This window comes from Ostrea edulis, chromosome 3 (assembly GCF_947568905.1).
Source record: "Ostrea edulis chromosome 3, xbOstEdul1.1, whole genome shotgun sequence".
NCBI lineage: Eukaryota > Metazoa > Mollusca > Bivalvia > Ostreida > Ostreidae > Ostrea > Ostrea edulis.
The window spans coordinates 10,327,022-10,432,021 of record NC_079166.1 but is presented as its reverse complement, the minus strand read 5'-3'; the positions used below and the strand labels follow the sequence as shown (position 1 = coordinate 10,432,021).

The 105,000-nt window shown below is 35.8% G+C and overlaps 5 protein-coding genes, 1 long non-coding RNA gene and 1 pseudogene across 8 annotated transcripts in view; 2 read left to right on the top strand and 5 right to left on the bottom strand.

Annotated features, from left to right (window-relative positions):
• The first annotated feature begins 8,731 nt into the window (after positions 1–8,731).
• Positions 8,732–36,034, top strand: LOC125676132 (S-methylmethionine--homocysteine S-methyltransferase BHMT2-like). Its single transcript, XM_048914038.2, has 7 exons — positions 8,732–8,881; positions 26,839–27,029; positions 27,986–28,180; positions 30,005–30,116; positions 31,289–31,467; positions 31,811–31,892; positions 35,510–36,034. The coding sequence occupies exons 1-7, from the start codon at positions 8,869–8,871 to the stop codon at positions 35,797–35,799; spliced, it is 1,062 nt and encodes a 353-aa protein (XP_048769995.2). The 5' UTR covers positions 8,732–8,868; the 3' UTR covers positions 35,800–36,034.
• Positions 15,979–17,124, bottom strand: LOC125676151 (uncharacterized). Its single transcript, XR_007370783.2, has 2 exons — positions 16,812–17,124; positions 15,979–16,166 (listed from the first exon to the last, which is right to left on the bottom strand). It is a non-coding gene; the product is annotated as an uncharacterized LOC125676151 (long non-coding RNA).
• Positions 36,035–40,481: 4,447 nt separating the features above from the next.
• LOC125676134 (uncharacterized) lies at positions 40,482–62,570 on the bottom strand. Of its 2 annotated transcripts, none has more exons than XM_056159991.1 (8): positions 61,994–62,570; positions 49,231–49,302; positions 48,988–49,008; positions 48,673–48,798; positions 48,107–48,277; positions 41,874–41,984; positions 41,103–41,312; positions 40,482–40,860 (listed from the first exon to the last, which is right to left on the bottom strand). In XM_056159991.1, the coding sequence occupies exons 2-8, from the start codon at positions 49,271–49,273 to the stop codon at positions 40,667–40,669; spliced, it is 876 nt and encodes a 291-aa protein (XP_056015966.1). In that variant the 5' UTR covers positions 49,274–49,302; positions 61,994–62,570; the 3' UTR covers positions 40,482–40,666. The 2 variants fall into 2 exon arrangements, with proteins under 2 accessions (XP_056015966.1, XP_056015965.1); XM_056159990.1 differs by lacking the exon at positions 61,994–62,570 and adding an exon at positions 59,024–59,158.
• A 2,781-nt stretch (positions 62,571–65,351) lies between these two features.
• Positions 65,352–68,011, bottom strand: LOC125676723 (betaine--homocysteine S-methyltransferase 1-like; annotated as a pseudogene).
• Positions 68,012–76,360: 8,349 nt separating this feature from the next.
• On the bottom strand, positions 76,361–84,742 carry LOC125676131 (betaine--homocysteine S-methyltransferase 1-like). Its single transcript, XM_048914037.2, has 7 exons — positions 84,542–84,742; positions 79,227–79,417; positions 78,025–78,219; positions 77,752–77,863; positions 77,327–77,505; positions 77,035–77,116; positions 76,361–76,913 (listed from the first exon to the last, which is right to left on the bottom strand). Exons 1-7 carry the CDS (start codon positions 84,552–84,554, stop codon positions 76,615–76,617), a joined length of 1,071 nt encoding a protein of 356 aa, XP_048769994.1. The 5' UTR covers positions 84,555–84,742; the 3' UTR covers positions 76,361–76,614.
• A 14,656-nt stretch (positions 84,743–99,398) lies between these two features.
• Positions 99,399–101,776, top strand: LOC125676133 (uncharacterized). Of its 2 annotated transcripts, none has more exons than XM_056159983.1 (2): positions 99,399–99,638; positions 100,626–101,776. In XM_056159983.1, exon 2 carries the CDS (start codon positions 100,636–100,638, stop codon positions 101,617–101,619), a length of 984 nt encoding a protein of 327 aa, XP_056015958.1. In that variant the 5' UTR covers positions 99,399–99,638; positions 100,626–100,635; the 3' UTR covers positions 101,620–101,776. The 2 variants fall into 2 exon arrangements, with proteins under 2 accessions (XP_056015958.1, XP_048769997.2); XM_048914040.2 differs by having other exon boundaries at positions 99,430–99,634; positions 100,626–101,713.
• Positions 101,620–105,000, bottom strand: part of LOC125676138 (15-hydroxyprostaglandin dehydrogenase [NAD(+)]-like) — a 10,282-nt gene continuing 6,901 nt past the window's right edge. Inside the window, exons 6-7 of the mRNA XM_048914044.2 lie at positions 103,380–103,525; positions 101,620–101,939 (exon numbers count right to left, since the gene is read on the bottom strand). Of these exons, the coding sequence (XP_048770001.1) occupies positions 101,837–101,939; positions 103,380–103,525 (249 nt within the window). The 3' untranslated portion in view covers positions 101,620–101,836. The remainder of the gene's footprint in view (positions 101,940–103,379; positions 103,526–105,000) is intronic.

Sequence of the window (105,000 nt, the reverse complement as noted above, 5' to 3'; positions counted from 1 at the left end):
GGGTAGGTTTGGGGCCATAATAGGGACTACGGTTTTACATGCAAATAGATATGGAAAATCTTCTGATATGGACCAAGGTGACTCAGGTGAGCGATGTGGCCCATGGGCCTCTTGTTTAAAAAATCTTCTTCTCAAGAACCACTGAGCCAGAAAAGCTGATATTTACATGAAAGCTTTCTGATATAGTGCAGTTTCAAGTTTGTTCAAAATCATGGCCCCTGGGGGTAGGATGGGGCCACAAGGGGGGATCAAAGTTTTACATACAAATATATAGGAAAAATCTTCAAATATCTACTTCTCGTGAACCATTGGGCCAAAGAAGTTCACATTTACATGAAAGCTTTCTGACATAGTGTAGATTCAAGTTTGCAAAAACTATGGCCTCCAGGGGTAGGTTGGGGCCATAATAAGGACTACGGTTTTACATGCAAATATATATAGAAAGTCTTCTTATATGGACCAAGGTGACTCAGGTGAGCGATGTGGCCCATGAGCCTCTTGTTTGTTTTGGGTTTGTTTTTGTTTTGTTTTTTATATAGTGCAGATTCAAGTTTGTTAAAATCATGGACCCCGGGGATTGGATGGGGCCTCAAGGGGGGCATCAAAGTTTTACATACAAATATATAGGAAAAATCTTCTTCTCAAGAACCACTGAGCCAGAAAAGCTGAGATTTATAATAAAGCTTCCTGATATAGTGCAGATTCTAAATTGTTAAGATCATGGCCCCCGGGGGTTGGATGGGGCCACAATAGGGGGTCAAAGTTTTACATACAAATATATAGGAAAAATCTTCAAATATCTACTTCTCGTGAACCATTGGGCCAAAGAAGTTTACATTTACATGAAAGCTTTCTGACATAGTGTAGATTCAAGTTTGCAAAAACTATGGCCTCCAGGGGTAGGTTGGGGCCATAATAAGGACTACGGTTTTACATGCAAATATATATAGAAAGTCTTCTTATATGGACCAAGGTGACTCAGGTGAACGATGTGGCCCATGAGCCTCTTGTTTGTTTTGGGTTTGTTTTTGTTTTGTTTTTTATATAGTGCAGATTCAAGTTTGTTAAAATCATGGACCCCGGGGATTGGATGGGGCCTCAAGGGGGGCATCAAAGTTTTACATACAAATATATAGGAAAAATCTTCTTCTCAAGAACCACTGAGCCAGAAAAGCTGAGATTTATAATAAAGCTTCCTGATATAGTGCAGATTCTAAATTGTTAAGATCATGGCCCCTGGGGGTTGGATGGGGCCACAATAGGGGGTCAAAGTTTTACATACAAATATATAGGAAAAATCTTTAAAAATCTTCTTCCCAGAACCACTGAGCCAGAAAAGCTGAGATTTATATGAAAGCTTTCTGATATAGTGCAGATTCAGGTATGTTAAAATCATGGCCCCCTGGGGTAGAATGGAGCCATAATAGGGGATCAAAGTTTTACATACAAATATATAGGGAAAATCTTTAAAAATCTTCTTCTCAAGAACCATTGGGCCGAAGAAGTTCACATTTACATGAAAGCTTTCTGACATAATGTAGATTCAAGTTTGCAAAAACAATGGCCTCCAGGGGTAGGTTTGGGGCCATAATAGGGACTACGGTTTTACATGCAAATAGATATGGAAAATCTTCTGATATGGACCAAGGTGACTCAGATGAGCGATGTGGCCCATGGGCCTCTTGTTTTTTATACGTTTTGCTTAATTTATCTTTATCATTCACAATGATTTCTTGTAAACATTGCAATCGGATAATGGTTCTGAATAAGTTGAATCAATTCATTAAAATTAACTTTAAAACCTTTTTTTTTTTAAAGGGAAAGGCAACCCAAAATATTTTTATATGATAAATGATAGGATTAGTCATATGATAAAGATTTGTCATACAATTCTGTTGATATATGGCCTAGATAAGCTTCAGTACTAATTTGAAAACATCAAAGATTGCATGAAATTCCCGAGATCTATAGAGGACGTCATGATGTGTAACTCTTTTGTATTCAAGACCACAAAAATCAATAATTTTGACGTCACACCGTCTATTCCGGTTTTGATGAGATTCAAGACACACACACCCTCCGAATAAGCTGCATGTAAAACTTATACGGTACCAATTTTGATGCACCAGATGCGCATTTCTACAAATAATGTCTCTTCAGTGATGCTCAACCGAAATGTTTGAAATCCGAAATAACAATGAAGTTTTCGAGCTATTATAGGGAAAAACAGTGTGCCAAAAAAGTGGAGTCAAATTCGTCTAAGGATAAGAGCTATGGGTGGGGGAGATAATCCTTAATTTTGAAATGAATTTCTAAATTTTATCCCAGCAATTAAATATACATCCGTATTTTCAAGCTAGTAACGAAGTACTCAGCTACTGAGTTGATTTAATTTTTTTTTCTTGAAAATATTTCTAATGCATGTCAACGTCTTGCATACCCATAAAGTCCAAAATAATTGAAAATATGTCCTTTTAAAAAAAATACCCTTTCTGGTTATTATAACAGAACTTATAATAACCAGCGAAGGTATTTTTTTTAAAGGTCTTATTTTGAATTACATGTATTTTGGACTTTATGGGTATGAAAGACGTTGACATGCATTAGATATATTTTCAACAAAAAAATAATTAAATCAACTAGTGTAGCTTATTCGGGGAGGGGGGTCCTGAACCCAAGCACCTGTGAGATCATCAAAGATGAGCATGTGGTAGATCTTACGAATAAATAGGTCGATGCCTTCCTGGCAAGCAGTTAATTACACTAATTTTAATGCGAAGAAGAGATGTGAAAATGGCTGGTTTGTTTTTTCTTCGAAATTCCCGACTCAACCAAGTCATTTGAAAAGAAAAGACTAGGTAAACTATGGATCCATTATTTGCATAACATATTTGACAAGTTGAGGTGCAATACATTTGTATGAAAAACGTTTACCGTCTGCGACTCGAATGAACGTCTTTTTTTCTCAATTTCTTCTTGTGAAAGAACGGGCTCAAATCTATACGGCTCCAAACTTAACTGTTCGTGACTTGTCATGTTTACAGTGCTGCTGATGAAATAAACCAGAATCACGGTGTGACGTCATAAATTAAATTTCAATGGCCACTCTCTTAGCGGCGGGTAATTTAAAATACATGATAGATTAATATTGATTTAAGGTAGCTTCATCCTCATGTGACTTATTAATATTAATGGTTAAAAGTGGAAAAACTGTATCAATTTCCACTTAATAGTTTAATTTAATTAATAGCCAAAGAAAATATATATGTTGCCATCTTTTTAAAGATGTCAGACATACAAAAACAGTAGTATACATCAACATCAGAAAATCGCACGTTTTCGTTAAACAGAATAATAAAAATAGATAAAAACTTGTTGAAATGACAAAATTTAAATATCAACAGTTTTAAAAAACCTGATAATTCATAAATATGTATAGATTAATTGTGGATATTAGGTAAACCAATGTATAATAGACATCCAGTAGAGGAAATTCCAGCATAGGAGTTATTGCCCTTGACAAAATTATTTTAATCATAAATAATTGATTATCTATGGAAAATATAAACTTTTCAGTATTAATAGTTTACCAGATTTTTTATTATATCCAGTGAATAAAATTCCTCGGAAAGATATATTTCTATCATGCGCAAAGTTTAATTTATTAAGATTTTTGCAAAAACCTATGACATCACATGAGGATCGATCAACCTTAATTGTTAAGCAAGGGTTTTTGTTGTTAAAGACTGTCAATTACGATATCAGTAAGTAATAATACTTAATTCATAAAAGCAACTATGTGGTTAGGGTTGCCTTTCCCTTTAAATTCAATTACATATAAAAACGCTGAAACTTTTGTCAAAGGTTAGTTATGCGTGTTTGAAATACTTGCTTCTCAGAGTAATGCAGTTTGGCTTGTATCCATTGTGTGTACGTTACATGCTGGTGCAGAATCTAAAGCTGTTTTGTATAGACGATTTTTAAAGGGTGTAAATAATTGTTAAGAAATGTCAGTGTTGCTCCCATCCGCCTTAGTGTGCCAACGAGGTCGATGTCACGCTCAGCGGAATTTCCAGAAAAACGGACACCACGAAGATACAAAGAAACTATAATCGTCAAGAAAGATCTTACCGATCGGTCTTGGCTTGATAAAAAATTAATGTACAAAAGATTCAATTGCATCAACATATAAAGCTCCCCTTCCCCTTCTCATTGGGTCAGTTTAGCATGACATGCATGAACAAGGTAAATAAAATCAACCATGCAATTTCACTTTTTATGACAGAGAAAATATACTTATGTTTATGAATAGATGTAATGTAAGTTTGACGTCAAATTATCATGATCAGCTATAGAAAATATTGTGAAAACCGTTAGCTAGATTATAAAGTCAAAATTCAGAACATTCGCTAGATGTCGCCACTGCAGGCCACAGATTTGCCGTTTGTGATGAGAGAAATGAACCGATGTTGCGATCAATTTTATCTCATTCAGCGAATTTTTGATAAGAGATAGTTTTTGTTTTTATTTTGCCTTTAATTCAACATTTTTTAATTATTGGTAATGACTATCATGTTACATGTAGGAGTGTATTTATACGTACTTAGTGGAAAATAAGTATTTCATAGTGTACAATGATAAGCACTTCCAGTTGTAAAATACTAAATATTATTCCCGAGAAATTACATGCGATGAAACCAACCCCCGGACGAGGGAGGGGAAAATATTCTGGATTTTCTTGTATGTGCAGGTACATGTATGTGTACACCGGCGATATAGGTCATGATTACCTAATGCAATCAAGATTTTATCTCAAGTCATGGCCTACCCGTTCTACATGCAGTGTTTGCTTTTACAAGTTCGACGATAAGTATTGTATTTGTTAAGAAATTCGAGAATCTGATATCAAAAATGGTACACTGGAATGTGCAAATTAACTTGAAACCATAATATTTTATGGAATTTTGTTATATACACCTTATTTTTTCCTTTAAAAACTAATTTAGAACCAACATTTTAATTGTTAAAGCAACTCTCACACTCGTGGTCTATTGACCGGTCAATAGTTGACTGGGCAATATAGTCTGCCCTATTTCTATTGGCTACACAAGTCACGTGATTCTGGGTCCGCTAGTTTGTTTACGTAATGGTGCGATGATGAAATGCAGAATTTATTAGATGAAACGCAAAACAGAAACACGAAAAATGTAATTATTGATTAGGATATTGGGTATATCAGTTTAAAACGGTAATAAATATATGCAATCACATTGTCCGTCCTGTTAAAAGTTTAAAGTCAACAAAATGATATGCATATATAGTAAAAATAGCATATAAAATGAAGGTGTATATAACAAAACAGTTATAGACTGCGTCCTCGGATAACAGCCTACGGCTTCAGGCATCAGACCCTTTCTCGGGTCAAATGAAAATTTTCAGCTCAAATCATACCCATGCCACTTTAAACTAGTAGATACTGTGATGAATGTATGCAATCACACCGTCCTGACTACTAAAAGTTCAAAGTCAACAAATTATATGCATATAGAAAAAAAAAACGTAACAAAATCCTCGCGTCAAACAAAACCGCTGTTGTCCTCGACCTCGAACCCAGTTAATAATTGTATAGTATTACATTCATAGTTACGCCACACACTTTAAAGCAATGGAATCCCCGCGTGTCAGTTTGAACAGCAAACGCATCAAGGGATATGAAAAGGTGAACATGCTGTGAATGAGAGTTCATAGTAAACAGGTACAAAGAGTTACATTTCTTTGCAATAGAAAAAGGCTATGCATAGCGTGTAAAACGTAGCTATATTCGATAATCTTGTGATGTATGTTCAATATCTTGTGATGTATGTTCAATATCTTGTGATGTATGTTCAATATCTTGTGATGTATGTTCAATATCTTGTGATGTATGTTCAATATCTTGTGATGTATGTTCAATATCTTTTTTTTTTATTTTATTATTATTATTTTTTTTTATTTCACAAACATTGACATAAGACAGAAGAACATTTGCAATTTTTTTTCTAACCACTTTCACACACTTTCATACTCACACTCATACATTTGTTGGTAAGTGCATGTTCAATAATCTTGTGATGTATGTTCAATATCTTGTGATGAATGTTCAATATCTTGTGATGTATATTCAATCTCTTGTGATGAATGTTCAATATCTTGTGATGTATGTTTAATATCTTGTTATGTATATTCAATATCTTGTGATGTATGTTCAATATTTTGTGATGTATATTCACATATATAATATATTGTGATGTATGTTCAATATCTTGTGATGTATGTTCAATATCTTGTGACATACAAAACAAGATATTGAACATACATAACAAGATATTGAACATACATCACAAGATATTGAACATTCATCACAAGATTATCGAATATACATCACAAGATTATCGAATATACATCACAAGATTATCGAACATACATCACAAGATATTGAACATACATCACAATATATTGAACATGCATCACAAGATATTGAACATACATCACAAGATTAGCGAACACACATCGCAAGATTATCGAACATACACCAAAAGATTATCGAATATACATCACAAGATTATCGAACATACATCACAAGATATTGAACATTCATTACAAGATTATCAAACATACATCACAGGATACTGAACATACATCACAAGATTATAGAATATACATCACAAGATTATCGAACATACATCACAAGATATTGAATATACCTTACAAGATTATCGAACATACATCACAAGATATTGAATATACATCACAAGATATAGAGCATACATCACAAGATTATCAAATATACATCACAAGGTATTGAACATTCATCGCAAGATTATTGAACATACATCACAAGATATAGAACATACATCACAAGATGTTGAACATTCAGTGCAAGATATTGATCATACATCACAAGATATTGAACATTTATCACAAGATTATCCAACATACATCACAAGATATTGAATATACATCACAAGATATAGAACATACATCACAAGATATTGAACATACATCACAAGATATTGAACATTCATTACAAGATATTGAACATACATCACAAGATATTGAATATACATCACAAGATATTGAACATTCATCACAAGATATTGAATATACATCACAAGATATTGAACATACATCACAAGATTATCGAACATTCATCACAAGATATTGAATATACATCACGAGATATTGAACATACATCACAAGATATTGAACATTCATCACAAGATATTGAATATACATCACAAAATATAGAGCATACATCACAAAAGTATCAAATATAGCAACGTTTTACACGCCATAGCTATGAGTGTAAGTTATCTTGTTAATCTCTACAGATCTATTTTTATGCAAGAAATGGGGTGTTGACGAACATTGTTTGTGCAACCTCAAGTATTTTCCATTTACGCTTCAAGAAGTCATAAGGAAATTAGATGTTAATACAGTGTTGGTTTCTTTTTTTTGGGTCGTGCAAAGTTTAATGGGATTTAAGTAAAGTTTGCGAAGCTGTTTGATAATGAATAGTGAAAACATACTGCAAGTCCAAAGAAGATGGGTGAACTTGGCGAACAATAAGCCTATTCATGATTGAGCACCGGTCACGAATCGGGAGTTTAAAATCCGCATTGATGGTACCTGTAGTTACAAGAGATACAGTACCGTAAAAAAAAACGCTGTCCAAAATATTTAGAATTCAAAACAAATATATATATCATACTTCAAAGAATGATATTTAATCAAAATCATCATCAGAATTTCTTTCACAGTCAGCATCATGTATATCAGACATCAAGCGGTTTTTAACACACACATATAATTACACTGATACTGATGCCTGGAGTACCTAATGTACCAAATGATATTACATCCAACAGTGTGTTCTCCGCATTTCCATTGACATATTAACTGATTTGAATGAGAAACCTCACATGTTTTGTGGTGTAAATCAAATGTGGAATAGCGTTTTCTGTATGAGGAATTTCCGAATTTCAAGCTATCTAAAGTCACCCGTCGTGGACATAGAAATTTTCTTGATAATACGACAAAAGTTATACACAAGAAGTAAGGTTTTTTGGGGTTTTTTTTTCTTCTTCCAAAGAGTGGGTCAAGTCTCTAAACTTTTATGTACAAAACATATTACACCTGAACATGTACTAACATATTTTATTTAGTTCATAATGGAGACTTGGCCCACTCCATATGAAAATCTGCTTGGAAAAGTTAAATTTACTGTTATTTTTTTGCGTTTTCGCGTATAGATGATTTTAAGTAGGTTTTTGTCAATGTTCCTTTGAAATGGGCACATCAAAAAAGCATTTTTGGAAACTATAGATTGATTGTTTTAAATAGAATTGAAATTTTTCTTTTTCTGAAGAGTTTCAATTTTAACTTTGATATTTGTCCCTGTGGGTTCTCGGCTCGATAAAGTCACCCACTTCTTAACTGATCTATAAAATAAAGGTCGAGTGGACGATGAAACACATTTTCATACACATTTGTATCCGTATATTTCTCTATAAAATAAAGAAAAAACCACAAAAACCTGTTTAAAAATCACAAAGAAAACTGCAGTCCAGGCGCGGCCACCGGGGAAAGAGGGCGGAGGTGGTGCCTTCTAAATCGGGTTCTGTCTGGGACCTTTAAAGGCCTCTCTAAACACACAAGAGAAAAAGTTAGAATTTGTACATTTGTGTTACTCATTAGCTCCCATATGCAGTACGCGTTCCTAAATAATGACCTCGGCCCTCGACCATGTGTACGATACTAACATGTAAACAAATCATTTAAACTGACAAGGTTCCGCAGTAGCAAGTCCGCTTTTCTCGCTTCCTGACCATGGCTAAACAAGGTGAGAATTCAGAATATGAAATCCTGTGTAACTTAATTTTCTTTGTGAGATATGTGGATGTTGTTTACTGTACATGCACGCGGGAGGAAAAAAAAAACAAATACTGAAAATAGGTCAGGAAGACGTACACCAAAGCTGAACATATCGATAATCATAAACAATTTTCTTGAGGTATTTGTCAGTTTCGGTTCTTTATCAGCTTGTGATTTCACTTACAAAAGCATTACAAAGTATAAATATGCAAGGGATACATGTAATCTCACAATACACCACCATGCACAATGTTTACACCTAACATTGTATCTTACAATGTACAATTGACATGGGGAGCGGGTCGTTTCTTTAAACAGCTACACATTTCTAAAGCATGAGATACGATCAGACTTTTCCTCTCAGTTAATGACGGGTTCCAAGGACAGGGAGCTATTTGTAATAGACCTTTATTTATTTAAGGATTTTTACTATAGTGCGTTGTTTAGATGCACATGGTTTGTTGACTTCGAACCTTTTAACAAGACAATATGATTGCGTACATTTATCAACGTATCCACTAGTTTAAAAGAAAATATACCTAATGTCCTAAATAATAAATCAATGATTACATTCTTCGTGTTTCTGCTATGCATTTCATATTTGAGAATCACGTGACTTGCGTTGCCAATAGAAATAGTATACAATTAAAAATATTGACTGGGTCATCGGGCAACAACTATTTTGTTAGACCCGAGGGTGGGTCTGTTGTCCTCAGCATACGGCTTCGGACAACATATCTTTTGTCGGGTCAAACTAAACAGCTGCTTTCATTTACTAAATTTTATTCATTTACTAGATGAACATGGTTTGTGAACTTTACACTTTAACAAGTCAATGTAATTACTTGTATTTATCACCGTATCCAATAGTTTAATTAAAAGAAAACATACCCAATATCTTAATTATTATATTTTTCGTGTTTCTGCTCTGTGTTTTATGTAATAAATTCTACATTAATCAAAGCAGCAGACCGAGAATCACGTGACTTGCGTAGCCAACAGCTATTGACTAAATTTGAGGACAACGGCTGTTTTGTTTGACCCGAGAACGAATCTGTTTTCCGAAGCCGTTTTGTTATACACCTTTATATTTTAAAGGTTGTTTTTACGAGATGCATATGGTTTGTTGACTTCAAACTTTTAACAAGACAGTGTAATTGCGTACGTCTATCAACTAAACTATAGTGGATACCATTAGTTTAAAAGAAATCATACCCAATGTCCGAATTAATAATCAATTATTACATTTTCATTATTCCTGCTTAGCGTTTCTTCTCATAAATTCTGTAATTCATCATCAGTTCAATCACTGAACCTCGCCATTGCGTAAAACGAGCAGATCGAGAATCACGTGACTTGCGTAGCCAATGGAAATAAGACAGACTATTGCCCTGTCAGCAGTTCGTAAACTTTTAACCGGTCAATAGACCACGAGTGTGAGAGTTGGTTTACTGGTAACAGTTAAAGGCCGGGAGTAACCTAGAAAATTTTACACCCCTACAGCAATTAAGCATATATGGCAAGAGGGCAGGGCTTAGCAGTGTTATCAGAATAAGCAGCAATCTGATGCTTGACTCTACACGTGCTCTGTAGCAGACGATATTTTGAACAGGGAGACTGGCATGATTTATCAAAATAAACTAAAGTTTTCCCGCATTTTTCTACCACTCTGCTCGATCTGCGAGGCACTGAAAGGCTATGCTTTTACTTTAACAAAACTTCACCTTAGGAACTACAAAATGAATTCATCATTGTTTTATCCATGTCTTTTAAAACATGTAGTTTTTTTTTGTAATATACACAAATATTGGTATATATGATATACTAATACTTATGATTTTCCTCTTGGCACCTTTCAATTATGAGAAGAATTTGGGGGGAAATTGTAGCTGTGCAATGGAGGACATGTGCATTGAAGGATTATTAAGAAACATTATTTGGAGACCTACTATCTGTGACTGTCTCTTTTGACATTGTAATGTTCACATGTAAGAGTCCAGATTGAGAGTAATTTTAGAGTGATGGTTGATCAATTGGACATTTGTCATCATTGGTGAGAGACAATTAATGGGAGTTACACAACTGGCCTAGGAGATTGTTGCTTAATCAGACAAACATCATGCTTGACATTATTCGAGAAAAGGTACCAGCAATCCTGCAAAAACTCTGAAACAGTGATCAGACTGAACAGTCCTAATGAGTTATTTTCATAAAGTTAACCAATTTTTTTTAATGGAATGTGATTATATATAATTAAAAAATAAAATTTGGATTTACCAATGATATATGAGTAAGTACTTTTTTTCCACATTATACAGTGATTTGATTACATGTTGCCTTTGGTGCAATCCCTCTTATCTAGAACTAGACAAGCATGCTCCTGCAATATGTGAGTCAACATCCGGTGTAAACAATAACAAAAGATAATCACACCCACAAACTGCCAATCTCTAGTTTGAAATACAAATTTAGCCCTGCTTCAGATTTTTGAGGCCAAAATTAAAACTTCATGAGAATTTATATCTAAAATAGATATGGCCAATATATGCACAGTTATGAGGGGAACAAGCATACCTATTTTAAAATTTCAGTACAACAGCTTAATCTTTATTTTTGCAAAATAAGTGGTGCAATCTGAATGTGACCAGAAAATTCATATATTCCACCATTTTCACCGATTGGCTGCTTTTATACCCAATTGCCGGCCTTTAAAATCGTAATGTTTTTTTTTTAAGGTAAACATCAAGGTCTATAACAATTGTGCTTATTTTATATAACCTTATAAACATCGTATTCTGGTACAGAATGAACTCGTCATGCAATCATTCTCTTTGTATATTATATATATTTTATTTTGTTTAGACATATATGTAAAACTTTCTTATACAAGAAGTACAGTGTAAATTGGTGTCAATCTTTGAAATATAGATAATGACGGTCGTTGTACAAAGCTTTATAAGTTTGCTTTTACATGAGTAATGTTAGATATGCCAAACAATAATCTACCTGATAATAAAAATATATTTGCCTGAGAAAAAATTTTCAAATACTTTAATACTAATCGTGTTTACTAAGTGTTTATATGAACGTCCCTCAATAATGAGTAAGTAATGTTATCACTTAAACAATAAAATGTTTTCGTTGTTTCAACGGGTGATGATGGTAGCTAGCATTGCAGAAAAATGCATAATCCCCATAAGCGGGTTATGCAATGATTGCTATCTTCATCACCCAATGAAACAACACAGAAGGGGTAAATCCACAGAAAGACATTGTATTGGTGATATTTATATTTTTAATCATTTTTAAAAAATATAGAATTAAGTCCTAAAATATCATATGGTTGACCGAACAGCCAATGTACCCTTTGACCTTGATGACACCCCATATTTGGTCTTGATTATGCAGACAGGGGTACTATAAAACCGGATCAAACTAGAGTGCAACAAATATGTATTAGCTGTATGATGAAAGCAGTGTCACTTTCAACAGAAATATAAGAGAAAGGATGCAGTGAATGTAAATATATTTTTAAACCAAACTGTTTGTCTGTTTAGAACATGTTATTGATAAAATACGAAGATGTGTCAACAGTGACTTTAGCAGATGGTGGTGGATGGAATAGATACCCCCCACCTAGTAAATTATCATATCATCATTCTTTCTATGCACAGGTAATTATATCGATAGAATTGAGTGAATTTGCTATCAAACAGGTTTGCACCTGAGTTTCGTAGTAATGTCAATTTGTGGGAAGTATATTATTGATCGATTTTTACGTTGAAGGAGAATTATGAAATTCAAAAAAGAAAACCTGGGGTCTTAGTGCTTGTTGTGTTAAACTTGACCTTTCTGTACTTAAATGTACACATGATTGATTTGCATAAACTCGATTTATCTGTTTGTGTCAACAGAATTAATATAAGCAACACAAATCAATCATTTTATCAAACACGCACCGTTACATGTATGTACAGTTATAAAATCTTGCACAGTCGTGCTCAAAAGCGGAAGAGACAACCTCCTTAAAGAGTACTCGAAGACGAATTTCACTTCTCATTGGTCTGCCAATTTTATGATAATTTCCGAAAAATGTATATTAAGAAATATCATTACAAAAAATCCTCTACTTACAAACTAGTTCAGTGGTTATCAAAAGAAAATGTCATAGAATTATGTAAATGAATGTTCAAATATAAGAACAGAAATACATACATAATGCTGAGGTTATCCTCCTTTTTTTACCATATCATATTTCATATTCATTATGTTACAAACTATACTTACTATCTAACAGACATCAACTATCTATACCTACATTGAATGAATTGTGTCCATTTACCTAACCTGCATTGTATTCACTTAATGTTCGAACCCAAAGTGATATAATTACTTGCGTCCCTATATTGTGAAGAAGAACACAATGTCCATGTGACTTACAGATACATAGTAGACCCTCAGTCAGACCCCATGGCCGTTAAGGTAGTCTGAAGCTAGCTTCAATGTGATTTTCTTCCAAAGAGAAATCCGCCAATAGCTTTAGATACAGAAGGTAGAGTTGCTTTTTGTTGGGGTGTTTTTTTTTTTGGGGGGGGGGGGTTAATGGCTTTGTGTATCGCCATGCCATACATGTAGAAGGGCCACCTAAAATGATGCCTTTTCTTCGCTGAAAGCGAGTTGAAAGCCGTGATCGGTTGGCCTTTAACAGTTTTAAACCGTGAAAGTGTTTTATTTCAGTTTATGTAGGTTATTTAGATACAACTAAATAAGCGGCAAAAAAAGGGAATAATTTGCTTTTTGAGACTTTATCGTGTTTAGGGGTTGTGCTCCGATTTAATGTCCCCATTCGACAGACTATAAAGTTCGATATGCACATGTACAACTATTTGGTAATACAAAAATATTTTACTGCTAGATAAAAGATTGATTGATTGGTTGAGGTTTTACGCCGTTTTGGCAATATATCAGCCATTTTACGGTGTGAAAATAATCTATGTGTTAACTTATAAATACACACAACCTACTGAGTACGAATTACACGACATAGAAAAAATAATTAAACACAAAAACACGATATAGAAATCAAAATTCGGATTCAAAGCATTGTTCTTGTCTATTAGCACCCCTTTAATTAAACACGAGATCGTTAACTCGGACGCTATCGACCTTAAACATGAGGTCAGAGATAGATTGCAATTTCTTATTTTTCAGATTTTTCTCTCGAATTTCACGATTTATGGAGCAACTGGTAATTGTTCTCGATATCTTTGCATCGTACAAAAAAATTATTTATTATCTGTTTTATTTGAATTCCCCATTAATACAGGTAGTTCTCTTCCTAGAGTATGCATCATATTCCACAACTTTTAAATAACGACCTCTCAAAAATTAATGCGATTTAATGCGATCGTCAACGACGTTACATAAAGCGATTGCGCAACCCACCAGAATACCTGTTAATGTATCTGTATGTTGCTTCACACTTGATCATGTATAATTTTGTTCAGTGTCCACATTCTGCTGTGACGTACATGTATCATGTTAAAGCCTTTTTTCACTCATTAATTTATCACCTTTAGTTCACTATAAACCCCCTTTATTTGAACGATTATGAAAATAATTGATTTGGCGGCAAGAAATTTCGGAATTTGGAACTATGTCGATTAAAGGATTACATATACACAAAATTTGTGGGAATAACTTTTAAGTACAGTGTAAGGCTCATAAATCGTCATGACTATACTTATATCTTGTAAAATAAAAATATATAAAACATCCGCTATCAAACTGTCGTTCTGCGTAAGTGCATCCGTGTTACCGTTCACATCCGGGTTAACAAGTACAGGGGGTGATTGGTCACCTCGTGGACAGTGAACCCCCTATTTTTCTGCAGGATGAAAATTAAGCCGTGTCCGACGACGATTAACGGCAGACTGGTTAATTAGTTGATTCATATTACAGTTTTTATTCGCTAATTATATGACACTATACATGTATTCACATTCACAGATTATTTATTTCCTTCTATACAGCTCATTGGTTATGAATACAAAATATTTACAGATACATGTATATACAAATAAACATATTTTACCCACACCACCCTTAGTTAATTGTATCTTGCTTAACGTCTCGCTCGAGAATTTTTCACTCATATGGAGACGTCACCAAGACCGGTGATGGGCTTCAAATTTTAGGCCTGTGCTCGGCCCTTACGGCCATTAAGCAGCGAGGGTTCTTTAGCGTGCCACACCTACTGTGACACGGGACATCCGTTTTTAAGGTTATCTCCGAGGACCTGTGACATTCACACCTGATGCCGAGCGTTTGGCGATGGAACTGTTACTACCTGTTTTAACGACTTAGGTCTGTCGCGCACCACCCCCACTGGTTTCTGAATGTCAAGACCGTCAGATAGACAATTACTAATGCTGAACTACATGTAAGAGTTTGTTTTTGTGAAGTGAATTATGTTAGCGGTGGATATTGTCCACTCGGTCGCTAATCTTAGAAATTTGCTAAACATGAAAGGCTGCAGGGAAGGCATTATCCGTGTTCCTGTATTATTTTCATGATCAAGGTTTAGTTTGAACACGATTTTAAGGTGGTTGCTTTTTAAATTGTACATTTTATGATTTGAAGGGGCTAGATAGTATAGGCAGTTCAACACATCATTATATTAGTTGAATCTCTTTAGAATTAATTCCTTTCAGGTTATCGTAAGTTGTGGAACGTGAATATACAGAAGGCGATGTTTCATCCCTGAGATGCGTAAAACTTTAAATGTTTATCCGAGTTAACCGATCAATTTATACACATATCACCCTAAGTCTCTTCAACCGATCAATTTATACACATATCACCCCAAGTCTCTTCAACCGATCAATTTATACACATATCACCCTAAGTCTCTTCAACCGATCAATTTATATACATATCACCCTAAGTCTCTTCAACCGATCAATTTATACACATATCACCCTAAGTCTCTTCAACCGATCAATTTATACACATATCACCCTAAGTTTCTTAGTCGAGGTTTTGGTTTGATATTTACCAACGTGGTTGTTATTTTTTTTTTTTTTTTTTTTACACTTGTTTCCATTTTATCCAACTGCTTTCTACAATGTATCTTTGTGTCGTAGTGCTGACATTTTGGGATTCTCCTCTGCTTTGCGTGTTTCATCTCGGGCTATCTGATTTTATTCATTTGGAGCTTCTCGGGGAGCTGTTGGTTTTTCGGATTTCAGGTCCTGAAAAAAAATATTTTCAAATAGTCGTCGCCCCACTATATACAGATGGAACAATGCTTAGGATGAGTTGGGCTTCTTTCATTATCATACTCCTGTGTTGATAGTGTATACCCCATTCCCAATGTGAAAAAGGCTACATTTTCCCAAAGTTTTTAGAGTGATTTTTAAAATATACTACAAAAATATGCTTAAGTCTCTGAAAGATCCAGAATCAAATAGGACCGACCCTCAGAGTAATCATTTCTTGTAATAAAACTAGCATTTGTAAATCGTCTTTAAAGTTGAAATTGATATGAATTTCCGATCCTGAACATTACGTCTCCACTGTTCACAATTCCAATATAACTGACTTTTGTAAATCGCCTCAATTAATAGTAATTTAGAATATGGACTCCCAATCGTAAACAAACTTTTCCCATTTCCAGTGGCACTGACTTAGAAGGTTCTCATTCAATAACTGGGGACAGGACTGTCTAATTATTGAGTGAAAACCCAGCAACCCCATTACACCAATTTCAATGCTACCCCTACATTAGCGGGAGTTTACATTAAAATTCACTGAAACATTGAATTATATTCACTAATAAAGCAATCAAGAGATAATTAGGTTAATGATCATTAGACAATATCAATCGGAGCCCTTACCTCGCCTATTTGTTCTTGGTGCGGTAATCCGGTAATCCTTCGGTAGGACATGAGACGTCGCATTCGTTCTGAACGTGCACACCTTGGCCTTCTGTGTACATTACTAATTGCACGTATCTGATTTTGAGGTTATCTGGTTTATGCATGCATGTCTTTGTATTAGTTGGTGGTTCGATTTGAGTGATATAAATCTGTGAAAGTTTGTAAACAAGATCCACAGAATGCAATACTACTATCAGATATTGGTATTATTAACTTTTATGCTAGATATAAATTGCATATTAACCCAGTATTTGAAATAGAGACATGTGAACTTCTGTGAATCATCTCTCACAGCATCGTCGGAAACCCACGGTTGATTACGCTTCGTTCCTCTCTCCATCACCCGTGGGTCCATTCATTCCTACTCGCTTGTTCTCATGAATAATTAATTAGGCAATTTGATTGGGCGCTCATGGAAAACCCTAAGCGAATTTGTCCAATCAAAAATAGGCCTTCAGCCCAATTTCGGTATACAATTGCTGTGGTAGCAAAATTAAGTTAGTGCTACCTTTAAAAACAGAAGAGTTCCATTACTATAACGATTACTTTGATTGGACGATATTTTAAAATATTTATTCATGAGAACGAGCGAGTAGGAATGAATGGACCCACGGGTGATGGAGAGAGGAACGAAGCGTAATCAACCGTGGGTTTCCGACGATGCTCTCACAGAGGTGTCCAACAGAACACTCGCAGATGCACGTTGAGGCTGTAGTCGAGTTTTGAAATGATCTTTATATATATATATATATATATATATATATATATATATATATATATATATATATTTCTGCAATGAATGTCTCGGAACTAAAGGAGCATTGTGGAATATTAAACGATGAAAATCCAACCGTGTCCGTGTCTTTTCACTCCACATAATATTCTATATGGCTCGGGACAAACAAGGAATGACATCAGCGTGCACAACGATTTACTGTAACAATTAAGGATTTATCTCTTATTTCCAAATAAAGTGACAAGAAAAGCGTGATATCTTTCTTGTACACACGGTATATGATCTTGGTTGGTTGATTGTATATTGTTTAACTTCTTGTTCGAGAATTTTTCACTTCTATGGAGACGTCATCATTGCTGGTGAATGGCTGCAAACTTTAGGCCTATGCTCGGCGCTTACGGCCTTTAAGCAGAGAGGGATCTTCATCGTGCCACACCTGCTGTGACCCGAGACCTCGGTTTTTGCGGTCTAATCCGAAAGACACCCCTTTCCCCATTTAGTTGCCTCTTACGACAGGAAAGAGGTACCGCGGACCAGTTCTAACCCGGATCCCCACGGGAGTGTTGAATTTGGTGTTTTCTATATATTAAATTGATGTTACTACAGAGTGAAATTTCTTTGGTTTAAAAATAAAGACTTCTCCATTGAGTTGAACGAGAGAAGTGTCTCAAAGCTTAGCGTATAGAGTTACATACAAATAGAAAATTGTCAATAAATCCCAAACTGTGCAAATCAAGTTTTTTTTTCCTCAGAAAGAAGAACTCAGATACTACATGATAGATTGAACACTCGGATAAAAGAAACGTAATGGGTGTCGGCATGTAACGGGGTCTACAAAGCAATGGCAAACTGGGATTAACATATAATCTAGTCAGATATTGATTATGAAATTTAATGTGCTCTTGGGTCTTCTTGTATTATCTCATAGTATCTGTACAAACAGAATCTAGAAAGGGTCAGATGGGGTACACTTTGAACTTTGTCCCAGTTTACACGTAATTTTAGTGTGCACAATCGTTATAACTTTACAATGATAAAGGAATAGAGGTTCTAATATGATGTCTATGGTAATTAATTATGTAAATACGCGGAAAAACTTATCTCAATGTGCAAGATAATTATGCCAACATGAAAGATCATTATGTTCGCTTGCAAGTTACCGATCTTTTAGAGAATGTTACTTTGATATTGATAAATTTTCTTACTAATTAACGCCAGTACCTGATATCATTCATGTGAGATTTATGTTGACATGCAGCTTATATATGTCGACAAGCGAGTAAATTAAGTCGACACGCGACTTATTTATGTCGACAAGCGAGTTAATTAGATAGACACGCGGTTTATTTATGTCGACAAGCGAGTAAATTAAATTGACACGCGACTTATTTATGTGGATACGTGACTTATTTATGTCGACAAGCCAGTTAATTTAATTAAGTCGACCCTCGACTTATTTATGTCGACAAGTGAGTTAATTAAGTCGACATGCAACATGCGTATAGGGACATGTGACTTATGAGTCCCCTATCGGTTTGTAAAACTGTATCTTTATTATCTTGAGTGTTATTTTGCAGGATCTGCAAACTTAAATAAATTATCTGTAGGATAAAAGAAATCTTAAAGTGAATTGTTGCAAATATCTTTTATCAATATGCTATGGTCGAGGGCTAATGTTGCACTACAAAGTTAATCTTATCAAGTTGTGCAAATAGGGTAAAGTCACAACACATTCACCCTGGGTTGAACCTGCCCCGGGAGTGAACTGGGTTAACTTAACCCGGATAAGAAAAATGTATGGTGACATATTTCTACCATTACTTGTTGGATAACTATATCGACTTGTCGGTTAATTATGTCGTCTTGTCAGATAATGTTGTTCATTTATCAAATAACAAAACGTTACAAAGCGTAACCGTAACAATGATTCCACGCTTACAATGAACACATCGATATCAAGAAGTCAATATGTCGTAGTTCACTAAACCATGAACACATCGATATCAAGAAGTCAATATGTCGTAGTTCACTAAACCATGAACACATCGATATCAAGAAGTCAATATGTCGTAGTTCACTAAACCATGAACACATCGATATCAAGAAGTCAATATGTCGTAGTTCACTAAACCATGAACACATCGATATCAAGAAGTCAATATGTCGTAGTTCACTAAACCATGAACACATCGATATCAAGAAGTCAATATGTCGTAGTTCACTAAACCATGAACACATCGATATCAAGAAGTCAATATGTCGTAGTTCACTAAACCATGAACACATCGATATCAAGAAGTCAATATGTCGTAGTTCACTAAACCATGAACACATCGATATCAAGAAGTCAATATGTCGTAGTTCACTAAACCATGAACACATCGATATCAAGAAGTCAATATGTCGTAGTTCACTAAACCATGAACACATCGATATCAAGAAGTCAATATGTCGTAGTTCACTAAACCATGAACACATCGATATCAAGAAGTCAATATGTCGTAGTTCACTAAACCATGAACACATCGATATCAAGAAGTCAATATGTCGTAGTTCACTAAACCATGAACACATCGATATCAAGAAGTCAATATGTCGTAGTTCACTAAACCATGAACACATCGATATCAAGAAGTCAATATGTCGTAGTTCACTAAACCATGAACACATCGATATCAAGAAGTCAATATGTCGTAGTTCACTAAACCATGAACACATCGATATCAAGAAGTCAATATGTCGTAGTTCACTAAACCATGAACACATCGATATCAAGAAGTCAATATGTCGTAGTTCACTAAACCATGAACACATCGATATCAAGAAGTCAATATGTCGTAGTTCACTAAACCATGAACACATCGATATCAAGAAGTCAATATGTCGTAGTTCACTAAACCATGAACACATCGATATCAAGAAGTCAATATGTCGTAGTTCACTAAACCATGAACACATCGATATCAAGAAGTCAATATGTCGTAGTTCACTAAACCATGAACACATCGATATCAAGAAGTCAATATGTCGTAGTTCACTAAACCATGAACACATCGATATCAAGAAGTCAATATGTCGTAGTTCACTAAACCATGAACACATCGATATCAAGAAGTCAATATGTCGTAGTTCACTAAACCATGAACACATCGATATCAAGAAGTCAATATGTCGTAGTTCACTAAACCATGAACACATCGATATCAAGAAGTCAATATGTCGTAGTTCACTAAACCATGAACACATCGATATCAAGAAGTCAATATGTCGTAGTTCACTAAACCATGAACACATCGATATCAAGAAGTCAATATGTCGTAGTTCACTAAACCATGAACACATCGATATCAAGAAGTCAATATGTCGTAGTTCACTAAACCATGAACACATCGATATCAAGAAGTCAATATGTCGTAGTTCACTAAACCATGAACACATCGATATCAAGAAGTCAATATGTCGTAGTTCACTAAACCATGAACACATCGATATCAAGAAGTCAATATGTCGTAGTTCACTAAACCATGAACACATCGATATCAAGAAGTCAATATGTCGTAGTTCACTAAACCATGAACACATCGATATCAAGAAGTCAATATGTCGTAGTTCACTAAACCATGAACACATCGATATCAAGAAGTCAATATGTCGTAGTTCACTAAACCATGAACACATCGATATCAAGAAGTCAATATGTCGTAGTTCACTAAACCATGAACACATCGATATCAAGAAGTCAATATGTCGTAGTTCACTAAACCATGAACACATCGATATCAAGAAGTCAATATGTCGTAGTTCACTAAACCATGAACACATCGATATCAAGAAGTCAATATGTCGTAGTTCACTAAACCATGAACACATCGATATCAAGAAGTCAATATGTCGTAGTTCACTAAACCATGAACACATCGATATCAAGAAGTCAATATGTCGTAGTTCACTAAACCATGAACACATCGATATCAAGAAGTCAATATGTCGTAGTTCACTAAACCATGAACACATCGATATCAAGAAGTCAATATGTCGTAGTTCACTAAACCATGAACACATCGATATCAAGAAGTCAATATGTCGTAGTTCACTAAACCATGAACACATCGATATCAAGAAGTCAATATGTCGTAGTTCACTAAACCATGAACACATCGATATCAAGAAGTCAATATGTCGTAGTTCACTAAACCATGAACACATCGATATCAAGAAGTCAATATGTCGTAGTTCACTAAACCATGAACACATCGATATCAAGAAGTCAATATGTCGTAGTTCACTAAACCATGAACACATCGATATCAAGAAGTCAATATGTCGTAGTTCACTAAACCATGAACACATCGATATCAAGAAGTCAATATGTCGTAGTTCACTAAACCATGAACACATCGATATCAAGAAGTCAATATGTCGTAGTTCACTAAACCATGAACACATCGATATCAAGAAGTCAATATGTCGTAGTTCACTAAACCATGAACACATCGATATCAAGAAGTCAATATGTCGTAGTTCACTAAACCATGAACACATCGATATCAAGAAGTCAATATGTCGTAGTTCACTAAACCATGAACACATCGATATCAAGAAGTCAATATGTCGTAGTTCACTAAACCATGAACACATCGATATCAAGAAGTCAATATGTCGTAGTTCACTAAACCATGAACACATCGATATCAAGAAGTCAATATGTCGTAGTTCACTAAACCATGAACACATCGATATCAAGAAGTCAATATGTCGTAGTTCACTAAACCATGAACACATCGATATCAAGAAGTCAATATGTCGTAGTTCACTAAACCATGAACACATCGATATCAAGAAGTCAATATGTCGTAGTTCACTAAACCATGAACACATCGATATCAAGAAGTCAATATGTCGTAGTTCACTAAACCATGAACACATCGATATCAAGAAGTCAATATGTCGTAGTTCACTAAACCATGAACACATCGATATCAAGAAGTCAATATGTCGTAGTTCACTAAACCATGAACACATCGATATCAAGAAGTCAATATGTCGTAGTTCACTAAACCATGAACACATCGATATCAAGAAGTCAATATGTCGTAGTTCACTAAACCATGAACACATCGATATCAAGAAGTCAATATGTCGTAGTTCACTAAACCATGAACACATCGATATCAAGAAGTCAATATGTCGTAGTTCACTAAACCATGAACACATCGATATCAAGAAGTCAATATGTCGTAGTTCACTAAACCATGAACACATCGATATCAAGAAGTCAATATGTCGTAGTTCACTAAACCATGAACACATCGATATCAAGAAGTCAATATGTCGTAGTTCACTAAACCATGAACACATCGATATCAAGAAGTCAATATGTCGTAGTTCACTAAACCATGAACACATCGATATCAAGAAGTCAATATGTCGTAGTTCACTAAACCATGAACACATCGATATCAAGAAGTCAATATGTCGTAGTTCACTAAACCATGAACACATCGATATCAAGAAGTCAATATGTCGTAGTTCACTAAACCATGAACACATCGATATCAAGAAGTCAATATGTCGTAGTTCACTAAACCATGAACACATCGATATCAAGAAGTCAATATGTCGTAGTTCACTAAACCATGAACACATCGATATCAAGAAGTCAATATGTCGTAGTTCACTAAACCATGAACACATCGATATCAAGAAGTCAATATGTCGTAGTTCACTAAACCATGAACACATCGATATCAAGAAGTCAATATGTCGTAGTTCACTAAACCATGAACACATCGATATCAAGAAGTCAATATGTCGTAGTTCACTAAACCATGAACACATCGATATCAAGAAGTCAATATGTCGTAGTTCACTAAACCATGAACACATCGATATCAAGAAGTCAATATGTCGTAGTTCACTAAACCATGAACACATCGATATCAAGAAGTCAATATGTCGTAGTTCACTAAACCATGAACACATCGATATCAAGAAGTCAATATGTCGTAGTTCACTAAACCATGAACACATCGATATCAAGAAGTCAATATGTCGTAGTTCACTAAACCATGAACACATCGATATCAAGAAGTCAATATGTCGTAGTTCACTAAACCATGAACACATCGATATCAAGAAGTCAATATGTCGTAGTTCACTAAACCATGAACACATCGATATCAAGAAGTCAATATGTCGTAGTTCACTAAACCATGAACACATCGATATCAAGAAGTCAATATGTCGTAGTTCACTAAACCATGAACACATCGATATCAAGAAGTCAATATGTCGTAGTTCACTAAACCATGAACACATCGATATCAAGAAGTCAATATGTCGTAGTTCACTAAACCATGAACACATCGATATCAAGAAGTCAATATGTCGTAGTTCACTAAACCATGAACACATCGATATCAAGAAGTCAATATGTCGTAGTTCACTAAACCATGAACACATCGATATCAAGAAGTCAATATGTCGTAGTTCACTAAACCATGAACACATCGATATCAAGAAGTCAATATGTCGTAGTTCACTAAACCATGAACACATCGATATCAAGAAGTCAATATGTCGTAGTTCACTAAACCATGAACACATCGATATCAAGAAGTCAATATGTCGTAGTTCACTAAACCATGAACACATCGATATCAAGAAGTCAATATGTCGTAGTTCACTAAACCATGAACACATCGATATCAAGAAGTCAATATGTCGTAGTTCACTAAACCATGAACACATCGATATCAAGAAGTCAATATGTCGTAGTTCACTAAACCATGAACACATCGATATCAAGAAGTCAATATGTCGTAGTTCACTAAACCATGAACACATCGATATCAAGAAGTCAATATGTCGTAGTTCACTAAACCATGAACACATCGATATCAAGAAGTCAATATGTCGTAGTTCACTAAACCATGAACACATCGATATCAAGAAGTCAATATGTCGTAGTTCACTAAACCATGAACACATCGATATCAAGAAGTCAATATGTCGTAGTTCACTAAACCATGAACACATCGATATCAAGAAGTCAATATGTCGTAGTTCACTAAACCATGAACACATCGATATCAAGAAGTCAATATGTCGTAGTTCACTAAACCATGAACACATCGATATCAAGAAGTCAATATGTCGTAGTTCACTAAACCATGAACACATCGATATCAAGAAGTCAATATGTCGTAGTTCACTAAACCATGAACACATCGATATCAAGAAGTCAATATGTCGTAGTTCACTAAACCATGAACACATCGATATCAAGAAGTCAATATGTCGTAGTTCACTAAACCATGAACACATCGATATCAAGAAGTCAATATGTCGTAGTTCACTAAACCATGAACACATCGATATCAAGAAGTCAATATGTCGTAGTTCACTAAACCATGAACACATCGATATCAAGAAGTCAATATGTCGTAGTTCACTAAACCATGAACACATCGATATCAAGAAGTCAATATGTCGTAGTTCACTAAACCATGAACACATCGATATCAAGAAGTCAATATGTCGTAGTTCACTAAACCATGAACACATCGATATCAAGAAGTCAATATGTCGTAGTTCACTAAACCATGAACACATCGATATCAAGAAGTCAATATGTCGTAGTTCACTAAACCATGAACACATCGATATCAAGAAGTCAATATGTCGTAGTTCACTAAACCATGAACACATCGATATCAAGAAGTCAATATGTCGTAGTTCACTAAACCATGAACACATCGATATCAAGAAGTCAATATGTCGTAGTTCACTAAACCATGAACACATCGATATCAAGAAGTCAATATGTCGTAGTTCACTAAACCATGAACACATCGATATCAAGAAGTCAATATGTCGTAGTTCACTAAACCATGAACACATCGATATCAAGAAGTCAATATGTCGTAGTTCACTAAACCATGAACACATCGATATCAAGAAGTCAATATGTCGTAGTTCACTAAACCATGAACACATCGATATCAAGAAGTCAATATGTCGTAGTTCACTAAACCATGAACACATCGATATCAAGAAGTCAATATGTCGTAGTTCACTAAACCATGAACACATCGATATCAAGAAGTCAATATGTCGTAGTTCACTAAACCATGAACACATCGATATCAAGAAGTCAATATGTCGTAGTTCACTAAACCATGAACACATCGATATCAAGAAGTCAATATGTCGTAGTTCACTAAACCATGAACACATCGATATCAAGAAGTCAATATGTCGTAGTTCACTAAACCATGAACACATCGATATCAAGAAGTCAATATGTCGTAGTTCACTAAACCATGAACACATCGATATCAAGAAGTCAATATGTCGTAGTTCACTAAACCATGAACACATCGATATCAAGAAGTCAATATGTCGTAGTTCACTAAACCATGAACACATCGATATCAAGAAGTCAATATGTCGTAGTTCACTAAACCATGAACACATCGATATCAAGAAGTCAATATGTCGTAGTTCACTAAACCATGAACACATCGATATCAAGAAGTCAATATGTCGTAGTTCACTAAACCATGAACACATCGATATCAAGAAGTCAATATGTCGTAGTTCACTAAACCATGAACACATCGATATCAAGAAGTCAATATGTCGTAGTTCACTAAACCATGAACACATCGATATCAAGAAGTCAATATGTCGTAGTTCACTAAACCATGAACACATCGATATCAAGAAGTCAATATGTCGTAGTTCACTAAACCATGAACACATCGATATCAAGAAGTCAATATGTCGTAGTTCACTAAACCATGAACACATCGATATCAAGAAGTCAATATGTCGTAGTTCACTAAACCATGAACACATCGATATCAAGAAGTCAATATGTCGCTGATTTTAACAATGAACACATCGATATCAAGAAGTCAATATGTCGCTGATTTTAACCATGAACACATCGATATCAAGAAGTCAATATGTCGCTGATTTTAACAATTAGACGATTTTTTAAAAAAACTTGACAAGTCTCTGCATACATGTATATGAACTGAACGACGTACAAATACAAACAAATATACCAAATTTTATTTCAGTAAACTTCCTATGATTAACTCTCCATTATTTTATTTCAGTAAACGTCCTATGATTAACTCTCCATTGTTTTTTTCAACGGATCTTTGTGCTTTTTGTTGGTATATGATTGATAAATAGAGATTGATTGAATTCAAATACACTGTCATGAATTTCATATAGGATTGGTGGAACGTTTAAAAAACGGTGAAGATATCCTCATTGCGGAGGGATACATGTGGGAATTCGAAAGAAGAGGTTACTTGACAGCTGGCGGATTCATTCCGGAAGTAGTTCTCGACAATCCTGAGATTGTTCGCGCCCTTCATTTGGAATTCATCCATGCTGGTACTGATGTCATAGAGGCCTTTACGGTTAGTTCAATGACATGTATATAGAACGTGATGCGCATGCTCAAATTGAGGTACATGTGAAAGGTGAAGATAATGAACAGTGATCAATCTCATAACTCCTATAAGCAATACAAATTAGAGAGTTGGGCAAAGACGGACCCCTGAACACACCAGAGGTGGGATGAGGTGCCTAGGAGGAGTAAGCATCCCCTGTTGACCGGTCACACCTGCCGTGAGTCCTTGATCTTGATCAGGTAAATGGAGGTATATAGACCGTGATACGCGTTCTCAGACTAGATAACACGTATAACCGTCTCTCTGTCAGTCGGTGTTGTGGAAGGTGTGTGTAAAATTTCACAAAGTGTAAACTTTAAGTTTACTTTTGTCATGACACCTTGGTCAAAGACGGAATCATGATAGTTGGGTGAAATATCAGGAAAGATCTGTGAAAATCTTGGAAATTACCGTTCGGTATATATTTTCATGGAATTTGTATTCAAGCATCCTCATGATAGAATAGACTGTAGTTCGTTCACCTAAGACTTCTTAGTTTAACGGCTTGGCTGGTTGTATATTGTTTAACTTTCCGCTCGAGAATTTTTCATTCATATCAAGACATTGCCGTTGAAGGGCTGTAAGAGTTCGACCTATACGTATGCTCGGCGTTTGCGGCTTACGGCCTTTGAACAGGTATGGGTCTTTATTCTTTATCGTGCCACACCTGCAGTGACACGGGTCCTCGGATTTTGTGGTGTCATCTGAAGGACCGCCCCATTTATTCGCCTCTTTTGACAGCAAGGGGTACTGGGGACCTATTTTAACCCAGATCCCCACGGAGAGTCTCTAGAAGGGAACTTATGATTAGGATATCATGTTTGACATGAGGAACATGCTGTAACTAGAATGAACAATTCCATAGCCCCCTTGTTTTAATCATTACCTAACGGATTTATTTCTATGTCCAAATATTTTCGCAGTATTATGGACACCGTGAAAAACTTCGCCTGATTGGACGAGAGGATGATTTGGAGAAGTTGAATAAAGGAGCACTGCAGATAGCGAAGGAAGTTGCCACTGAGAATGGTAAACTGTTCGCCGGGGGTCTCTGTAACACCGGCGTGTACAACCCCGAGGATGAGTCCACTTTCAACACTGTCAACTCCATGTTCAAAGTAAGATTATTTAATTCACATATGTACTAAAATAAATTTAATACAAACGCTTCGGCTACATGAAGCAATGATGCTTGTAGAATCAGCTTATCCAGTTTTACACATAGATATCCGTATTATTTATTTTTCAATTTTCTTTGACACTGTCGTAGTTTAAGTAAACATTGTTTCGTACTTCGTATGGGAAATTGATGTACGGCACTTCCACTAAAGCGACTATTGATGGTGTATTTGTTAAAAGACCGACAGTTTTAAAACCACACCCCTGCTTACCAATGACCCACTAGTCACACCCCTGCTTAGCAATGACTCACTAGTCACACCCCTGCTTAGCAATGACTCACTAGTCACACCCCTGCTTAGCAATGACCCACTAATCACACCCCTGCTTAGCAATGATCCACTAGCCACACCCCTGCTTAGCAATGATCCACTAGCCACACCCCTGCTTAGCTGTGAACTATCGGTCGTGTCCCTACTTAGCTATGAGCAAATAGTCCCACCTTGCTTAACTATGTACCATTAATCTTTAGTATTAGATAACGAGTACTAATCTGTTCACTTCTAATTGTCTGATGTTATACCTGTATCAGTTTAAGCTAGTTGATGGAATCATATGATTGATATGCCAGTCAATGGGATGAATTCAAATATGGGTTACTGTACTTATGCTGGATCCCAAAACTTCATAAAATCCCTTATAAGGATGCATCTTTGGATCCAGTATATATTCTACTAAGACCCTATCTTTGCTCCTAGCGAAATATTAAATGCTGTGATAGAGAAACGTTAGAAGTAATGTGCCACAACATATGTCAGAAGTGGTATGAATCAAATATGAATTCTAGATAAAAATTCAAAGAACTTAGTAAATTTGAAATCATGAAATTTTCCCCAAATAAACAACATAAAAATGTATGAGTTTTCATTACTTTGCACTACTAGTCCTCAAGACTTGGTATTTTGATACCATAGACAGCTGCTTTTTCCATAAAAATGAAATGTGGAAAAACTCATATTGTGTGATTAGTAATCTTTAAAAAACACATATTCTCTGACGTTGATATTAAAAAGATGCTGGAGTCCCTCACTGACAATGTGTACGTATTCTTTGGTAATCAGGTCATTCTACATTCTGTTGGCATTCCCATGGGCACGAATTGTGCTGCTTAATACCTGACCAATCGACGACGTTTTATCTGTAATTAACAATACTAACCTATTTTCATTAATCTATCGATTCGATATATCCCAATGAACTTGAAATAAAAGTCACCATAGAGTCTTTCATAATACATGCATTTATACTTGTATATTTTATTGAACATAGATGTTAACAGCAAACTGAAACTTTACTTTATGACAAACGTTATAAAGTATGACTTCAGTTCCTCCATCGTTAACTTCCCATACTTTTGTATCAAAATTCCATTATTAATAATATATAATCGTTATTACCGATCAATAGGTTGAATGTTGTCTGATGTGTTTCATACCAATTGTAAGGCCATTCTTTATATGCTGATTTTGACTATGGGTCACTCCGTCTACCTAATCAAGATATTGAGCTCACGGTGGGGGTAACCGGTAAACAGGGCATGCCTACTCTTCCTAGGGACCTGACCCCACCTCCGCCATGTACAGGGCTCCGTGTTTGACCTACTCTGAATTTGGCATTCTCTATATGACTTGAGAGTTTAAGCACCCTAGCCTGAATTTATGTACTCCTTGACAACGACAAACTTTGACCCTCATTATTATTGAAACTACAATCACAACTTAATATTCGATTACAAGTACTCACTGAAATTCCTTTTCTGAAAGGAACAGATAGAGTGGGCAGTTGAGGCAGGAGTGGATTACATCATAGGCGAGACCTTCAGCGACCTAGGAGAAGCCATGCTTGCTTTACAAGCCATTAAAAAATTTGGAAAAGGTAGATCGTTCATTAAAGTATGACAGGACTAAACACAAACTAATTTGATATTTTCTCTTTCATTTCAATAATTATTGAAATTAAAGGGGGGGATTAGATTGGTATAATGGGAATATATCGATAATAATTCGAACAGTGCATTTCTTTGATTGGACTCTGCTATTGTAAATCTAATTCTAAGTTTAAGCATACGATATATATATATAAGTGATTGGTGTAGTTAGAGGTCCTATTTGAATATGAATTATTAGTATGCGGACAAGATAAGAATTTAAATTCCGCCTTACTGCCAAAAGCATAATCACTATTTCTTGGATCACGTGCCAACATGTTTATACTGGGCGAAGCTCGGCTGGTCCGCGACGCAAGGCTCTAAAGGCAACACGTAAAAGGAAAAATCGACAAAAGAAAAGAAATAGTCTCTACATACGTTCATTGAAAATTTTGTGAGCCTTACGAGCGCCGCCATTTTTTTTATTTTTTTTTTTCATGAGTTGCTTCAACAGTTATTAGAGTTTTGAATTTCACTCCAACAAATACAAAACTATGGCGTGCATTTTATAATTTAAACACTCAGTTTCGTTAAAATGAATGGTATGGTAATATTTATTGTAACAGTTTTTATCAAATCATTAAATAGAAAAAAGCGATACGACTCAGTAGATGAACGAGTTCATGAGTTTCTATAATTGATACGATATTATATACACTTACTTTTTTACCTCTTTGAATTTGCTGATTAGTTGATTTTCATTTGCAAACGGGGTGTATTGTTATTGTTTAAAATTTATTCGTTTGGAAAGGAAACAAATCGAAGCTAAATGTGACGTCACAATGCACTGTTTACGTCGGTTGACGGATCATATAGTTACATGTATTCCCATATATCCCCTTTTTAATGTTTTGGATGTTACTGGGCGTTTAAAGCAAAGGAAATTTCATAAAAAATATTCATTTTCAAGGAATGGATATATTTCTATTTCTAATATGCCTCACTTGGGACATGTCAGTGACCATTTCATCATCTTGCTTCGCTCGGTCCAACGGTCACACCGTATATACATATTATGATTTATAGTACATATATACACTGCCTCTAAACACTTTTTTTTAATTACCAATGTAGGTCTTTTAAAACACAGCACTTCAGTATTTTCTTATTTCACCAATAGGAGTGCCTGCAGTTATTACTCTGACGCCATATTGTCCGGATATGACGACAGATGACGTCCCTATTCCGGAGGCGTGTCGGCGATTAGAGGAGGCGGGAGCAGCAGTTGTGGGGTTAAATTGTGGAAGGGGCCCTCGGACGATGATAAAGCTCATGAAGGAAGTCCGAAAAGTGTGCAAGGTACAGGGAAAATCTATTCATTCAGTCGTGTACATGCAAATTATCTCATTTAGAGAGTCGAAAGGCAAAGCGAGACTTTTAGCAATCATTTCTTTCCCATTGCTTCAGCTTATATTCATTTGCAGTTTGCAAAGGGTCTTTAGAAAAGATGAAAAATAGAATTTTAAAAAAAAACGTGTTGCGCATGTATTTATATGTTGAAAGTTTTCTTTAACAATGACAGTGGTTATAAATGGAATTTTGTTAATAATGATTTTTATCTGTTGTTGTTTACTAGCTAAAGGCAATTCGGCTAAAAGGCAATAGCTTTCACAGAAACTTCACAGTATTTTTTTTCCTCCAGGGTCCAGTGGCCATGTTACCTGTAACTTTCCGCTGTCGAGACGACTCACGGACATTTCAGTCCCTCAAAGACCCAGAGACTGGTGTGTAGAGCACGTCTATACTGACACTTCACCTAATCCACCATCACTCGTCAACCCTCAGAGAATCTTCTTTACTTGGTTACAGTGGAATCGTCATTGTTCGTGGGGGATTGATGTTCGTGGATTTCGTGGGTCACTCTTACCCACGAATTTGCGTGTCTTCGTACATTTTTAAGAACCAAATAGGTATCTCTCCTAGTGACATCGTATCGCTTACCCACGAATTTACGTGTCCTCGTACATTTTTAAGAACCAAATAGTTATCTCTCCTAGTGACATCGTATCGCTTACCCTTGAAATCACGTGACCACGAACCAGACAAAATTTGCATACCCACGAACACTGACCCCCGCGAATTAGAATGATTCCACAGTATTTATTCACAACGATATCAAACTTTCCCTTCTATTGTATCAACCATATGTAATTTTTCGAGATAGAGTTTAGAGCTGCATCGGTTCACAAATTTTTAGATTGGACTTGATTTCGATTTCAACCATTCGATTCGATTATTTGAATAGTAACTTGGTTATTCAACATATCCTTCCATCACAAACACTGAAGGTCACGGATGATATGAAGGTCACATTTCATTGAATTTTCTCAAAAAGAACATTTTTTAACATCTTGACTTGATTGAATTAACATAAATTTCTTGAACTATTTCAGTAACGTAGGCTAAGAGAGAAACTTCTGAAAATTGGATCTCGTTTGAAGTCAGCATTTTGCAAATTATATGTTCGTTATAACAATCTTGTTTTCCAATACAACCTATTATTGGGTCAGATACTGTATGACGCGTTTCATACCGATTGGTAGGCCGTTCTTGGCACATTGATTTTGACTACGGATTACTCCGTTTACCTTATCAAAATATAGGGCTCACAACAGGTGTGACCAGTCGACAGGGGATGCTTATAATAAATAATAAAGCCCTTATCTATCCAGGATTACATATTTAGCGATAACGCTAGTTTTCAATATGGTCCTGCATATAACATACATACAGACAGATAATAGTAAAATAAACACAGATTACTCTTCCTAGCCACCTGATAATCAGGGAGTCCGTGTTTGCCCAACTCTCTATTTTGTATTGCTTAAGGGGTTATGAGATTGACCACTGTTCGTTATCGATATCACAAATAAAAATGTTAAAAGCATGATATGCTAGATTGACTCAAGAAGTTGTTTAACCACTCATTGACACTCATAACAAGATATCAGCAAATCATTTGGAATAATCAAAACAAAACTTTCATGCTGTATAATCTTTCACTATCTATCTAAAACCAAAATACTCCCAATTCAAGTGACAGTTTTGAGCAATACTGTTAAATGTTTGAAAACAACTTGTCTATTGCGTAAATCCAGGTACATCTGAGTCGAAACGTCGGTCGAAGCATAAACCGTCACCGACTCCGGCATTTACACGTTTTCCAGAATCAAAACATGAATGCTTGCGAAGAGAAGTCGATGTAGGCTATGCCTCTCGACTTCTCTAAAGAGAATAGGGTAGTGATTGCTCCTTCGCAAAAACGCTCGACAGTTAGAAGTGAGAATCACGGGTGTTACGGATATGACTTAAGAACGAAGGTCCTGTGTCGCGGCAGGTGTTGGCACGATAAAGAACCCTCACTGCTACGGCCCTGATAGTCCGAAATATCTTACGTTTTCCTGGCTTTTTTATGATTTTGATGTTGGAGGCGGCATTCTCGGGCCAATTTTAAATACTTGCGATCAAAATTCAATGTTAAACTCATAATTCATCAATAAAATCATGCTTCTTGAAATTACTAATATTGATTTTATGGATTCTTTCATCACATAAATAGCTTCATGAAAACATTTTAACAAACTGTCGAGCTTTGTTTTTAGTCACGTGACTCGTTCTCTTAAATGACAGCCAAAATTCGATTGACAACAATTGTGTGCTTCTGTTATCGAATTCTGGAGTGATGTTTTCTTTTAATCGATATTAGTAAGTACAAGAACCATTGTTTTATTGATCAATTATGAGTTTAACATTGAATTCCACTTCAAAGTATTTAAAATCGGCCCGAGAATGCCGCTGGAGGCGGCGAATTTCCAGTTTACGTAATTGCGCCGGTTCAGACGTTTTCCTGGCATGGTAAATATCAAAATCATACAAAAAGGTCAGGAAATCGTCAGATATTTCGGACTACGGCCCTGAGTGCTAAGCATAGGTCTAAATTTGTGATACCTACAGGTGGTGACGCCTTAATATGAGTGAAAAATTCTAAAAAGGACGTAAAACAAAAATCAATCATTATAAATCATATCATTATAAATCATATCATTCGACATATACATGTACGCTTTATGTTATCCTTTAGATCACCCGAGGCAGTGATACAATTAATCGACTGATTGATTGATCGTATATTGTTTAACGTCCCGCTCGAGAATATTTCACTCATATGGAGACGTCGCCATCGCTGGTGAAGGGCTGCGAAAGCTAGGTACACGGGTATTTATAGTCATTGTTATGGCCAGTTATTGAAAACTTTAATTGCCACAAATAAGAAAGTTTTGACAGTACAGGTATATTGATAGTAGATCTCTCAGATAAAACAATACAGTTTACACTCGCAATGCTCCATCAGGCTTAAACACAGAGTTAAAAACGGCAAAGTGGCGCTGAAAGACATCATTTGATAAGCGTCATAAAGGGAAAGCAGAAATTAAGCACCCGCGGTTCGTTTACCGCCAAAACATTAAGTATTTTAAAACGAGAGAGAGAGAATCACTTTTTAAGCGACACAAAAATAATTATATGACTACAAAAGCTTATTAATGCAATCGAAAGTTGTCTCAGATGACGTCATATGTTACGGGCGATAACTCGCGTCACAACACAATTATCGATCACTCGGGTAAAAGTTTGATACCGCCGTGTCAAAATCGCTATGGAAATTAATCCATAAGTGTACGACAGACATTTTTATGTGTAAAACTAAAAGTTTTAGGAAAATCGTTTGACCTTTAATGATCAATAATAACAGCAGACCTATCTCCATTGTCCAAACATGTGATGACATAATCTTATAATATCTCAACTGTGCGAGACGATGATTGCAGACGACTTCTGACGTGCGTGACTTGCTAAATGCCTTAATTAATATATGTCAGGGAAAATTATATACAGCTGATAGTCCGTTGGTTTGTGAAATATATCAGATAAGGCGCATATTACAATAAATCTACTGTTGATAATTTTACGCCGACTACAAACCTTGAAATATTTCCAAATTTGAACTATATTTTTAAATTTAATTTATAATTCAATAAAGTAAAAGTTTTAGAGTGGCGTATATTACATTTTCAACAGTGAAATATATTTATCCATCCATTGAATGGGGTTAGGGTGAACAGTGAAATATATTTATCCATCCATTGAATGGGGTTAAGGTGAACATTCATGAAAATTATAACAAGAAACCGGTTTTACTCGTGAAATAAAATTCCATATCCAACTACAAACCATTGAATATTCTCAGTGACTGTGCGCCACTGTAAACGTCAAATAATGAGATGAATACGGAATTGAATAACACTAACAGATATGTAAATGTGTAAGTTCCTCCATATTACAGGGAAACCACTGTATCCATTTGACCTGGAGGCTGTAAGATGTAGTCGATCAGACATCAGAATGTGGGCGGAGGAGGCGAAAGCAGCAGGGGTCAACTACATTGGTCTGTGTTGTGGAAACGCGTCCTTCTACTTCCGGGAACTCGCGGAAGCTTACGGGAGAAAACCGCCTGCTTCCAAATACAGCCCTGATTTGTCTCTTAGCATGTATTTCGGAAAGGCTAGTGAGGAAGACAGATTCAAGCGTACGGCGAAAGTAAGAGAATATATGATTGGGAAACAAAATGCTTGATTAATTTCGCTAAGTTCTGTCTGGTGTACAACTGCGAAGGAGGTATGCATTGAGCGAGGACTGGTATATTGAATTCTTGAAAATTCTTTGTTGCTGATGTCGACGATAATTGATCTCAATGAGCTCATGTACATATTGACTCTGTGTGTTTATGACGTAGTACGTTAAGTTTTGTGACGCAATCAACAATATTAACATGGCTGTCTGTCTTATCAAATAAAAAACATGTTACCTCTTTTGTTGTCAATATTTGGGGGGGGGGGGTTCAATTGTTCACTATGTCAGTTATGTATTTTTAACGTTTTATTCGAACGGTGGTAAGTTTCATTAAACTTGAGCTGTATATGAGCTGATGTTCATGTATTATTTTTGTACATAATTACTTTAAAGCAGATTAATTACTTTATAAAGTTATTAACTTTCCCTTAATTACATACTTGAAAACATCTGCATGTAAAAGAAAACAGTGCGAATATTATTTAGAAAGTAAATATAGTGTGGTACATATATAAATCATCCCATAAATTATACAGTGTTAGACGTCTATAAATAGACCGACGCGCTTCAGGGGAATCCCAACATGATGTACCCAACTGTCTAGTTTTAAGACTGAAAGAGCGTAAAACAACGAATTACTAAGAGGTATTTGATATTTTTTATTTCTATTAAAGTTATGGCACGGTACTGTTGTAACAAAATACACAGCTTTACACAGATGATCTGAAAGTTTGAACTGGTCACGTGACTGTCACTTGAAATGACAAAATGACGCGGTTATTTGTAAACATCGATTTAAAATCAAATAATTTTGGTTAAAACAGGTGAAATAATGTATGATATGTCATACAGCCTCATAACTACATACGTTTGATGATTTAATAGCGTTTGTACGAGATGGGGAAAGTATTGAAATTCAGACCATACAGCTTTAATTCTTGTTTATATCGAAAAGATAGGCCTTCTCGTTGCATTCTTTTAAGACATATTGCCGAAATGTATTTCTTCCTTTTCAATCGAACAATGTTCACTAAATTGTCGATAACAATTTGATGTTGATTGTTAATTGCCTATAATGGTAGACCTAACTTTAACATTATGCTAACTCTAAAAAAAAAATAAACCTCCCGGGAACTCTCGAACTTCACCACAACTGTAACATGGATCAGCAGCTTTAAACATGCCTATACTTTAACTTTGTAGCACTCAGTCGGGTTCGATCGCCGATGGCCAGATAGCTCAGTTGGTAGAGCACCTGATCAAAGAATTCCGGGGGCCCGGGTTCGAATCTTGGTCTGGTCCGTTACAACTTGTTAACCCACCCTCTATCTGCAACGCCCTGTTAATCCCTTACCAACCCTCTTTCTGTAAAATCCTGTTAATCCCTTACCAACCCTCTCTCTGCAACGCCCTGTTAATCCCTTACCAACCCTCTTTCTGTAAAATCCTGTTAATCCCTTACCAACCCTCTATCTGTAACACCTTGTTAATCCCTTACCAACCCTCTCTCTGTAACACCTTGTTAATCCCTTACCAACCCTCTTTCTGTAAAATCCTGTTAATCCCTTACCAACCCTCTCTCTGTAACACCTTGTTAATCCCTTACCAACCCTCTCTCTGTAACACCTTGTTAATCCCTTACCAATCCTCTCTCTTACCAACCCTGTTAATCCCTTACTAACCCTCTCTCTCTGTAACACCCTGTTAATCCCTTACCAACCCTCTCTCTGTAACACCTTGTTAATCCCTTACTAACCCTCTCTCTCTGTAACACCCTGTTAATCCCTTACCAACCCTCTCTCTGTAACGCCCTGTTAATCCCTTACCAACCCTCTCTCTGTAACACCTTGTTAATCCCTTACCAACCCTCTCTCTGTAACGCCCTGTTAATCCCTTACCAACCCTCTCTCTGTAACATCCTGTTAATCCCTTACTAACACCCTGTTAATCCCTTACCAACCCTCTCTCTGTAACACCCTGTTAATCCCTTACCAACCCTATCTCTGTAACACCTTGTTAATCCCTTACCAACCCTCTCTCTCTCTGTAAAACCCTGTTAATCCCTTACCAACCCTCTCTCTGTAACATCCTGTTAGTCCCTTACCAACCCTCTCTCTGTAACACCTTGTTAATCCCTTACCAACCCTCTCTCTCTGTAAAACACTGTTAATCCCTTACTAACCCTCTCTCTCTGTAACGCTTTGCTAATCCCTTATCAACCCTCTCTCTGTAACATCTTGTTAATCCCTTACCAACGCTATCTCTGTAACGCCCTGTAACACCCTGTTAATCCCTTTCCAACCATCTCTCTGTAAAACCCTGTTAATCCCTTACCAATCCTCTCTCTCTCTGTAACACCCTGTTAATCCCTTACCAACCCTCTCTCTGTAACGCCCTGTTAATCCCTTACCAACCCTCTCTCTGTAACACCCTGTTAATCCCTTACCAACCCTCTCTCTGTAACGCCCTGTTAATCCCTTACCAACCCTCTCTCTGTAACGCTCTGTTTATCCCTTACTAACTCTCTCTCTCTCTCTGTAACACCTTGTTAATCCCTTACCAACCCTCTCTCTGTAACACCCTGTTAATCCCTTACCAACCCTCTTTCTGTAACGCTCTGTTAATCCCTTACCAACCCTCTATCTTCAACACCCTGTTAATCCCTTACCAACCCTCTCTCTGTAACGCCCTGTTAATCCCCTACCAACCCTCTCTCTGTTACGCTTTGTTAATCCCTTACCAACCCTCTCTCTGTTACGCTTTGTTAATCCCTTAAGAATATGCACAACGTTTCTGACATTCCGTCTTAAATTCTTTTTTGTGAAATGTCACGAAAAATTATGTATTAATATCGAGAAACGTCACAATAACTATAAGTGTGACAAATTTTAGATCACCTGACCTGAAAGCTCTAAAGTGGTGTTTTCTGTTCACTTTTTGTCTATCTGTCCAAGAATTTAACTTTTTCGACTTCTGCAGAACCACAGGGTTAATTGTGAACAGCCACACTTGTCACAAAGCATACTTAGTAAAGAGGATTCAAGTTTTTATGCCCCCAAGTTCGAAGATCGGGGGAGGCATATTGTTTTCGTCCCGTCTGTCATTCTGTAATTCTGTCTGAAACTTTAACCTTGCCAATAACTTTTGAACAGTAAAGTGATAGACCTTTCCGTGGGTACTAACATTTTTGCCCCTATGACCTAGACCTTGGAGTTTGACCTACTTTTTGAAAACTTTAACCTTGATAATAACTTTTGAACAGTAAGTGCTGGAGCTTTGATATTTCAGATGCGTATTCCTTGTGACAAGGCCTTGCTGTGGATACCAAAATTGCTGACCTTGTAACGTCGACCTTGGAGTTTGACTTTTAAAAAAATTGACATTGGTCATAACTTGTAAATGGTAAATACTAGTATCAGAGCTTTCATATTTTATGAGTATTTCTTGTGACAAAATCGTTCTACTGGTTCCAAGATATTTGTCCTTGTGACTTTGGCCATCTTTGGAATTGGCCATTTTCGGGGGCATTTGTGTTTCACAGACACATCTTGTTTTTAAAATGATGTTTGAAGTCGAGATGTTTAAAAACTGGTACCAATTTCGTTGCATCTTTTAAAAATCTTCTCAAGAGCAACATGGCCATGAATATTTATATCAATATGCAAGCATCCCTAGATACTTATGTAGTGCAGAATAAAATAATTTCAAATCATGAGTTTATAAAGGAATTTATAGGGAAATATTTTGAATAATACAATGTATTCTTCTGAAGAGTAGCAGGGCCATGATTACTTATATCAATATACAAACACTTTAAGAGTAGCAGGGCCACACTAAATCATATGAAAATACAAATGTTCCTATACATTGTGTGGATTCAGAGTTTGATAAATGCCCGGGTCAGGGGAGGGGTGTTGTCCTGCCTGGCTGTTTGAAACCATTCTCATATTTTTTTGAATGGTGAGTGATAAGGCTTTCATATTTCATTTGTACCAATGTTTTTGTCCGTTTGACCTTGAAGTTTGGCCTACTTTTAAGAAAACATAACCTAACAATATCTCTTGATCTATTTAAGGTAGGGCTTTCTTATTTCGCATAGATATTTCATAAGGCAAGACATTTCATTTCACGCCATGATCAGATATTTGACTTTATGTCCTTGACCGTAAAGTTTAATTCAAATTTAAAAACTTTAAACAACTTTTGAATGGTGAGAGATACATCTTTCATATTTCATGTATGCATTCATTATGACAAAGCCTTTCTTTTGGTACCAAAATTTTTGACCTTGTAAACTTGACCTTGGCTTTCTAGTTTACTTTAAAGAAAAGATAACCTAGGCAAACTAGACTGCTCCATGGAGTGCAGCTGTTACTTCCAATTGGAAAATATAGGATGCAGCGGCGGATCTGAAGGGTGTTACAGGATCGAACCCCATTGGTTGAATTATTTTTTTAAAGGGTCATTTTTGTCATATTAGGTATTCCTCCCCCTTTAGGGCAGAAAAGATAACAAACTTGGGTCGCTACCCACCCGTCATCCCCACCAATTGAAAATTTTCTGGATCCACCACTGCGATGATAGACATATTCCGTGAGTGTCAGATAAACAAATGACTGAAACTGATGGAAGTTATTCTAAATTGTTATTTACGACAATAACAAATAGAAAAACAAACAGACATACCATGTAACAATATTTATTGACCTCACAACAGACTGATGTTTCAAACAGTAACAAGAACGACAACACTGTGAACAGAATATAGATACACGGGTAAGGAATTCAATGAACTTTTCTATAGCTAGTTAATAAATTAAAATATTACAGAGAGTTAGTGGATCGGAACTAACGTTAAGGCATAGTAAACCTATCCGAAACGTGGAGGACATTCACATCTCTCCGTTTGCATTTCCGATCCATCACATACTGGGTGTTTTCCTAACACAGATTCGGGAGCACTGCACGATCGTGAGCGCATGCGCCGGCAATCCTGGAATGGACTATTTTGATCGATCTTTTCGCATTTGGACCAATCACCAACAGGTAACCAATTTCCTTTGACTGAAACAATTACAAGACATAAAATCAAATTACAATCGTTTTTTGTTTTAATTTTTGAAATAAAAGACAACAATTTAATGTTAAATTTGATGTCTGTCACAGTTCAAAATGTCATATAACTAGAACACAACATTGTCCTATAAAAATCCGACGTTTAAAATTTGTCCAATGCTTTGCAAAATGTTGTAAATAAAACGGATTCGCCCAAATATAGAAGATAACAAGGTACTTTAATGACTTACCATCATTGTCCCTGACCGACACCACGAAGTGTTTGTAGTAGTGTTGAACGGGTTCACAGGAAATGAGCTTTTTGATGACCAGTACGTATTTCGTAGTTTCACCTTCCACGATATGATCGTCTTTAGGAACGATAGCTATCTGTTTAGAACCCCCTTCATTTACTTCAAATGTGACTTTAGTAGGCTGTCTGTTCCACTGCGTATTGAAACCTGAAATTGGTACAGTTGGAATTGACTAGACATTTTCTAATTTTTCATAATTGCAAGATATCGATAGATATTTATCGTTACAGTGTAAAGAAAGGAGATACCCATGCTTCTCTTTTTCTTGTATTAGATATGCAACAAGAAGATGAAATCAACTTCAAAACTGCAATGGTTATTTCATTTTAAAAAAATCCTTTGCTATCAATGAGGAAAAAATAAAGTTCTATATCTATGGAATGGAATGGATTATTGATATCTATGGAATGGAATGCATTATTGATATCGTAGTTCTATATCTGTGGAATAGAATGGATTATTGATATCTATGGAATAGAATGGATTATTGATATCGTAGAATGGATTATTGATATCGTAGAATGGATTATTGATATCTATGGAATTGAATGGATTATTGATATCTATGGAATGGATTATTGATATCTATGGAATAGAATGGATTATTGATATCTATGGAATAGAATGGATTATTGATATCTATGGAATAGAATGGATTATTGATATCTATGCATTATTGATATCGTAGGTACATGTGGAATTGCTTACTCTGATCCATTACGTCTGAGAAGGAGTACGTTGTGAGCGGTAAGTTTGCCGGATGCTTTATAGTATGACTTAAGCTCTGTAGGCTTCCCTCAGCCAAACGATGGCGGATGTCTGAAATGAAACACAGTCTTGGATTAAGATTCCGCTTCTCCCGATCCCTAACGCATCATCAAACTTCTCCCGGTCCCTAACTCATCATCAAACTTCTCCCGATCCCTAACACATCATCAAACTTCTCCCGATCCTTAACTCATCATCAAACTTCTTCCGATCCCTAACACATCATCAAACTTCTCCCGATCCCTAACACATCATCAAACTTCTCCCGATCCCTAACTCATCATCAAACTTCTCCCGATCCCTAACACATCATCAAACTTCTCCCGATCCCTAACACATCATCAAACTTCTCCCGATCCCTAACAGATCATCAAACTTCTCCCGATCCCTCACTCATCATCAAACTTCTCCCATTCCCTAACTCATCATCAAACTTCTCCCGATCCCTAACTCATCATCAAACTTCTTCCGATCCCTAACACATCATCAAATTTCTCCCGATCCCTAACTCATCATCAAACTTCTCCCGATCCCTATCATCAAACTTCTCCCGATCCCTAACACATCATCAAACTTCTCCCGATCCCTAACACATCATCAAACTTCTCCCGATCCTTAACTCATCATCAAACTTCTTCCGATCCCTAACACATCATCAAACTTCTCCCGATCCCTATCATCAAACTTCTCCCGATCCCTAACTCATCATCAAACTTCTCCCGATCCCTAACACATCATCAAACTTCTCCCGATCCCTAACACATCATCAAACTTCTCCCGATCCCTAACAGATCATCAAACTTCTCCCGATCCCTCACTCATCATCAAACTTCTCCCATTCCCTAACTCATCATCAAACTTCTCCCGATCCCTAACTCATCATCAAACTTCTTCCGATCCCTAACACATCATCAAACTTCTCCCGATCCCTAACTCATCATCAAACTTCTCCCGATCCCTATCATCAAACTTCTCCCGATCCCTAACACATCATCAAACTTCTCCCGATCCCTAACACATCATCAAACTTCTCCCGATCCCTAACACATCAAACTTCTTCCGATCCCTAACACATCATCAAACTTCTCCCGATCCCTCACTCGTCATCAAACTTCTACCGATCCCTCACTCGTGATCAAACTTCTCCCGATCCCTAACAGATCATCAAACTTCTCCCGATCCCTAACTCATCATCAAACTTCTCCCGACCCCTAACTCATCATCAAACTTCTCCCGATCCCTAACACATCATCAAACTTCTTCCGATCCCTAACTCATCATCAAACTTCTCCCGATCCCTAACACATCATCAAACTTCTTCCGATCCCTAACTCATCATCAAACTTCTTCCGATCCCTAACACATCATCAAACTTCTCCCGATCCCTAACTCATCATCAAACTTCTCCCGATCCTAACTCATCATCAAACTTCTTCCGATCCCTAACACATCATCAAACTTCTCCCGATCCCTAACTCATCATCAAACTTCTTCCGATCCCTAACAGATCATCAAACTTCTCCCGATCCCTAACACATTATCAAACTTCTCCCAATCCCTAACTCATCATCAAACTTCTCCCGATCCCTAACACATCATCAAACTTCTCCCGATCCCTAACTCATCATCAAACTTCTCCCGATCCCTAACTCATCATCAAACTTCTTCCGATCCCTAACACATCATCAAACTTCTCCCGATCCCTAACACATCATCAAACTTCTCCCGATCCCTCACTCATCATCAAACTTCTCCCGATTCCTAACACATCATTAAACTCTTTATGGCTTAATCTCCAAAGAACGTGCGCGAATGATGAAAACAGATGCAATGGACAGGGTAAAAGGAACGTATGAAATAAATGGGATGTGAAGGGTAAAGAGCCGAGGGGTTCCGGGAGGATGGGGAGTTGGAACCTCTCCTTCGCTCAACTCTCACCCCCTTAAAAGTGCCATAGAAACCAATGACCTTCCTTATCCGAGTAATTTAAATTGCAAAAATGGTAGCATCTTAAAAATATTCGGCTTGTTAAACATCGTGTATTTTCTATTAATCTGTAAACTTAGATTAATTCCCTGACACTTCAATACCAACATATCATGCATCCCTTTTGTATTACCTTATACATCAGAAATCATGACTGAGTAAGATGGGAAGTGGTTTAACTAATGAGGCAACATTTAGTCTCCCCTTGACATGGGTGGGTACATAAGAATGTCCTGTGTAGCTGTGTATCTATTGCTTCTTTCATCATCAACTAATTTATATCAATTGCGTTCATTGCAGAATAAATGTATCACAAATTGTGTTCATTTCACATGTATGGCCCTATTTCGTTTTTGTTGAATTGACTAGGGGAGAGTCGTGAAGTAGAACCCGGAGTCTGTTTTCTTGACAGCAATTGATGCAAGTGTAAGACCGTATATTTAGTATTAGAGCGTTATTCAGAATATTGAATTTATGCTTAATATAACTTCTGATTATTATTTCATGGATGACTATTCGACATATATAAGCTAGTGCGCGAATACATCTTGTATGAACAAAGTCATATCCACAGACAGATGGGCAGACAGACAGCCAAACGGACTGATGATTCCATTATACCCACTCCTAAACTAATACAGACGTCCCGGTGAGAGAGCAGATCATAATAAAATCTAAAAGAAAATGACGAAATTCGTAAAGTTTGGGGAAAAAACCTTTAAAATGATATCCACAACTTCCTTGGACGTTTAAGAATCTCAATCAAATATTGACAGGTGCACAATGCCATGATATGTATAATATTTACTCAAAGTGTGATTCAGATCTATTCATCGGTTTTTAAATTAACAAACTAACTTTAACCCTAACTTTGGATAATGACAACATCCCCTCAAAATGGAAAAAAAAATCCGGAAAAAAATATCCATTATTTCCTTGAATGTTAGAAAATCTCAACAAAAATAGTGGATCATATGCACAAGTTCATTATTCATGTAAAATATACATAGTGTTAATCCAATCTGTTCGTCGGTGTTAAAGACTCTGGACAAATGATGACTACAGACGGACACACGAACAAGATGAATCCAGTACACTCCCTAAACTTCCTCTGAAAGGGGGGTATAATAAACTCAAACTCATTCATTATAATTAATCACTTTGCCTTCTTTTTTCTCTGTATGTACAAATTTCATTTTATTGAATGCAATTTTAAAAATCCATAGATCTCTTTTAAAAAACACAGTCTTCGATAATACCATATGTATTTATTATTATTATCTTATTATTATCATACATTTATATAGCGCTTTATCTTTAATTATGACAGTTATCCTAAAACGCTTTACATGTAAATCAATAAAAACAAACTAAAACAAAGAACAATAAATCCATAGAAAAAGGCATCAAATAATACTAAAAGTTTTTATTTTATTTTATTTTATTTTTTTTAAGATTTCCATTCATAATATCTTAAGCTACATGTATAATTTACTTCATGAACCAATCGAACAACTGCGTGTTCGACCATATATACTGGGCTCGAAAGCGATCACGCGCTGAATGAAACGGAAAAATACGAAAACTGGTCTACCGAAGATAAAAATGCGAATCTTTGAATTCGAAGGAATACGATGTAAACCACCTTCCCCACCCATGCAGGATGAATTTGGCATAATTAGGTGTATATTATGTATTTATATTGTTCTTTTGTCATTGTAGATAAAAAGGTCACATATTTATATTGTCTCGGTATGTTCATGAATGAACTCCACTTCTGAGAGTACTTCGATACCGACACACGTGTGCTTATCTATATATCATAGATTATTTGTGTTCGTTTGAGTGACACAAATAAGAACTTGAACAGATTTATAGTCACATGTAACCTTACACTTAAAGAGAAATAACTCCAACTTTGTAAAAGTTACTCCGGCAGTCAAATAAATTTTCTTCTTAAAAATTGGGAATGTTTAATTATGCCCACGCAACGAAGTTACGGAGGGTATGGTGTTTCTGACCCGTCCGTCAGTCCGTCAGTCCCTTTCTTGTCAGCGCAATTCCTCTAAGACCCCTCAACAGAATTCCGTGAAACTTTATAGTTATTAAGAAGGGCACACTGTGTAGATGTGCATATTCCCGGGATATTCTGATTCAACAATATTTCTTAGAGTTATGCCCCTTTCGAATTTAGAATTTCGAGCCCATCTGTCCTGTTCTTGCAGTAATGCATAGCATTACCATTTATAATGTGAGGCATTGTCAAGCAATGTTGGAGCGTGGGATATTTGAGCTTGCTCACTTTTGCTTTAATTCATTTTCTTTTTTACATGTCTTTTACTGCCCCGACATCAGCTGAAAAGGGTATAACCAAGGTCAGGTGATTAGACTACTTTATATGGGATTGATGTATGACGTCACGTTTGTACTAGTGAATAAGCTAGATTTGAAATATCACTATAACATAAGATTGGCACTAAGTTACGTTTAATGCATTATCTTCCTTTCCATAAACGCCGAGCATAGACCTTAATTGTGCAGCCTTACACCGGCAGTGGTGACGTCTCCGTATGAGTGAAATATTTTCGAGAGGGACGTTAAACAACAATCAATCAATCAATCAATCCAAATTTGTCTAAGGATACAGGATACGAGACAGGCTTATGTTTTTAATGATTGAAAGCTACATTTTCCAGTAAACATGCGTTATGGTATTGTTCATTACACAGCGTTCCCTGAAATGCGTTTATTTTCTGAGTGGTTACTGTTCAAATAAGACGCCATTTAAAAACATATTAAGAATTAATTGTTTAAATAATGTTAATATTGTTATTCAATATTTGCTAAAATTATACCTATACTTCAGACACAATTCAACAACGCCAGAAAGTAAAGTCATATATCATGCAATTTATCCCTGAATGTCTACGTAAATCAGAAGTTAGGATGAAGCACCTGTAAGCAATATATTAATATTTACATTTTCAATGTTTTGGCCTTAGCAATCTTTACCAATTGTAACGATAGCCATTTCCTCATGAATGCTTTGCAGATGTGAACAATGTGCGTATGAATCTTGATAAATATAGTCCGTCTATTTTAACGGCTGAGAATTCTGACAGAAATGTTCAAGTAATATGTAACTATAAAAAATCAATTTCAATTTAGGGTATTAGGTAGCAGGGGATAGTTTCGCAGGCCCTGTCAACTTTTTTAAAATGGAAATATCCCATATTTGAAGTGACATTGCATGTGCATAAAAGTATATAATAACTTACGATACATGTCAAATGTAGCGGAATGCTTCATAAAAATGTTGATATACAACATGTAGGTGTCACCATGATTCCTAGCATAGAGATGGGTGCAAATCCGAAACTAAGACACGTGGTCAGTTGCTGAAGAAATTCCGGTGAAAACATGCATGGTCCAGCAAAAGGTCTGTAGCTGAGAGGGAAAGTGGATAGCACCATTTGAAAGTTGGATTTTTCAGAAGGGAAGACAGGGTTCTTGGTTGTGCACAGTGTCTAAATTCCCACGCTTGGTACTGTAATGGTGTAGGGGTGGTGCGGATTTGCCCAAATGAAAGAAAATCAAAGCAAAAAGGGGGAAACTGCTCAGAGCATGTATTGTGCACCAGCATCAGTATTTATAGATTACATGTAATTTAGGGTCATAATTTATTAACTACACCAATATGAAATACATGCAAGTATTGATTTAAAAGGGAAATATGATATTTCTTTAGTCTGTCATAATCTGACTTTGATGTATGCCCACTACCCACATGTTTCAGAACCAAAAGAACTGTCCCCTGTCACCTTAACTGCGACGCTTTACGCCAGCATACTTCAGGAAGCACGTTAGAATTTATTTCTTAGACTCCTCGCCATAATACAAGTTGCTGTGACGCAGTGGTTAAAGTGTTCAATTCGTGACCGGAAGGCCGTGAGTTCAAGACCCGTTCCAAGACAAATAGGGAATCTGAGCATGATTATAAGGCGGTCCATGGATTGCAACTACAAGTAACGATATATCTCACAAAAGCTCCGATGTAGTTCATAGTCGTGTTAAATTCTAAATAAATACCCTGCTATGATAGCCACTGCCTGACTGTGTATTTGTCGAATCTATTTTTATGATTTATCTCAAATGAATCATTGACATCACAACTTGTGCAGACTTACCGTCATTGTCGACAAATGTGAAGCGAAGGACATGCAGGTTTTCGTTCGGTTTGGTCTTGTCAAAAGCCACCACTTTAATGAGAAACAATTCGTCTACCACGACATTCTCCGTGGCCTGTAGAGTGAAGCTATCTCCACGAACAGTGTAGTTCACAGGGAACGTGGCACTCACTGATAGATGCAAGAGAAACACAACGGTTTGTACAAAGCTTTAACTATACACATTTCTAGTTAGTTTTCTATTTCATTCTTACATTTCCTCTTCGTCAGTGCATAAAGACATATTTTAAGTTAAAGATGTGTGCTTAATATTATTTTCATACTTTCTACAGATGACTAGACTTACCTTTTAAAAAAAATGTATTGATTGCACAATGTTCGCGATTAAGTTAATCAGTCTTAATCTTTAGTTAATCTCTATCTGGCATAATAGTTACTCTAATATACACTGAAAATTTACGAGGTACCCTCGACGTGATATCATTGAGAAATTTAACAATGTTATGGCGCGGAAACTAAGTCCCGCGAAATTTAAGTGATTTAATGTAACCGATCGGGACACTCACGTCTGGTACAGTGGTTACATTCACGTTCAAACCGGAAACCTATGCTCCGCGTATCGCCTTTCCTATTTAGTTTTACAGTGAGCGGACGTCCACCTTCCACGACGAAATCCTGAAGGTAGTCAAAAGCTGAAATTCCAAAGAAATATGATATCGTTATGATGTCACAACACTTTCTATAGCTTTTAAAAATGTTTATTCCATTCGTTTTAGTTTTGCTTATTTCATAATATTTTCAACAAGATTGTAAACATGGCCTTTTTTTCAATTATTAACTTTATGTTGTTTGCAATATTACTCTAGAATTCCTTTACTTACATAAAGATTGCACCTGGGTTCCTACAAGTAAGAGAATAAATAATTACAATTCATATCTAAACATAGTACTAGATTAATTTGATTTATTTCCCATGCACTTACGTGTTATCTTTTTAATTAATTCTTGTGAATACAGATTACGTGTTCCGAGGTGGCACTGAAAACATTTATGTCATCATCTCAATGCTGTACATAGAATTTCTCCGCAATTCCTGTCACGTGAAAAACCACAAAGTTACTTACCAACACACAAAAAGGTCGAAAGCATTAGTATCGAGGAGATCATCTCGCCCTACTCTATGTCAGACCCACAGACTGAAAACGAAAACAATGGAGTTGCTTTATTAAATTTTATGTTTGTTTCATAGATAGAATGTTTATGTTTCAGAACCGTTACAGAAATTGGTGGTGGTGAAGAATTGCGGAGTCGTGCTCTTGCAATAAACCACATATCATCGCTAGTTATATCTAAATAGATCTGAACAACGGTTTGACAAAAGCATCTTATTCAATTCTGTCGAAAACTGTTAACGTTCAAACAAATAGTTGATGTTTTAATTCAACAATATTTACATTTCCTATGTTTTTGCTTTCATTTTCTACCCATGGAAATGATAGTCATTTCTTCATGAATGTGAACGATGTCAGATATGCGTATTGATATTAATAAATATAATACGACTATTTTTAACGGCTTGGAATTCTGAGATATCTCTCAATATAAAAGAAATATCTCTCAGTATAAAAGAAATATCTCTCAGTATAAAAGAAATATCTCTCAGTATAAAAGAGATATCTTTCTAAATGACAGATGTATTTCTTCCTTAGAGGGATGTCTCTCTAAGCTGAGAGTTATCTTTTAACTTGGAAAAGAGATGGCTGTCAAAAGTAAGAGATATCTCCTTGAATTCGAGAGATTTCTTATTATCCGAATGAATAGTAGAACGACTTGCCATATATCTAACAGTCACTACAGGTAGCAGGGGACAGTTTCGCAGGCCCTGTCAACTTTTTTTTTTTTTTTAAATGGAAATACCCCATATTTGAAGTGATATTGCATGTATAAAAATCATTCTCTCACCAGAGGGCGCGTTACGCAAGTTTCACATACACCTCTGTCAACGCTTGGAATCACGTGACAATATAATCACATGATATAAACAATCATTCTCGGTTTCCTTTCCCTTTAAAAGTTCAGGCAACAGGTGATACATCAGGCTCTTTTCATAGCCAACTGACACTTTAATAAGTGCATATTTACCATTTAGCTGTTTGTCTCTTATTTCACAAGTTTTATCGTATTTTTACAGCCTTTTTTACTTTTGATTCCATGTTTACATTTAAATCTCCACCACGTGTATATCCTACATTCATACGCATATTACGAAGTAGTTCCAAATTTATGATCAGAAAACGGCGATTTTAATCAATTTACAGTAAGCATTAATTTGATTGCACCAAAAACATATCATAATATGACTAAATATTTAGTCCAAAACATAAATGTTGGATCAAAGAAACTTTTACAAGATTTCTGTAAAAAGCTGTTGACAGAGGTGTAGTGCGAGGAGCGCACGGAACTCTGGGTAGAGAATGGTGTAAAAATGTATACAATAATTTTAGGATGCATGTCAAATGTAGCTGAGTGCTTAAGGTATTCAATGTATAATGACCATATTTCATATCTAATAAATGGATGGTGGAATTTTTGTAATCATGGTATCATTTTGAAGGGTTCATCAAATAAAAATAATCCACCATAGGAATTTTCAAAATTTTGTTTAATGCTTGATTTATTTCACCTAGAATTTAACATTGAAGTATATGGGAAAAGCATGTTTTATTACTATATTTTAAAAAGAAATTATATTTTCATACAAATCTCTTGGTAGAAAGTTACATACACTTTCTCTTAATGAAAATATGAAATAAAATTAATCATTGACCACACACATTTTTAGAAAATTAGATTTTTCTTATTTTTACAAAGGGCAGACAACTCTTCCAAAAAGTTTTAAGTGCAAAAAGGTCAGCTTCTAATCATTCACCAGTCATGTGAATTTCATCTGCTTCATTTTCATCATTATTTAACAATAAACATTTATGTTGATCTAAATCCTTCAAAATTGTTCATTATCCTTTCATTATACATGGAATACCTTAATTGAAATGTTGATATACAACATGTAGGTGTCACCATGATTCCTAGCATATAGATGGGTGCAAATACGAAACTAAAACACGTGGTCAGTTGCTGAAGACATTCCGGTGAAAACATGCAGGGTCCAGCAAAAGATATGTAGCTGAGAGGGAAGGTGGATGGCCCCATATGAAAGGTAGATTTTTGAGAAGGACAGATAAGGTTCTTGATTGTGCACAGTGTCTAAATCCCCATGTTTGGTACTGTGATGTTGTGTGGGGGGAGGGGTGCGGATTAGCCCAAATGAGAGAAAATCAAAGCAAAAAAGGGGAACCTGCTCAGAGCATGTTTTGTGCACCAGCACCAGTATTTATAGATTACATGTAATTTAGGGTAATAATTTATTAACTACACCAATATGAAATACAAGTATTGACATAAAAGGGAAATATGATTTTTCATTAGCCTGTCATAATCTGACTTTGATGTATACCCCCTATCCACATGTTTCAGAATCAAGGAAACTGCCCCCTGCCACCTACAGACTTTTGGTTATTGAAACAGAATGGTTTATATTGGGAAGAAAGTTAATCGTCTTGAAAAGAAATCAAATATATTCCGGAAATATTTAAATGATACACGTGCAGGACTTTCTTTGCAATCCATTTCAAGTCATTGGCATATTTATGTGACGAAGAATAATTATAAACATTGAACACTTTTATTTAATTGAATTTATTTATGGTTCATTGTTATATTGCATTGCCTAAACCTGTCCGTGTTGTCAGTCAATATATAATATAACATCTCCGTGCTGTCAGTCAACATATCATATAAAATCTCCGTGCTGCAAGTCAACATATCATATAACATCTCCATGCTGTCAGTCAATATATAATATAACATCTCCATGCTGTCAGTCAAGATATCATGTAACATCTCTCTACTGTCAGTCAACATATTATATAACATCTCTCTACTGTCAGTCAACATATCATATAACATCTCCGTGCTGCCAGTCAACATATCATGTAACATCTCCGTGCTGTCAGTCAATATATCATATAACATCTCCGTGCTGTCAGTCAATATATCATATAACATCTCCGTGCTGTCAGTCAATATATCATATAACATTTCCGTGCTGCCAGTCAAGATATCATATAACATCTCCATGCTGTCAGACAATATATCATATAACATCTCCGTGCTGTCAGTCAATATATCATATAACATCTCCGTGCTGTCAGTCAATATATCATATATCATCTCCATGCTGTCTGTCAATATATCATATAACATCTCCGTGCTGTCAGTCAACATATCATATAACATCTCTTTACTGTCAGTCAACATATCATGTAACATCTCTTTACTGTCAGTCAACATATCATATAACATCTCTTTACTGTCAGTCAACATATTATATAACGTCTCTTTACTGTCAGTCAACATATCATGTAACATTTCCGTGCTGTCAGTCAACATATCATATAACATCTCTTTACTGTCAGTCAACAAAGTTTTTCTGCTTTCCAGTTTACATAACATTCAGTATAATAAAACAAACATTGCATGTAGTTGAGGGTAACATTGAAATTTTCACCCCTCGAGAAACCATTGTCAACCTCGGCTACGCCTCGGTTGACAATGGTTTTCTCGGGGTGAAAATTTTCAATGTTACCCTCAACTACATGCAATATTTATATAATGTTGACATCGCAATGCTTTTTTTACAATGACGTTGAAAAAAGCAGGAAATGGGACATCGCATAGCACCTGAATTAGATGTTGATCGTGCTGATAAGACGCTGCTTATAAATGATGTGCGGACAAATTGTCATCATAAAACAAAAAATTAAAATCAAAAGGACTGAATTATTGTTTTTTAGGATGTAATCTGATTGTACATTTCACAATGTTTACATTCCAATGTTTTTTACCATTGATGTCTTTACAAATAGTAATGATAGTCATTTTCTGATGAACGCGCTTCAATTGTAAATAATGCGCGTATGAATACAAATAAATATAGTACGTCTATTTCAACGGTTGGCAATTCAGACAGAAATGAATGTAGAATGCAAATATAAGAAATAAATGTAATTCTTAAAAACACATGTAGGCATGAACTGCGATAATTCAATCAGGCATGCTTCATGAATGCGTCACAGTCCATGATCATACCCGCAAATATTTTCAAAAACATAAATATCTAAAAAAAAAAAAAATAAATAAAAAATAAAAAAAAAAAAATTGTTTGAATTCTGGGTTATTGTGCGATTAAAAATTTGGTCCATGTCTTAGTTACAATTAATTCCTGCCCAGGTTCCTGTTTTCTAACAAATGACATTACGATGCCTCGTCTTCCTTAATGACTCCTTGTTAATTAATATCTGCATGTGTGGGAGACTAACATTATGGGACAAAATGACATTTCTTCCCGTTTTTTTTTTAATGAATATATAGACTATATCCACACTGAGTTTAATTTATCACTCTATACCTCAGCAAAGTTTTACAATTACGTACTCTGTATCCCAGTTTGAGACTGGAGAACATTCTTAGCGTTTGTCTGAACTGTTATTGGTTAATATGATTTTACAATATTAAGCATACTGACAAATGTTTGACTTACCAGTGCAGAAGACAAAATATTCCTGCTCACTTTCAGTTTTGTATATATAACACCAGAAGTCAATTGATAATTGGTTCAATTCTTTTTTTTATCATTTAAAACCGCATGTACCATTACATCTCGGAGAAAATTAAGATTTTATTTGTATCTGAAATCGAATTTATCAAACGAACGTGAAGCTGATATCATAATCCGATCATTTTACGGGGTAACACAAAGTACATCGCATTGATTTTAAAGTATGCAGCACTGAAAACATACTCTGTGTCATACTGTGGTTTGGGGTACATACTCTGTGTCCTACTGTGGTTTGGGGTACATACTCTATGTCATACTGTGGTTTGGGGTACATACTCTATGTCATACTGTGGTTTGGGGTACATACTCTATGTCCTACTGTGGTTTGGGGTACATACTCTATGTCATACTGTGGTTTGGGGTACATACTCTATGTCATACTGTGGTTTGGGGTACATACTCTATGTCATACTGTGGTTTGGGGTACATACTCTATGTCATGCTGTGGTTTGGGGTACATACTCTATGTCATACTGTGGTTTGGGGTACATACTCTATGTCATACTGTGGTTTGGGGTACATACTCTATGTCATACTGTGGTTTGGGGTACATACTCTATGTCATACTGTGGTTTGGGGTACATACTCTATGTCATACTGTGGTTTGGGGTACATACTCTATGTCATACTGTGGTGTAGTTGATAATGTAGTTAATCAGTTACACGGCGTGAATCAGCAGCAGTAACAGTAGTCGTGATAGTAGTGGTTATAATAGTAATAGTAGTAATGGTGGTAGTAGTACTTATAGTAGTATTATTATTGTAGTAGTAGTAGTAGTAGTAGTAGTAGTAGTACTTATAGTATTAGTAGTAGTAGTAATAGTAGTAGTACTTATAGTAGTAATGGTAGTAGTAGTACTTATAGTAGTAGTAGTAGTAGTAGTAGTAGTAGTAGTAGTAGTAGTTATAGTAGTAGTAGTAGTAGTAGTAGTAGTAGCAGTAGTAGTAGTAGTAGTAGTAGTAGTAGTAGTTGTAGTAGCAGTAGTAGTAGTTATAGTAGTAGTAGTACTTATAGTAGTAGTAGTAGTAGTAGCAGTAGTAGTAGTAGTAGTTGTTGTTGTAGTAGCAGTAGTAGTAGTTGTAGTAGTAGTAGTAGTAGTACTTATAGTAGTAGTAGTAGTAGTAGTAGTAGTAGTAGTAGTAGTTGTAGTAGTAGTAGTAGTAGTAGTAGTACTTATAGTAGTAGTAGTAGTACTTATAGTAGTAATAGTAGTAGTGGTAGTAATAGTAGTAGTAGTAGTGGTAGTAGTAATAGTAGTAATAGTAGTAGTGGTAGTAGTAGTACTTATAGTAGTAGTAGTAGTAGTAGTAGTAGTAGTAGTAGTAGTTATAGTAGTAGTAGTAGTAGTTGTTGTTGTAGTAGTAGCAGTAGTAGTACTTATAGTAGTAGTAGTAGTAGTAGTAGTAGTAGTAGTAGTTGTTGTTGTAGTAGTAGCAGTAGTAGTAGTTGTAGTAGTAGTAGTAGTAGTAGTAGTAGTAGTAGTAGTAGTAGTAGTTGTAGTAGTAGTAGTAGTAGTAGTAGTAGTAGTTGTTGTTGTAGTAGCAGTAGTAGTAGTTGTAGTAGTAGTAGTAGTAGTACTTATAGTAGTAGTAGTAGTAGTAGTAATAGTAGTTGTAGTAGTAGTAGTAGTAGTTGTAGTAGTAGTAGTAGTAGTTGTAGTAGTAGTAGTAGTAGTAGCAGCAGTATCAGGAATCAGTAATTATTCCAGACAAATACACCTTAATTTTCTGAAAACAATTCCTGTACCAAATGTCCTATTGAAAAAATGTGTTTGCATGAGAGTTATAATTTGATATTTTCATACAGTAAATTACCTTCTTTTACAGTTTATATGCTATATCTATTTTCATGCAAAGCTAATTACATTTAACCACAAAGTTACTTATAATAACTAATTCCTAGCGCATCCTCTTGTTATCTGTATTAGGTAATGAAGCACACTTACCTTAGCTGTAGGAACAATCACAGTCATATAAAACTTCATTCTGTTTACTAAGCTATCACTTAGTCATATTATATTTAAAACTCATCATTGTGTGAGAGAGAGAGAGAGAGAGAGAGAGAGAGAGAGAGAGAGAGAGAGAGAGACTCTTGTTTAGAGAAACCCGTCAAAATCTTGAGGGTGGGTGGGGGTAATTTAAAACAAAGAAATATCTTAGTGTGACAGACTTGAAACTAGGAACATATCCTTGCAATAATTGCTGTACTGCAAAAGTAAATACAGGTACAAAAAAATAGCATCGTGTATAAAAATGATATCAATTCTAAAATGTATACATTGCTTAAAAGGCAATCCTTTCAACAACAGTCTGATTTTCAACATTTCCTTCAGTATGTCATCAGATGTTACAAGCAAGGCAGACCAGTTCTCATTTCGAGGTTCATTTCCAAAATTTGTAGCATGAATGAAAATAAATTTAATTCTTTCTAAGGCGACGTGCACATTTTTCGTTTAATTCGGTGAATTGTCATACCGTGTGTACTACAAATGATATCTTAAAATATCATGCTAATTGATTAGTAATTTAAAAAATATTAAAGTTCAGTGATCGAGATTTCTGTTTTGATTCGAGTAGATGAACATTACATCCCAGAAACTTGATAATGGATATGTACCGACTGGTTTGATTTGTGTTTTGATAGCAGACTGTGTGGGTGATATATTCCAATACGTTTAACAGGTAACCAACTTCACTGTACTTTTATATGAACAGCTACATAGAAAGGAAGAGTCTTTATGAAATAAAGAAAAGGCAATGTAAGATATGGGCCTTAAATGGACCCAGAAAATGACATTTTTGACTGAAAAGAATTTTGGTAAAATGAATTTCGTTAAAGATTTGTGTGAAAAAAAGATGAAGATAACGAACATCTATCAAAAATTCTATAAAGAATAAAACATCGAGAACAGGGCAAACACGGCCCCCCTGAAACACCATTGTTGGATCCTAATGCCTTGGTGGAGTAAGCCACACCTGCCGTGAGCCGTTTGTCTTCATTAGGTAAACGGAGCAAGCCGTAGTTAAAATCAGTATGAAAAGAACGATGTGGCTATGGGTATGAAACACGTCTAAAAGCATTCAAGGTAATGACAAGTTGTATTTGTAAATAAGATCATTATAATATCCATAGAATATGAGAAATGCTCACTTTAAACGCAAGATTGTTCAAACCCTGTAACACCAACTTTTTTGTCAGTAGCCTGTCTCGCTTTAAATATTGATCAATAAGTTGAACATATTCTTGCGTATCGAATGATGGACAATTGCGACATAATTAATAGAATTTGACGACGGAGAAGCTGAAGTTATCCCGTTTGTCATAAAAGTGAGTTGCTTGGCTGTCATTAACCTCTATGTTCAGTAAGATATCCAAACATACCTATATAACAGTAATCAGGTCTTCCAACAGTCTATTGGAATTCATATGGGCAGGAATTGTGCTCCTCTTATTAGCTGACCTGTCTTTATATTCTTATGAAGCAGACTTTATTTAAGAGCTTCTACATGAGAAGAAAAAATATCTTCCTGCGGCCTTCAACCCAATATATATACATGTATATAGTCAGGAGTGTGACCGGTCGACAGGGGATGCTTACTCCTCCTAAGCACCTGATCCCACTTCTGGTGTGTCCAGGGGTCCGTCTTTGCTCAACTATCTAATTTGTATTGCTTATAGGGGCAATATATATATATGCTGTCTGATGTGTTTCATACCGATTGTTAGGCCCTTTAAGGCACACCGATTTGACTACGGATAACTCCTATTACCTGATGGAGATATAGGGCTCACGGCGAGTGTGATTGGTCGATAGGGAATGCTTCCTTTTTATAGGCACCTAATCCCACCTCTCTTATATTTAGGGGTCCGCATTTGCTCAACTCTATGTTGTGTAATCCTTATGAGTTATGAGATTGATCACTGTTCGTTATCTTCACCTTTCATGATGAAGACTTTGCGGTGTCTTCTTGTTATGCGTGTATACATGTATCGATTAGACATATGCATAAAAAATGAGTTTTCCTGATAGATAAGGCGTCGTCGATGTACCTAGATATCGAATTGAAAGTTATTCTTCTCACATTAAGGTCTTCCAACAGTCAGAATTGATATGTCCACAAATTTATTAGCTGCCATGTTTTTGCATTCTTATGGGGCAGAATTATTCAAAAGCTTCTATATGATCATTTGACAAGCAGATTAAACTATATGCAGCTTAATACTAGATAGGGGTAGTGGGTAAGAATAACATATTATAACATTTTCCCGCGATATGACTACGGACCTTTACGTAATGACGTACTTCACATATGGCGCGAGGTACAGTTCTGTACAGCACTGGGGTGTATTCTTTATAGGCATTACGAGATTGATCTATAGCACTGTAGATACTTTATCTTGCGCGAATACTTAATATCGCAAAATGACCCATATACGTCAAATCGCGTGGACGTGAATTCGCATCGCACTTTTATTCAGTGTGAATAAAATGTCCGGATTTTACACATCGATAAATTCTTCAAGAAGAATGTTTGATCCTATAATATATATTAAGAATACAGTTTACTTTCAACAGTATATAGAAGTAATTACATCCTAATTATATTGGTTATTAAATCATGGTGGAGAGAAAGATTTAACAATTGGTGTCTTTACAGACATTATCAAATCCATGTCTTTGTGACACATAGAGATATTTGAAATACACATGCAACGTTTGTGGTTTTAACATCACGACAGTACGTGAGTAGTTTGATTGCATTCAATCAAAACAGCGAGGAATAAACAAATTTGTATTTACATTAAGTTCCATTAATTTAACATATTCCCCTTTACAGGTAGAGATATTTTTCAAATGATGAAAAATTAACTACAAAAAGCAAACATGGCACAAATCAGGCGTTATAATATTTCTTCACGACTGTAATCAAATTATTCGACATACGAGGCAGAGATATCTAGACAGCCAGAAAACTACTACAACACGCATCGCTCTATTTTTAGCAGGACCGAAGCGTCTTTTTGTTCAAGAGAGTTTCTTAATTGTGAAAAGTAAAATTTCGACATTCGTTGAAAAGTTTGCACTGTCAAAAAAATCTCGTGCCATGGTCATCCCTGCTTTAGGGGAGCGTCGATGCTTATATTTAGTGGGAATATTAACATATGTGCGTAAATTTACCTGAAATTATCCACGGGAAATCCGACCGAACTCGAGATGACATCATTTCAAATAAGGTCAAATAAGGAGTCCAAAACAAGTTCAAGAAGCACATGAATGTGAAATAAGTTCCGGTTTTACCTCAAGGACTTCGAAATTTAGACCATCTGTTACAACAGAAATTATTATTAAAGCAATGCACCGCAGTCAAATTTCTTAAACATTTTGCAATTATTTTCTAATTAGTGGAAGAACAGGTGTGGGATTTAGAATTTGTAATTAAATCATGAAATGTTATATTACATGTATGTCACAATATTATTCAATTAATTAACCAATTTTGTTGTAGAAAGGTCAATGTTCATTAAATGTCCTTATTAATCAAAAGAAATCTAAATGTCTTCGTATGTGTCTGCATATAAAGCTTTTTGATACATGGCCATTCGCTTTATCATCTTAGTCGTCTTTATCAAACGGGGAAGAAAATGTTACGCACACAATTATATATATATATATATATATATATATATATATATATATATAAAGCACAAACACCCAACACCACCCTACTTTCTTAAAGTGTCGGATCTGAGAAGATACAAGGCCAGTAAAGAAATTTATAAAAGCACTGAAAAAGCCACCACACTGTTGGTTATTTAAAACTCAAATTTTCGACGCAACCCGTGTCTTTATCAAGAGACATATATTACATAAACAAATAACACGAAAAAACGACAAGTATCGATAAACGACATTGGTGACAAGAGTGATACACTGTTGCACTGAGTGATATTTCTATTGTAGCATTGCTTGTGTACATGTTTAATATATTTATGATATATACCGATCGATATATATATATATATATATATATATATATATATATATATATATATATATAGTTGAACTCCACGAACATTATTTAGTCTCATTAATCCCACAATGAATACAAACTTAAGAGTAGGGTGAACACGAACCCTGTACTCACGACAGGTGGGATCAGATGTCCATGAGGAGCAATGGTTGCCCGCTGACCAGCCCTACATTCTTTCAGGCAACGGGAGCAAACTGCAGTCAAAGCCAACATGCAAAGAACGGCCCATCAATCGGCACGAAATTCGCCAGACAGGACCCGACTTTATCAAATCCTCCATAAAACAAACTAGCTAGACATTCATCCATTATATCTTCATTCAGTAACTTGTTTCTTATTTAGATAAAGTGAGGGGGATCAAATTGATTAGGTGTTTGCTTATATCAAGAAATGCTAACAAAATACTGTGTAAACATTCTATTAAATACAATTCTTACTTCTGTATCTGTTTCTATGTTACAGGAGTTTTAACCGTCTAGTATAAAGTCAGCAATTCGCAAAATCTATAGTCAATATACTGATCTGATTTGCCAAAATGACCTACATGTAAAACTTATACGGTACCAATTTTGATGCACCAAATGCGCATTTCGACAAATAATGTCTCTTCAGTGATGCTCAACCGAAATGTTTGAAATCCGAAATAACTATGAAGTTTAAGATCTAAATATAGCCAAAAACAGCGTGCCAAACAAGTGGAGCCAAATTCGTCCAAGGATAAGAGCTATGCATGAGGGAGATAATCCTTAATTTTGAAATGAATTTCTAAATTTTATAACAGCAATTAAATATACATCCGTATTTTCAAGCTAGTAACGAAGTACTTAGCTACTGGGCTGTATCATCTTTGAATCAAATGCTGTCTGACATGTATCACACCAATCGATAGGCCGTTCTTTACACACTGATTTGACTACGGATTACTCCGTTTACCTTATAAAGATATAAGGCTCAAGTCAGATATGACCGATTGACAGGAAATGATTACTCCTCCTAGGCACCTGATCCCACCTCGGGTATATCCAGGGGTCCATGTTTGCCCAACTCTTAATTTTGTATGAGTGATTTTTATATAGTCCGCTTTAATAAAAACTAAAACAAATTAAAAGCCTGAAATTAACCATGTGACATTACATGTGAATGAAAACGTGTTGTTTGTATGTCGTTTGATGCTTTTAGTTAACAACTATATGAAAAGGTGAGGATAATGAACAGTGATCAATCTCATAACTCCAATGCGGGTGTGACTAGTCGACAGGGGATGCTACTCCTCCTTGACACCTGATTGTACCTCTGGTATATTCAGTTGTCCGTATTTGCCCTATTCTCAATCATATTTATTAGATTGATGACTGTTCGTTATATTCACCTTTTCATAAGGAATACAAAATGAATAGCGGGGTAAACAAGTACCCCTGGGTCTAAGCACCGCGTATTTTTCTTCTCATTTTCATACTTTCATTTTGTTGGACACGTAAAAATATTAATCATTCTGAAATGAAGTTCATTGAAATTCTAAATATTTAATGAACTTTGATGAAGTATGTTGGACTTGGTCATCACATTTTTTTCTGTTCGAATTACAAACACTGGCTTGTCAGAGGTACAAGCTGAGAAATGTTCTTTGCGAAAAATTACTAGACAATTTATTGATAGATCCTCTGACAGTTTGATTCATTAAAAATGTCAGATTTTATGATGTGTTTTCAGAGTACATTTGACTTCTAATATTATGAGTTTGCAAATCAGTTTGTTTATTTGTCATGAATTCGAAATCAGTTCAAATAGATGATACATGTATTTATCAAGATATATATGTACTTATCTTACATTTACTACAGTTATAAAATCCATCATTGCATTGTATTCTCTCGTTGTATTCAAAATTCTTTAAGATTTCAATTTGTCTCAGATGAGTAGTTGAAAAATGCAACCCTTCTGATTCAACAGTATAATGAATGACTGAGTACCACAATGAACACTAAATTTAAATTTTATTTTACACGCATTTAGTTTGAAGTTTTACAAACCACAGATAATGATTTAATTGTCAAAAGGAACTGTTAAATTAAAAGAAATACCGCGTTGTAAGTAGAGACATATCAAATTATACAAACCTTTCCTTATATATGTATCCATGACTAAATACTAGTAAATGTTTCTTTGTTAAACCATCCTTGTCAGAATACTTTCGGATAAACTCGTTGCTATGGGCACATTATCACAAAATTTACAATACCATGACGACATAGTATGATGCAGCGTAAGTCCCTGATACCTGATTTTTACCATCATGCTCACTCCTCATTTTCATATGTGCTATTCACAATTATGGCTATAGCTATATAGATATATATATATATAAAGCACAAACAAACAATTATAACACCCAACCTTACGTTTACCCCTAGGATCTAAACGATACATGTGAAAATCAATTAATTAATATATAAAGCACTAAATAATCACAACTAGGTACTGAAAATTTTCGCCCCAGCCCGGGGTCGAACCAGCGACGTACGGCACCCACCGCCTAGCAAGATTGTCAAACCAGTGCGTAAGTCCACTCGGCCACAACAACTTCCCTAAAAAGGAAGCTTTGTTATGCTCCTAAAGCGCTACTTATACACACTGATGCAATCCCACACAGTCGCTGTGTCATTCAGTGTTTAAGATATTTTATAAGGAGAGTGGATCTCTCGATGCAATTGTGTGCGACTGTGTGGGATTGCATCAGTGTGTATAAGTAGCGCTTTAGGAGCATAACAAAGCTTCCTTTTTAGGGAAGTTGTTGTGGCCGAGTGGACTTACGCACTGGTTTGACAATTTTGCTAGGCGGTGGGTGCCGTACGTCGCTGGTTCGACCCCGGGCTGGGGCGAAAATTTTCAGTACCTAGTTGTCATTATTTAGTGCTTTATAGATATATATGCACTATTTTAGTGATGTCGTATACCCTTGATGTATTGCTTGTTTAGAATATTTCTGTTAAGCGTCATATTCGTAAACTCTCGGTTTTATTTGAATTTACTCAAAATACTTAAAATAACTTACCTTTGTAATTTGGTGTACTAGACATGCTTATAACCCATTCCGTACAAAGAGTGCAGAGAGCCTGTCATCATTGTCCCAATGCTCTAGATGTACGGTTTCTGTTTTATCATTATACTGATCAGAACCAGCATACATGGAGACTATGATATGCCGATTACACTTCCACACTTCCGTCATACCTTTCTTAAATAGAAAATCTGAATCAAATTAATTGCATATTCGTCGACACTCATCATTTTTTTGTAGCATGCACTATGTCCTACTCTCCCACTTTGATTATCATGTACGGTTTTTTTATATCAGGTATACCTCACATTTCTGAGGTACGTCTCGCTTCTGATTAAGTTGGTTTCTGTGTTAATGAAAGCTTAACTGTCTTTCTGAAAATGCACGTGTAAAATGAACTCATGCACGTTCATTCGGATATACACTTTTATTATACTGCTGTTAAAATGACGCCCAAATAGTGTTAAGGAAATAAGATAGCTATTTCACATCGACAGAATGTCATCAGTATATTCTGTTGATAGTAGATATATTTTCCCCGGGATATAATATTTGTTGTCTACCTCTCTATAGGAATAATGCCACGTAAATTGTAGCGCTGCATTTGCTGCAGATTGATTGGTTAAAACAGATTCTATAACGAGCTCCTAAATACTTCATATGATGCGTTTCTCTTAAATTTTGAACACGTGACTTAAATATCACAAGGAGATTAATCTGACGGAAATGATATTGGTTTTTTTTAATTTATAGATTCTTTTACAAGAGTATTGCAGTTTTGCGTGTTGATAGCTGATTGTATTTTTTCTTCAACATGTTGAATGAATGGTGAAAAGTAGAAGATAATGCAAAATTAAGAGTAGGGAAAACACGGAGCCCTGACATGGAGATGGGATCAGGTGCCTAGGAGGAGTAAGCATCCCTGACGACCGGTCACATCCGCCATGAAACCTTTATCTTGATGAGGTAAACGGAGTATTCTATAGTCAAACTTTGTGTGAAAAGAACGGCCTGAGAATGGATATGAAACACGTCAAACAGCATTTGACCTAATGACAAGTTGAATTGGTATATGAAATCACAATAACGACCATAGAATCTGCGAAATAATTTTATTTTACTTTAATCATTTTACTCATATTAAACAAGGAACTAAAAGTTATTATCAATCGATTGATTAATTACAATTTTACGTCGTTTTGGCAATATTTCAGCCATTTTACAGCGGTTAACTAATTCAAATATGTTTGTGACTGTGGGAGTTTTCCTGACGGTGTTATTTGTAGATAAAAAGTTAATTTTGTTTGTGTTATTATCAATGAAAAGTTATTTTTGAAAACAAAATCAATACAACACACGTGTCAACTGCCTGTGTGTGGGGGGGGGGGGGTGTGTGGGGGGGGGGATGTCAAACCCCTACAGGCTATATTTCATTCGGTCAAACATTTTTGACTTGGGCTTGATAAAAGATATATTCCACGCACAGCCGATCGACAAATGTAAAATAGCCAGTTTCGTACATTGAGTTGTTAAAAACTTTGTTCTACCCGTGTATATCAGACATTTCTGCGTTGCAAAGTGTGTTGATTTTAAAATACATTCCATGAAAGACTTACATGTGATTATTAGTTATGAGATTGATCACTGTTCGTTATCTTCACCTTGCATGTGTCAGTACATCACAGTTGAACAATGGCTGAAGTCACAGTTCACTAACACCAGGGGTGGTAAGTCACAATAAAGATTAAATGAATTGTATAAAGCGCACAACTTCTCGGCCACCAGTGTAACCCACAGGATAATTTTGCCACCTACTCATATGAACATTACTTTGCATTTGTCATCACTTATTCATCGTCTGTAATCATTTACAATATAACGTGAGTACGACAGGGGGACTGGTGTAATAGATATCTACTAATGAGAAACATAATTTACTTCCGTATAACACCGACTATTATGGGATGATGATCAACAAGAATTCGTCGAGAATACGTGTCACTGTGAAGTGAATCGAACCAAGAACCTCGTCACACCACGTGGACAAAGCTACTCAGAATTAGACAAGTTTGTACTGCAAAATCGTAACGTTGATTTCTTGATTAAAGATGAAGATAACGAACAGCGAAAAATATCGTAAGTCGTAAGAATACAAAAAAGAGATTTAAGCAAATACAGATACCATGTAAGGATGGGTAATTCTTCGAGATAAAATGTTACAAAGAGCAAGTCTGCTTATGTATAGTATGACGCGCCGGTAAGTGTCAAAGTTTCCCAGTTTACTTTCGGAAGGTCGGTGGTCTCTTCCCAGGTACATTGTATCTGGGTTCTCTCTTCCACCAATAAGAACTGGGCGCCACCAGATAACTGAAAAAAAGTGTGGCGGAAAACATCAATCAATACATACTAGTCATTAATTATTGAGTATAGTCCGCTTTCCCAAACATATAAAGGCGGGTTTTCATCGCTTTGGGGTTGATTTTGTGAGCATTGGCCCCTTGCACGGTTGCCTGCGACATGTCCATAGAGTAGCGGCTGGCGGGAGGCTTTCGTCCCAGCGTCTCTGCTAGATCCCTCATCTGACCAGCAGTGTTTCAACAACATAACCCTAAATACTGAACACCTATCTCCTTTGCATCTTTCGCAAATTAAATAATATCCTTTGCATTGCATCTGGCACTTTCTATGTTACGTGAATATAGAAAATCTCCTGTAATACACTTTATCTCAATTAATATATTGCATGCCATAGATAGGTAATTCATAAAGAGGAAATAGAGAAATCGATCAAATCAAATGGTTGTTCCATAGGTCGTAGGTATACCCTATACATGTACCTGTCTCTTCATCTTTGATTGAATAGAATGTCCGGCAATGATCTTGACAACGGAACGGTACAGGTAGGGCGGCTATCGGTCCCTAAACGTGTGAGTAGGGAAATGTTGCTTGGTGACGTGCTTCGGACGCATGATATTCAAGTAGATTGCATTTCAGTGACTTTTCGTAACTTAGGTGTTCGCCTACCTTGCACGCTTTACGGATATCTTTCAGTAGAGGAATCATAGTTTTAGGACCACGTGCACAATTAACCCCAACTACTGCCGCCCCAGCATCCTCTAATTGACGACATGCTTCCGGTATTGGAACGCCATCTAATGTTTCATCGGGGCAGTACGGAGCAATTGTAATGACGGCTGGTATACCTTAACCATTTTTAGACAATGGAAACCTCAAAACTGTGCAGGATTTCATTTCCTTTTTATCAATATAGTAAATGTTTGGAAAAAGAAACGTTTTGAATTCATGTTTTAAATCATTAAGATCTAGCGCTAGCAGTCTGTTTTCGTAAGCAGAAAACGAAATTTAAGAGTATGCGTTAATACACAAGAATATGGTTTGTGAATTGACACGATATATCAATCTTCTATACCTTTGCCATACTTCTGAATACATTCTAATACCAATGAAGCTTCACTCAGGATGTCAAATGTCTCCCCGGTGATATAATCAACTCCCGCCTCGACCGCCCATTCAATCATTTCCTGGAAACAAGAAACCACAACAAAGGTACATTGCATTTAATGTCGTGCACTGGTTTACATTCAGGTGTGCACTTTACGAAAAGTATTAACGTGTTTAATAATTCCAGAATCTTCAAAGTTTTATTGAATATGTGATGTAATATAGATAATTGGCAGTAGTGAACCTTAAACATTTGCCGACAACGTTCAATAGCGACAGGATCGGTTTCGTCGTAAACCCGTGTGGGACAAAGTCCACTGGCCAACAAAGCACCTGTCTCCTTGGCCACTTCTGTTGCTATTTGCAACGCTTGACGATTCAGTTTCTCAACCTCATCCTCTCTATTGATCGATTTCAGGTTCGCACGATGAGCACAGTACTAAAACAATAATACTTATGTCTCTTAATACATTATAGGAATTACCTATTTTAGAAGAGATGATTTCATCTTCTCAACCGTCGACATCATATTTATGAATCGATATTCTATCATCACCTGCATATGGTGATCATGTTTTCAACTTATTCGATATTTGAGAGTACATTCTGCATATGATCAATTTTTAAACTGTTATAGACTACTAGCAAATAAATTGATACTACATGAGTTTCAAAAGTCTTGTTTAAATTCAGGATGTTGCAAATTTAAAGTTGTTATATTGATTTTATTTCCACATAAAACCTGTCATTAGGTTGAATGCAGTTCGACATCTTTTATAACCATTGTGAGGCCGTTCTTTATACACTGATTTTGACCACAGATAACTCCGTTTACTTGATCAAAATATGGGGTTAATGGTGTGTGTGTGTGTGTGACTGGAAACACAGCAAGCATACTCATCCTAAGCACCAAATCTCATCTTTGGTGTTTCAATAAATCCGTTTTTGATCATTGTTCATCATCTTCAACCCTTTCATTTACTTGTTCATCAAAATCAAAGGATTCACCAAAGACAACTTCGATGTAATAGACCAATGATGGTTTACCAACACTTGTTTATTATTCTTTTAAAGTAGGTTTATATTTACTCCTCTGATGTGTCCATGGGTCCGTGTTTGCCCAACTATCTATTTTGTATTGCTTATAGGAGTTATGAGATTGATCACTGTTCGTTATCTTTACCTTTCATTCATTGCGGTTTGTATTATGAAAAATATCAAAATACAGTCCACTCCACTTATATTGAAGTCGGTAATATTGAAACTATCTGTTATATTGAAGTTAAAATAAATCCCCAGTAGCAATATTTGTGTAGTTGAGCATTGGTTATATTGAATTTTGGATATAATGAACAATTCAGGTCGGTCCCCTGGAATTCATTATTTCCGGAGTAGACTGTATTATCAACTTACTGTGAAAGATAATACAACGTCACTTCCTGCATGTACAAATTCCTGGTGCATTGCTTTTACGAGATCTGGATGTTCCATCACTACCTCAGGTGCATTGCTTCCGCGTTGAAGATAACCACGCCTATCGAATGTATCCCTCCGCCACCAGGATTGTCTCCCCGGAGGTCAAACGATCCAAAAACCCTAGTGGAGAAAGTATCATTTCTATATCTATTGCACAGATTGTGACCAACAAACAGCTTTCTTTTGAGTCAGCGTGTAACACTTTAGAAAGTATCACTTCTACATCCACTTCGTAGATCGGGACCGATTAAAGTATACCTTTTAAAAAGTTATTTTTAGTCGACACTGTTCAAAAATTATTTCATTCACTTGCATCATAAGGATATCTTAAAAAACAAAACTAGAGGCTCCGTTTCCTACAACTGCATATACAAACATGTGTGTCACATCTATATATTTTCAGCAACATGATTTCAACTTAAAACAATCGTAATTAGACAATGTGACATTTGATAAAATCGCTGTATTATTTTATATGTCCCTGTTCTAGTGTATAATTTCAGATTGTGGTGTTTCATACTATAATAAATTACAGCTATGTACCGTTTCCGCTCATTGTCGGTCTTCCTTCCCTACAAACCCGCGCCACTGTTTTTTTCCGAAATGGCCTACATTTTTCACCTGACACATTACCCCGCCTACTAGCTATCTCCTGTTCTGTGGTAGATCTGTACTAGTTATTGACATATTAAGCCTCTGGAAACTTCATGGCGTTCTATATTTTTTTTTAGGACGTCAATAAGTAGTTTGTTTAAGTAAACGTAAAGATGACAGTGCTCAGTCGCATTGAAGTATACGGAATTCAGACTAAAGAAAATGCAGACCCCTCGACATACCAGGGATGCGATCAAGTGCCCAGGACGAGTAAGCATCTCCTGTTGACCAGTCACACCCGCCGTGAGACCTGTTTCTTGATTATGTAAACGGAGTTAATCGTAGTCAAAATCATTATGTAAAGAACGGCTTTAACATGGATATGACTAGACAGCATTCGACCTAATGAGAAGTTGTGTTTGCCCTCATGAAATTTAAAGCAAGCTTAGTGACGTAAACTGGGGAGATAAAACGGCGCAAAGGAAAACGAGTTCGTAAAATTAATATATTGAAAGTGTATTTCGAAAGATGAGCCCAATATCTTGTAAAATCAGTGTCCACTTTGGCCAATGTGAAGACATTTCTAGATTGCACTGAAAATAAAAATAAGGTACAGACTAGTAAAAAATACTTCATTAACAATGTGTGTCAGAAGAAATCCCAAATTATTGCCAATCTTGTTGCCAAGCTCAGACATTTGAATATCCATCAAAAGAAACAAGTTCAATATCTGATAACTTGTTATCCTTCAAATCTTTTCGATGTTCCTAAAATGACCAATGATACTTGTGATGTTATAGTAGGTGACGCTTTGTCTGCCGAGCAGAATTCATATAGCGTGAAGCCATTAAAATTACAGTACTTAAGAACAGAAGTGCAGTACCTATTGTACTTCATGTCCAATTTTGAGACCCCCATTCCCGTGTGTGAATGACTGTAAATAATTGTAAATAAAATGTTAATCTATTAATCTTGTCTATGATATTTGCTCGTAATTTGGGGGTATTCTGACCCATAACAGTATGAAAGGTGAAGATAACGAACAGTGATCAATCTCAACTCATTTAAGAAATACAAAATAAAAAGGTAGGCAAACATGGACATACCAGAGGTGGGATCAGGTGTCTAGAATGAATAAGCATCCCCTGTCGACCGGCCACACCCGCCGTGAGGCCTATGTCTTGATCAGGTAAACGGAGTTATCCGTAGTCAAAATTAGAATGCTAAGAACGGCCTAACAATCGATATGAAACACGTCAGGCAGCATTTGACCCAATGAGAGATTATATAACGTTATAACTGCCATAGACTTTTCAAAATGCTGACTTTGAATGAGACTGTTGAAACCCTTGTAACATCAACTTGTTTGTCAGTAGTCTGCCTCGATTTAAAAACTGATCATACGCATAACAAGCTCTTGTGTATGGAATCAGTTGAGATATATAAACACCATATCCAGGTGATAATGGAATATTGCTGCATAAATATGGGAAGTTTAACGATGGAGAAGCTAATATCATCCCGTTTGTCATAAAATTTAGTTGTTAGATCTATTTAATTTATTTCCAGATTCCATTATACAATACATACACGGAGTATTCCGTAGTCAAAATCAGTGTGCTAAGAACGACCTCAATTGGTATGAAACATGTCAGATAGCATTTTACGCAATGAGGATGTACTGGTGAATTAGATCGTCATAACGACAGTAACATTTGCGAAATGCTGACTTTAAACTAGACTGTTGAAACGAGATTGTTGAAACTCCTGTAACATCAACTTGTCAGTAGCTTACCTCGAGTTAAAAACATACCATACTTGCGAATCAAATCAGTTGATATCTTTCAATTGAACTTTGAAAAATAGGTAACTGCTTACAGTATTCCATATATTCAAAACATTATCACACTCGTAAATCGTGTTATAGTATCAATTTATTTACAAATGCATTCTTTACATTTTTTTGCATTTGCTAATACGTGTATATGCATTCTTACACAATATTTTTTTTGATAACTTGTAACTGAATTCTGCTATTTGTTTGTCTTTCAAATCTTTAATCTTACCACTTTAAATATTTTTAAGTATCGTCTGTCAATTACTGTCATTCTACAAGATGAATACAAAATTAAATTTCATTTCTTTACTTTAGGTCGTTTGGATTTTTCCAACAATTCACGAAGGAAAAGAATGACGTACTCTTTGTGTCAAACCGAGGAGAGGGAATTTACTCTGGGGAGTGAATAACAATTGGAAAAGGGTAATTCTCAGTGATGAAACTTAAATTGTTATCGATCAAAACAAGAATGTGTACATCTGGAGAAGCCCGATCGAAGTTAGCCGACCGGGGTTGTCTTGGCATTCGTGGAAACAAGAACACCCATGAATGAGTCACGAAATTCAGATTACGAGTAAGGCAAACACGGACTTTGGACAAACCAGAGGTACATATTGTAGGATCGGGTGTCTAGGAGGAGTAAGCATCCCCTGTTAACCGGTCATATACGCCTTGAGTCCTTTATTATTATTATTTTGTAATCGGCGTAATCCGTATTTAATATCAGTATGTAAAAACGGCTTAAGTATTGGTATGAAATACATATCATAAGAGTCGACCAAACGACAGGTTGTATTTCCAAAAGAGATCATTATAATGACCACAGAATTTGTGAAATGTTGGCATCAAAAGAGAAACCCCTGTAACATCATCTCACTTATCAGTAGCTTGTCTCGAATTAAAAATTGATCATACGCTAAACATGCTCTCCCGTATCGAATAAGTTAAGAGACATAAACACCCTATACAGGCGATAATGGAAGTTGACGATGGAGACGCTGATGTCACCCCATTTGTCATAAAGTTGTGCTGTCAGTGTGCCGTCAAAACGTTTGTTCATTAAAATATCCAAATATGGAGCAGATATGGAATCACAATCAACAAACAAAACATTGTTCGATTGCAACATTTCGCAGACACGAATAAGAATGCCTGATGTGACAGGATCTTTTCTTTGTTTAGCGACGCCTAGCGAAATTTTGTAGATTTACTATAATAGTACTATTTACAGGGAAATATTTGCCCCCGTTTTGTTTTCGTCCCTTTATTCCTCGGTGTCACTGGGCGAATTTAAGAATGGGCGAAACTGTTTTCTAATGTCTCTTTTAACACAACTCTGTCTGGCCGAATTTAAAACTGGATGAAACTGTCTGCAAGTATAGAAAGACGAATATAACACGGGGCGAAAATAGCCCTGTATACAGTATAACAAATGTATCAGGAAACCCATTAAGATCATGAGCCCACTTCATAGAATAAACTATCATGTTTATTACAGTACATGAAATACTGGAATCCATAAGGTGATTAAAAAATATAAAGTGACTTTCATTGGGTTATTGGGTTACACTGTAAAACATTGGAATTAGTCAATCAAGAACCAATCCGTATTGAGGGAGATATTCAAGAGATAAATTTCATTTTTGAAAATGCATGACGATATAAACATTGTTCGTGTTTCATGAAAAATATGCTGGGTTTGCTGTTTATATCCTCTTGTATTTCCAAAAATAAAAATTATTCTTAGCTTTACATTTTAGTTTCATTTCTGTAGCAATATTCCCAGCCATTTTATTTATCACGAGTCATTCGCGAATCGTTTACATTCATGAGCAAATGACCATCATTTCATTTGGTAAAGATATCGAAAATATATCGAAGATAAAAAGAAAACCATTGGAAATGTAAATATAAAAGAATGGAACATGGTATAAAAGAATGGAACATGGGGTAATTCTACATAATTGTCTTGCTTGACATTTGTTTTTAAATCTACAATCTGTAACTTCTTCCTTTCCTAGATATAGTTTTTTTCTGTCAGATTGAATGGGCAGTTGAGTTTCGTTGTTTATATTTAGAAATAAAATATAATAAAATAACACTGTAATTGATAGGTTCACTAATTAAAAACACCGCTGTGTAAAACTTCTCTTCTACTTTGATTTCTACACCATAACTTCCTAAACGTATTCGCTAATACAGACTAGCACACTAGACACGAAGATATGAACATAATATTGGGCAGCATGTTGAAATTATGCTTTTCCTGTTATAATTAAAGTAAATGAAATTGATCAATTAAATGCGTTTTGATATAGTACATGTACATCTAAATCGAAATATTTTGATTCTAAAAAGTCTTAAATTAATGCATATCGTTACATATAAAATTAGATTTGTTATTACTGCAATATTACAATGCTTATAGGTAACATATTTATTACAGTGGCGTAGGCATCAAGTAATTCTTATAATCATTACACATTCAATTTGTTTGGCAAGTCAAATGTTAATCATGCTGAGACAGTGTTCATTAAAATTCGAAATATCTATGAACATCGATGCAATCTGTCAGATTAGTCCACCACATTCCATTCTGTCTGCATTTGTAAAAACCGACTTGTCAAAGGTACAAGCTGAGACATGTTCTTTGCCGAAACGTACCAGACCATCCATTGATAGATCATCTGACAGTTTGATTCATTAAAAATGTCAGATTTTATAGTCTATGTCCACAGTTCATTTGACTTCTAATATTCATGAGTTTGCAAATCAATTTGTTTATTTGTCATGACATTTGAACAATTAGTTCAAATAGATGACATTTAATTAGATTATATGCACTTTTACCTTACTTTTTCAATAGTTATAAAACCCATCATTACACAAAATTTGCTTTCTATACAAATTCTTTAAGGTTTCATTTTAAGTGGTTAGGTATTTCTCAAAAAAGAAGAGTTGTGAAGTGTATTTACTCTCTCAACTGATCTAATATGCAAAAGCGAGTTCTGTGTATAATAAATTTTCGTAAGGTGGTGCCAAACACCTGCAAAATGAGTGTTCAATTTTATCTTCTTAAAATTCCTTAATTTGATAAATGAAATCTCCTTAATAGAAATATCCAATGAAGTTCTGAACAAACTATTATAATCCATGGCAAGTATTTGGCATATTCCGAAACATTTGGGAGACACCTGATATATTGGAAGTATGGAAGTCTGAATCTTAAATGCATATATTTCATCCTTGTGAGATTTAACTGTCGAATAACTTTCGTTGTGTAGATATTAGAGACTTCATATTTAGACATACGTATATAAGCAGTCTTTTGTCTTAAAGTGTAATGAAGGTCAAGGTCATGTCGTAAGGTTAAAGGTCAAATATGATGATATCATTTGCCGAATATGTAAATTTTTCTTACTCAAATTTCCTAAAAAGTCCAAAATATCCGAAATCCTAGGTTAAATTTTCTTTATTTTAAAATATAATTTCTTTTTCATTTTGTTCATTAAGTTTTTGTTTTTTTTCAAATTTTGAATTATACATTTCCCTGTAAGAGATCTTAATAAGTAGTTAATTTACTTTTAATATACGCTATGGACGAGACATGCATGTTATATTGTACATCGCAGTGTACAAAAATATATCAATTACAATATAGTTTGTCGAGATTTAGTAACGAATAGGTGAGCTTTATAAAAGGTATTATTAATTTTTGTAAAATCTCCATAGCTATTTTTTTTTACATAGGGCACATTCTTATTACGAAAGCGTAATTTCACATTCTTTTAACAGGCACAGTAAGAGGATTTGTTTCATGGAGCAAATTATTAGAGTATCAAAATATTGAATTTCAGGAACAAATTTACGTATTTCTTTGGTACTACCTTAATTGAAACAGGCTTTTTACAAATACATTTGTAAACTGGTGTTACCGAGTTTTAAACGGTTTAAAGGCAGCATTTTACCAATTCTTTGATCGTTATAATGATCTAATTTGCGAATTCATCTTTTCCCTAGGTTGAATTCTGCCTGATGTATTTCATATCAATTGTTTGGCCTATCTTTACTTACTAATTTTGACTACGGACTACTCCATTTACATGATAAAGATATAGGGATCATGGCGGATATAACTCGTCAGCATGGGATACTTACTTTTCGTAGGCACCTGATCCCACCTCTGGTATATCCAGGGTCCGTGTTTGTCTGACCCCACCTCTGATATATCCAGGGGACCGTGTTTGTCTGACCCCACTTCTGATATATTCAGGGGTCCGTGTTTGTCTGATCCCACCTCTGATATATCCAGGGATGCGTGTTTGTCTGATCCCACCTCTGATATATACAGGGGTCCGTGTTTGTCTGATCCCACCTCTGATATATCCAGGGATGCGTGTTTGTCTGATCCCACCTCTGATATATCCAGGGATGCGTGTTTGTCTGATCCCACCTCTGATATATCCAGGGGTCCGTGTTTGTCTGATCCCACCTCTGATATATCCAGGGGTCCGTGTTTGTCTGATCCCACCTCTGATATATCCAGGGGTCCGTGTTTGTCTGATCCCACCTCTGATATATCCAGGGGTGCGTGTTTGTCTGATCCCACCTCTGATATACCCAGGGGTCCGTGTTTGTCTGATCCCACCTCTGATATACCCAGGGGTCCGTGTTTGTCTGATCTCACCTCTGATATATCCAGGGGTCCGTGTTTGTCTGATCCCACCTCTGATATATCCAGGGGTCCGTGTTTGTCTGATCCCACCTCTGATATATCCAGGGGTGCGTGTTTGTCTGATCCCACCTCTGATATATCCAGGGGTCCGTGTTTCCTGTACTCCATTGTTTATTTCTTGGTAGGTTTTACGACAATGATCACTACTTGCTATCTTCACTTTTTAAATCAACAGTGTACTAAATGTTTCACATCGAAATTCATTTGACTCTTATAACATGCTGAGGGATGATGATTTGAAGCTTCCTTTCATCAAATTATTCACATTAAAGAAGGAATGGAAAATGCTATAGCAATCATTAGAGCTAAAATACTTTTTAATAAGGTATCAGTAAAATCAGGCACAGAGAAATTTGGTGTGGTTTGTTTTGTCAGATTTGTCTACAAGAATGTGCGAGAGATAGTTCTCATATCAAACACTCCACCAGAAACTATTTATTAGGGCAATAATTCTTCCCGTGGGTGTGATAAAAGAGTCATACCCCACACAACTGATGGGAAAATCTATACAATACATACCCCACACAGCTGGTGGGAAAATCTATACAATACATACTCCACACAGCTGGTGGGAAAATCTATACAATACATACCCCACACAGCTGGTGGGAAAATCTATACAATACATATCCCACACAGTTGGTGGGAGAATCTATACAATACATACCCCACATAACTGGAGGGAAAATCTATACAATAGTAATAGCTACTTTGTTCAAGTACTGTTCTACTTATGCAGATCAGTAATTTCTTCGATGCAAAGTGTGTTGATTTAAAATACATTCCCTTCATGAACCATCAGTACATCACAGTTGAACAATGGCTGAAGTCACAGCTCACTAACACCAGGGGTTGGGATGTCACAGTGCAGATTAAATGCATTGTATAAAGCACACAACTTCTCGGCCACCAGTGTAACCCACAGGATAATTTTGCCACCTATTCATATGATCATTACTTTTCATTTGTCATCACTTATTATTTATATCTGTAATCATTTACAATATAACGTGAGTACGACAGGGATACTGGTGTAATAGATATCTACAGCTACTAATAATAAAAGGGGCTCCGTGGCCGAGTGATTAGAGCATCGCGTTCAACATCACCAACCTCTCACTTCTGGTGGCGTGGGTTCGAATCCCGCTCGCGCCGGTAAGTGAGAAAGTTTCCCAGGTTACTTTCGGAAGGTCGGTGGTCTCTTCCCAGGTGCATTGTATCTGGGTTCTCTCTTACACCAATAAAAACTGGGCGCCACCAGATAACTCCAAAAATTGTTGAGTGTGGCGGAAAACATCAAAACAATCAATCAACAATCAATCTATTATAATAAACATCATTTATTTCCGTATAACTCCGACTATTATGAGATGATGGTAAATAAGAATTGGTTGACATTCTATATGAATGGAACCAAAAGCATTGTCACACCACACAGACAAAGCCATACTGAATCTCATATGTTTACACTGCAAAATATTAACCTCGTATTCCTGACATCTTTCTCAGAGATTAAACATAGTTATTACAAAAACTAAGCATGCTGATGTATAGCACGACAAATGTGCGTTATATGTTAGTTCTTTTGAGTATAGTCGGATTTCCCAAACATATAGAGGCGGGTTTTCATTGCTGTTGGGCTAATTTTGTCAGCATTTGTTCCCTGTATGGCCGACTGCGACATATCCATAGAGTAGCGGCTGGCGGGAGGCTTTCGTCCCAGCGTCTCTGCCAGATCCCTCATCTGGCCAGCAGTGTTCCCACAACATAACCCTAAATACTGAACACCTATTTCTTTTGCCTCTTTAGCAAATTGAATAATATCCTTCGAATTGCATCTGGCACTTTCCATATTTCGTGGATATAGAAAATCCCCTGTAACACACACATTAACTCAGTTAATATATTGCATCCCATATATAGCTAATTCATACAGAGGAAATCGATCAAATCAAATGGTTGTTCCATAGGTCGTCAGTATACCCTATACATGTACCTGTCTCTTCATCTTTGATTGAATAGAATGTCCGGCAATGATCTTGACAACGGAACGGTACAGGTAGGGCGGCTATCGGTCCCTAAACGTTTGAATGGAGAAATGTTACTGAATAGTAAACTTATTTCAATCCTTACGAAAACAGGCATCAACAATAAAAATAACACAAGAGTAACGGTACATATAGAAAGAAGAAAATAAAAAAATAAGTGAAGTGTCACTAACAGCACAATAAAGTATCGGACGCTTGATCTTAGTCTAGTGACTTTTCATAACTTAAGTATTCGCCTACCTTGCACGCTTTACGGATATCTTTCAGTAGAGGAATCATCGTTTTAGGACCACGTGCACAATTAACCCCAACTACTGCCGCCCCAGCATCCTCTAATCGGCGACATGCTTCCGGTATTGGAACGCCATCTACCGTTTCATCGGGACAGTACGGGGCGAATGTAATGACGGCTGGTACACCTTAAACAATTTATACAATGTGAACAGAAGTCGTTCAACTTTTTTCAACATGCCACGTGTTACTTTCGATTCAAGAGATAAAATTAGATTTGGAATCGAAGTTTTCAATCATTTTAAAAGATCTAGCGCTAGCAATTTTATACTTTTGTTCTCAAACGTAAGCAGAAAACAAATTCTACGAGTGTGCATTTTAAAATGCATAAGAACACCGTATGTGCACTGACAGGATATATCAATCTTCTATACCTTTGCCATACTTCTGAATACAATCTACTGCCAACAACGCCTCACTCAGGATGTCAAATGTCTCCCCGGTAATATAATCAACTCCTGCCTCAACAGCCCATTCAATCATTTCCTGGAAACGACATCACCACAGAGCTGCTTTGAATACAATGCCATACACTCGTTTACATAATGATGTGCACTTTACGAAAAGTATATTTGTTTAATAATTACAGATTTCGCAGATTTACCAATATAGATAATAGGTAATATAGATAATTAACGGTAGTGAACCTTAAACATCTGCCGACATTTCTCCACGGCGACAGGATCCTTTTCATCGTAAACCCGTGTGTGGCAAATCCCCCCAGCCAGGAGCGCACCTGTCTCCTTGGCCACTTCCTTGGCTATTTGTAACGCTTGGCGATTCAGTTTCTCAACGTCATCTTCCCTGTTGATTGATTTCAGTTTCTCACGGTGTGCACAATACTAAATGAATAATTCTTCCATCTCTTAAAACTTGCATTATCAAGATTGATTTTATGAATTATCTGTTTACATTTTCATCAACTTTATAAATATACCAACCTAGGAAAACGTCGAAGTACTCAATAGTATAACAAATGATGATTTAACACAAATTATTACTATTATTCATAAGCAAATCTACCCTGTAAAGTATCAACTTCGTGTGAAAGCTATGATATTGATCATTGTTCATTAACCTCAACCTATTCATTTACTTGTTCATCAAATTTATCAAAGGATTCACCAAAGACAACTTCAATGTAATACTTAGAGTAGACCAATGACAGTTTACCACCACTTGTTTATCATTCTTTTAAAGGGACTGATTCACGATTTTTCCCAAAATTTTCTTTTTCACTTTTGATGATCAAAGTCTACTGCCTGATGTGTTTAAAAGATTTCACATAAAAATTGAGGTTATACGTTATCACAGAAGCTCATTGTAGAGAGTTTATTATTTGTTTTGTAAACAGAGATTGCGGTGTGTTATTGTTTACGAAATTTTCAAAAGAAATGTATATCGATCTAAGTTTATTATATCGTTCACATTTCAAACATTTTTGGGGTAAAATGTGTCATCTAAAAGTTAAAATTTGTGACTACGCAAAATTAAGATGCTTTATTTTACAAAATCAATATTTTACTTGCTTGTTTGTATACATAAAATGACTCGAGTCTTTGTTTACATAACACAGATTCAAGGCTAAAATATTGCTTTTATTCTTGCATTCAGAAGGTCCAAATTTTGGATGTCAACATTAAATGAGTTATATTTTTAATGTTTAACATCAAAAATGAAAAATATTTTTATCAAAAATCGTGAACCAGTCCCTTTAAAGCAGGTTTATATTCATTACAGTTTGTATCATAAAAAATATCGAAATATCATCAACTTACCAAATAATGATTTTACCACAAATTATTACTATTATCTATAAGCAAATCTACCCTTTAAAATATCAACTTACTGTGAAAGCTAATACAACGTCACTTCCTGCATGTACAAATTCCTGGTGCATTGCTTTTACAAGATCCGGATGTTCCACCACTACCTCAGGTGCATTGCTTCCACGTTGAAGATAACCACGCCTATCGAATTCCCACATGTATCCCTCCGCCACCAGGATTGTCTCCCCGGAGGTCAAACGATCCAAAAACCCTAGTGGAGAAAGCATCATTTCTATATCTATTGCACAGATTGTGAACAAGTATACCTTTAAACACCTTTCTTTTGAGTCAGCATGTAACACTTTAGAATTTGTTTTTCGTCAAACTTGGTTTCAAGAAGACAATTGAGGCTTCTTTTCCTACAACTATATTACAATTATCTAAGGCTAAAGTGAAACTGACTTGATTTCCACTGCATTTTTTAACCCTGTTACTCGTGGTCATTAAAATGTTTGACTTCATTTCATGCTTATCCAATTAAAATGTGTAAATCCAAAGCATAAAAGGAATGTATCTACTAAAAGTATTTCGAATTCATTTCCAGTTTCATTTGTCTTACCAGTTGTGGAACTGCTGGTTGTTAGAAAATGATTATTCTCTATAAGATTCGATATAAACTTTGTTCCTCTATTGTGGGCCACCCTACCCTCGGGGCCACGAAATGAACAAGCTTGAATCTGCTCTTTCTGAGGATGCATGCATATTTAAAATGTGACTAATCAAGTCCTTGAAAAGAAGATTTTAAAAGATTTTTTCCAATACATCCTCCTGTAAAACTTTGATCCTTTAATGTGACCCCACCCCACTCCTGGGGGTCATCATTTGAACAATTTTGAATTTCAAACCACTTAGGAAGATTTCACATAATTTTTGTCTTTTCTAGTCCAGTGTTTCTTGAGAAGATGCCACCATATTGTGTTTATTATCTACCCTTTCAAACGAATGTAATCCTTCATTTCAACTATTCTGATTCCCTTTTATCCAAAGAAGCTTTATGGCAAGTTTAGCTGAAATTGGCAGAGTGGTTCTAGAAAAGTCAAACACATGTAGTTTACGGACAAACGGACGGACAGATGGACACCGGACAGCAACTCACTAACTCAGGTGAGCTAAAGAGTTGTTAAGTAAATTTTACAATTTATGAATATTCATATTCATGAATATCCATAGTCCGTACAACACAAATCAGTAATTAGAAAAGAATATAAGAACTAATTAATTTGATATAATGACCTTGACATTGACTTTGGCTATCTGGTATTAAAGTTGAACCCTTTATCCTAAGTATGGGTAAATACTAGAGATTTTTTGATTGATTGTTTTTGTACGGCCCTTTCCAAAATATTTCACTCATATACATATAGAGAAATCATCTGCGGCTTTAGGTGTAATGCATTTTCAATTAATAAGCTGGGGCCGGAATGTTAGAGACATGATCTTCCATGTTCATTACAGTTATATATATCCACGTTGTGTATCATAGAAATTAGAAAAAGATATCTAAAGAGTTAATGTATTTTCACTATGGACCTCCCCTGATCAATATGATCACCTGTCGCGGTAGTTCAGTGGTATAGAACATTCGCTTCGTAACCAGGAGGTCGCGTGAGTTCAGTGGTACAGAACATTCGCTTCGTAACCAGGAGGTCGCGTGAGTTCAGTGGTACAGAACATTCGCTTCGTAACCAGGAGGTCGCGTGAGTTCAGTGGTACAGAACATTCACTTCGTAACCAGGAGGTCGCGTGAGTTCAGTGGTACAGAACATTCACTTCGTAACCAGGAGGTCGCGTGAGTTCAGTGGTACAGAACATTCACCTCGTAACCAGGAGGTCGCGTGAGTTCGAGTCCCGCTCATGCCATGGCCGCGTCAAATCTAAGAAGTCAAAATAGGTAGTGATTGCTCCTTCGCCAAACGCTCGGCATTCAGAAGTGAGAACCATGGGTCTTTCGAATATGACCATAAAAACGGAGGTCCTGTGTCGCGACAGGCGTTAACACATTAAAGAACCCTCATTGCTAAGGCCCTGATCTCTAAGCATAGGTCTAAAGTTGTACTTCACCTACAACTAGCGATATCTTAGTTTGAACGAAAATATGCTCGAAGGGAGGTAAAAAAAAAAATAGTGTATACGAAATGAGAAAGGCGACATAAGTTTCACAATGCTTGTAGCAGCCTCCGTACTCATCGTCGAGGTAGTTTAGTGGTATTAGGGGCGTTCGTTTTGTGGGCCGAGACACCCTTTCACAATTTTAAGCATTGATTGTAGATTAGGTATTATGTAGCCAGTTATGTGTACGTAGTTAAGTACTCTTAGGTCAAGCATTTTGGTACTTCACCTAAAGCGATGACGTCGATATACGAGTGAAAAATTCTCAAATAAGATGTAAAACAAATTAAAATCATTATCAGCACGCACTCAGTTCTAGTGTGTGGTATTCAGGAGTAAAATGTTTTTACAGGTTTACGTAACCGAATTTATCCTATCTTATCCTTATAGTCCCCGCCTTACAGTCTGAACTCCTAATTCAGGGGCCATGAACTTATTATGGTAGAGGCATGTAGGCTTGATATAACAATGCCACTAACTTTGCTTCCCATATATTGAAGAATGAAGATTCTAAACATTTAATGGTCCTTATTGCCCTCCCTTTATCGTGACCCAGAGACTTTTGATTGTACACGTTCGGTAGAGGCAAAATAACTACGGTCGTATGCACATAGTTTGCTTTCCTAAATGCTCAGGAATAGAAAATGTTTCTCCACTTTAGATTTACATTCGCTCTAGCTCTACCCTGCAGCCTAAATATGTTAATCACGAGTCCCGAAATTCACAAATGTTTTAGATGGGTCCATGCACTGCAAAATCATACTTAGTTTTCTTCCGAGCTGTACTGTTGTTAAAGGCCGGCAATTGGGTATAAAAGCAGCCAATCGGTGAAAATGGTGGAATATATGAATTTTCTGGTCACATTGAGATTGCAGCACTTGTTTTGCAAAAATAAAGATTAAGCTGTTGTACTGAAATTTTAAAATAGGTATGCTTGTTCCCCTCATAACTGTGCATATATTGGCCATATCTATTTTAGATATAAATTCTCATGAAGTTTTAATTTTGGCCTAAAAAATCTGAAGCAGGGCTAAATTTGTATTTCAAACTAGAGATTGGCAGTTTGTGGGTGTGATTATCTTTTGTTATTGTTTACACCGGATGTTGACTCACATATTGCAGGAGCATGCTTAAAGGCCGGGAGTAACCTAGAAAATTTTACACCCCTACAGCAATTAAGCATATATGGCAAGAGGGCAGGGCTTAGCAGTGTTATCAGAATAAGCAGCAGTTTGATGCTTGACTCTACACGTGCTCTGTAGCAGACGATATTTTGAACAGGGAGACTGGCATGATTTATCAAAATAAACTAAAGTTTTCCCGCATTTTTCTACCACTCTGCTCGATCTGTGAGGCACTGAAAGGCTATGTTTTTACTTTAACAAAACTTCACCCTAGGAACTACAAAATGAATTCATCATTGTTTTATCCATGTCTTTTAAAACATGTAGTTTTTTTTTTATAATATACACAAATATTGGTATATATGATATACTAATACTTATGATTTTCCTCTTGGTACCTTTCAATTATGAGAAGAATTTGGGGGGAAATTGTAGCTGTGCAATGGAGGACATGTGCATTGAAGGGTTATTAAGAAACATTTTGTCCATTATGATATTTGGAGACCTACTATCTGTGATTGTCTCTTTTGACATTGTAATGTTCACATGTAAGAGTCCAGATTGAGAGTAATTTTAGAGTGATGGTTGATCAATTGGACATTTGTCATCATTGGTGAGAGACAATTAATGGGAGTTACACAACTGGCCTAGGAGATTGTTGCTTAATCAGACAAACATCATGCTTGACATTATTCGAGAAAAGGTACCAGCAATCCTGCAAAACTTTGAAACAGTGATCAGACTGAACAGTCCTAATGAGTTATTTTCATAAAGTTAACCAATTTTTTAATGGAATGCGATTATATATAATTAAAAAATAAAATTTGGATTTACCAATGATATATGAGTAAGTACTTTTTTTCCACGTTATACAGTGATTTGATTACATGTTGCCTTTGGTGCAATCCCTCTTAAGCATGCTCCTGTAATATGTGAGTCAACATCCGGTGTAAACAATAACAAAAGATAATCACACCCACAAACTGCCAATCTCTAGTTTGAAATACAAATTTAGCCCTGCTTCAGATTTTTTAGGCCAAAATTAAAACTTCATGAGAATTTATATCTAAAATAGATATGGCCAATATATGCACAGTTATGAGGGGAACAAGCATACCTATTTTAAAATTTCAGTACAACAGCTTAATCTTTATTTTTGCAAAACAAGTGCTGCAATCTCAATGTGACCAGAAAATTCATATATTCCACCATTTTCACCGATTGGCTGCTTTTATACCCAATTGCCGGCCTTTAAAGTCCAATGGTTCAGTGACCATGAAATTCACAATTTTTCCCTTCACCAATGGATGATACATACCGCAAAAAATACGCGATGTACATTTACAGACGTTTATTATCTTCAAATGTTAATGGTCGACAATAGAAAACCACCAATCGCAATATGTAACCAAAAAATACCAACAGCAATAACACCTTGATCATGCAAGATATTTCGATAAATGCGCATTCATTTTTATTATTAGGAACATTAATTTCACACCTTTACGTAATCAAATTTTGCAACCCAATTTGATACCTGCGTCAATAGTTTTCTTGTTTACGGATTTAAACGAAAAACTGCTGAAACATTAGAGAGTCAGCAAATATAAGGAACAAAATTGTGAGATGTGGCCAGCTTCATGATGAAGTGGGTTCTTCCATTCTGCTCTCAAAATGAATACAATTGAAAGACCCAAATTCTGACTGTTCAAAGACTGTTCAAATGTCCTTGACGGCACAAACAACGGCTCAGGGCAAGAATTGGGTTAGTAAATCATTTATCATGTAAAGTGACCTTACTGCTCGTGTGTCACATCAAAATTCCATGCGTCGAACTGATAGACAAAGCCAAACAAACAAAAAACAAGTGACATCGTGACTGAAAATAAGCACATCAGATCGGGTGTACTATTAATGCAATTCAGCAGAAAGTATATTCAGACATTTAAAAAGCAGGAGAAAATCACCCGTCGGACCTGTGGAATGTCGACAACACGATTTCAAATTTGAACAAGGTGATATTAAAAGCACTTATTGCTTTATTTAACTTGTCCTTTTTCCGGTGGATAGATTTCATTCTATAATAAACTACATCTACGTACTGTTTCCGCTCATTGTTGGTCTTCCTGTCGTTGACGACGATCTGAACTAGAAACTCGCCCCGTGCGTTATCTCTCAACAGAAAGGATGACATCAGAGCATACACTACTGCTTAAGTAGGGATATCTTCTGATAGGGATGTCTTCTGTGTTAAAACGTTTTCATTTCTTACTAATCATTCGCACACATTCCCCATGTTCCCTATCAATGAAACCATACACGCGCACCTATAATATCATATCAAAATGTGATATCATATATAATCTCGTTCTTTTTCCTATGTGTATTTCTACATACATGTAATTGTGCATAAGTAGTTTTCATAGTTTTATACCTTCATGAGCTAGACATTATCTGCAGTAAATGATAAAACCCTTCACGCGATACGTATATATTCATCTATATCGTTGGTGAATTCATAATTATTTGAGCGTCCAAGTGTCATTTCTTTCACTCACAATAAATTCAGTAACCGAATCCATGTACATCTGAACTTGTCATCTTTTCATATTGAATGATAACACTTTTTACGATACGATCGAGTAATTTTCTGCTTTAAATAGGTTGAGATAAATTGTCGGTGTCTCCATTTTCAAAACAAGCAGCAAAGTTGTATTTTAGATGTTTTCCTTTGCATTGTAACCGGAACCAGTATATCGGGCAGTAATTCAGGTGATCGAATTACTAAAATATCTGTTAATTGGTTCGAGTTAGAATTCAACTCAATTAAGGGGATTCTTGAACTATGGTCAACACTTCTAAATGAAAACACTAATAAAGAGTTCCTAATTTATTAATGATAATGGGTTGGTTTAATTGATAACAAATAACAAGTTCAACAACAAAAAGATAACAAAGTTTATTTAGTGAAATAAATCAACAAAAAGGGAACATCCCAAGTTTTGGATGTGAATTAACTGATTAGATTAACGAAAAAGGACTCGATAATACAAGAAAAATCTAGCAGGTAAATGGCAGAGTCAAAAATGAAAAATATCTATACATGTCCCTACAGGGTCTTCGTTATATTGAAAACTTCCTACAAAGGGAACGAGCTACATCTTAACCTGTATAAAGTATACCTTAATATGACGAATGACCCTGAAAAATATAATGCTGAGTATAAAACCTACTGCTATCCACAAAACTTTGAAACATAACTTGGTAATGGAAAACCTACTGATACATTGAAAATCTTTGTTTAAAAAATCTAAATAATAACCTAGAGCAAAATATCCTACATATCTGCTGTTGACCTTGAGGTTACCTAGCAGTCCTGATTTTGAGCATTAAACCAAGATATTTCCTGACAACAGAGAAGTGAAAACACGCCTTGAGGTTATCATTCCTAAACAAGTGAGTAAAACTGACCAAACACAGCCTTATATACCCTGAATTCTATTCACAAACTTTAGCCAATTGACACCAAAGAAACTACCCTGATTTATCCAATCAGAAAACGGGTACCTTATTTACAAAAGCAAGAGTGACAAGATGGATGACACTTCCTGTTTACTACAAAACATGAGAATGTATCAACCATTCTCCAACTATAAAAGTACCTACGAACTAAATAACTTTCGGAAGTAAATGAACTTTAGATCAATAAAGAGCTGATTCAACTATCAGGGCTATACATACATGCGCTTTTATGACTGAAAAACATTAGATCCACCACAGTGTTTATGTCGTATGATATTGTCCCATTTGAGAATTTTTCACTTATCTAGAGACATCTCTAGCTTTAAAATGAAGTGCCACAAATTTAGCAGTATTCGATCATGGCGCTCATGTGGTTCTATATCATGTTATCACCTACTTTGATATAGAATCTCTGTTTTCAAGGTCATATCATCGCCTACTTTGATATAGAATCTCTGTTTTCAAGGTCATATCCATAAAGACAGTTACTCTGGGCGCTTGGCGAGGAAACAGTCACTATCTATGTTAAACGTTAGGCTTGACGAGACACCGAAATCGATAGAGAATTCAATGAAGGCAGTCCGGTTACAAAGCGCCCTAACCACTAGTAATCACGAGGCTACCAGTAGCTGTTATAGGCTGTCACTGCCTGTAGTTGTATATAGTAGCGATCACTCTGTATATTTGGAATGGTTGCACGTGTATAATACACGTGATATTATCATAAAATGACTTTGAAATTTTCACATGAATTTAATTATGATACATGGACCATTCCGTAAAGATGATGTAGTAATGATATTTCAACACATATCCGTCACCCCTTTTGACACTATATAGTATTTACTTAATAAGGCTTAGGTAAAGCGTGTTTGTACATCTATTACTTATGCAAAGACCCGAGACTACATTCCGATCTTATTTTGAATTAAATGTATGATTGTGAATAGATAATAAAAACAAAGAAACAAAAAGTTGAAATTTTAGTGAACCATGTATTTTTCAGCATGACATGTACACTTTATATGGAACTGGACGTTTTGAAAAAGAAGTTGGACATGTAGTACTAATGTTAACAGCTATACATATGTACGAAACATAACATGTGTGTTTCTTTGTTTTTATTATCATGCACTTTCATGATTTTGTATTTGCTCTACTTGCATCCTACCTTACGACCTCGGACTGATAAACCCTGTTGATACACAGTTATTGACATATTTAGGTCAATAATATGTTCTAGCTACCTGAAAAGTAAATATTTAACGAGCCCGGAGAACGGGGTGAATATTGTATGATGAGGGTAGCTAAAGTATTGTGTAGTTGTTTCTTAAATGGTTGAATATTTCAAAACACCGAGACTGGCGACTAGAGCCCTGGTCGGCCATCTTTGTATACAGCCAACTGGACACGTGGTCAGGGTCATTAAAATGCAAGTTTTTGTTCATTATATGACTAAATGATTTAAAGCATAGAAATCGGCTACCGAAACATGTAGAGATTACCATACGAGTCCTGATCGGTCGCCTTGATATGGGACTAGAGGACCAAGATTTAATAATTGTTTCTGTGGTTCATGATAGAAGCCATGTTTTGTTTTTGATTTTATTTTTTACACATTATAGTGCAATATAATCAAAATTGAGTAGAGACGTAAAATCCCAGTTACCAAAAAAAAAATTGTGATTCACTCGTCTCAATCTTTGACCCAATGTTGGATAAATCAAATGTTATTTCCACCTCGAAGGCACCTGCAAGTGTCTCAACCTTTGACCCGATGTTGGATAAATCAAATGGTATATCCACCTCAAAGGTACCTGCAAGTGAATATCTGATGTTGTTGGATCTCAACCAATCGGAAAGGACGGATTTATTCGATCATATAATACACGTATTACATACCGTCCCTGTTTATTTTCTGCACTTTAATTCACCAGTAATTCTCATTATTGGGAACTTTCCCATATTTCTGAAAGATTCGATACACACAAACATACAATAACAGGTTCATTTATTCTCTCGGAAACAATTATAACAAGGTTCACGAGGTCAGTAAATAACATACGTGTGTACATACACGAGGTCAGTAAATAACATACGTGTGTACATACACGAGGTCAGTAAATAACATACGTGTGTACATACACGAGGTCAGTAAATAACATACGTGTGTACATACACGAGGTCAGTAAATAACATACGTGTGTACATACATGAGGTCAGTAAATAACATACGTGTGTACATACATGAGGTCAGTAAATAACATACGTGTGTACATACATGAGGTCAGTAAATAACATACGTGTGTACATACATGAGGTCAGTAAATAACATACGTGTGTACATACATGAGGTCAGTAAATAACATACGTGTGTACATACATACATTTCTGTTCAGATACACACGTCATCAAATTCAGAGTATGATAATAAGAGAGGGGGGAAACTAATTATGGAGGACGGATTGGATATACACAGGTTGGTTTGGTTTTATTTTCAGCGACTTATAATCTGTTTTTGACATGATATCAAAAGACTTAAGACCATTTGGTCTGACAAAATATTGTTTGTTAAATATAATGTATTGTGCGAAAGTGCACTACACTCTAATATATAATGAAATGCATCTGCTACATGTATATTGCACGTATTATGTATATATTGTAAAGGTGTTTATTGACGCGTGGGGGTAATTTACACTAATTACACGATCACGTTATAACAGTGAAAACTTCCCACATGCGTATACTTATAAATATTTGATATGTCATACCCAGTTACCGCGTATTTTCCCCCACTCGTAAGTTTGGACGTGGAGAAACGCTTTTAACCCCCGACGTAAACATTTTTACAGCAACCTTTTATTCAGTGTCCATCTTCCCAGCTCGAGTGGTTGTCAGTGATTCTATGTATTTCCGGAGCTTAAGTGGCAAATACTTTCAAAATTCAAAGTTGGATTTAAAGGGTTTATATATACATTTGTAACACCCTTAAATGGAGGTCCTCAGAATTTACAACGTGTAACGATAAAAAAAAAAAAACGTGGAGTTGACAGCAAACTGTAAATGTTTTATGTTTATGCATGTCTTCATGTATTTGTCTGTTTTAACTTTGATTAGTGTATTCTGAGTATACCATGTACGTGTACTTTCAACTATTTGGTTGCAAATGAAAAACAAAATCAAATCAAATCTAAGATACGTACAGTCCTAAATACACATACGGGTCCGAAAAATGAATGGAGGTTAAAAATATATGAAAGTAAAACTCGGGCATTGACCGATCAAAACTGTGAAAATCGACACGAATATTACTTCTCTAACTTATATTCTAATCTAAGAATAACATTGCATTGTATAATTTCAATATATGTTCATAATACGAATACATGTATTTCATTTCATGTCACATTGGTACATATATTATCTTGATTGATTTTGCAAACTTTGTCATTTTGAAGGCTATTTGGGGAGAGGGGTGTTTTGTTCTTATGTTTTTAAAACATCGAGAAACTTTATATTCATATACAATATTCGCTATTTCACAGACGTTTCTATGAAAGATATTATTTATGTTTTATGTGTAGTAATTTACAAGAACGATCGGGGTATATTTCAGACCCCATATCTGCAGACAGCTCAACACTACCCTTCAATAAATGTATTTTTGACTCCTGATCCTTTGTTAACAACATTTTATACACCTGTAGCCAAATGGAAGAAAATAGCAGCCTCGTTTTCGGACTGCATGTTTGCTTGTCCATTAAAGCGCAAGAGTAGCTTGCAATGAATAAATACGAAACTAAGCACTGTTGCTGTGCATCAAGGAACGTAGCCATGCTCTATCAATATACCCTACCGGATCTCCCTATAGGGAAAAGAGTACCAATTCATTTCCCATATACCTCAATGTTAACCTTTGACCCTCTCACTAATTAACTATATCGATTTTAAACAAATGCCTGCAAACATTTCAAAGTTCATTCCAAGTGTTGATAAAACATGACAAAAAATATATAGGGTCCCGTGCCTTTTATAGGCCATATTTGTACTTTTTTACAACACATAGCAATCTGCAGTAAATTACACACTTCATTTTAAGCACACCCCTACCACAGTAATTTCCTCAGTCATTTCTCGATTTTGTGCGATAATTTTTCATCCTGACAATTAATTTGAACCTCTATAATATTTCTTTCAATTCCAAATAATTTTACTCTTGATATTAGCCAATCACGCAACACCTAGACATTTATACCTCCGCTCAATCTTGGGTAAACTGCGTCCGGGTTACGCATACGGGGGTTTGGTACTCTAATTCCCTAACAGCGACACAGACTGACTTCTGACCTATATAGAAACCATCGACTACAGTTCACGACTCTATCCATTGCATGCAAGCACATCTATCAGCAGAGGTCCATTGGTTTTTAGTGGTTACCAGAATGTATTTACATTTCCAATGGTTTTGCCTTTGATATCTTTCCAGACTGTATTGATAGCTATCTCTTCGTGAATGCGCTGCAAAAAACTACTTGATAAATATTACAGTACGTCCGTTTGAACGCTTGGATGTTCCGACAGAAATAAAAGTGGATTATAAATATATGTCTATTATATAAGAACTATATAATTGATTACATTTTTTAAAAAGACATGAGCTTTATGAACTGCAGTGCTTCACGCCTTACTGCCTACATATTTTCTACATGTATGAAGAGCTAAAGCTTATTTCTTAAATCACACGCTAAAACCGTATACTGTATAGGAAGGGATGAATGTTGATGGCGCAACGAGTGTATCTTTCAAACTGGAAAAACAAAATGGGGTTCATATTTTGTGAGCGTTTACTAGACGCCAACTTTGTGCCAAATATGAGCTACTAATTGCATGGACCCTGAGCTCCACGCAGAGAGGTTAAACCTGATAAGGTGAGTTTGTGCCCGCACATGCGTACGTTTTCACTGAAGCCAATCGGAACTTCTCGATTTGATACAAAAGGCTAGACGATGTTCCGAATGCACCAGAGCTTGGTGACACGACCTGTATTATAGATACAAGTAAAGCTTTTCAAAAAAGCTTGCCGTCTTTAGCAGCAACTTTATAGAGCGAAGTTGAATTATGTCCCTTGTCTTCATTATTGAATTGAGCTAAAATAAATAATCTCACGGACATCATGCCTACAAAGCTGTGTCCTGATTCCCATTGTAAAAGTTTGTATTTATGAAGGGTATATGTACTGGAAATCAAATTCACTGTTCCCTGTATTAGCACTGATTAAAGCCTCTATATCAAATGAAACTGAGATTTTCAGTGTGTATATCAAAATATTTATTTTTTAACAAAGTTATGAAACAAAACAAACTAAAAAGATTTAAATTGCTCAAATTTGCATAAAAATTATTCTTGCATATTGTACAGTACAACTGCTTTAGAAATTAACCAGGATAAAGACCTGAGAATATTGTAATAGTTTTGCCAAAAATTATATCATAAAATACATATCAGCAATCAAGAGTGAATTCATCAAAATTCTAAGTTAAATTGAATAAAAATTCTTGTGATTCAACGTTAATTCACAGATATAAATACCATTGTGTCTCTGATTTAAATCATGAAAAAACGTCACTCTATGATATGTAAGAAAAAATATGAAACAATCACACATAATTAACTATACTTCTGGAAGTCCCTGAAAATGCATAAATTAGACTCGTTTACCTAAATTGTAATAACAGGTGGATGGATTATTCTTTTGCATGCTTTAAAAAACAGTGATCCTCATTTTTAAGTCAAGCCTTATTTATTCTTATGTAATTCTTAGCTTAAGGTATCATTAAAACTGTTTTGTAGGGATTAGCCCTACCGAATAGACAATTCCCAAAACACAAGCAATCAAAACAAAAAACGGCGGGTTTTTCTGTTTTTTCTGTTTGTATGCAAAAATGAAAACATTGCTGTAAATGAAGTAACCAAAGAAATGCTTTGTATTAGTTGCTTTTAAAAAAGTAATGTGTCAATTTCAGGAATTGCATTTTTCTTTTGTTCGTTTTGTCGATTTTTTAAAGATTGAAAATCTTGAAAAATTGTTAAGTCGTACGAAAATTAGAACACCAGAAAATTATCTCCCTTTCCTTGACGAGCATTTCAACCAATGAAATAATTGAAAATTTTCACTTCATGCACTTTCTACCAATGAAAAAAGAGAGGAAGTGCAAAGTCCGAAGACTGTAAAACACTTCAACTCTGTATACCGTCTTCCTTGGAAGACGGTAATGACCGAATAGGGTAGCACGTGGCTGGACACAGTCAGAACAGCGACATTCAAGCTTGTGATCATCAATATTTTGTTCCCATGCTTATATTAATTGGATTAAGGTATTTCTTGCCAGATTTATATCACTAGATTAGAAACTCAAACGTTTGAGTCTTAATTTTGAGGTTAAAGGTCAAAGCTACACTTGAAATATTTCATATCATTTAGGCCTATACAGTTTTATACAGTGTATATATCATTACAGCTCTAGCAATATGACTGCAGTGAAATATTTGTATGTTTCCAATTTTTATTTCAATATAGAAAATGAAGTTTTGGTCAGAAACACACGCCTATGGTCCATGTATTGCAGTCCTTTTTTTTTAAAGGGAAATAACTTGTGTCTCTTACTACAGAGGACTGAGTCAATTAATCAACAATAGATGAACATGTAGACATATTTCAGAAATAACACCACTATTTGTTCATGATGAAAACATTAAATTCTCTGTAAACTCGTCAAAGAAAAAGAAAAAGAATATGGCTATTCCTCTATATATGTGAACCCTCATCCCTGCGACCATCAACAAAACTTGTCTTCTGGTGGATGTCAAATCGCGTGTGTTTGAATAATTTAGTTTCCTACAAGTGAAAAAATTCCGTTAAAATAATTTTTCTCAATTTTTCTAGGAAGTCTTACTTTCATCTGGGTAAGTGAACTTATCACCAAGCGTGGTAAGTCCCATTTATCGACGATAAATGCACTCACTGTTGCAAGCGCGATAACTCGTCCTATTCCCGCGTATCATACATTTTTACACATGATCACGGTATCATGCTGAGAGCTTCCAGAAGTAGAGCCAGTCAGGCCAGATCACCCTACACAAGACCGGAAGTAGAGTCAGTAAGGCCGGATCACCCTACACTAGACCGGAAGTAGAGCCAGTAAGGCCATACCACCCTACACTAGACCGGAAGTAGAGCCAGTAAGGCCAGATCACCAGGGCTACACTAGAGCCCCCCCCCCCCTCCCCACTCGTGACACAGTGACAGTCGGCAGCAGACCACCGCATCTTCCAGTATTCCATATTTTTATTCTATTAAATTGAATTATTTTCAGATGTCAATCTTATCATTTTTCTAGTTGCAGAACTGTAGCTCTCTGAAACAAGAGGCCCATGGGCCACATCGCTCACCTGAGTCACCTTGGTCCATATCAGAAGACTTTCCCTATATATTTGCATGTAAAACCGTAGTCCCTAATATGTTTTACGGCGTGACCGTTTTTGAGGGCGAAGCAAAAATGTTTTGGCATTAGTATCTATATCCAAAACAGGACAAAAATAACCCGAAGTTAGCACGAGGACAGAGCTGTATCAAAGCATCCTAATTTTGGACATTTGATCCGCCTATATATTGAACGCGGGAAATATAACGCAATCGATGTAAACAGTACTTTGTGACGTCATATTCAGCGTCGTTATTTAGCAAATTTACAAACATAGCGTTTGAACCACAACAAAAAACATGGCGTTAATCGTGGAGTGATTATATATGGTTAAGAAAATAAGATTTACAGGTTTTTACGGATTTTATGTAACATCTCAGAACGACGTGAACTAGGGTAGACGAGATTCAAAATGGAGGAATACATGTCCACGCGCTAATATTCGAATCGACGCCATTGGTACCAAACTTTTCAAGTTCCATAGGTATGGTTTAATTTTTCATTATTTTCCTTTTATATTTTCCTTCGGACCGTGAGAGGGCTTCGCCCTCTATTATGGCCACCAACCTACCCCTGGAGGACATGGTTTTTACAAACTTAAATCTACACTATGTCAGAAAGCTTTCATGTAAATGTGAACTTCTTTGCCCAATGGTTCTTGAGAAGAGGATTTTTAAAGATTTTTCCTATATATTTGTATGTAAAACTTTACCCCCCCCCTTGTGGCCCCATCCTACCCCCAGACCCCCAGGGGCCATGATTTGAAGAAACGTGAATCTGCATCATGTCAGAAAACTTTCATGTAAATATCAGCTTTTCTGGCTCAGTGGTTCTTGAGAAAAAGATTTTTAAAGATTTTCCCTATATATTTGTATGTAAAACTTTGATTCCCTATTGTGGCCCCATCCTACCCCAGGGGGCCTTGATTTGAACAAACTTAACTCTGCACTGTTAGGAAGCTTTCATGTAAATATCAGCTTTTCTAGCTCAGTGGTTCTTGGGAATAAGATTTTTAACGGTTGTCCCTATATATTTGTATGTAAAACTTTGATCCCCTATTGTGGCCCCATCCGACCCCCGGGGGTCATGATTTTAATAAACTTGAATCTGCACTATATCAGAAAGCTTTCCAGTTAATATCAGCTTTTCTGACTTAGTGGTTCTTGAGAAGATTTTTAAATATTTTCTTTATATATTTGTATGTAAAACATTGATCCCCTATTGTGGCCCCATCCGACCCCCGGGGGCCAAGATTTTAACAAACTTGAATCTGCATTATGTCAGAAAGCTTTTATATAAATCTCAGCTTTTCTGGCTCAGTGGTTCTTGAGAAGAAGATTTTTAAAGATTTTTCCTATATATTTTTATGTAAAACTTTGATCTCCTATTGTGGCCCCATCCAACCCCCGGGGGCCATGATTTTAAAAATTCAAAATCTGCACTACCTAACAAAGCTTATCTATAAATTTCATCTTTTCTGGCCCAGTGGTTCTTGAGAAGATTTTTTAATGACCCTACTCTATTTTTACCTTTTCTTGTTTATCTCCCCTTGAAAGGTGGCCTGGCCCTTTATTTTAACAATTGAAAATTCCCTTTACCTAAGGATGTTTTGTGCCAACTTTGGTTGAAATTGGCCTGGTTTTTGAGAAGAAGTCAAAAATGTTAAAAATTTACAGACGGACAGACAGACAGACGGACGAACGCCGGAACACGGTGATCAGAAAAACTCACTTGAGCTTGTAGCTCAGGTGAGCTAAAAATATTGTAGCGGAACAGAGAGCTACAGATCCACCCCTTATAAACCTTCGATTTACGGCGCACAAAAAGCTGCGCACGGTTGGGGCCTGATATCGCTGTATTCTTGTTTTGCTGTCTCATGAATTTAATATTTAAAAAAATTCTTAACATATTTTCCTGCTATACTTGTGTCCAAACATACCTTCAAATATCCCTTAAAGCACCATATGACCTGAAAACTCGCAGCTTTTGATGATTTCGTTCGTTGACGTAGCCATGTTAGGTAGCCAGTCAATTCGAATCCCGGTTCATTTCCATACTTGCACAATAACATCTAGATGTGAACTAATATCCCCACAAATATTTTAGCTAAATGTTTTAAATGATATACCATCCCAGTTCCTTTAAATAATAATTATTCAAATAGCTAAACTCACGGCAATGCGGTTTTCATTAGTTTGGTCCGATCTCCACCTCTGCCACACGAGTGTTAAGGACCATAATGGGCTTTTGTAGCATTTTTTAGGTCACCTGAATGATTCAGGTGACCTATTGCTATCTGTTTTTGTCCGTCATCGTTCGTCGTGCGTTAACATTTGAACATTTTCAGCTTCTTCTCTGAAACCCCTCTACCAAAATTGTGAAATTCATGGCCCCTAGGGCAGGGGTTCTTGTGTTAGGGTGGGGCTCTATTGGTCATATAGTGAAAATGTAGAAATGCTTTGAAAATCTTCTCTGTCTCTGGGTATTAAGTAGACAAACTAATAGCATGGTAATGAAGAGCAAGGATGCCTGTTTAAAAATTGTGAAATTCATGGCCCCTGGATTAGGGGTTCTGGTGCTAGGGTGGGGCTCTATAAGTCATATAGTGAAAATGCATTATTTCTTTGAAAATCTTCTTCTCTGTCCTTGGGTATTAAGTAGACAAACCAATAGCATGGTTATGATGAGCAAGGATGCCTCTTTCAAAATTGTGAAATTCATGGCCCCTGGGTCAGGGGTTCTGGTATTAGGGTGGGGCCCTATTGATCATATGGTGAAAATGCATTTTATTTCTTTGAAAATCTTCTCCTCTGCTGCTGGGTATTAAGTAGACAAACTAATAGTATGATAATGATGATCAAGGATGCTTCTTTCAAAACTGAAATTTATGGCCCCTGGGTCGGGGGTTCTGGTGCAAAGGCGGGGCTGATTGATTATATAGTGAAAATGCAATATTTATTTGAAAATCTTCTGTTTTGGTCCGTCGTCGTGCGTCGTGCGTTAACATTTGAACATTTTCAGCTTCTTCTCTGAAACCCCTGAACCAATTTCAACCAATTTTGGCATATAGCATCTGTGGGTGGAGGGGAACAAAAATTGTGAAATTCGTGGTCCCTGCCCACCTGGGGCCTGAGGGGTGGGGCAAAAACCATCAAAATGAGTGTAATTTTTAAAAAATCTTCTTTACTCCTGGACATCAAGAAGCCAAACTGTGGGCATAATTATAATGAGCGTTGAGCCCTCTACCAAAATTGTGAAATTCGTGGTCCCTGGGGCAGGGGTTCTTGTGTTAGGGTGGGGCTCTATTGGTCATATAGTGAAAATGTAGAAATTCTTTGAAAATCTTCTTATATTGGTTTTATCTAAGGAGTAAATAACCCTTTTCTTTATGATGTCTCAGACCTAGGTTTTTTAAAAAGGATTATTGATTGAACATAAAAATGACACATGTACTTCATGACCACATAGCTATTCAATGTTTCTTCCATCCAAAAGTAAAATTCTTATATTTAAACACAAACCTAATTCAAACATTGGAAGGTTGTTACATGATACTCAGGTGACCTATAAGGCCCCTGGGCCTCTTGTCATTAATCAAGAGCTTATTTTACCTTTAGAAAAAATATATTTTTTAATTTCTATTTATTATTCGTATTGATGATAAATGAAGAGTGAATATATAACTTATAACGAATTTTATGAATGACCGGCTACTTAACATGGCTACGTCAACAAACGTTTTAATGAATATTTGAAGGTATGTTTGGTCGACACAAGTACAGTAGGAAAATATGTTAAGAATTTTTAATATTAAATTTATGAGATAGCAACACAAGAATACAACGATATCGGGTCTCAACCGTGCGCAGCTTTTTGTGCGCCGTATTTCAAAGGTTTTTATAAGGGGTGAATCTGTAGCTCTCTGTTAGTCACAATATTTTTTTCAGAGAGCTACAGTTCTCCAGTTACATTTTTTGAGAGTCGCCTAGCCATTACAGGGCTGTATATCAATGATCTACTATTTCTTGTGAAGTAATCAAAAGTTTGTTGGATGAAAAAATGCCAAGAAATTATCAGAGAGAGAGTATTATTTATAAACTGGAGATGTATTATTATTTTTTTTAGAATCTTGCAAGCAATGAATAGGCCTACTTGAAATCTTAATGATAATAAGTAAAATAGTGAACTTCAGATGAATGTTTCGTCTAACGTGTACATATCTGGTTACAGAACCAGTACATATATAGGTCTCCGCATAATACTAGTATAAGGAAGACACTAGCACTTTAAAGAGGGTGTTGCACAGAAGCGGGAATTTTCCCAAATCGGAGCTCCGTGCCAACATTTATGACGTAGAACTGACCTTCATTCATATTTATACTCATTGCGCATTTGTCATTTAAATACCTGAAGGATTCCCCAGTACTAGGGACAAGCCTAATACATTTTATGTGTCAATACATTATACATGTAGTCTATAAACAATTTTTGAAATCGTGAAATTTAAATTGTCTTCTTTTTTTTCCTGAGTATCAGATACAATGTATACGGTTACATGTTACGAGTGTATCAAATATTTAATATTTTATACTACTACAGTCCAAAAGCTGTTATACTCGTATGTATTATTTTCTACAACCAACAATTGGCTACTGTACATGACTCTGGCCACAAAACAATATATGGGAAGTTTAATACGCATTAATAAAATTCAACATTATTCAAAGTGCATGCATCTGTAAAAATTGATTCAACATAGCAATTTGCTACTGGAATACATATAAACTCAAACTGTTTAACGGTTATTTACCTCGTTTGGCCTTAAAGTTTTTCTTCCAAAACTTTGCAAAGTTCACAACAGCTTTTCGTAAAAGGCACCGTGCCTTTATCAACAACTTTCATTCAGAAAAACATACAAGTTCTCGTGAGCAGCCTTGACTATCAAAACACAGGTATTGCATGCTGTATTCGGCGTGTTTGTTGTGAGTCTTATTCACAAACTAAACAGTGTCCAGGTTGAAAGCTTTTTTTCAAACTCGGAACATGGTAATAAACATTTTTAAAAACTAGAAGCGTGTTTCAATTAAGAAAAAAAAAATCTAGATGGAAAGGGAATATGAAAAAAAAAAAATATGTTCCTGAGGGAGTCGAACCCGGTCGACGACCTTATCCACTGAACCACGCAGTAGACCATACATTACTGAGGAAATTTAACGTACAGGTGAAGTAGAAAATAATACTAGTGAAGTCGTTTCGATTTTTTTAATTTTACAAAAAATGCCCTCGTGAAACAAAATTTCAAAGCGACAGTTTTTCAGAGGAAAACTCGAAGAATATGCTCATGCTGAATTTATTTTGTTTCACGGAGGCAGTTTTTCTGAAATTCGGGGATACCCCTCCATTTTAACACTAAAAATCATAAAAATCGCTTATTGCTTGATTTACACTCGAAATATTTTGGCTAATTTTGTCAATACACGTCTTTTAAACTTATTTTCAAAAATTATTGAATCAAGACATACGTCCGAATAGGTTTTGTCATATATTTGAATAACTTAAATTTTTCGATCTTTCGTGCAACACCTCTAGGGAAATTAACATGAGACGTGCAACACCTTCTTTGACTCATCAAACGAGTACTGGCCTAATTGAAAGACTCCCTGAAGACGAAAGCATATGGAAAACTTCATTTATTTACTATGACAATGTTGGTCATTGTGCAGCTGTGTTTAAACCTTTTAATCTGAAGTAATCGGCTTTTAGATATATGAAGTCCTACAGAATTTGAAATATTTATTATTGTTGAAATATTAATTCAAAAGAAAGAAAAATTACACATACCAAATTAAAAAAAATAACCAACAGAATTCAAGGTACACAAACCAGTGTCCAGTATAAGTGTTTTAGTACGCACACGGTACACGTAGAATACGAAAGTAAATGAATGGATTCCGTTTTTCTATAAATAAACTATACCGAAATACCAGATTTAATTTTAGATTGCGCCATAGTTGTACTAAGAGAAGAAATATGGCAATCATCCTCTACTGTCAAACCTTGAGAAAACTGCAGGATACTGAGAGCTCCAGATAGTGGTTGTAATACACGTGACTACATGTATTCCCTTGGTGATCCCGGACACAATCATGACAGCAGGACAAGAAAAACAAGAACGAGTTGTCGTTCTTTGTAAGTATTTAGAAGACCAAAAGCATGGAGATAAAATGGAAAACTTTGAATTGTTTCGATAAAGAAGGAAAATGATAAGTGAAGAAAATATTATATACACTGTATTGTCACGTATTTGAGGAATTGTATATTCATTACATACTTTTACATTGCTTTTGAAATTCTTTTTTTTTTTCCATAAATGTCTATATATAAGTTTATGGGCGGATCTAGGTGTTCGAGTTAGGAAATCATGAAGTTGGGCGAGATGCCATCTTCACAAGTCAAGGGTTATGGATTCGCAGTGTGACGTAACGAATCAATAACCCTTGAGTTGTGAAGATGGCGAGATGCATGTCTTGTGGGCCAGTATAGGTCCCCAGCGGGTCAGGTTAAGCCCTTGGGTCTAAGCACCCCCTCCTCCGAGTCCTGGAAGGAGAGAGATTATGTATTTCATAAAACAAATGTTCAAGCGCAGATTCTTCTGAAAATGCCCGTTTCTTACTGATATGAATTTGTAACTGGATGTACATGTACTAGTACTTTGAAACTTTCCATATCCAATTACTCTAAAATAATTAACTCTGAAGTAGCAGTAATATACATAGGCCTATACATGATCTGTAATTTGAACATGAAGATATGTGCATATATTCTTTATTTCATTTTTCTGTTCATTTCGATAGAAACCCTTCGTAATTAAGTAAACCAGAGCTTTAATTATTTTATACGTTTTCTGTATTCGTTATTTTCTTAGATCAGTAAGATAGACACGTGAACAAAATGTGATAATCATGTTTGATATTCCCATTCCTTTATAAACAACATTCACAATTTATTATAATAAATAGTTTCCTCTTTCCTTAAAGGTGATGTACAATATATTGTATACATCATTGAAATCAATTGAAAAATATTAGTAGTTTCTAAATTTATTGTCCTGTTTTCCAAAAACCAATTAAGATACACTAATATTTTATTTATTTATTTATTTTTGTGTGTTTCACCGCAGCTGTTAGGTCATGAGTATCCAATCATTAGAATTCGTGGATCCCTCTGGGCTCAGTGACATAGAAGAAAAAATGAGGGATAGAATCCAGAATAATGAGCGACTGTTAGAGAGAAAAGGCAAAACCTCTCAGCGTTCCGTCAACACAAGTTCACAACTTGAGGAATTCAGACCCTCTGTGATTGAGAGAGAAATGGAGTACATAAAACCCTGTATTGACAAGACGTCTCAATATCTGAGGGCTACAGACAACCAAATCAAATCTTCTGGAAGGAAAAGAACGGTGACCGGTAAGGAAAGCAATAAGAGAGCAAAGGTTTCATTGGATGAAGAAAAAATCTGCAGCTATCCCATGGAGTTTATTGAGAAATCAGAGGCACGGCGTGTGTGTCTGGGGCGCTGTATTCAACAGATAGCAGTTGTTAAAGTTGATGATATCAGCCCCGGCGACCATCTAGTGTACCAACGCCCGGGCTATCAACATCACGCCATTGTAGTGAGTATAAATAAAATCGACAAGTTCACTGCTGATGTAATAGTGATTCACAAAAGTGGCAATGCCGGAGACGTATTCCAGGGGTTGATAAAATACGTTTTAACCATTGGACAAAGTAGTCCTAAAGGTCGTCTGATGGAAGAAAAGTTCGAAAATGTCGATGTAAGGTCGACCTGTTTGTTCGTTGTAAAATACAAAACTTACCCGTACACTCCGGAACAGATTATTCAGAGAGCACGTGATCAGTTGGACAAATCAAAATCTTCGGAATATAATTTGGCGAATAACAATTGCGAACACATAGTCACGTGGTGTGTGACTGGCGAATGGTACAGCGACCAAATCAACAGTTTGTGGATCAATGTCAGAAACAGATTAAAACCTTTCTGTGAGGACACGGCTTCCCTGGAAAAGCTAGAGGACATGCGGCGATGTGAATTAATCTGTGACGAATGTTATTCTAAGTGCAAAACGGGCGGGGAAGACAAAACAATGCCATAATTAAATGCTTGAGCATATAAACAATAATTTATTTCAAGTAAGATGTGTACATTTTTATCTCCGTAAATGATCAAGCAATAAAGTGGAAAATAGTTTTACACTCACAATTATACATATGTAGTGGTCATTCATGATATAAATACTATGATGACTGTTATCACAATATACAATATTTTAAATGGATGCCAACAAGACATAGTCAGTTATTCAGCTACAGTTACGCTGGCATGTAAGCAGTTCCAGTTGCAGACACTTTCAAAATGCTTCCATTTTTCTGGTCCGTTATAAGTTTCATTGTGCCTTCCACGACAGTTTGCACCCTGTAAATAATACAAAAATTAACGTAGTTCCACCATCCTGTGACATCACAAGTCAATGATTTGATAAGATTTATGCAAGACAGGGACATAAATTTTTATTGGAGTCTTTCTCAATAGTCATTGTAAAAAATCTTAACCATAAAATAATTCAAAAGTCTCAGTTATATATTAATAATCAATTATATGTTTCAAAATATTGAATCCAAGGGTAATAACTCTGTTTTCGTTAAATTATTCATCACGTCCATTATGCGATAAATTTCCTTTATCTTTCACAAACAATTTGTATATTTTTTAAAGAAACGGTTTCATGAAATTGTTATCAATACCACTATATCGATTTTGTGAAATTTTGATAATGCTGTTGGGGGGAAAATTGCACTTTTCTGACGTTGATAAATTCTTTTACAGGCATAAGTGTGACGTTGATAACATGTATAATTGTGACGTTGATAACAGGTATAAGTGTGACGTTGATAACAGGCATAAGTGTGACGTTGATAACAGGTATAATTGTGACGTTGATAACATGTATAAGTGTGACGTTGATAACAGGTATAATTGTGACGTTGATAACAGGTATAATTGTGACGTTGATAACAGGCATAAGTGTGACGTTGATAACAGGTATAAGTGTGACGTTGATAACATGTATAAGTGTGACGTTGATAACATGTATAATTGTGACGTTGATAACATGTATAAGTGTGACGTTGATAACATGTATAAGTGTGACGTTGATAACAGGTATAAATGTGACGTTGATAACAGGCATAAGTGTGACGTTGATAACAGGTATAAGTGTGACGTTGATAACAGGTATAAGTGTGACGTTGATAACAGGTATAAGTGTGACGTTGATAACAGGTATAAATGTGACGTTGATAACAGGTATAAGTGTGACGTTGATAACAGGTATAAGTGTGACGTTGATAACAGGTATAAATGTGACGTTGATAACAGGTATAAGTGTGACGTTGATAACAGGTATAAGTGTGACGTTGATAACAGGTATAAATGTGACGTTGATAACAGGTATAAGTGTGACGTTGATAACATGTATAAGTGTGACGTTGATAACAGGTATAAGTGTGACGTTGATAACAGGTATAAGTGTGACGTTGATAACATGTATAAGTGTGACGTTGATAACATTATAAGTGTGACGTTGATAACATGTATAAGTGTGACGTTGATAACATGTATTAGTGTGACGTTGATAACAGACATAAGTGTGCTAATTCATAAAAAAAAAATTATTTGATCCCGAAACATACTTCTTTTATCATTTTTATTCGTTACTAAGATATATTATTTGAAGAATCAACAATCAAATATAAGATTGAACCTATAATTCTAGAAGGGTGGAATTACCTTAAGATGATTAAATTGGTGGTGAGTTGACTGTGACTATTGATAAATAACATGGTTTGTACATACTTGAGCAAGCCGTGTTCTTCTATCATTTGATATGCTGCCTTGGCATCTACTAGTTTGTCTTCAAGATTCTGAACGAAGGACGTATCGGTGAATCCAGGACATATACTGCAGAGGACAACGCCATGGCCAGCTATCTCCGATTGACTCTATAAAAATACATAGTAAAGTAGTTCATTATCAAGTGCGGATCCAGGGGGCACTCCGCCGGAAATTGATCAAAAACACATAATTTTGTCTCTGTATATTCAGTTGTAAAAACAAAATACGTGTAAATGCTAAACTATCTGTAGTATCGGATGGACCCCCCCCCCCCTTTAATAAGATTGCGAGGGTTGAACCCCCCACAAAATTGTTATAAATTATGCAGTTGTACAAATTTTTATTTAATGTGTTGATGGAGTAAAACTGGCACGATAGTTACCGCGAGTCTATACATTAACATGCAACCGTACCGCACTAGTAAGACTAAAAAGGCGCAGCTATTGTGCTTTGATTCTGTCCAGGATAATTTCTCTCGGCTGTTGTGTAGGTAATTTTGCTGCAATGGATGGTTACAGGGTGTCGTAAAATGTACCGCGTTTTGTGTGTAAGGAGGTAAGGGGGCTGATGCAGAGTAATGTTTGTGACAATTATCATATGTTAACAGTACGTCGAAGGACAGGATCATTCTCTGTAAGGCGCTTCACGAGATGGTGATACTGTACTGTGTAAAACAAAAACAAAAAAACACGTTTATGTGTTGTTTTAGGTCCCAATCAAGACTTGCGCTCATGGAGAGACGTCACTAGGTTATAGATGAAGTGTCACAAACTCGGTCTACTCGAGGCCATAGCAGTGAGGGTTCTTTATCCTGCCATCGCCTACCGAGGTACAGGACTTTTGTTTTACGTCATATCCGAAAGATGCTCACGTCTAATACCGATCGCTTGATGAAGGAACCCCCCACCTACCTACATGTACATGTAAACAACATAGATTAAATGTGGCACTAGGATTAAAAATCAAAACTGGGACCCCGGCCAGGTTGCAAAGCGAAAACCCTTAACCACTAGCTTCGGAATAAATGACATTGTTGTCTGTTTGATATTTGAATTTTATTGGGGGTGGGTTTTTTTTTTGGTTTTTGGGGTGTTTTCTTTTTTTTTTTTTTTTTTTCTTTTTTTTTTTGTATTAGGGGTATAAGAACTCTAGAAACATAAAGTAATTTGTAAATCGAATAAGTAGAAATTTTCCCCATGCTTCCATTCTTCTATATACCTCAAAATATAACCAAGATATTTTATTTCTGATACTAGTATTCATATTTTGTAATTTACATGAAACTTGTTTACATTCGTATGTCAAAATGAAAAGTCGGTGTTTTCCATCGAGAGAAAAACTAACACATATTAACAACAACAAAAGATTACCCCCGACAAAACAATAGTAAAAAGCCAACATTTTCTTTTAACATTTAGACAAGACGTAGCCCCGGGTCGTCAGTCTCCTTATAGGTCATGTACACCCAAGTGTGTTCGCAATTACTTTTTGTGTTCGCCAATCGAAGGGTAACAAGAGGCCCATGGGCCACATCGCTCACCTGAGTCACCTTGGTCCATATCAGAAGATTTTCCATATATAT

Excerpts from the sequence above, each read along its gene's own strand:
- LOC125676132 (XM_048914038.2), top strand. Across the intron at positions 27,030-27,985 it reads ATGTCATAGAGGCCTTTACG|TATTATGGACACCGTGAAAA; the intron begins GTTAGTTCAATG and ends ATATTTTCGCAG. Across the intron at positions 28,181-30,004 it reads CTGTCAACTCCATGTTCAAA|GAACAGATAGAGTGGGCAGT; the intron begins GTAAGATTATTT and ends CTTTTCTGAAAG.
- LOC125676134 (XM_056159991.1), bottom strand. The coding sequence starts at position 49,273 with ATGATCTCCTCGATACTAATGCTTTCGACCTTTTTGTGTGTTG. Across the intron at positions 41,985-48,106 it reads CACATTTGTCGACAATGACG|ACATCCGCCATCGTTTGGCT; the intron begins GTAAGTCTGCAC and ends GTTTCATTTCAG. Across the intron at positions 40,861-41,102 it reads GTCGGTCAGGGACAATGATG|TCAAAGGAAATTGGTTACCT; the intron begins GTAAGTCATTAA and ends TAATTGTTTCAG.
- LOC125676131 (XM_048914037.2), bottom strand. Across the intron at positions 78,220-79,226 it reads ACGTTGTATTAGCTTTCACA|TATTGTGCACACCGTGAGAA; the intron begins GTAAGTTGATAT and ends TTATTCATTTAG. Across the intron at positions 77,864-78,024 it reads AATGTCGGCAGATGTTTAAG|GAAATGATTGAATGGGCTGT; the intron begins GTTCACTACCGT and ends TGTCGTTTCCAG.
- LOC125676133 (XM_056159983.1), top strand. The coding sequence starts at position 100,636 with ATGAGTATCCAATCATTAGAATTCGTGGATCCCTCTGGGCTCAGTGAC.